This window comes from Bos indicus x Bos taurus, chromosome 9, assembly GCF_003369695.1.
Source record: "Bos indicus x Bos taurus breed Angus x Brahman F1 hybrid chromosome 9, Bos_hybrid_MaternalHap_v2.0, whole genome shotgun sequence".
Lineage (NCBI taxonomy): Eukaryota > Metazoa > Chordata > Mammalia > Artiodactyla > Bovidae > Bos > Bos indicus x Bos taurus.
The window spans coordinates 88,845,027-88,989,205 of NC_040084.1; the positions used below are offsets into that span (position 1 = coordinate 88,845,027).

The 144,179-nt window shown below is 40.5% G+C and overlaps 2 protein-coding genes across 6 annotated transcripts; one reads left to right on the plus strand and one right to left on the minus strand.

Annotated features, from left to right (window-relative positions):
- Positions 1-18,854: 18,854 nt before the first annotated feature.
- Positions 18,855-20,557, minus strand: LOC113898761 (myosin IC heavy chain-like). Its single transcript, XM_027552151.1, has 3 exons — positions 20,552-20,557; positions 20,238-20,519; positions 18,855-19,233 (listed from the first exon to the last, which is right to left on the minus strand). Exons 1-3 carry the CDS (start codon positions 20,555-20,557, stop codon positions 19,123-19,125), a joined length of 399 nt encoding a protein of 132 aa, XP_027407952.1. The 3' UTR covers positions 18,855-19,122.
- On the plus strand, positions 20,476-117,789 carry CCDC170 (coiled-coil domain containing 170). 5 transcript variants are annotated; one of them, XM_027551863.1, is made up of 12 exons: positions 20,637-20,880; positions 51,386-51,514; positions 52,781-53,347; positions 53,977-54,233; positions 58,023-58,164; positions 63,110-63,295; positions 81,243-81,560; positions 91,936-92,136; positions 99,201-99,374; positions 102,085-102,327; positions 112,642-112,878; positions 115,017-117,789. In XM_027551863.1, the coding sequence occupies exons 3-12, from the start codon at positions 53,231-53,233 to the stop codon at positions 115,215-115,217; spliced, it is 2,076 nt and encodes a 691-aa protein (XP_027407664.1). In that variant the 5' UTR covers positions 20,637-20,880; positions 51,386-51,514; positions 52,781-53,230; the 3' UTR covers positions 115,218-117,789. The 5 variants fall into 5 exon arrangements, with proteins under 5 accessions (XP_027407661.1, XP_027407662.1, XP_027407666.1 ...); XM_027551860.1 differs by lacking the exons at positions 20,637-20,880; positions 52,781-53,347 and adding an exon at positions 20,476-20,630; XM_027551861.1 differs by lacking the exons at positions 20,637-20,880; positions 52,781-53,347 and adding an exon at positions 20,476-20,630 and having other exon boundaries at positions 99,222-99,374.
- Positions 117,790-144,179: the final 26,390 nt, after the last annotated feature.

Here is a 144,179-nt window from a genome sequence, read left to right on the forward strand (position 1 = left end):
GGAAGCCCTCGTTTGTCATAATTTTTTCCTGGTAGAGGAATGGAAGACTTTTGGATAGGATGACCTGGGACTCATATTGATCAATAGTGATCTGGGACTCATAAATATTTGATTTACAATCCTTGGTCTCCTATTAAATCCATGACCTAAGTCACATTCTTACAATTTTACTGGAAAAGGAGAAGTTATTTCTGGTCAACTTGAACTACATTCAATCGCAAAGCCAGATTCCCTGGGGAGTCATGCTGAAAGCTATCAACAGTCTGGCACCCCCTAGAGGCCGTCTGAATATTCCATGAACCCTGACCTCTTCCCTTCATCTTTAAATTACAAGGAGCCTTGAGTACTCTCAGCCATCTCATCAGAGACCACCGTTGACCTTGTTCTCCTACCTTCCTGCTTTTCTTTGCTGGGTCACATTTTCCCCACTCTCAGACCTTTTAAAATATAGAAAGGAAAATCTGTTCTTATGGAAGACACTTCTAAAATGTTGATTTCCATTAGTTGTACATTTTTGAGGGGCAGCCACTGACTGTGTCCGCCGTGTTTCCCCTCACACAGAATACTGAGCACGGGGTAGCTGTTCAGTGAGTTGCTGGTAGGTGACAAATTCTAGCCTTTGAAGTAATTTTCTTATCTCCCTGATGTGATGCTATTTAAATTGAAATCTGAAGGATGAAATGGGTCTACTTGAAAGTCTAATCGATGAAATCAATTAGTACTTGTTAAATGAATAAAGAAATCTATGTCATATAATTGGGAGTTTTGCACAAGGACAGGGAGGCCTGGCGTGCTACGATTCATGGGGTCGCAGAGTCGGACACGACTGAGCGACTGATCTGATCTGATGCATCTTTGAATACTGCTTTATACCTTCAATATTATATTGTGCCCAGTTTCCCATTTGTTAATTCTTCAAAATGTGATTTTTAATGACTGTAAACATTTCATGATATAGCTAGATTGTATTTTATTTTGCTATATAGATTGTCCAAAATCTTTGCTATCATTAAGGAAGCTGATAGGAACATCTTCAGACAACCAGTACGAAGATTTGCAAGTCTTCAGTTACTGAGAATTGCTTGAAGCCACCCAATTATTCTAGTCCTTTGAAATAATTGCTTCTATTAGGCTTGTATTTGGCTTTTAGGCCCAAACTCTCAACATTGAGTAATTGCTTTATATGAGAAGCAAAGTCACTTTTTGCCTTTCTTTAAAAAAAAAAATTCACAATATATGCTGATGACTTTCAATCCTGCTTGAGTTCAATACAAAGTTTAGGCACAAGGGGGAGATCCATTAGCACTGGAAAGTGGCTGGATTTTTCTTCTGTACTATTTAGTACAGAGATTTCAGCAAGAAAAACTGGCAGAGTATAATTTTCATTGTTGACTACACACATTCTTGTGGTTTCAACTTTAAAATCATTATCCTGGAACAAGGATTTGGTAAAACACAGTAAGGTCAATGACAACAAAACTGTATCCTCATTCCTTTCTTGGCTAAAATTTTCTGTTAAATGTAATGTTTGTAGCCATATGTTACCGTGGTTAATCATAGAAGTATATCAACATAGGTGAATTTGAAAATAAAATTCTGAAAAAGTGGAGAAAAGAAATAGTGTTTCATTGTTCTTGCCTGGAGAATCCCAGGACAGGGGAGCCTGGTGGGCTGCCATCTATGGGGTCTCACAGAGTCGGACACGACTGAAGCGACTTAGCAGCAGCAGCAGCAGCAACAACATAGAAAAGTCACACTAGAAAAAACTTTGTAAGAGAATAAAAATAATTGCTTTTCATTTCACTTAAACTTTGCTTGAAAAAGCAAAACTGTACTGGTTTTCTTAACTGTAACAGCAAGTTAATTTTCACCATAATTCAGAAAATTTAAAGGAGCTAATATTTCAATTCTATCTTACATTTAAGAAGATAAACATTGGGCTTGGTATATCCCCAATGCAGAAATTCTGCAACTGGGATTCAAGGGTTTCAGGGATAGAATTCAGGTGACCTATAAGTTTGGGTGAAAAAAAATTTTCATCTTTCTTTTTATTAATCTCTAATTGAAAAGTCGTATTTCCTTCAGTATTGATTATTGGCCATAAATTCCAGCAATATTTGCAGTATCTGTGTTCCTGTCACCTGCAAAAATCACAAGTCTTTCCATATTACATTGTGGTTGCTCCCACTATCTTGAATTATTGCCTTATTATTACATCGAAAATTTAGATGTTTTATTTGGAGAAGTTCATGACCCAAAAAAGTTAACAATACATGCTCTCGTTTTTTTTTTGTTTTTTTTTTTTTAACTTTTCCTTCAGTTTTCTTTCTTTTTCATAAAGTTGGTGAAAGACATGACTGGGTTTATTTTCATGATTTTGTTTTTGAAGTGAAGAGGAGATACATCATACTGTGTTTTTTCTTCCCATTTCAGACTTCACTTAATATAATTCTTCTATTGTCCAGCTTGATTTCTTCCAGGGGTCCTTAATGAGAAAGAAAAGATTTCACATTTGCACATGGAATGACTCATCCTTAATCTATCACTACAAGGCTTTTGTGTGTGTGTGTGTGTGTTGGTTTGTTTTTTTTTAATTAAAAAAAATGAAAAAGTATTTGAAATGTTTTCCTATTTAGAACTCGTCTTAAAATGTTTTACAGGTCTTAAAAATCAGAAATCAGAAAGAGCTGTTTAAAATATGAAGCAAGAAGCAGAATTCAACAAAATTTCTTTGACATATATTCCCAATTTTATAATAATTACTGACAATCAGCGAATAGCAAGCATGTTATAGATGAAAGTGAAGTTGCTCAGTCTTGTTTGACCCTTTGTGACCCCATGGACTGTAGCTTACCAGACTCCTCCATCCATGGGATTTTCCAGGCAAGAGTACTGGAGTGGGGTGCCATTGCCTTCTCTAAGCCATCAGGGAAGCCCATAATCAAAAAAAGATACCATTTATGGAGCACTATGTTCCAGGCACAGGATTAAGTGCTTTACTCATAATGTGGCATGATATCTTCATAAAAATCCCAGAGGCAAAGATTTTTATTCCATTATTTATATAGGACCACCAGGTCTCAGTGATTTCAAGTAACTGGGCACAAGGCTGCTCAACTAGTCAATGGCAGAGACAAAATTTAAGCTCCGATCTATTGGGCTCCACAAGTCAAGTATGGCTTTTATTTCAGGTTACTATGCCTTTCCCGTAATTTGTAACCATGTAATTAAATTCTTTTTAAAAATGAGTAAATATATACCATCAGTGACAATTTGAGCCAGGAGATTGTGTGGATGATCAGTCACGTTGTGAGTTATTAATATGTTGAAGTCTCGGGAGGAAAAGGAAAAAATCCAGTGAAAGATAATGTTTTTAAATAATCATCTAAAACGAGGGTGGGTGGGAATGGGGATTGTTTTCCTGTATCATTATATTTTGTATCATTTCGATGCTTATGAATTCATGGAATTTTACAGTAGGCTGAACACCACATTGAGAAAGGAAGCCTTCTCTTGGTGCAAAGAGCTGAACATCAGCAAATCCAGTGATGAAAAGGATGCCTCTCATGTTTCAGGCCACCAACCAGCTGAAAACCAGTGGGTAGTTCTTTTGAAGGGAAATTATTCTTGTGACCAGATGGAAGTGATTTATCGAGAATGAACTGGCTTATTCTTTCAACCAAAGGGATGATATAAAAACTGTTTTGCTGTCTTGGTGAAATCCCAAATCTGTTCGGATAAACTATTCCAACTCTTGCCTCATCTTTGATAGCATTATGGACAAGTTGTTTAAAATTAAGCGAACCATAGTTTTATATCAACCTGTAAGATTATGCCTTGATTCTTTATTTCTATTTCCTTTCTCATCAGTTCCCAAATGGAATGTTATTTGAACTGCTGAAACCCTAATAATGATGATCTGAGAGGAGACACATCAGATACCTTTCCTTATTGAGTTGGGTTCTTGTTCAGAGAAGGTAACTTGGACAAGAAATCTGAATTTCAGTCCCAGTTCTGTTACTAATTAATTATGTAGTTTTTAGCTGGCACTCAATTATTCTGTTACTTAATGTTCTCAAATATAAGCAATAAACTTGCTTTTAGCTCCATGATTTTCTGATCTAATTGTTTTTTCTGCTGTACACCAAAGCAGGATAATCCTATTTACTCTTGCACAAACACTGGCATTTTACCTTTGTGGAAAATTCTACTTCTTTCTTTCTTCGTTGTTTAGTCATATCTGACTCTTTGTGATCCCATGGACTGCAGGATGACAGACTTCCCTGTCCTTCCCTATTTCCCAGAGTTTGCACAAACTCATGTCCATTGAGTTGATGATGCCATCCAACCATCTCATTCTCTGTTGGCCCCTTCTCCTTCTGCCTTCAATCTTTCCCAGCATCAGGGTCTTTTCCAAGGAGTGGGCTCTTGACATCAGGTGGCCAAATTATTGGAAGTTTCAGCTTCAGCATCAGTCCTTCCAATACATATTCAGAGTTGATTTCCTTTAGGATTGACTGGTTTGATCTCCTTGCTGTGCAAAATACTTTCAAGAGTCCTTCTTCCTACTTGTTAATATATATGTCATTTTTTTCTTCATGGAAAACTCTTTTTCTATTATTTTCTGTATAACCCATTGAAAGACTGACTAACTTCCCTTTGATCCCTGTCTGTAAGATGGTTAACTCCCACCTCCATATCAGGCAGGTCAATTACCTACTGAAAATGACAAAGTGCTTTTGCAAGCTTAACCATTTTGGAAATTTAAGACAAATCATGAGAATATAATTAAATATGTTGATGAGCAAGAACTGAAGGATGCAATTTATTTTCAGTTAAAAGAATTGATTGAAAAATTCCCTTATGTAGACTGCTGGCACTATAGACAGAAATTCTTTATGGAATGAAGGAATATTTTTCTACATTGAGAAGTCTGACTTAGCAACAGGATTCCAGAAGTAGAAACTGAAGCTGAGACTGTTGAAAGTACAAAAGTCATTTTCCCTTCCTTTTTCCTGGCACAGTCATCTTATTTGAACCTTTGCTGTATTGGTACCACTCCCTTTTCCAATGATTGTGCTTAAAAGGGGGCTTAAGGAAGGAAGTAGCCCTTGTCTTCCTCTGGAGATTTTCATGTCTGGAAGTGATGCTATAAATGTTTAATTTTACACACAGATAAAAGATTCTGAGAGAATAAGAAATTTGCCAGTGGTAGCAAGTAACAGGACCTGCATTTGAACAAGGTAGATAGGCCCAAATCCATACTTTTCGCCACCACATACACTGCCTCTCATAATAATAATGCTCCACATTTTGCTCATTACAGTACATTTACTCATACATTTTACAAAGCACTTTTTACTTTACCAAAGAATTCACATACTATGCCACATCAACATAAGAGTGTTATGAGATAGGTTATTATTACCTTAACTTGATCGAAGGGTGAAAGAGGTTCAACAAGGTTCAGCACAGCTAGTAAGTGTCTGGATTGGGGCTTGAACCCAAAAGCTCTAAAGTCTCCTGTTCTTTGTATGGTCCCATAAATTCTTTAGGACAATAGTGAGGTTTCTCAGAGATCAGAAGCGTCTCCCCAAAAGTTAGACTTTGTTCTATTGACCATAGTTCTCAACCTGTGCTTCTGAGAGCCCTTGGGGTTCTGGGGAGGTACTCTGGGACTTGGGCTTGGGTGTAAGAAAGGAGCGATGGGGAGGCACTCTTTTTTATATGCTATAAATGCATTGACTTGTGATTTTATTTTGCTTATTTTACAATATTTATTATTTATTTATTTGGCTGTGCTGGATCTTAGTTGGCACACGCAGAATTTTGGATCTTTGTGGCATGTGAGATTTAGGACTCTGACCAGGGATCGAACCCAGGCTCCCTGCATTGGGAGCGTGAAGTCTTAGTCACTTGACCACCAGGGAGGTCCTGGGAGGCACTTTAGTAGGGTTCTAGAACCCCACCCTTTGTCAGCTAGGTGAACCAGGGAAATCCCCAAATTGGTCTGTTCTACACACAGGACTCCTGAAAAAGTTTCCAATTGAACAGATTCATTGGCAAAAAGGAGAAAGAGGCTTGGAAACTACTGCTATAGGCAATATGGAGCCATTGAGAGTTTCTGAAGAGGGAAGTGGGAAAAGGCATGTGTTAGAAAAATCAATCTGGCAGTTTTGTGGTGAGTGTGAGTGAAAGTCATTCAGTTGTGTCCAACTCTTTGGGATCCCATGGACTATACAATCCATGGAATTCTCCAGGCCAGAATACTGGAGTAGGTAGCAGTTCCCTTCTCCAGGGAATCTTCCCAACCCAGGGATCGAACCCAGGTCTCCCACATTGCAGGAGGATTCTTTACCAGCTGAGCCACCAGGGAAACCCAAGAATACTGGAGTGGGTAGCCTGTCCCTTCTCCAGGGGGATCTTCCCGACCCAGGAATCTAACTGAGGTCTCCTGCATTACAGGCAGATTCTTTACCAACTGATCTATCAGGGAAGCCCAGTTTTGTGGTAGGAAATTTTCAATGTGGAGAGTCTGGGTAGGGAGAGACAGAAAGGAGGTGATAGAAATAGGGGAGGTTTCACAAGAGGATGGGAGAGGACAGGAAAGTCAGAGCAAGATGTAGGAACAGCAAAAACTCAGTTTCTCTGGATCTTAGGGTTCAAAGGACTAAATATTTTTTGCATATTTATTTATTTTATTTTAAAAATTATAGCCAACTTTCTTTCCTTTGAAGTACAAATCTAAGAATTTCAGGACATGTATAGATCCATGACCACCACCATAATCAACACACAGAACAATTCCATCTCCCCCAAACTCCCTCGCACTGTTCCTCTATATTCACCTTTACTCCAACTCCTAACTCTTGGAACCACGGATCTTGTTCTTTGTCCTGTAGTTTTGTCCTTTTGAGAATGTCATATAGATGGGATCATACAATACAAACCTTTCGAGGTTGGCTTCTTCACCCAGCATAACGCCTTTGAGATTCATGCATGCTATGAGAGTCAACATGGAGATTGTGATTCCTGGAGAGTCATCCAGGAGATTCTGAGACAGGAAATAAGGCAGCAAAAGGGAGCTATGCATTAATAATGTTGGGATCTGAATGGGTCTTTTTTCTTATAGCAAAACTTTATTTCTTTTCATATTTTTTATCACCAAAAACATTTTGTACTGAGGTACAGCCAATTAACAACGTTGTGGTGGTTTTGGGTGGACAGCAAAGGGACTCAGCCATACATATACATGGACCTCTCGTCCCTCAAACCCTCCTCCCATCCAGGCTGGCACATAATATTGAGCAGAGTTGAACGGTTTTGAGTCGAATAGAGTAATCATAGGTGCTGCAAACTCTCTAAGGGGATTGCTTCCTTTGTTCACTCAGAGAATCACTTGCTGAGCCATAAATACGTGCTATGCACTGTTTTAGGTGTTGGGATGAAGTAACAAACAGAATAAAATCCTTATCCTCCCAGAGTTTACAATCCAAGTGAGGGGAAACAAGCAAGCCCAGGAGTGGTTTGATGTCAGGAGGTGATATATTTTTGACATCAAGGAGAAGAGCCTATTTTATACAGAGTGGTCAGGGACAGCCATTTGAACAGGCAGATCTGATCTTGGACCTTCTTTAACCACGGACAGAGGATAAACTCTTCTTTACTCATGGACAGAGAATACACTCTGTGTGTGGATGGATGTGGGAGAGCAGGGAGAAACTGAAGCAAAGGAGTCACGTAATGTGGGCTGGAACTGGGCTGATGATAGAGAAAAATGGAAGAAAGATGAATGTAAAGAAATATTTTGGAGGAAAATGGAGTTTACTGTCTTAAGAGTTTACATAGGTTGGAAAATAATTTCTAAAAATACAGATAAACTGACCAATAATGAGGACATTATAAATTCTGGAAACTAAGGATACTTGGTCTGACTGTACCTAATACTTTGCAGTTGAATTAATGTAAGCTGTGGCTTTCAAACTGTACTTCTCTAAGAGCCTCTGGGGCTTTGTTAAGGTGTTTCCAGGAGTACCAGGAGCAGTTTGGGCATGGAGCCGTGTTTTCAACTGCCAGCTGAACAAGAGCAGTGCCAAGATGATCTGTTTTATGTATTTGCTTCCTTGTAAAATTTCACTGGAGTGAGGTGTGACACAGGAAAAAGAAGAGGAGCAGGATTACTGCGGGGGAAACCTTACCCTCAAAACTTATTTAGTGAATAAAGAGGCTTAGACAGAAACTATTTTGGCCCCAGGGCATTGGTGGGAGAGGGGCAGGGGAGGGGGGAGCAGGTGGGCACAGCTAGTTGTGTTACAGATCTGACCCAGATAAAAAAATTCTCCCCCTCAAATAATTGTATCATTCCGTGTTTTCCTCTAACTGTATCTACACTTAGAGTTTTTGTTTTATTTGCCATTCAAATGGTTCATTTTTTACTTTTAAAAATGAAAATAAATTCATAATACATCTTCTTTCATAAATTTCTAATCTTCCCATCAAAATTCATCAGGATTACATATCTGTTTTTGTTTTCAAATATGAGACATTTTATAGGTAAGGTTATGCTGGCTATAACAGGTAAATACCCAAAGCTCAACAGCTTAACAAATGGGAAGTCCAATTAGCTGGAATGTGTGGCAGGGAGGTGATGGGGTGATCTGCTCTCTGCAGACATTCAGGGATCCAGGCTGATGGAGGTTCTACCTCGTTCAATTTGTGGTTTTGGAGCTCATTCAGATTTCAGGATTTAGCCAGAAGACAGAGGAAGAGAGAGCATACAGCATCACACAGGAAGTTTTAATGGACCAAACCTGAGAGTGATATACTTTACTTCTGCCCACATCCCAAAGGCCAGAAATTCAAAGTTACACCTAACCAGGTTTGGTGAACAGCTAGCCTGTCCAGGACACATACATGATCACGATATAAAAACTGGAAAACATAAATCTGGGCCTTGTGTTTATGTTTTCATCTTGGGACAAATCAGCCTGAATTTATGTCTGAGTGTTTGTGACTGTGTGTGAACACTGAGATGTGTGAGGACTGACTTAGAGAGTTTTGCTCACACGTATGTTACAAAATGGCTGAAGCCTGATGTGCTAAGGAATTGGGATAATTCTGACTTTTTCTCACTTTACCTTTCAGAGTTCTGGGAAGACTCACCTGCCTAGGGAAGTCTTTCCCAACCTACCATCAAATATGTTTATGCCTCCAGCCGTGAGGACATACCATGTTTGCAGTATTGCTTGGTGACTAACTGTGGTTTGTGTTTTATGGTTTTTCTCTTTTCTGCAACTCATCATTCCTTGTTAACCAGAAAGTCCTCAAGATTAGACTTACATACTTTTTATTCTTTTGAATTCACTGAATAGTCTGATCACCACTCTGTATCAAGAGCAGGTATTAAGTAATTGTGGCTAATTTACCAAATGAAATAAAGGCAGTTTAAACTCATAAATCAGTATTGCAGAACCACCTCAAGAGACATCTGTCTTTGAAAAGGCTGAGGAGTTCATTTCTTTAAAAAATGGTTAGGCAAAGACTCAACTTCCTGTAACTTGCTTCCTTCTCTTTCTCTTTTATTAGAGGGGGTTTTATAGACCAAGGAAGTTTACGACTCACAATGCAAGCTTATAAAGAGGGTATTTTAATTGAGGTCAAATCTGTGAATCAGCAGAAGATTATAATCTCTTTCCAAAAATTAGACTCATTTATTTTTATGATGTTGTTGAGAAAAGTAGATGATAACTTTATATGTATGCATAAGATTGGCTAAATCGAATTGGTAATAAAATCTAGCCTGGTCTGAATCAGAAAAATCATTGAAATGTTTTTGAATACTTTTGAGAAAACCTCAGCAGGAAGTTAGAATCGATACTGAAGGCCCAGAGCGTAAAAGGAACAGCCTTCCCACTCTACTTTTATAAACTTTTTATTAGCAAGAATTATTTGTTGCTTTTTGAAAGAAAGTTGGCATCATTTTAAAAGAAACCCAAAGCATGTCTAAAATGAGGTCAGGAAAATCCCACACTCCCCCACCCAAAGCCATAAGATTTTCCAAAATAATAAAGACATTTTAAAGATCCAGAAGAAGCTGGGGTTTTGCTTAATTTAGAAGCCACATTTGCTTTTGAAGGTCAATTTTTTTTTTCATGGAACATTTGTTTGGTAAATTATCATAATTTTTGATGGAATATTTAACATTGGTGCTTCAAGAACTTCAACACATGGGAGCAAAAACTCCCGAAGTACTGCATTCATATTTTCATAGCTGTCTTGGAGTGTGTAAGCCTTAGTCACTCAGTCATGTCCAACTCTTGGGACCCCATAGACTGTAGCCCGCCAGGCTCCTCTGTCCATGGAATTCTCCAGGCGAGAATACTAGAGTGGGTTGCCATTTCCTTCTCCAGAGGATCTTCCCGACCCAGGAATCGAACTCGGGTCTCCTGCACTGCAGGCAGATTCTTTACCAACTGACCTATGAGGGAAGCCTCAGAGTGACCCTGACTAAACAGAACTGTGACAACAGGGTTCTGTTGTGTTCAGCACCCGACAGGTCCTATGGATGAATGATGGTCCTGAGAGAAGGCCAGGTCTCTGGGAGGTACTTGGTGTCCATAGGTTTGTAGGTGGTGAGGGAGGTTAGACTCTTGAACTCTAAAACCTTGAAAACCTATTTATTTAGATGAGAAATAAAGCCATCAAATGGGCATGACATTTGGGGTTCACTGTCTTCCCCTGAGCTTCTGTGGGATTATTAATAACCTCTCTTGTGGTTACCATGTTCTTTATATCTGTTACTATTTTCAATTAAGTTACAGTCTGTCTTGGCTGGGAAAATAGTGTCCTTATAAGGGGTTTTGCGTAACTCTGCTTTGGTTTAATCACATGAGGCTAATTGATTTTTTAAAAATTGAACTATAATTAGTATGCAGTAACATTATATAAGTTACAGGTGTACAATATAGTGAGTCACAATTTTTAAAGCTTATACTCCATTTATGAAGCCCTGGTGGCTCAGATGGTAAAGACTCCACCTGCAATGCCAGAGACCTTGGTTCAATCCCTGGGTTGGGAAGATTTTCTGGAATGGGAAATGGTAACCCGTTCTAGTATTCTCGCCTGGAGAATTCTATGGACAGAGGGGTCTGGCCAGCTGGGACAGTCGATGGGGTTGCAAAGAGTCGGATACAACGGAGTGACTAACACTTTCACTTCACCTTTCACTCCACTTGAAGTCTGGCTAAATTCCCTGTGTTGAACAATTATAACCTTGCAGCCTATTTTATACCTAATAACTTGTACCTCTTAATCTCCTACCCTTCTTTTGTCCCTTCCCACTTCCCTCTCCCCACTGGGAACCACTAATTTGTTTCCTATATCTGTGAGTCTACCTCTTTTTTTGTTATATTCACTAGTTTGTTGTGTTTTTTAGATTCCACATATAAATGATATTACATAGTATTTGTCTTTTTCTGACTTATTTCACGTAGCGTCATGGCCCCCAAGTTCATCCATGTTGCCACAAATGGCAAAATTTCAGTCTTTTTTTATGATTGAGTAGTATTCCATTGTATAAATAAATATATATAAACATACAAAATTTGTATATCTTTATATGCACACATATATATAAACTTGGAGAAGGCAATGGCACCCCACTCCAGTACTCTTGCTGGAAAATCCCATGGATGGAGGAGCCTGGAAGGCTGCAGTCCACGGGGTCGCTAAGAGTCAAACACGACTGAGCGACTTCACTTTCACTTTTCACTTTCATGCATTGGAGAAGGAAATGGCAACCCACTCCAGTGTTCTTGCCTGGAGAGTCCCAGGGACAGGCGAGCCTGGTGGGCTACTGTCTATGGGGTTGCACAGAGTCAGACACGACTGAAGCAACTTAGCAGCAGCAGCAGCATATATAAACTTTATATATATGACATCTTCTTTATCCATTCATCTGTTGATGGACATTTTGATTGCTTCCTTATCTTGAGGTCAATTGATTTCTAAGTTCTTAGAAATGAGGTGCCTCTGTTGTTTCTACCTACAACCCCTTTCTAAAATTCATATTTTCCAAAAGAAATGAAAATGCTTTAAGAATATATTCTTATATGCTGAGTAGTGGAAAAAAAAATTAAGCCTATGGTCTTCCAAAGTTCTGAGTAATTTAGCGTAAGTGTAAACCCTTTGCTTTTCCAGTCCTTTTTTGCAGTGGCTTGTGGGGGAATGTTCTTCTCTGTATTTTAGAAAAATAATGCTAAGAGCTAACAGTTATTTTGTACTTTGTCCCAGGTTCTATACTAGGTACTTTGTTGTTCATTCGCTAAGTCATGTTGGACTCTTTGCAACCCCGTGGACTGCAGCACACCAGGCTTCCCTGTCCATCACTATCTCCCAGAGTTTGCTCAAATTCATGTCCTTTGAATCGGTCATGTTATCTAACCATGTATTAACTTATGTAATCCTTGCAACAACTCCATGGATTAAGAACTTATTATTACCCCTATAATACAGATGAGGAAATAAGCCCAAGGAGGTAGAGGAATTTGCCCAAGTTCAAAACAAAGCTCGAAGTGGCAGAGCCAGAATTTTATCCTAGGCAGATTTATTCCAGGGTCTGTCCATTCACCCCTGTTTGAAAGCCTCCAAGGCCAGAGATAAATTCAAGGACTTTTGGTACTTTTTTAAAAAAGGACAAGATTTCTCACACAAGTTTATACTTTACTGGTGCTTTCTTCCCCGTATATATGAAAAGAACTAGATCTCATTTATAATCTGATTTCAGTCAAAGATGTATCTACTGATTGCCAATTTCGTTAAAGCAAGAAAAATGCTTGACCCTACAGAGCTTCACTGGGTAATCAGTCTGCTACTTCCAGCTACCAAGAAGGAGGGCTGTTTTTATCTGAGAAAAATCTGCCAGCTGTATGTAGATTAAAAAATTTTTTAGCACTATATCTAACAAATTTTAAAAGCAATATATCTAACTGAAGTGATTACAGCAGCGATACTCTTTCAGCATCATAAATCTCTCTTTTAGAGATTACATTGCTGTGTAACTACCAGAAATATTTTCATAAACACCATTGCTTTTGCTTCAAAGAATTTCATAATCTCTTTGATGCTTTCATGCACAGTAAATTTTTATCCCTGCATTATTTTGTTGGTAACACCCATTTTATTTTTAAAATCATACCAAATAAACGCAGAACAAATGCACTTAAAAGTTATCATTTTTTGAAGCAACATTTGGCCTGCTTTTTAGAAGACGTGATAAATGCTGCAAATATTTGAACTCATTTTTATTCTTTGTTTCACTTTTTCATCCCCAAAGAGTTTAAAATATAGGTAGACTAAAAAATATATGAGAGAAAAAAAGAACAAGGATTCACAGGTTTTTTTTTTTCATCATGTCATCATGTGTGATAAATTTTGAAAACTTTATACCTATAGAGTAGTATGGAAAATCTATTTTTACTTCAGATGAATAATTTTTTAACAAGAATATATTATTAAAAAATTCATATTACATGGTCATGTAACTGAATTGGCAGAAAGTACATTTGACTTATCCTATTTAATTATTGCATTATTAAATATAAATTATTTAATGACAGTTGTCATAATGAAAATGTAGATTTTAATCAAAAACTACAAGATACCATTCAAAAACAAACAGCAGATGATATAAACTGCAGTGTGAGTGTCAAATTTAATCAGTGATCAATTCAGTGGAATTCAGTTTGTTTTTCACAGTAGTTATATTCTATAAAGTCATTTTAAACATTGAATTAGCAAATACTGATCCACTGCTCCCAGGGAAAATATAGGCTTAGGTTTCCATGAGTATTTCGTCACAGCATTTTCATTAACTGATCAATATATGACCTTGTTTTGCATGCATTTCTGCTTAGAGACACTTTAATATATATTGTTGAATCATTACATTGAACTCATGGCCAACAGCCTTGGGTAACTCTGTAGTTCATGTCTAAATGAAGCTTATCTAAAATGCTGTTTTCTCTGTGAGGCACGTCACAGCCTTATCGGCTTAAGAACACTAAAAAGCACTTCAGCACTATGTCTGGAAGCCATTTAAAATAACAAAGTCACACATATACACGTACACAAAGCACAAAAATGCAACAACAACAAAAAAGTGGAACTAAATAGATCACAAAAATAACACTTATTTACAGTCTGAGGGCTGAAACAAGAAGACAGAGCATAGCCTTACCATTAATTCAAATATTTCACCACTCTGTGCATGTCTGTGAATGACTGAGAAAGCTCCATGTGTATTGATTTTCGGGTTGTGAATAAATTTCAGTATATAGGTGAATTTGCAGATATGGAATCTACAAATAGGACTGACTGTATTTGTAAAACTTAAATATACAGCTGATCAGTGTGTCAGAAAACAAGCTTCTTATTTAGAAACCCAAGCTGTTTTAGGTATTATTCACTTATCAAAGTTCTCCTTCATAGATCAAAGTAGCTAGTACATATCTAACCCTTTAAAAGGACATTTTACTTCTATCAGTTGAAATAACTCTCATAATAAATGTACAAAACACCCATCTTCAAAAAATTTTAAAGTGTGATAAAAATACAAAGATCTTTCCAAATAGCATAAATGTCTCTGCTTCGAAGAGTACCCCTTAAAATGTGTTGCCCTTGAGCAGTGTACAGCCTGATCAACCATATACAGCAGCCTTAACTGTAGGTAGGTTGCACAGGAGAAACACAGTGGACAGAGTGGATGAGTTCAACTTTTGAGAAATGCTGGCTGTTAGATAATATCTATTACAAAGAGTAGCGAACTTGGAGACAGAGAGACCTCACTTGAAACACCTGTACTGCCAATTATTTTTTAAGCCGATTTTATTCATTTATTTTAAAATTTTTATTTATTTATTTGGCTGTGCTGGGTCTTGGTTGCTGCCTGTGGGTTTTTCTCTAATTACGGCAAGCAGGAGCTGCTCTCTAGTTGCGGGGCTTTGGCTTCTGATTGCAGTGGCTTCTCTTGTTGCAGAGCACAGGCTCTAGGGCAAGTGGGCTCAGGAGTTGCAGCTCCTGGATTCTAGAGCACAGGCTCAACAGCTGTGGGGCACACGCTTTGCTGCCCACCACATGTAGTAGGTTCAGGAATTGAACCAATGTCTCCTGCATTGGCAGGTGGATTCTTTCCCACTGAGCCCCAGGGAGGCTCTGTACTGACATTTATGTTGTGAGCAAGCTCTGTCTCTGAGCTTTAGTTTCTACACCTGTAACAAGAGGACAATAATACCCAGAGAAGTTGATTTGAGGAGGAAAAATAATAAACCTATGAAAAGTATAAAAAAAAAGTCTGACGTTAAGAACTCTTCCTCGAGTCCTGTAAACAGTGGGATTTCCTTGAAGTTTTACAACAAGGGAATCATCAGATTGCAGTTAAAAAAAAAAAAAAAAAGTAATTCTTGTGTTGGCTTGAAAATGGATTAGAAGCAGACTGGTTGGTATAAAAGCCCAGATTAAAAAAATCACCGCCCCCCCCCCCCCCCAGAATAAAAGCTCCTTAAAACCCAGTCTAAGACAATCGATAACAAGAAAGGAGAAAAGAGAAAGACTGAAGAGTTATATCTAAAACTGCATTGTGCAGTTGAAGATGTGATCCTTTCTGCAACCCCTTTTCTTAGCTGAGATCTCCCTTTCCCCCCAACAGTTGCTTTGTCAGCTGTGAAATCCTGTCTATTTTGCTGGAGACTTGACCTCCTGCCAATGGATAGCTGACTTGAGACTGGATCTGGGGATAGGGCAGGGGGAGGAGGTAACAGGTACAAAGAGCCAGTCCCCTGGCATCAAAGTGGGAAGTTAGTTTCCAGGCTCAGCTACGTGCTTGAGTAGCTTGTTCTCTTCTATCCTGTTTTCTTTGCCTCCTTGTCCTAGGAGCACTCCTAAGTAAACCACTTTCTTAAGAATCCTGACTCCTAACTCTTTCTGAAACACTAACGCCAAAGGTGAAAGACCTTACGAAAAGACCCATAGCTGCAAAGGGAATGTGGAGGAGAGAGCAAAAGAGGGCCTTAGGCTCTTGCTTCATCTCAGACTTCATAAATCCTTCTGACTGGTTGACACTTTTCCTATAAAGAGACGCATGATGAGATGGTTCTTCTGACGATCTGCCAGTAAGTTCATTCTCCCCTTGGGGTAGAAAAATATTAACATTGATCGCCTGATTAATCCCTCCAAATTTTTCCTGAAATATTAAACTCTTTTAAACTTGCAACTTTACAACTGAAAAATTGCTTCAGTAAGGCCTTGGAGGATGGCATTATGTACAGTGAATCTTTTTGATTAGTTGAAAAACTACAGATTAAAATTGAATTATCAATAAAATATGTTGAATTTAACGTCAAATGAAAATCACGTGAGTCTGGAAAATATATATTTATCATTGGTGTTTTCCAGAACCTTCTTTTTACCTGGCTAAAATATTTTTTAAATCACTTTAAGTTTTGAATAAGGATTTTACTTTTTTATTAAAAAGAGCAGTCTGTCATTGGTTTTAATGCTGAAACCAAAGGTCCTTGAATTGGTTGTTTTTTATAAAGTGAGCTCTCAGTAGTTTCTAAGCTTAGCCTATCATAAAGTTATAAAATGGATCACATTTATTTTAGGTAAAAAATATGTTGGAAACAGTTTTAAGTATTAGGAAAAGATAACAAACTTTAAAAATAAATGGTATGAAACTTTATAAAGATCTTTGGAAGTGACAGTGAGAGAGTGTTTTCAGACTAGAACAAATAAGGGACAGGGATTTGCTTCAGGATGAATTAGTAAAATGATAAACATTCCTAAAGAAGGACTAATTATATGTATACATATAGCTGATTCACTTTGCTGTATAGTAGAAATTAACACATTGTAAAGCAATTACACTCCAATAAAAATTAATTTTTAAAAGGACTAATTATTAGAGAGATAAAATAGAAATCAGCAAAACAACTGAAACAAGTCTAAGAAAGGACCGAGAATGGTTGAAAAAACCTTTAAATGTGGTCACTTGAAGGATAAACGTATTAGATTTTGGTGGTCTGTCTTTCACCAAGGCATCTATCTTGTATTGGATATCTAAAGCAGTTTGCAGCATTTGGCAACATTTCATTCAGCCGTTGAGGAAAATATTTAAATCAAACATATCCTTTGAAAAAAATCTTTAGACAAATAAAATGTTATAGGAGTGCTTTCTGGACAGGTTTCTAAACACAATGAAAGTCCCCAAAGTCATCTTATTATAGATTTTTCCTATGAGAAGCTTGTATATTTGCAAGACAAACAAGCAAACAAACATAAAAAGAAACCAGAGAAATAAACTTCCAAAACCCCAAGAGAGTTCCAAAATAAAAGCCCAAGTGCCAGAGATACAGATCTTAATGTCTTCCCAGAGCTACTGATGAGGCATTTCAATCTTGTCTCAGATATCATGTTTATTGAACGTCTGTCTCAGCATGCCAGGTTTCTAAACATATTTCAGGATAGTAACATGATAGAAGAATGAGGTGGAAATTCTGCTTTAAGCTGGACATGCCCAGGGCTTCCCGTTCCCAAACTGCAAAATATTTGTTTGCCTACCCCTATCAGCACCTCAGGCTAAATATGTCCTAAACTGAACTCTCTTTCCTCCTCCTTCTGCTTTATCTCCTCACTGCCTTTCAGGCCTCACTGGGCTTTCAGCCTGGCTGGTAACCTCAGATTCCAGTGGCTTCCACCTCCAAATCTCCCCACCCCTCATCACCACTCCCAGCCCATCAGTCTCAGCTCTCACCTGGCCTGTGACAGCCCCTCCTGTAGGCCTCCCCGACTCCCCTCTAGATCCTCCTACATATCCCACCTACTGTTGCCCTTTGGTTGCAGCCTTAACATTGTCCTTGACCTAAACGACTGAATACAAAATAGATTAGTAACTAAGGACCTACTAAATAGCACAGGGAACTAAACGTAATCAACTTCATGGAAAAGAAACTGAAAAAGTGTATACATATAAAACTGAAGCACTTTGTTGTCCACCAGAAACTAATACATTGTAAATCAACTGTTGCTAAAAACTTGGTCCCTAGTGGAATGGTTTCTATACACTAGCCTGGCATCTAATTAGGAACTTCCCTTTTCTATAAAAAAGCAGTTATATGAAGTAGACTAGTTCAAACTGGGGGCAGCTGCCTGCACTGTTGTCATGATAAAGAAAAACAGAAGTCTGTACTAAGACATTATACACCGTAATATGTTGCCCACACGTGCAATTTTGTGAGAAATCTGGGCAGGAATATTTTTTACATCCCTCCCTTGCTTAAACTATCATCAAACCCAGAGTTCCCCCCACTGCCAGCCTGCGTCTTCTATCACCATAGTAACAGCTTGTCCCAAACTGTAGTCTCTTCCAGGGTCCAGCTCAGACCTACATCCAGTCTTGGGTCCTTCTTTCAATTCTCAAAGGACCATCATCAGGTATTGCCTTGAAGAATCACTTGGTTCATGTCTTGACATCCCATGAAGTTTGAAGGCATCCAGGTGGGGGTCAAGCCAGGCACTTTTCTGCTCCCACTTACAATGAAAGTAAATTTTTTTCCTCATGGAGAAAAATCTGTTTAACACTGATTCAAATTTTTACTTTATTGTCCCCCAGCTTCATCAAGATATAATTGACAAAACTGTAAGATAAAGTGTGCACAGTGATGACCTGATGTAAGTATACGTTGTAAAAGGATTTCTCCCATCCTTCTAATTAACACATTCATCACCAATACTGATTTTTTAAAATAAATTTATTTTGTATTGGGGCATAGCCGATGAACAATGTTGTGGTAGTTTCTGGTGAACAGCCAAGGGACTCAGCCACATATATACATGTATCCATTCTCCCCCTAGCACCCCCTCCCATCCAGGCTGCCACATGACATTGAGCAGAGTTCTATGTGCTGCTATACAGTTGGTTCTTGGTGACCAACACTGATTTTTAAAGACTGTGTAAATTCATATCTTCTGGTGTGATGAAGAAGAGTTACAAGTTTGACCAGAGTGACCAGATAGACTTTATGAAATTGAACTCTGCAACAATTAGATGTAAATAGAGAAGGGACTTTCTCAGCTCCTCTTCCAGTTGCCTTGAGGTTGTGTCAGCTTTTGTGTTTCCTCGGGCAGTGTCATTTCACTGAAAATTTGACACGTGTGTAGTAATTGTACTGCAAGGAACAACTGCAATTGAAAAGAATGTTTATTACAAACTATTCTATTAAGAGGAGATTTCTGACAGCTTTAGTTTCCATTAAAGGATTTTTTTTTTAATGCTGCTTCCAGTGAAAGCATTGTGGTCATTCTGGATTGGACAGGTGACGATTATTACTATAAAATCAAAAGACATCATCTGAGGCCAAGAAGTCCTCAGAGATAATAATGAATGCATGTAGGATGGTGGAATGGAATCCAAGAAGAGTTGCCATATCTTTGATTTCATTTAATTTTAGAAGAGCACACAGGGAGTTCTACCAAGGGCCTTCAAGTGGGGTGAATGTGGGTTTCAGTTTGAGGTTCTGCTATAAACAGTGGGACCTAAGGCAGGTGACTCCCCTTCTCTGTGCTTTAAAGTCTGGGGTCTCATCTTCATTCCGCCACTGACCAGCTGTATACACTCTTGGACAATTTATTTCATTTCCCTGTGATTGTTTCCTCAGCTTAAAAATGGATTATTCTAATATCCACTTCATAATCTTGTTTTTACTAATGAGATCATATTTGGAAAGCACTTAGAACAGCTCTTGAGAGAACATGTGTAAATGTTTTATAACTAGAAGCTGTGGCTGTTACCAACACTAGTCTTACTAATATTTATATTTCCCTGCAGGGTTGTTGAGAAGGTTAAATGAAAGAACTGCTCACCAGGACAGACTACATGATTTGCAGGTCCCAGTACAAAAGGCAAATGTAGGGCCCTCTGTTCAAAAATCACTAAGAATTTCAAGAGTGGAGTTAAAACAAGCGTCGGGCCCTTCTGTGCAACTGCACGGGTTGCACACCCAGCTGGCGGCGGCTGGGCGCTGGAAGCAGCAGAAGCGCTGGCACACAGTGGGCGCTAAATAAATGCTCATGCACCTTCATGACAGCCCACGGTTATCACTGACCCCCCTCGCTGTCACTTGTCCCTGACCCGAGGACAAGACCCGGAACTGCGCCCGCGGTGGAGCCCGGCGGTGAGGACCGACCTCCGGCCCCGCCGTCCCCAGTCGCTCAGGCCCGGCCGAGCCTCCGCCTGGCGGGATGGGGCCGCTCGGCCGCCGCGCCGCACCGCCCAACGGGACAACTTCAGGAGGATCAGGGTCTGCCCGGCGCCCCCCGGGCTCGTCTCGGGGGCCCGGACGCCTCGCAGCCCGGCCGAGGACTCCGGGTCCCGCGGGCGCCGCCAGCGTCCAGGGCCCCGCTGGCCCGCCGCAGTGTTTACCGGTTGCCCGAGGAGACGCGCCCGCGCGCACCGCCGGCTCCCGCGACTGCCGGTTTGAGCGCGCCGCGGGACCCCGGCCGCCATGAGCTCCTCCAGCCCGCGGCGCCCGCCGCCCACTGGCCCCGCCGCCTTCGGCGCCTCGTCGCCCGCGCCCGAGGTACCGTCGCAGCCCGCGGGCGCGCGCCGGGGCGGCGCCGGTGGTCGGTCCCCTCCCGGGAGAGCCCCGGGGAGGCTCGGCCCGGGCTGCGCGCGACGCTCCTCGCCGGCGAACTCTCCTCTCCGTAGTCCGGGTGGATCGTGGTGGGAACGTCCCCGCGTCGGAGAGGGACTTGGTATTGCCAGCGGCCGGCGAATTTGAGGACGTGAGGGGGCAGGTCGTGAGTTTGTGAAATGCGGCTGAACTTGAGGTTGTACCAGTTCGCGTCTCTTGGTCATCGACACGGGTGACATTCTCAAAGCGGTGTGTCTGGCTCCTGTAGACCCTCCCCGAACCCCCGCCCCTGGAGCCAAGAATTCTCGCTTTTATCTTAAACTTCTTAGCTACTGAGAGACGTGGTTCAGAGCAGTTTCTTCAAAAACCTGAGGTGGTAAGGTTAATAATAAATAATACATACAGTCTTGAGGGAAGTCGCTGCTCTTTTCGTTGCTAATCATTTCAGAAACGGTCATTCCGTTGTCGGATCCATTTACTCGTCTACTCCCAGGTAGTACTTGGGCATCGCGGACTTGCAGGCTCAGCCTGGGTTAAGTGTCCCCTTCTGGACCCCGCGCAGGGGCCCACCAGGCAGAGCGTTTGTCAGAGGTTCCCCACGAGGGGGGAACTCTGTTCAGTCGAACTGCTTGCTGACCCCAGAGGTGTACTCAGCTCAGCTGACCACAAAAATCCCTGGGGCACGCTCTTAATTCAAAACTTGGGCTGGATTCTCCAACAAGTTGTAGGGAATTCTAACATTCAGCAGCTTTGATGGCTGCCTTTACATCTGACCGGATAGTGCCTTCCTTCTATTTAGATTTTTTTGATTCTTGATGTATTTGTGGAAAACTAGTGCCATCTTGTACAAATAAAATTAGTTTTTCTTCCACTAGAAAATTTACATATTTTGTTCCTATCTTGTATCCTTTGTGCATTAAGAATATTAGCCCATGCATAAATACGTAGAGTTTTTGTACTGCTTATATTTGTTTGAGGGAACAAATTGAAAGTAAATGACAGACCTCATGGCCCTTCATCCCTAAAAAAATACTCTGGTGTGTGTCTCCTATGGAGAAGGCAATGGCACCCCACTCCAGTACTCTTGCCTGGCAAATCCCATGGACGGAGGAGCCTGGTAGGCTGCAGTCCATGGGGTCGCTAGGAGTCGGGCACAACTGAGTGACTTCACTTTCACTTTTCACTTTCCTGCATTGGAGAAGGAAATGGCAACCCACTGCAGTATTCTTGCCTGGAGAATCCCAGGGACAGAGGAACCTAGTGGGCTGCCGTCTATGGGGTCGCACAGAGTCGGACACAACTGAAGCGACTTAGCAGCAGTAGCAGCAGTGTGTCTCCTAAGAACAAGGGAATTTTCTAACCAAAACACAATGATCAAATTCAGTGTGTTTAACATCCTTATAATATTACCTAACGTCCACTATCTGCTATTTTGCCAGTTGTCCCAATAATGCCATTTACTGCATTTTTTTTTTTTTTTCATTTCAGGATCACACATTGAATTTAGCTGTGCCTTTAGTCTCTGTAAACCTGGAACAGTTCCTCGGTCTTTCTTTGTCTTCGGTGATATTTTTGCAGAATCTTGTTCAGTAAAATAGGTTTATCAGATTGTTCTTCATGATGAGATTTTTGGTAGGAATACTATCTAAGTGATGTGTCTCAGTTCATCAGAGTAGGAGGTACATGATGTCAGTTTGTCCCACTATTGGTGATGTTCCTAATTGGTGGTATCTGCCCATTTTCTACTGTAAAGGTGGAAAAATAATTACGTTTTAGTAATAAATAAATGATCATATTGAATAATCCTACTGATTAATACTGAGATTTTTAGGGTAAATTTTGCCACCTTATCATAAAGGAAAATATCCACCAAGACCAAGACTTTTTAAAAAATTATTTTTGGCTGCTCTGGGGCTTCATTGTTGCTCTCGGGCTTTCTGTAGTTTTGGAGAGCCAGACTACTTTCAAGTCTTGGAGCATGGGCTTCTCATCGAGGTGACCTCTTGTTGCGGTTCCTGGGCTCTAGGAGAGCAAGCTCAGCAATTGTGACTCACAGGCTTAGTTGCCTGTGGCATGTGGGATCTTCCGGAACTAGGGATTGAACTGGTGTCCCCTGAATTGCAAGGCAGATTCTTAACCACAAGACCACTGGGGAAGCCCCCAAGTCCAAGACTTTAATTGACCCAAAAGGCCTAAATTTTATTGAGAAGCAAAATGCTAGCATTTACTGTAATTACTTTTTCAGCTTCCAAAATACTTATCTGAGACAACCTTATAACTCAGATAGGCAGGGCAGGAATTTCCCATTATACACAAGATACAGCTTGTTCAGTTAGCAAATAATGGAACAGGAACTTAAATACCTTTCTTTTGAAAGTTTAGTGCTTTTCCTGCCATACCATTATGCACTGAAAAACAGATTAAAATACTAAGTGGGGATAATAACCAAGTGTCTGAGGAAGTAGAATACTGCAGGGACTGGAAGTATTAGCTATGAGTTCAGGCAGTCCTGATTACACCACTTAACTGTGACACTTTGAGCAAAAAAATGACAGTGTCTCAGAACTTAGTTTCTTCATCTGCAACATGGGATCATAAAGCTTATGACATAGCGTGGTTTGGAGATTCACTGTCAATATATGGAACGCTGCCAATGGAGTGACTGAATACATCACGGTTGGGAATTTGAGCAAGTTTCTTTCCTCTTGGTGAAACAAGAGTTAGTTAGAATAGCTGCCCGATGGAGTTGTTATGAGAAGCAAAGGTAAATAGCAACATGGCCTATCAGCAGCTATAGTTCTTCAAAGCAAAGAGGACTTAAACTGGTCATGTATAATTATGAAAGAAGTAAAGTCAGTTTTTCTTTATTTCCCCACCATTTCAAACATTTAAAAAATTATGGTAAAATACACATAACATAAAATTAACTGTCTTAGCAAAATTTAAGTGTACAGTTCAGTGGCCCTAAGGACAGTTGTTTTATTGTACAACTATCATCACCGTCTGTCTCTGAAACTCTTTTCATCTTTCGAACTGAAATTCTGTGCACACTCAGCAGTAACTCCCCGTGCCCTCCTCTCCCCAGCTCCTGGTAACCACCATTCTTCTTCTGTTTCTGAATTTGACTGCTCTGGGCACCTCGCGTAAGTGGAATCATACCGTATTCATCCTTTTGTGACTGGTTTGTTTCACTTAGCATAATACCCTTGACGTTCATCCATTCATCCACGTTGTATTATTAATAATACGTGCATTAGAACTTCTTCCCGTTTGAAGGCAGAATGATATTCCATTGCATGTATATGTCATGTTTTGCTTATCCATTCATCTGTACAGAGACACTTGGACTATTTTATTGTGAATAATGCTCTGGGTACACAACACATCTTCAGGATCTTGCTTTCAGTTATTTTGGGTGTAAGAATTGTAATTGCTGGATTATGTAGCATTTCAATTTTCAATTTTTTATAACTTTTTTTCTTTTAAATATTTATCTATTTGGCTGCACTGGGTCTCAGTTGTACGTTTCAGGATCTTTAGTTGTGGCATGCAAACTCTTAGTTGTGGCCTTGGAATCTAGTTCCCTGACCAGGGATCGCACCTGGGCCCTCTGCATTGGGAGTGCAAGTCTTAGCCACTAGACCACCAGCAAAATCCCCAATTTTCAGTTTTTTTGAGGAACGGCCTTACTGTTTTCCATAGTAACTGCACCATTTTACATTCTTATCAGCAATGCACAGATGTTCCAATTTCTCTACATCCTTGTCCATGCTTGTATTTTCCCTTCTTTCCTTTTTCACTTCCTATTCTTTCCTTCCTTCCCTCCCATCCTCCTTCCTTCCTTTTGCCCACTCTTCTTTTTTTTTTTTCGTATAGTCAGCTTAATGGGTATGAAGTAGGAACCATTTCCACTTTATTCCACTTCCTTTCTCTTTGATTTGTTCTGTTCTTTTTTTATTTTCTCTTCCTTTTAATCAAACTCAAGTTAAGAAAAGATCTGACTCTAATCATATGTCTTCCTGTTTCTTAAGTCAGAAACCTTGGTATTCTAGGTATAAAGGAAAATAACCTGAAGCCTCCCACAAAGGTAAGAAGTGAGAGAGAAAAAAACAGAAAAACCAAAGTAAAAGAAAAAAGGATGACGAAGAGAAATATGAATATATCAGTAATTACAATAAGTATAAATGGATTAAATGCTCAGTTAACCAATAAAATTGTCAGATTGAATTTTTTAAAAAAAATTCAGGTATATGCTATTTATGAAACACATATTTAAACAAAAGTGTTTAATATGAAAAGATTGAAAGCAAGATATTTGAAAAGATTTTCCAGATACATAATAAGCACAGGAAACCTTATTGGATATGATAATATTATACAGTACTTTTAAAGCAAAAAAGCATTACTAGAGGTAAAGAAACTCACAATGATGATACAAATTATATCACTGCCACATAATAATAAAAATTCTTATTTATCAGAAAAAGTTGCAACAATTCTAAATGTATATGCATCTAATAAAATGGCCTCAAAATATATAAATCCAAAATAGAAGCAAAAACCTCTGAGGAGATATAGGCAAATCTTCACCTACAGTAGAACAGTTTTAATATACCTCTGTATGTATCTGAGAGACCCACCAGACAAAAATTTGGTAATGGAACTATTAAAAAACTAAAAATACAAAAATGGTTAAGTCATGAAGAAGAAGAAGAAAAGGATATTAAATATTTGGGCTATATATGGCTGTAGAAGTTAACCAGATGACTTTTTTTCTTTGCTCAAGGGAATAAATACCTTTAGACTATGAAACAATCAACTGGACAAAGTCCTAGAAAGTGTATTGGTAGAGATTAAACTAGATAAGTAATTAAATGTTTTTCCTTGTTTCAAATAAAAAAGAGCTTTATACAATTAAAAATTACTGATGACAATCTGATCATGAGTTCAGTTCAGTTAAGTCGCTCAGTTGTATCCAACTCTTTTCAACCCCATGGACTGTATAGCACACCCCAGAGCTTGCTCAAACTCATGTCCATTGAGTCAGTGATGCCATCCACCCATCTCATCCTCTGTTGTCCCCTTCTCCTCCTGTCTTCAATCTTTCCCAGCATCAGGGTCTTTTCCATTGAGTCAGTTCTTCGCATCAGGTGGCCAAAGTATTGGAATTTCAGCTTCGGCATCAGTCCTTCCAATGAATATTCAGGGCTGATCTCCTTCAGAATGGACTGGTTGGATCTCCTTGCAGTCCAAGGGACTCTCAAGAGTCTTCTCGAACACCACAGTTCAAAAGCATCAATTCTTCAGCACTCAGCCTTCTTTATAATCCAACTCTCACATCCATACATGACTACTGGAAAAACCATAGCTTTGCTTAGTCTAGCCTAGCCTAGCCTGATCTTTGTCAGCAAAGACATGTCTCTGCTTTTTAATATGCTGTGTAGGTTGGTCATAACTTTTCTTCAAAGCAGCTAGTGCCTTTTAATTTCATGGCTGCAGTCACCATGTTCAGTGATTTTGGACCCCCCCCCCCCAAAATAAAGTCTGTCACTGGTTCCACTGTTTCCCCATCTATTTGCCATGAAGTGATGGGACCAGATGCCACGATCTTAGTTTTCTGAATGTTGAGTTTTAAGCCAGCTTTTTCACGTTAGACAAACCCACCTTGAAGGATTTTCTGTTAAATAATTGGCCAATACTCTTCAAAAGTGTCAAGGTCACGATTGGCAGAGACTAAGGAGACAAGACAACTAGAAGCAATGTGAGAGTCTGGGTTGACCCCTGGACCAGAAAAAGGACATTATTAGAAAACTCGTGAAATTTGAATAAGATCTGATGTTTAGTTAATAGTATTATAGCAATGTTAATTTACTTATTTTAACATGCCTTGGATATGTAGGTAGTTAACATTAGGGGAAGTTGGGTAAATGGTACACAGAATCTTTCTGTTCTAATCTTGCAACCTTTTTCTGGGTCTAAAATAACTTCAGAATAAAAAGTTAAAAAAATGAGTGACAAGCAGTTAATTCTTTGTATATCCAACTTTTTTTTTTTTTTTTGCATAATCTTAGGTATTTTATTTACTTTCCTTCAATCTATTACTTAAAGACCCAAAAAAGCAAAAGAAAAAAATTAAATTTTGGAGAATGGTCCTGTTAAAAGATACTCAGCATTAAATATATCACAGAGGAGGGAGTTCTTCAAGACAGTAAACACATACTATTACAAAACTTTTTTCCTCACATCAGAGCAGTATCTGCTTCTTGCATATACATCTCATTAAAAATGCATCCAATAGTGAATCTATAGAAACTTCTCAGATCCTTGGTCCTGAGTTGTATGAACACAGGGCAAGTTAGACTCCAGGAAACTGGAGAACAGAGCTGAGCAGAAATTCAGAGGTTACACAGAAATGGATTTTGGGTAGGCAATTAACATTCTATGCATTTCTACTTCTTCAGTTCAGTTCAGTTCAGTCGCTCAGTCGTGTCCGATTCTTTGCGACCCCATGAATCGCAGCACACCAGGCCTCCCTGTCCATTACCAACTCCCAGAGTTCACTCAGACTCACGTCCATCAAGTCAGTGATGCCATCCAGCCGTCTCATCCTCTGTCGTCCCCTCCTCCTCCTGCCCCCAATCCCTCCCAGCATCAGAGTCTTTTCCAGAGTCAACTCTTCGCATGAGGTGGCCAAAGTACTGGAGTTTCAGCTTTAGCGTCATTCCTTCCAAAGAAATCCCAGGGCTGATCTCCTTCAGAATGGACTGGTTGGATCCCCTTGCAGTCCAAGCAACTCTCAAGAGTCTTCTCCAACACCACAGTTCAAAAGCATCAATTCTTCGGCGCTCAGCTTTCTTCACAGTCCAACTCTCACATCCATACATGACCACAGGAAAAACCATAGCCTTGACTAGACAGACCTTTGTTGGCAAAGTAATGTCTCTGCTTTTGAATATGCTATCTAGGTTGGGCATAACTTTCCTTCCAAGGAGTAAGCGTCTTTTAATTTCATGGCTGCAGTCACCATCTGCAGTGATTTTGGAGCCCAGAAAAATAAAGTCTGACACTGTTTCCACTGTTTCCCCATCTATTTGCCATGAAGTGATGGGACCAGAGGCCACGGTCTTCGTTTTCTGAATGTTGAGCTTTAAGCCAACTTTTTCACTCTCCTCTTTCTACTTCTTAGCTTACCAAATATTGAGACCTCACTATGTACCATGTACTAGTCCAGGTGTTAGGGATATAACACCAAACAAATCAACCAGGCCCTTGCCCTTATGGTAAGAAAGTCAGGAAAATGGGGAGGATTGGGAGGGAGCAGGAACAGAGAGGGAGAATTAACAAGCATTTGCTGAGGTCCAAAGGCAAGAGGGTATGACTCCAAGGAACCAATGTGATCCTTTCGGGATTTGTTACAAAAACCTCTTCTTGTTTCATTTCACCTTCTATGTCTCCAGTTGATCCTAACTATTTTAGGTAAGATCTACTTGATCTTATCTCCTCCCTGGAACCTCAAAACAGTTGGTTCAGGCATTCCAGGATCTGCACCCCTCTTAAATCCCAGGTAAATCACGAGAGGAATAAAACCCCAGCGGATGGCAAATTGTCCTCCCTTGAAAAGCTGCTGCAGCCTCTGCTTGGCCTCTTTGCTCAGCTTCACCATTGCGGCAGCGCTGGCGACACCTGTGAGAGAACAGCAGCAAACGCGTCAGGAATGTATATCCAACTTTTAACTGCAACACTTAGTTTCTCTTCGTATCTAATTGTTCTTGGACCACCTGGCTGAGGGGAAATGTTCAAATAACAGGTGAATAAAAGAACTTTTTGAACACCAAGCAGAGAGCATGATTGATTTTCCCTTCGTATTTCAAAAAGGTGGTGTGAATCTTTAAAGTTGCCAAATGTGGGGTACAGGATATTTGAAACAATAGTGAGTGCTTCTTGGTTTGTACTTGAATTAAGTTGACTAATTATAAAGACTTACTTTTTCTGTGTTCAAGGACAATTTAAAAATTTAATTGAAAAAGGGAGTAACATTTGCTGTACTTAGAATTATTTATGCTAGGTTCTTTTCCCAAGATTTCTTTTTTCTTTGTTTCGCTTCCAATTTTTTTCCTTTGAAATTGGTGCTTTGGTGGCTTTGATCTAAGGCAGAGAAGTTCAAAGGCATTGCTGAGGTGGACCAGCAGCCCTATACTCTTTCTCTTATTGATACAGCACTGCTATTGATTGTGGCTTCTATCTCTACGTGTTAGATAGTGCTTAAATAAAATATTTTAAATATTGCTAGTAAAAGGAAATATATGAATTCTATTTCTGAGTAACTGAAATAACTTCCTTTTTGTTGACTAAATTTACTCTTATGCTGTCCTTCCAGACTCTTCCGCGTTAGCTTTGTACTGAAATGTATTTTTCAGCATTTCTAGGTCATCATCATCTAATCTCATTGTCAGTGCAAAGGGGAACGATGTCAACTCTCGACTATAGTTGTCACATTTCCCATAAGTCTTTTCTGCTTCAGGGTAAATGAAATGGGTAGAGTGGAGAAGCAAAAGGAAGTCTTAATGTTGAAATTTTGTAACTATTTGGAGTAAGCAAAAGTGAGAACGTGGGAGGAAACCTGAACCAGAAAAACTCTGCTTGGTGAATCATACATTGATTGAGTCACCCTGTGGTGAGTTTCAGGACACCAAAGATAGGCAAATTCTTTGCTTCAGCAGTTAAAAAATCAGGGTCAGTTCTAAAACAGATGCTGTTTTAGATAAGGTTCCACTCTCATAAAAGTTACATTTTAGTGGGGGAGATAGATAACAAAAGTAAACAGATGGGTAAACAAGGTAATTTCAAAGTGTGGTTAACACTAAAGTGGGATAACAGGATCAAGACTGACTGGCGTAGAGGGTTTGCTTTGGATAGGGTGGGCCCAGATGACTCCCCAAGGAGATGACAGGTATGCTGAGTTGTGGGTGATGCTGGGAGGGAGTGTTTTTAGAAACAGCTTCCCTAGGGGAAGTGTGTTTAGAAAGAGTACACTACCATGTGTAAAATAGATAGCTAGCGGGAACCTGCTGTATACACAGGAAGCTCAGCTCAGTTCTCTGTGTGAACTGAAAGGGAGGGAGGTCCAAGGTTCGGGGGGATACGTGTATATGTATGGCTGATTCACTTTGTCATACACAGAAACTAACACGATATTGTAAAGCAAGTATACCTCAATTAAAAAAAGAATATAGTTGGTAGCACGTTCGTCAGTTTGGGTGTGTCTCATGATTTCTTATCCTTAGATTCAAGTTAATCACTTTTGGCGTTTATCGGTGATCCTATATGAGAGATGGTGTGTTCTCAGTGCATCATGTCAGGAGCCTTATGTCAGTTTATCTCATTGTTGATGTTATAAAAGAAAAAGAAAGGCTGAGAACTGGATTCAACAGACTAACGATACCTGATAATACATGTAATGTATTTTTAATTGCTCTAAGGAATGTTATTGAGATAACTGGTGAGTACTATGGTGTCATTATTAAATTTCTTGAATTTCACAGCCGTATGCAAAGGAAAGTCCTTGTCCTTAGAAATACACGCTGAAGTATTTAGGGGTTGAAGGCTGTGATGTCTGCGAATTACTCACAAATGACTCAGCTGTCATGATTGTAATGGACAGAGAGAAAAGACTAGATCAAATGTGATGAAATGTTCTCACAGTTGGTGAATCTAAGTGTGGCATATACTTTATTATTCTTGCAACTTTTCTGTAAGATTGAAATAAAGCTTTAAAGAAATTATGTACCTGTAACAAATTAGGATATTGAGTAGAAAATGCTCTTTCTAACTATCGAGCTCACAGTATAGTTAAGTAAATAATAAATGAGATAATAAAGGCTTGGAAAAGGAAGAAGGCAGGTGTGGCTGGAGTAAAGATATGGTGTCAGGCAAGGATCTAGAAGGAAAGGCAAACAAGCAGTTACGGGAGGTGCTCTACTAGATGGAGGTGGGGAGAGCAAGGGGAGGGGATGCTTTGCTGAAGTTACTGGGGCCAATGATGGTGGTGGTATGGAGATGACATTGTCTTTGGAGTACCAACAGGACCTGTAGGTGATGTTCAGTAGCAGTTGGAATCATGAATCTCTAGCTAGAGATGCAGATTGGGGAGCCATCAATTATTGCAGATGGTTGAAATCTCAGGAGAGCATGAAGTAGACCAGTAAAGGTGTCTTATGTGGTGAAGAAGAAGGATTGATGATGAAGTCCAGAGAGTCACAGGTTAACGAGTGGGTGAAGGAGGATGAGCTGCAGGAGGGACTGGGAGAGGAGGGCCAGATGAGCAGAGAAAGGAAAGCTGCTTGGCAGAGTGGTGGTCATGGCTCCCTCCAGTTCTCCTTTTTCCATATATTGGAACACCCTTCCCCTGGGTTTATTTAGAATTGACAGAATTTGGGGAGTAGCTGCCCAAAACAATGATTATGGTTTTGTCCATATTGATTATTAAATGTTTGTTTCTGATAGTAATTAGCTAAGTATTTTAAGGCCATTTCTGGTCCATGGTTTAAAAACCATGCCATTTGGGCCAAGTATGTGTATATATATTTATATATGGCTTCCCTGGTAACTCAGTGGTAAATAGTCCACCTGCCCATGCAGGAAATGCGGGTTCAATCCCTGGGTCAGGAAGATCCCCTGGAGAAGGAAATGGCAACCCACTCCAGTATCCTTGCCTGGGAAATCCCATGGGCAGAGGAACCTGGTGGGCTACAGTCCATGGGGTCACAAAGAGTCAGACACAACTTAGGGACTTAACAACTCTCTCTATATCTATATCTATCTATATATATATATATATTTTTTTTTTTTTTTTTCTAGTTCTGTTTCTCTGGAGGACCCTAATACACAGGATAACTTCACTAGTCCTACCATGCTTGAGGAGGTTGTTAGAACCAGTGGGTTTGTAGTCCATCAGAAAGGACAGTGCAGCAAGGCCACAGGTGCTCAACACAGACACACAGGCTGGCGATCAGCAGCAGGAAAGTGGGGAGAGTTTGTCATGTCTCCTGCCTGATTTTCCTAGAAGGACAGGATCAACCTATCTATCAGAGGCCCTGGGACCACCTTTAAGGGACCCATGAGCATGTTTTAAATTCTTTTAAAATCAGGAGAGGGAGAAAAAAATAACTTTTAAATTGAGAAAATATTTTAATGTGTAGTATTTTGTTATGTTCATCTTCATGCCAGTAGGTTGTAGAATATAGCTTTAATATCTGTATGGAGGAAAGAGACCACGAAGGTATTAATAAAAGTGCACGGTTGTCGTTTAGTCGCTAAGTCGTGTCCCACTCTGCGACCCCATGGACTGTAGTCTGCCAGGCTCCTCTGTCCGTGGGATTTCCCAGGCAATAATACGGGAATGAGTTACTATTTCTTTCTCCAGGGGATCTTTTCAACCCAAGTATCAAACCCATGATTCCTGCGTGTCCTGCTTTGGCAGGCAGTTTCTTTACCAGTGGGCCACCTGGGAAACCCATAGGACCCACAAAAGTTAATGGGGTCACGTGGGGAGAGGAAACTGTGCAGAAGCATTGTTTAGAGAGCATTGTTAAGCAACAGAACAGGTGATAGTAAGACAGATAATAGAACATATTTTTCCCAATTTTACTGATATGATTGACATACAGCACTGTGGCATACAGCATAATGCCTTAAATATATTGTGATGTAATTACCACAATAAATTTAGTTAAATTAACACTCATCATCTTATACAGATACAAAAGAAAAAAAAAGAATGTTTCTTTCCTTGTGATGAGAACTTTTAGGACTTTTCAAAATATCGTATACCAGTGTTAACTATAGTCATTATGTTGCATATTATAGCCCCAGTATTTATTTGTCTTATAACTGGAAGTTTGTACTTTTTGACTATCTTCATCCAGTTCCTGCACCCCACACAACCCCTGCCCCCTGCCTCTGGTAACTGTAAGTCTGATCTCTCTCTTTAATGAGATTTTTGCTTGTTTTAGATTCCACATATGAGATCATACAATGTTTGTTCTTCTCTGACTTATTTCACTTAGTATAATGCCCTCAAGGTCCGTTTATGTTGTTGCAAAGTTTCTTCTTTTCTGTGGTTGGGTAGTATCCATTTTTAGATATAGATATATTTAGATATAAAAAGTTTGTTTGGTTTTCTGTACTATCTAAGGAAAAGCCTGAAGGAACTTTTTGGCCAACCCAGTGTAGTGAAAATTGCTCAGTCGTGTCGACTCTTTGTGACCCCATGGATTGTAGGCTGCCAGGTTCCTCTGTTCATGGAGTTCTCCAAGCGAGAGCGCTGGAGTGGGTAACTGTTCCCTTCTCCAAGGGATCTTCCCAACCCAGGGATCGAACCCAGGTGTCCCGCATTGCAAGAGGATTCTTTACCATCTGACCTACCAGAGAAGCTCCAAAATATTGGAGTAGGTAGCCTATCCCTTCTCCAGAGGACCTTCCTGACCCAGGAGTCAAACTGGGGTCTCCTGCATTGCAGGCGGATTCTTTACCAGCTGAGCTTCCAGGGAAGCCCCCTAGTTATAACTATATCTAGAGATAGAGATGGGTATAAATATGTCACATTTTCTTCCTTATCCATTCATCCATTGATGGATACTTAGGTGCTTTCATGACTTGGCAATTGTAAATCATGCTTAGAAAATTTTATCTTAAAATTACTTGTTCCTTCACTTAAAGGTTGACATAAAATGATGAATATTGAACTGAAGTCCAGCAAAATTTAAATCTCCCTACGACAGTTTTATTGCACTAGAGAAGTGCTCTTTTGGAAAATTGGTTAAACTGTATTTTAAATTCCTTCTAAGGGAAATATTCCTGAGGAGCCAATTTGAATAGACAACTTGTTAAAAGTTTTAAGCATACCACTCAGCATAGGAACTGAAATATTACATTTTGGAAAAATTTTCACTTTAAGATAATTTATCAAGTGTTTGATAATAGATGGAGTGAAAAAACCCCACTTGAGAAGAAGTCTAGAATCATTAATATGTGAAAAGATATGTAGGATTCAGATGAATAAAATGTCCCATCTCTTTGTCAACAGAGGTTTTCATTTCCCCCATTCCACTCAAAGAAGCTATTTGTGACATGTGACAATGTGACATGTGACAGTGTTCCCAAATCTGCATTCATTATGAGCCTTGAAAGTTACACCCAATACCTCCCATGGAGCTCTATCCAATACAAATGCTGAGAAATTGTTGTCACTTAAAATAGGACCTGAAATTAATTAATTTGCCTGTGGCTTACTTAACTAAGATGTTATCTTGGTAAAGTGAACAGATTAAAAAAAAATTCAAAGGACTTTCAGTTCAGTTCAGTCACTCAGTCATGTCCAACTCTTTGTGACCCCATGGGGTGCAGCACACCAGGCTTCCCTGTCCATCACCGACTCCCGGAGTTTACTCAAACTCATGTCCATTGAGTCAGTGATGCCATCCAACCATCTCATCCTCTGTCGTCCCCTTCTCCTCCTGCCTTCAGTCTTTCCCAGCATCAGGGTCCTTTCCAGTGAGTCAGTTCTTCGAATCAGGTGGCCAACATATTGGAGTTTCAGCTTCAGTATCAATCCTTCCAATGAATATTCAGGACTTATCTCCTTTAGGATGGACTGGTTTGATCTCCTTGCAGTCCAAGGGACTCTCAAGAGTCTTCTCTAGCACCACAGTTCAAAAGCATCAATTCTTCAGTGCTCAGCTTTCTTTATAGTCCAACTCTCACATCCATACATGACTACTGGAAAAACCATAGCTTTGACTATGTGGACCTTTGTTGGCAAAGTAATGCTTTTAATATGCTGTCTAGGTTGGTCATAGCTTTTCTTCCAAGAAGCAAGTGTCTTTTAATTTCATGGCTGCAGTCACCCTCTGCAGTGATTTTGGAGCCCAAAAAAGTAAAGTCTGTCATGGTTTCCATTGTTTCCCCATCTATTTGCTGTGAAGTGGTGGGACTGGATGCCATAATCTTAGTTTTCTGAATGTTGAGTTTTAAGCCAACTTTTTCACTCTCCTCTTTGACTTTCATCAAGAGGCTCTTTAGTTCTTCTTCACTTGGTGCCATAAGAAGTGGTGTCATCTGCATCTCTGAGGTTATTGATATTTCTCCTGGCAATCTTGATTCCAGCTCGGGCTTCATCCAGCCCAGCATTTTGCATGATGTGCTCTGCATAGAAGTTAAATAAGCAGGGTGACAATATACAGCCTTGACGTACTCCTTTCTCGATTTGGAACCAGTCTGTTGTTCCATGTCCAGTTCTAACTGTTGTCTCTTGACAGGCATACACTTGCCTCTCAGGAGGCAAGTCACGTGGTCTGGTATTCCCATCTCTTTAAGAATTTTCCACAGAAGACTTTATATTAAATGAAAATATAAGCTTCTAAATTGACTAGACCCAACCTGTACAGCATATATGAACTTGTAGAAAGCAGAAGGAATCTTTCTTAAATTTATTTTTTATTGAAATATAGTTGATTGACAAGGTGTTAGTTTCTACTGTTCAGCAAAGTGAATTAGTTATACATATATCCACTCTTTTTTTATACTTTTCCCATATAGGTCATTACAGAGTATTGAGTAGAGTTCCCTGTCCTATGCAGTAGGTCCTTATTAGTCATCTATTTTATATATAGTAGTGTGTATATGTCAATCCCAATCTCCCAGTTTATCCCTCCCTCCTAGGAATCTTCCAAAAAGTGGTTGGAAGGAGATTTATGAATTTATCAAAGTTAAATTTTGTGAACTTATCATTAATTTTGGAAATGCAGCTCTTTACTGCAACAACCTGACTTGCCTTGCAGAACAGCAATATTGAATCAAGTTCAGAAGAGAATTCAATTTAGGGAGAAATGATTGCATATCTATATATGACGATAACATAGTGATGAACAGTATGGGCTTTGGAGTCAGATGGGCTTTGGTTTGAATTCTGGCTGTGCCATTTCATTCCTTCCTTCGTTCATTCTGTGATTTTACTGACACCCGTTTCTGATTGTTTTTAGAGATGCGGAGAAGGCAATGGCACCCCACTCCAGTACTCTTGCCTGGAAAATCCCATGGACAGAGGAGCCTGGTGGGCTGCAGTCCATGGGGTCGCGAAGAGTCGGACACGACTGAGCGACTTCACTTTCACTTTTCACTTTCTTGCATTGGAGAAGGAAATGGCAACCCACTCCAGTGTTCTTGCCTGGAGAATCCCAGGGACGGTGGAGCCTGGTGGGCTGCCGTCTCTGGGGTCACACAGAGTCAGACACAGCTGAAGCGACTTAGCAGCAGCAGCAACAGGACCTTCACCCTAACAATGATTGAAAGTTATAATTTTTGTTCCTGCAAGATAAGCATTTTTTTTCAGATGTTTTAAACATTTATTCTCATCTGACAAAATGTGGATGAATAAATAATTCCTGGCTTTTCTTTCCCAGTATATCTTGGTCAACTCTCTCCTCTCCCTCCTAGTTTTTGCTGAAACTCTTATTTCTATTCTAGGTTGATCTCTTGGCATGACTAATTTTAAAAATATGAGACTTGCTATTTTCCATTTTTACAAGAGATGAGTGAAATTCCACCTATATTTGTTCCAACAGGACCATTGTTTAGCAATAATGAAAGTCTCGCAGTCATGTCTGACTCTGCGACCCCATGGACTATACAGTCCATGGAATTCTCCAGGCCAGAATACCGGAGTGGGTAGCCATTCCCTTCTCCAGGGGATCTTCCCAACCTTGGGATCAAACCCAGGTCTCCCGCATTGCAGGCAGATTCTTTACCAGCTGAGCCATCAGGGTAGTCCCTAAACTCACCAGCAGGACATACTTCCACTGATCTCAGCTGGAGGCTGGGTCCAGATGATGAGTCTTAATACAAGAGGTCTCAGGAATGCGTTTCTGATATTAACTAAGTTGATGTTGTCAGATGACATTCAGAGGGTTGACTAAAGAAGCAGCATTCATTCATACTCTGCTCTACTTCAGATTATCCCTGAAAAGTCAAAACTCAAGCGAGATGGCTAATTGGACTTTATTGTTTTGACCCTGCTACTGAAGTGCTTTTACTGAACAAAGGCTTGATGTTATGCCGTTCAGTTGTTCCACGGGTTTGGAAATTTGTGATTTCCTGTAGTGAGCAACTTGTTTGCTTTACCTCGTGGTCCTGGTAGATCGTGTGACTCAGGTTGATCTACTTGGAAGAGCCAAGGTAAACTGGTCCATCCCTAACAAGTGCTCGGTACCAACAGGACAGTAAGTCCCCTACTGCAGACCTTTAAGTTACGAACTGTCAAAGATGTGAACATGCATTTGCGTGTCCAGTCATGTAAGTTAGTTCACTTACATAATCGTCACGTGTGTGCATCCTCTACAAGTGGTTGTACTTTTACTGCACACTACTCTAAAGAGCACAGTACTACAGTGTCTTTGTTTCAAGCCCAGGATGTCTGAAGCAAGTGCACAGGCAGAAGTGATGTACTTGGTACTACTGTACTTTTCAAGGTACTGTACTGTAGGATTAAAGGTGTTTTATTTTTTGTGTTTGTTTTTTTAATGTATTATTTGTGTGAAAAGTATTGTAAACCTATTCACAGTACTATATGGCCAATTGTGTTAGTTAGGTACCTAGGCTAATTTTGTTGGATTTTTGAATAAATTGGATTCAACAAATACGATTTCGAAATGAAACTCGTTCATATGTAAAGGGTTTATTGTACGTCCAGGATACTTGCTTCCTCTTATTTGTTCTCTCTTTTAACCTTTCTTTCCTGCCATTTTCTTAATTCCTTTTTTTGTTTTTCTTGTTTTGGCACTGGTAAAAAATAAACTTGAGACGTTGGGTGGAAGTTAAAGCCTTTCTCTAAGATCTAGACGTCTGGTAAACTGTAAAGATTACAGGAAACACTAGTGGATTTGGGACTAGCCTTTAGTTTATGCTCCTGCCATGGCTTAGGAGAAGCTATTCAGTGATTAGCTCCCTGATTCTGGGAAAGATTGAAGGTAGGAGGAGAAAGGGACGACAGAGGACAAGATGGTTGGATGGCATCTCTGACTCAATGGACATGAATTTGAGCAAACTCTGGGAGACATTGAAGGACAGGGAAGCCTGATGTGCTGCAGTCCATGGGGTTGCAAAGAGTTGGACACGACTTAGTGACTGAACAACAGTAACAAAATTCAGTGATTGCAAAGTACGTTCCAGAACACCCACGGAGTCAAAAGCAAGACGTTTCTCTTGTCAGGGCTCATATTTACGTGATACATCCATGGTTTGATGGATGTCAATGCTACTATTGGGCTTCCCTGGTGGCTCAGAGGTAAAAGAATCCTCCTGCAAAGCAGGAGATGTGGGTTCAATCCTTGGGTTGGGAAGATCCCCTGGAGAAGCAAATTGCAACCCACTCTGGTATTTTTGCCTGGGAAATCCCACAGACAGAGGAGCCTGACAGGTTATAGTCCATGGGGGTCACAAAGAATCAGACAGGACTTAGGGACTAAACAAAAACAACAATGCTACTATAGATGGACAGGCTCTGATATTGCAGAGTGGGAGAATCTGCGTGCTTCCTAAACCAGCCCATCATCCCTGGGGCTTGGGGTGCAATAGAAGTCAGCCAACTCCAGAGGCTGGTGGAACTTGGCATAGCAGATGAGATTGGGGAGTGAATCACACGGGAGGATGGGATATTAATAAGAAGAGCAATATAGCATCCATTCCTTTATTCTGCAGATAATTATCGAGCATTTACATTGTGAGGTTCTGGTTAGGTGCTAGGTATGTCTTAGTGGATATCAAAGACTGTTTAAAAAATAATTTTTAAGTTTGTTTTTGGCTGTGTTGGGTCTTCGTTGCTTCTTGGGCATTTCTGCAGTTACTGTGAGTGGGGTTTACTCTTCTTTGCGGTGTGTGGGTTTCTCACTTCGGTGACTTCTCTTGTTGTGGACACGGGCTTAGGGAGTGTAGGCTCAGTTGCTGCGGCTCCTGGGCTCCGGAGCACAGGCTCAGTAGTTATGGGCAATGGGCTTAGTTGCTCCTTGGTGTGTGGAATCTTCCTGGAGCAGGACTCGAACTTGTGTTTCCTGTATCAGCAAGCAGATTCTTTACCACTGAGCCATCAGGGAAGCCCTATCACAGAGTTTTAAGGGAGAGAGACCTTACATACTTAATTACACATATCATGTATTCCTTACCACTCTGTAAGTGACCTGAAGGAGAAGCATAGGCTGCTATGAGAGAATCAGTTCAGTTTCAGTTCAGTTGCTCAGTCATGTCCGACTCTTTGTGACCCCATGCACTGCAGCACGCCAGGCTTCCCTGTCCATCACCAACTCCCGGAGTTTACTCAAACTCATGTCCATTGAGTCGGTGATGCCATACAACCATCTCATCCTCTGTCGTCCCCTTCTCTTCCTGCCTTCAGTCTTTCCCAGCATCAGGGTCTTTATATAGTGGGAAGATAGTGGTGTGGTCAGGTGGGAATTTTGACTGGTCAAGTCCTTCTGAATACTTGCTGAGGCAATACTGACTTTGAAATGACACCTATAAGAAGAGTGAGAAGACTGCTATGAGGGTGAATACACTGTCCATTAGTTGATTTTCTTGGTGGTCTCCACCCCTCCTTTGATCTCCCCAACCTGCCTTCTGCAGAGCTCTTTATGGTGTGGTGCAGGTCTTGGGGAGGAGAGAGGGTGAGATTAGGGGGTCTAGCTTTAGAAAGGAAGGGCTTCCTAAACAGGGGTCTGTCCACTCTAGTAGACTGTCCTCTAGAGCGGGCTGAGGACATCCATGTCTTCATGATAACTAGTGAGAGTTGCTAAGCACTACAATTTCGGATTTGGAATCTGCCTATAACCTGATTTATTCTGGACACAAAAGAGAGAAAAATTCCTTCTAAAAACTTACTGTAGATCTTGCTTTGTTCCCTTGTGAGAATTCTTATAGGGAGGTTAAAAATTATTTGGTTTCTTCCTAACCTGAAACCCGGAGAGATTACTTGTTGCTAACGTGTCCCACTGTCTTCTCATTTTTTACAAAATTTGTCTCTGGAGGGACTTGGTTGCTTTCAGAAGTGTGTATGCTGGAAATCGTGGCTTCCTTTTAACAGAAGAAATGCTGCTAGGGATGATGAAGTAGCATCATTTAGCTGAATTTTCTCTGGGCAGAGTTAAGGGTCACCCCAGAAGAGAGAGCAGGGATGTAGTTGCAATGTACATGTTATTTAGGTTGTTTTCTGTTTCTAATTTGTCCTTTGTTGGAGATCTTTTTACAGTTAATAAAAACATTAAGAATCATTGAATTCTTGTTTTAATCCTTGAAGATACTATTTTGGCTATAACATTGTATTATTCCATTCATTTTTGTGGTGAACTTCCTATCCAAGAAGTAGTCAAAACTTTCTTGTTGAATAAAAAATGCATTCCAAGCATTGCTGGAAATTCAGTAATTCTTTCTACCTCTGCGGTCTTGTGCAAGCCGAGGTTCAAGTTCAGGGTTTCCCACTGCCTCTGCAGCCGGTGAAGAATTTACATGGTATTCAGCTTCTTAAATCTAAAGATTAGGATGTTAAAATTGAGAACATACTGAATTGGACTCTTTAAACATGTTTCCAGCTGTCTCTTAATTAAAAAATTAATTTGAATATTACAATTGCAGCCACTTTTCCTTTAAAAATGAGAACATTACACATTAAGCTGCAGTATCTTTTGTCAACTACCACTAATCTTAATCCCCTTCCCTCATTCTCCAGAGGTAATTATTAAATACATTTGGTGAGTATCCGCCAGATCATTAAAAATACTTTTTGTGTTCATACTTATACCTATAGAGAATATTTTATTTTGTTTAACACTTTTTTAATTTTCCTTTTTTTTTGCTTTTTATTGGTTTTTATTCTTTAAGCTAATTTAAAATAACATGTATTTTTGAAACATAAATGGTATCATACTATTAGTTTTGTTCTCTGATTTACTGTATTTGAAAAACAGTATGTTTTTGAGATCTATCCATGCTGCTTTAAATAGATTTAGTTCAGTTCTATTAATTGTTTTCTAGATTCCCATTTTATGGATGTACTATTCCATGGATGACTATTCTTATATGATAGTACATGGATGTACTATTCTTATGGATGACCAATTCCTATATTGATGGATACTGTGAACCACGAACATTCACGTAGAATTACAAGTAGAATTGTGTGTTCTGGGGTATATGCTGAAGTGCCTCCTGCAGTGTCAGGAACATTTCATATGCACATTCATTAAATGTCCTTTAAGCCTAACTTTTAAATTAGATAGCACAGAAAAGCTATTACTGCTTTCAGATCTACTACCAGTTGTTTGCTGTTTGAAAAAGGAATTGCCTTTTTAGCCCTTAATTGTCTCGTTTTCAGATGAGGGTATAAGAACAGTCTCTACTCATAGGTTTGTCGTGAAGACTGAATTAGAATAGTTCCTGGGTCAGTGAATATTAGATATGTACATGATACATATCTAGTACATATAATTACATATTTAATATTTGTTAGAGTTACATCGGGATTAGTATTTGAAGCAAGCCCTCAGAAAGTTTGGCATCTTAAGTTTTTCTAACTGCGGTCCTTCCCATCCATGAAAAAATAATTCGGTTTCTTTTAGTGGAGCCATAGTATTAAGAACATTTTGGAATACTGTATTCTTTTCAATAAAGATATTGAGATAGAAGGGGTTTCAAATGACACCCAAGAAAAATGTGATTAGAGAACAGTGTCAAAATAATACATCAGCTTTTTCACAAAGCTTGATTTAATGCAGAAATGTCTTCCTCCAAAATTCGCTCCACAACTACTAAGATGATGACACACCGATTTGTTTCCTGAATTCCATACCCATCACACGGTCCCTGGCAAGCACTTAGGAAAACCCAGAAACCAAATGCAGATGTAAGAAAGAAAAGCAGGAAAGTCCTTCAAAGTCTGGAGAAGAACTGATAAGTAGTCAAAATTGGCATTGGTTGGAGAAATACATTTTGTTGAAGTTGTATAGTCACTCAGTCGAGTCTGACTCTTTTGTGACCCCGTGGACTGTAGACTGCCAGGCTCCTCTGCCTATGGGATTTTCCAGGCAAGAAGAGTGGGCAGTGGGTTGCCATTTCTTTCTGCAGGGGATCTTCTGGACGCAGAGATCGAACCCATGTCTCCTGCATTGGCAAGTGTATTCTTTACTGCTGAGCCACCAGGGAAGCCCATAAATACAGTTGCAGTACTTAAGTTATGCACCATAAATTAGGGAAAAAACTATGTGAGGGGAAGAAGTTAGAGAGTAGGGGAGAGAGTCTTAGCGAGGATTGCTCACTGGGGCAGCCCTGGAGGCTTGAAGAGGGAAGGGGAGAGAGAGGGAAGGTGATAGAAAGAAAAAGAGAGACCAAAGGACGCCTTCCCCTGTGAAAGTGCCTCAGTGACACGGTTGTGCAGTGTGGTATGGAATAATGCTGGAACAAAGAGGAGACTGGGTATGAGATGGAAAGACAGGAATGGATTTAGGTACTTTTGTGTGTCAGAGGTTGGCAGCGATTTTCTTCACTCTCTTTCTTTTTTTTTTTCCTGTCCATAGGAAAATAAGACAGCTAAACACCATAGAAGCAAGACTGGCCCAAGGCATTGTCCTCAGGCTGGGTAATTGGACACATTGTGTACCAAGTTATGAATAAGCTGATCTCTTCTTTTTGCCTTTGAGCTTTGAAACCATCTTTATTCTGAAAAGCCTATGAGCCACCCTGCAAGGCAATTTCAATCATTATCATAATATCAGTAGCCGAAGCAAATCATAGGTAGTTGGCTTTCTAAAATTAATGTGAAATTGCTTCATGGATTGGCTGGGAGACCTAATAACTTAGAGTGTCCTCATATGAGGACAAATGGATGAGTTTTAATCTTGCCACTTTGAAATTAGGGTAAAATTAGTTTTTTGTTAAAGTGAAGATTATTTAATATTTATAGAAAAGCTTTCCAAAATTTTTATTAACTCTAGGGAGGCTTAATTAAAAGAGCAAAACCCTGAGAGGTCTGGCCTCACGTACATTTCAATCTCTATGCTACTGGTGGTGTTTCTTTGCCCCTGTGTCCTCCTTAAAGATGCTGCATGGCAGAATTTGTGATTTTTGTGGATTCTTGTCCTTGTTCCTTTTTTGTTTTTTCATTTAAAGGGGAAATATTTACTCTGATTATGAAATTAATGCACAGTCACTGTAAAAGATTTAGAAAATATAAAAACGTAATAAAGAAGAAAATAAATGTAGTTCTATAACTAAAAGATTACCTTAGTAACATTTCTTCCCAGTAATTTTCTTTTAATTATGCTTAATTATGTAATTAATGCATAAATATACCTTCTTGAGAAGAAACCAAAGCCATTCCCCTCCCCAGCTCCAGTACTCCTGTCAGCCTCAGAGATAAGGATTGTTATACAGCTGATGTGTGTTCCTTCAGACCTTTTTTTCTTCTCTAAATATATTTGCAGAAAATACACAGTACTTTCCCTTCATGTGTGCTTTAAGGGGAAAAAAGTATCAAACTATGGATCTATACTTTGTTACTTTTGTCCAGTGGTGTATCTTGGAGATCTGCTTATGCCCAAACATACAGGGCAGTCTCCTCCTGCTTATTGGCAGTATTCATAGTATAGGAGCGCCTTTTTCAGCAATTGCCTTGTTGATGGGGATTTGTATTGTGTCACCCCTTCTCTCTTTTTTGTTATTACCGATAATGGTGTAATAAGTATCCTAAGACCTACTGTTACTCACATATATGACTGTTTTCCAAGGGGAAATAATTGAGAGGTAGAACTGCTGGGTCATAGTACTTACATTTAAATTTTAATAGAGTGTGATTGAGAAGGTATCCAGAGGGCTTAACCAGCTTTATTTACATCTAAGACGAAGTGATACACAAAGGTTGAAAATTAAAAGCTGGAACAGAGGTATATGTAGTCAGATACAAACAAAAAGAAATTTGGGATCATGATCTCAGTATCAGAAAGGGCTGAATTGTGAGCAGAAATGGTTAAGTGAGAAAGATAATGGCACATTATGGTGTTACGTGGTATAATTTACAACGACTATATGCGATTTCTGAATCTTTGCACCAAGTCAAACAGTACTAGTTTCCATTAAGCAAGAATGCAAGTGCTACAAGGTGACAGAGAATTACAGTAGCAATCAGAGGCTCTAACTGATCTTTCTCGAGCCCTGATCAAGTTAAAGCATAGAAATAGATAAGACTAGAAATGCCTAATTAAAATGATGAGCAAAGTAGAATGAATTAATCCATATTGAACTTGAAGCTCCAAAGAAAGAGACTATACCTTCTTTTTATTTTTTGTAGTACTTGAAAAATTTTTATTAGAGTGTAATTGATTTACAGTGTTGTGTTAATTTCTGCTGTACAGCAAAGTGAATCAGTTATACGTATACAGGTATCAACTGTTTTTAGAGTCTTTGCTCATATAGATCATTACAGAATATTGAGTAGACCTCCCTGTGAGATACAGTAGGTTGTTGTCTATTTCATGTATATAGTAGTATGTATATGTCAATTCCAATCTCCCAATTTATCCCCCAACACCTTATCCCCTGGTAACCATAAGCTTGTTTTCTCCATCTGTAACTATGAGAATATACCTTCTTTTTATTTTTATTTATCCATTTATTTTGGCCCTGTCCCACAACATGTGGGATCTTACTTCCCCAATGAGAGATTGAACTCGTGCGTCCTGCATTGGAAACGTGGAGTGTTAACCATTGGACCACCAGGGAAATCCTATATCTTCTTTTTAACTACCCATTGGATGTTCATAAAACTGAACATTCACAAAAACCTTGATGAATTCCCTGAAGTAGAAATGATAGAGACCAGGAAGATGGTGAAAATGTGTAATGACTGGTCTAATAAGGACAGCCTTCCGGTTTGAATGGACCCAGTTCTGAATGGAGACTGGTTCACTCCACTGGTGTACACCTGTGAATGTCAGCCCAGAATGAAGATGGGTTGTTTGAGCACAGTGTGATAAAACAGGCATCCTAATAAATTCTGAGAACAGAAAGCCACAAACACAATGAAGCCTTTAAAACAACTCAAGTCAAAGGACAAACTCAGTGCACAGCAAAGGAAACTGTGCTGCTGCTGCTAAGTCTCTTCAGTCGTGTCCAACTCTGTGTGACCCCATAAACGGCAGCCGACCAGGCTCCTCTGTCCCTGGGATCCTCCAGGCAAGAACACTGGAGTGGGTTGCCATTTCCTTCTCCAATGCATGAAAGTGAAAAGTGAAAGGGAAGTTGCTCAGTCGTGTCCGACTCATAGTGACCCCATGGACTGCAGCCTACCAGGCTCCTCTGTCCATAGGATTGTCCAGGCAAGAGTACTGGAGTGGGGTGCCACTGCCTTCTCCTAAAGAAACTATAAGCAAGGTGAAAAGACAACCGTTGGAATGGGAGAAAATAATAGCAAATGAAACAACTGACAAAGGATTAATTTCCAAAATATACCAGCAGCTCATACAACTCAACACAAGGGAAACAAACAGCGCAATCAAAAAGTAGGAAAAAGACCTAAACAGACGTTTCTCCAAAGAAGACATACAGATGGCTAATAAACACTTGTAAAGATGCTCAACATCGCTCATTATTAGAGAAATGCAAATCAAAACCACAATGAGATATCACCTCACACTGGTCAGAATGGCCCTCATCAAAAAGTCTACAAACAATAAATGCTGGAGAGGATGTGGGGAAAAGGGGACGCTTTTGCACTGTTGGTGGGAATGTAAATTGATATAGCCACTATGGAAGATGGTATGAAGATTCCTTAAAAAACTAAGAGTAAAATCACCATATGACCCAGAAATCCCACTCCTAGGCATATACCCTGAGGAAACCAGGTTTGAGAAAGACACATGTGTCCCATTGTTCATTGCAGCAGTATTTACAAGGTAGAACATGGAAGCAACCTAGATGCAAATCAACAGATGAATGGATAAAGAAGTTGTGGTACATATACACAATAGAATATTACTCAGCCATAAAAAAGAACACATTTGAATCCGTTCTGATGAGGTGGATAAATCTAGAACCTATAATACAGAGTGCAGTGAGTCAGAAAGAGATAAATATCATACTCTAATGCACATATTGGAGAAGGAAATGGCAACCCACTCCAGTATTCTTGCCTGGAGAATCCCAGGGACAGAGGAGCCTAGTGGGCTGCCATCTATGGGGTCGCACAGAATCCGACACGACAGAAGCGACTCAGCAGCAGCAATGCACATATATGGAATCTAGGAAAACGGTTCTGAAGAATTTATTTACAGGGCAGTAATGAGGTAAAGCGTCTGCCTGCAATGTGGGAGACCCGGTTTCGATCCCTGGGTCGGGAAGATCCCTTGGAGAAGGAAATGACAACCCACTCCAGTACTCTTGCCTAGAAAATTCTATGGATGGAGGAGCCTGGTGGACTACAGTCCATGGGGTCGCAAAGAGTTGGACACGACTGAGCGACTTCACTCACTCACTCACTCAATTGAGAAACAGACATAGAGAACAGACTTATGGTCATAGGGAGAAGGGAGGAGACGGTGAGATGTATGGAGAGTAACATGTAAACTTACATTCAGTTCAATTCAGTTTAGTCACTCAGTCATGTCCGACTCTTTGCGACCCCATGAATCGCAGCACGCCAGGCCTCCCTGTCCATCACCAAGTTCCAGAGTTTACCCAGATTCATGTCCATCGAGTCGGTGATGCCATCCAACCATCTCATCCTATGTCATCCCCTTCTCCTGCCCCCAATCCCTCCCAGCATCAGGGTCTTTTCCAATGAGTCAACTCTTCACATGAGGTGGCCAAAGTATTGGAGTTTCAGCTTCCGTATCAGTCCTTCCAATGAACACCCAGGACTGATCTCCTTTAGGATGGACTGGTTGAATCTCCTTGCAGTCCAAGGGACTCTCAAGAGTCTTCTCCAACACCACAGTTCAAAAGCATCAATTCTTCGGTGCTCAGCTTTCTTCACAGTCCAACTCTCACATCCATACATGACTACTGGAAAAACCATAGCCTTGACTGGACGGACCTTTGTTGGCAAAGTAATGTCTCTGCTTTTGAATATGCTATCTAGGTTGATCATAACTTTCCTTCCAAGGAGTAAGCGTCTTTTAATTTCATGGCTGCAATCACCATCTGCAGTGATTTTGGAGCCCCCCAAAATAAAAATCTGACACTGTTTCCCCATCTATTTGCCATGAAATGATGGGATCAGATGCCATGATCTTTGTTTTCTGAATGTTGAGCTTTAAGCCAACTTTTTCACTCTACACTTTCACTTTCATCAAGAGGCTTTTTAGTTCCTCTTCAGTTTCTGCCAGGGCTTCCCTGATGGCTCAGAGGTTAAAGCACCTGACTGCAATGTGGGAGACCTGGGTTTGATCCCTGGGTTGCCATAAGGGTGGTCATTTGCATATCTGAGGTTATTGATATTTCCCCTGGCAATCTTGATTCCAGCTTGTGCTTCTTCCAGCCCAGCGTTTCTCATGATGTACTCTGCATATAAGTTAAATAAGCAGGGTGACAATACACAGCCTTGACGTATGCCTTTTCCTATTTGGAACCAGTCTGTTGTTCCATGTCCAGTTCTAACTGTTGCTTCCTGACCTGCATACAGGTTTCTCAAGAGGCAGGTCAGGTGGTCTGGTATTCCCATCTCTTTCAGAATTTTCCACAGTTTATTGTGATCCACACAGTCAAAGGCTTTGGCATAGTCAATAAAGCAGAAATAGATGTTTTTCTGGAACTTTCTTGCTTTTTCGATGATCCAGCAGAAGCATAAGATATTAAGAAGAGGTGGCAAGAATACATAGAAGAACTGTACAAAAAAGATCTTCATGACCCAGATAATCACGATGTCACTGACCTAGAGCCAGACATCGTGGAATGTGAAGTCAAATGGGCCTTAGAAAGCATCACTACAAACGAAGCTAGTGGAAGTGATGGAATTCCAGTTGAGCTATTTCAAGTCCTGGAAGATGATGCTGTGAAAGTGCTGCACTCAATATGCCAGCAAATTTGGAAAACTCAGCAGTGGCCACAGGACTGGAAAAGGTCAGTTTTCATTCCAATCCCAAAGAAAGGCAATGCCAAAGAATGCTCAAACTACCGCACAATTACACTCATCTCACACGCTAATAAAGTAATGCTCAAAATTCTCCAAGCCAGGCTTCAGCAATACGTGAACCGTGAACTTCCAGATGTTCAAGCTGGTTTTAGAGAACCAGAGGAACCAGAGATCAAATTGCCAACATCCGCTGGAAACTTACATTGCTGCTGCTGCCGCTGCTAAGTCGCTTCAGTCGTGTCCGACTCTGTGCGACCCCATAGATGGCAACCCACCAGGCTCCCCTGTCCCTGGGATTCTCCAGGCAAGAACACTGGGGTGGGTTGCCATTTCCTTCTCCAATGCATGAAAGTGAAAAGTGAAAGTGAAGTCGCTCAGTTGTGTCCGACTGCGACCGCATAGACGGCAGCCTACCAGGCTCCTCCGTCCCTGAGATTTTCCAGGCAAGAGTACTGGAGTGGGGTGCCACTGCCTTCTCCCGGGAAACTTACATTACCATATGTAAAATAGATAGCCAATGGGAATTTGCTGTATGACTCAGGAAACTCAAACAAGGACTCTGTATCAGCCTAGAGGGTTGGGATAGGGAGGGAAATGGGAGGGAAGTTCAAAAGGGAGGGGACATATATATATATATACCTATGGCTGATTCATGTTGAGGTTTGACAGAAAACAACAAAATTCTGCAAAACAGTTATCCTTCAGTAAAAAAAAAATTAAAAAAAGGAGAAACTCAGGCTAAACACAAAGAACACTACGTAAGGGTCTGTGAGACAGAGAAGGAAGGGCTAAGAGGAAATGAGTAGGCATAAATAAATTCATGTGTTCTTTCAGTTTTTGTATTGTTTTTCCTTATCCTTGTAATCCTCTCATGCTTCTGTGCATTTCTTCTCATTTCAAGCTACCTCAGAGTGTCTTGAGGGAATGATTTCTGTGGTATACTCCATAGGTAAGCTCAGTGTCTGACCCAGAATACACTTTTCATAAACATTTGCTGATAAACAGTCTCGAGTCTGCTGGACTTTGAAAGGTGATTTAGACCCTAGCAACTGTCTTCTAAGGGCTTCCCAGGTGGCTCAGTGATACAGAACCCGCCTGCCAATACAGGATCTGCAAGTTCGATCTCTGGGTTGGGAAGATCCCCTAGAGGAGGAAATGGCAACCCACTCCAGTATTCTTGTCTGGAAAATCCCATGGACAGAGGAGCTTGGCAGGTTACAATCCATGGGGTCACAAAAGAGTCAGACACAACTTAGCAACTAAAGGGCAACCATCTTCTAAACTTAGTAACCAAAAGAGTCTTCCTCCTGTAGGCCCTGTTCCAGTGTTAGAGGCAGTAGTGTCTTAATGTGCAGTTTCTTTTGCCCATGAGTGTGTGAAGATGCTAATGCTTCTGGTGGTACTCCGTGTTTCATTGTAATCTCCTCAAATAAAGGCCCACTTCTGAACTGTCTCAGAGGCTCTTACTATTATGGCCAACGGACACAATATTTTTCATATGAAAGAGATATAAAATTGAAGAATGACTATGTCATGTCCTAAAAAAATCATGTTTGTCAATGAAAGAAATAATCATAGTCATTGAGAAACTTATTTCCCTAAGGAATTTTAGAAAATGTGTGCCAGGCATGCTATAGTTCAAACATCTTGTGAGTGACCTAGGTCCTCACATGGCCTGTTTTGGAAACATGGCTGGAGTGGTTGGCGTGGAGAAATTCCATCTGAATACTGAGTGAGGTTGACAGGATGTGGTTCTCTTCATAGATGCAGTTAAACGCTTTGTGCCTTTACCCCAGGAGTACATACCTACCGTCTTCTTGAATGTGTTGTGATTGGCAAACACTGCCTGTTACTAAGTGCACTGAAGGTTTTGTTTGGCATCTTGTGCGTTGAAACACACTAGTCATGACAACGCTTGTTATGAAATTCAGGGCTTTAAGATGACTTTTGCGTTCATGAGTATTTCCAAACAGTAGTCTTTAGCAGTTCCGTAGCCAGGCAGAGTCATTAACAGGTTTTACTGATGTGGCCCCTGAGGACACTAGATATTCCAGGGAAACCCTCCTTTATATGACCTCTTTCATATTCCTTCAAAAATGAATGGCTTTCCTGTATGTCTTTCACAAAGACCACAAGCCCTGGAAACTTCATAGAAGTGGGTATCTGTCCAAACTTGGGAATAATTCTTGCAGGAGGCAGATGTTATGGCACCAGCAGGACAGAAACAGAACCAGAGGTTACAGATGCAGACCTATAGTCCAAACTCATCAAATCTCTTCTGCAGATGTGTTTATTGGGATCGTGTTAAAAAAAAAAAAACAACATTAGTTACCCAGTTGAAAAATCTGGGACTTTTTTTTACTTCAGAAAGTCTGGTTAGGACTTCCCCAGTGGCTCAGTGGTAAAGAATCTGCCTGCCGATGCAGGAGACACGGATTTGATCCCTGGTCCTAGAAGATCCCACGTGCTGCGAAGCAGCTAGGCCTGTGCGCCACACCTATTGAGCCTGTGCTCTAGAGCCTGGGAAGCGCGACAACTGCAGCCCCTGTGCCTTAGAACCCTTGGTCTGCAACAAGAGAAGCCACTGCAATAAGAAACCTGGGCGCTGCAATCAGAGAGTAGGCCCTGCTCCCTGCAACTAGAGAACAGTGTGCGAAACAACGAGGACCCAGCACAGCCAACAATAAATAAATACAATTTTTAAAAAGTCTGGATGTAGGACTTGTCTTGAAAAATTAGAATAATCTGGCCAGGTTGGGATCCCTATTTTTGCATTGGCAGCCATGAGTGGGGCTGGAAGCTCTTCCCTTCTGGGTGGAGAAGAACTCCAGGCACCACCACTGTCTCTGGCCTCAGGCATTCATTTGAGTCAGCTTCATAACCCCAAGACAGGCGATGAGATTGAGAGTAGATGGCATTGTGGGTGATTATGAAGGAGACAGACTTCTACTCTTAAATCACATGGTTTTTTTGATAAACACTTTATTCAACAGCCCAGAGATGAGTTGATAATCTTTGTAGTCTGGAAACAGAAGAACTATGAAAACTGCCTCAAGGTTAACATCTGGTGGTTCTTTGTCAGTTCTGTCTGTTCTGGTCAGAGGTCAAATAGCACTGGAGTAGGGTGGAAGGAAAACTGTAAAATGGCAAAGGCCAACTCTTCACACAGCTTGTGGGATCTTAGGTCCCCAACTAGGGATCGAACTTGTGCCCCTGCAGGGAAAGCAGAGTCTTGACCACTGGCCCACCAGGGAAATCCTGGCAAAGGCCAACTCTTAAATGCCAACCCCAGCTACCATCTGGGGAGAGCTGTCATTCATTCCTGGGGGACCCTATCATTGGTTCTCGGGCTGCGTCCTCCTTCACGTAGAATTTTGAGAATGAGAATGAAATAATCTGAACCAAACCCTTCTCTGAGCAGCCTTTCCAACATATTTGGATAACAAAGAATGCGTCTGTACTAACCTTGCGTTGCACAGCTGCACGGAAAATATTGTTTAACTCTCTTCTGTATATTTTGTCTTTTGGGGAACCCTATCAGAAAGCTTATGATCATCTCTTGGAAGTCCCGGTCACTCGGGAGCAGTTAAACCACTATCGGAATGTGGCCGAGGCTGCCCGGAGTGAACTTGCAGCAACGCTGGTCAAATTTGAATCTGCTCAGTCTGAGGTGAGAATCTGTCTTCATTACTCACAAATGGGCCTTGTTAGCTTCCCGTGGAGCGAAACAGAGTATAGAGGTGATTAGAAACAGGATGAAGGGAGGCGGGTTTAAACTTCTCGGTAAATTTTATTCTCTTTTTCTCTTATTGTGCCTCAAACCTCTGTTGGCTTCCCTGGTGGCTCTGTGGTAAAGAATCCGCCTGCCAGTGCAGGAGATGTAAGAGACTCGGGTTTGATTCCAAAGTCAGGAAGAGTCACTGGAAAAGGAAATGGCAACCCACTCCAGTATTCTTTCCTGGAGAATCCCATGGACAGAGGAGCCTGGTGGGCTACAGTCTGTGGGGTCGCACAGAGTTGGCAGTGACTGTAGCAACTGCTAGTGCCCTCTGGTTGGGAGAATTCCTGAAAGACTGTGCATTTGCTGGGCTGGGAGGTGAGGTGAGCTGGGCTGGATTCTGGCTCTCAGGGGAGCTGTCCTTCCTGAGAGCATCAAGGGCACCTGGGGACTTGGGGGGCAATGTGGGCATTGGAGGGCTCAGCATCCTGGGAGAAGCTTTCTTTAAGGTGGATTGCTTGCAATCTGCAGTTCTAGGGGTAGAAATCTGCCTCCCTTTTTTGTGGTGGTTCTGCTCGCCTGGGGGAGATTCTAGGAAGGTGACCAAGATCCATCTACCCTTGGGGCTGGATCCAGTCTACTGTGGAGTTTCTGGGAGATTCTTGCTAGACTCACTGCCCTTATAGACTAGTGGCCCCCAGGAATCCTAGGCTTGCCTGTGAGGTAAGTGACAGTCTCACTAGACTGTCAGGCTCCCATTGAAAGATGAGTTGATAATGTGTGTGTATGTGTATGTGAATAAATGTAGGCCTGCATGGTCATAGTTCCAAAAAGTATAGTAGTAGTAGTAGTGTAGTATAGTGAGAGTCTCTCAGTCGTGTCAGACTCTGCAACTCCATGGACTGTAGTCCGCCAGGCTCCTCTGTCCATGGGATTGTCCAGGCAAGGATACTGGAGTGAGTAGCTATTCGCTTCTCTGGGAGATCTTCTCAGTCCAGGGATTGAACCCAATCTGCACTGCAGGCACATTCTTTACCATCTGAGCCACCAGGAAAGCCCTTCAAAAAGTATATGTATTCATGAAATTTTCTAATGGGACGGATCTGATATCTTATAAGGCACATACTGTGTTCAGCATTTTAGTGTGAGAGAAAAGTTAATGTGTTTCCTTTGTATAAATCCTATAATGATTTTCTTTTTCTCCTATATTTTTTCCAGACATCCGAATATTATTTTTCTTTATCTCCTGCAATAAGGGTCCAGAAGGCTGGGGAAGAAATTCTGTAATATATTGAATAGTCTGTATTGACTTATGAAAGGGTCGTGGCCGTGAAATTACAAATGGCCTACCTGTAGCTTCCTCGTTTCAGCAGCAGCAGCAATAGCAGTAATACAGATTTAGAAAATGAGTTTCCATTGCAGAATATTTTATTCCTTTTTGCAAAACACACCACATCTGTCTCTTGAGTGAGATTCATTCATCACAGGACATTGCTCAATAGTTTTTTGACTGGAAATAGAACTGCCATAAGACCCAGCAGTCTCACTGCTGAATGTACACACTGAGGAAACCAGAATTTAAAGAGACATATGTACCCCAGTGTTCATTGCAGCACTGTTTACAGTGGCTAGGACATGGAAGCAACCTAGGTGTTCATCGGCAGACGAATGGATAAGGAAATTGTGGTGCATATACGCAATGGACGATTACTCAACTATAAAAAGAACACATTTGAGTCAGTTCTAATGAGGTGGATGAACCTGGAGTGTGTTATACAGAGTGAAGTAAGTCAGAAAGAGAAACACCAATACAGTATATTAATAGATATATATCGAGTTTGGAAAGATGGTAACGACAATCCTATGTACAAGGCAGCAAAAGAGACATAGATGTAAAGAACAGACTTTTGAACTCTGTGGGAGAAGGTGAGGGTGGGATGATTTGAGAGAATAGCATTGAAACATGTATATTACCATATGTAAAATAGATGACCAGCCCAAGTTTGATGCATAAAGCAAGACACTCAAAGCTGGTGCTCTGGGACAACCCAGAGGGATGGTGTGGGGAGGAAGGTGGGAGCGGGGGTTCAGGATGGGGGGACACATGTGCGCTGGTGACTCATTCATGTCGATGTATGGCAAAAACCATCACAATATTGTAAAGTAATCATCCTCTAATTAAGAAAGAAAAACCATTGCTCAATAGTTTTTTGAAAAAGAATAAGAGGGCCCACTATTTAGGCATAATTTCCCATCTAGTAATACAGAAACAAATATGAAAAAAGAAAGTAAAGTTGGATTAAGTCATGAATAAAAAATTGAAATTTTAAATTATGATTTTGGTTTTTTTTCAAGGTACTTCAAACTTATATCCTTGAAATCTTTTCCCTCTTTTTACTTCTTTCCCATGTCAGCTTCGAGAACTGCGATCCAAGATGCTTTCTAAAGAAGTTTCCTATCAAGAGTTAAAAGCTGAGATGGAGAGCTACAAAGAAAATAATGCCAGAAAATCGTCTCTGCTCATCTCTCTGAGGGACAGAGTTCAGGAACTAGAGGAAGAATCAGCGGCTCTCTCCACTTCTAAAATTAGAACTGAAATCACAGCTCAGTCTGCAATCAAGGAGAACCAAGAGTTAAAGAAGAAAGTGGTAGAACTAGACGAAAAATTACAGTAAGGATATTTCAATATATTTTTCAATGGAGTTAGTGTTAAAACACTAACTCCTGACAGCAGGATATGCCTTTGAAGGTACTGGGGTTTTGCATTATTTGGCCCTGAAACTCCACTTAGGGAAAAAAAATCATATGTGTATATATATATATATATATATATATATATATATATATATATATAAAATTTAGAAGATTTCCTCTAAGTAGAGTTTTAACTGGAGGTTGTGGAATAGTACACAGAGCGAGGGGTTTATTCAGAAGCTAGTTGTAAAAATACCTCAGAAGCCCAGAACACACCAGACCACCCTTAACACTCCTCATTAAGTTTTATTGCCGGTTTATGCAGAGAACTCAGGAAATCTAGGTTTTCTACATGTAGTTCTGCCAAAAGGTGATTATTGAGATAAAATTGGGAGCTAACTGTTCTTAAAATATACTTTATAATTCTGTGTATAATAACTTAAATCCCTTTACTAATAAAACACTTGGTATTTATTTTACTTATTTCATCTTAAAAAGATTAAAAACAAAAACCCAGTGCTTCCAGCTCCTGTCCTCTTTCTCTCCTTCCATTCAGAGCAAAATTCCTTAAACATGTTTGTATGTACTCACTGTGCCAATTTGTCTCCTCTCTCAGATCTACTCCGCTGAAGCCACTCATTAAGGTGACCAGTGACTGCACACTGCAAATTAAATGATCAGTCTTATCTGATCTTCCAGTACGTCAGTCAACAGTTGGCTTTTCCCCCTGAACCACTTTCTTCTTTTAGCTTCCAGGGCACTGCGCACGCCTGCTTTTGATCTTGCCTTTCTAGCTGCTCTGTCATGATCTCTGGCTTTATCTGCCTCATCTCCTTGACTTCCAAGTATTGGTGGGCCCCAGGGCTCAGTCCTTGATTCTCTCCTTGAAAGTGAAACTCGCTCAGTCGTGTCCGACTCTTTGTGACCCCAAGACTTCTCCAGGCCAGAATACTGGAGTGGGTAGCCTTTCCCTTTTCCAAGGGATCTTCCCAACCCAGGGATCGAACCCAGGTCTCCCGCGTTGCGGGTGAATTCTTTACCAGCTGAGCCACAAGGGAAACCCAAGAATACTGGAGTGGGTAGCCTATCCCTTTTCCAGGGGATCTTCCCGATCCAGGGATTGAACCAGGGTCTCCTGCCTTGCAGGCGGATTCTTTACCAACTGAGCCATCAGGGAACTCTCTTCTTGTTTCTATCCAAATCCACTCTTTTAGTGCTCTCATCCAGTCTCATGACTTACAGTATGACCTAAATGCTCATGACTCCCACGTTTCTTCCTAAGACCTGCATATCTTATGACTTACTGGGCATCTTCACGTGGATGTCCAACAGGCATCTCAAATTAACATGTCCAAATTAGTATTTCCACAAATTTGTCCTGTGGTTTTCCTAATCTCACTGAATGATAATTCCATTCCTCTAGTTGTTCAGGGCAAAAATCTTGGATCATCCTTGCTTTCCTTTCCTAGATGCTTCAGTAAATCTCATCATTTATCTCTATCATCAAAATAAATCTAAATTTTTACTACTGTACATTGCCACTAACCTAGTCTGCATCTCCAATTTTACCCCACTCCCCCTAAATGTTTCTTACTCCCTTTTCTGCTTAATCTTTTCCTTCAGCCCTATAATATACTATGCATTTTTCATACATTTATTTTTTGATTATTGTCCATCTTCCCAATTAGGACCTAAGTCCCATGAGGGCAAGGATGTTAATCTGTTTCGTTTACTACTGTATCTTTTGCACCTTTTACAGAGCCTGATGCATAGTAAGTGCACAATAAATATTTATTAAACAAATGATATATTCATCTGTGGGATATATATATATTCCCACAAATGTCAAAAAGAAAATTACTCAAAACCTTATGATTCCAGAAAAACTATAGTTCACAGTTTGTTGAACAGATATTCAGACAGTTGTACTTAAATGGCATCATGTAGTGAAATATTTTTCCTGAATAATATGTTATAGATACTAAAAAATTCTTTCATGATATCATTTTTTAATGGCCAGTAATATTCCATTGCATGTTAAAATCATAATTTACTTAACCAGTTCTTTTTGTTGTTTCCTTTAGACACTTAGGTTAGTTCCACTCAAAAAATTATTGTAAACCAAAATGCAATGAGGATCCATATGTGTTCATATTTTCACATTTATATGATTATGTCATTATGGTGGATGCCTGGAACTTTGTTAGGTCAAAGTGAAATGCAAATAAAAGTGGTAATAGTTTAGAAGTTCCTGGAATAGAGAAGTAATATTGAAATCTTGGAGTAAATGTATTGAATCACATACATAAATTAATCAGAGCCATGGCATTTACTATGACTTTCATGAGTTAGAGACACTGAATACATACTACTTTTCATATGTTAAAAATTAGAACTCAGAATATTGATGTTGGTCTTTTATTGTTATACATTTTTCTAAATAGAAATACGGCATGATTTTGAGTATATGCAATTACATACTTTGTTAATCTTTGAATTGTGTGAAAGAATTTGCAGTAACATTTGAGTGTTGTTATAAACACTTAAAATGGTAAAAAGAGAAAGCAATAATCATGTTTATTATCTAGGGTACTAAAAATGATGCCAAATTATTGAAATGATTCTAATTTGCCTTTAAAATATGTCTGTTTTTTAATGTTCTCTTAGTTTTTAACATTTAAAGCATTAGAAATAGACCATGCTATTTCAGCAAACCTGAGATTCGAAATAAAATATTCACAGCAGGGCATAAATTGACTGATTTTCCTTGATTGGCCCATTTCAGTACTCTTTAACAATTCTAGATGTGCAAAAACTAGTTGTGATCTTTGCTGATGACTGAACACCTCTCTTCTCTAGAGGTGGGCACATCCTCTGCTTCTGATGTATTTTTTAATTATATTTAATCGACTTCCCTGGTGGCTCAGATGGTAAAGTGTTTGCCTACAATGCAGGAGACCTGGGATCGATCCCTGGGTTGGGAAGATCCTCTGGAGAAGGAAATGGCAACCCACTCCAGTATTCTTGCTTGGAAAATCCCATGGACAGAGGAGTGTGGTAGGCTACAGTCCATGGGGTCGAAAAGAGTTGGACACAACTGAGCGACTTCACTTCACCCTTGGCCGTGAATCAAGGAATGCTGTAAGTAACCCTTATGGATCATTGTATAGTGACCAAAGCTTGGTCTCTAAGCCCACTGTAGCATTACTTTCTTTCTTCCCCCATGAAGCCTCAACTGAGTCATGGATCTGTGTTTGATCTAGAGCAACAGACTCCAACCTTTTTGGCACCAGAGACCTATCTCATGAAAGATAGATTTTCCATGGATTGGGAGTGGTGGGGGTGGTTTCAGGATGATTCAAGCACGTTGAATTTATTGTGCACTTCATTTCTTATCTAATGCTGCCACTGATCTGACAGCAGGTACTGGTCTATGACCCAGAGGTTGGGGACCCCTGATCTAGGGGACCACCTGCCCCTTCTGCAGATCCTAAAAGGTCAAGGACAGGAGGCAGATAACCTGTCTTCCTTGCTAAGATGACATGAAGATCTCCCTACATTTTTGCAAAGTATAGGTGCTCCAGAGTTGCTTCCACTTTTCTCCTTCTTTAACTAGGCTTTTAAAACAATTATGTACTCTGTATCTGGGAAACTATGTTGTGTTGAAAATGATGATTGGTTATTTCCCAACAGAGGGCTCAAGTACTGAACTTTGATGAATGTTATCTTCTTTGGTGTTAAAACTTACTTCTTATTTGACCAATAGAAAATGTTTAAAGGAAAACGAGGAGAATAAGAATCAAGTCTCACAGAATTGCAGGAAACATGAGGAATTTCTGGCTCAACTTCGTGACTGCTTAGATCCAGAGAAGAATGAAAAAGCATCAGATGAAGATTTAATTCTTAAGGTGCTTGTATGAAGACTAAAATGACTATGCATTGAATAGTTGTTCTGATGTGTGCCATGAAGAGGAGCTGAGGTTAAGTCTTGGGGTGCAGGAGAACAGGACAGGAGCCAGTACAGCATTAACCAACTGTGTGATCTGGGAAAAACCATACCACCTCTCTGAGCCTCAATTCCAAGATTCTTTCTAGCATTATTTGGGATTAATTTTTCTCCAGAAGTTCTCTCTGGCTCAGATGGTAAATAATCTGCCTGCAGTGCAGGAGACCCAGGTTCAATCTCTGGGTTGGGAAGATCCCCTGGAGGAGACAATGGCAACCCACTCCAGTGTTCTTGCCTGGAGAATGCCATGGATAGAAGAGCCTGGTGGGCTACAGTCCATGGGGTCACAAAGAGTTGAAAATGACTGAGTGACCAATACTTACTTACTTAATCTCCAGAAGGGATTGATTTTTTGCTTAAAATATATTTAGATTGTCAAATAAAAGCAATTATTCATTTAAATGATATATTTTAGGAAGATTTTTGTTTGTTTTAGGTACAGTCAGAAACACATACACACAACTAAAAACCAGAACCAGCTGCGTGTCATTTTGGGGATACTTGTGTGTCAGGCTAAGATTAGCTCTATAGTACTTTTTAATTTTATGCTTAAGCCAAAAAATAAAAATCCTGCTGTGATGGTAGGTTGCCATTGAGATGGAAATTAATGATATCAACTGAATAATTCACTTGGCTTGCAGTGATTCATTAGGGAACCTGAAGGTATTTGAATGGGCACCATATCTCTGTACCTACCCTTGCTTCTGAATGGCTTTCCATGCAGCCATTCTTTTTTAAAACAGTGTTTTATTTGTTTATTCTTTAAAATTGAAGTATACTTGATTTACAATGTTGTATTAGTTTCAGGTATACAGTGAAGTGATTCATATACCTATAATTCAGTTACATATACGGGTGTGTGTGTGTATATATATATTCTTTTTCAAATTCTTTTCCCTTACAAGTTACTATAAAATATTGAGTATGATTTTCTGTGCTATAGAGTAGATCCTAGTTTTATATACAGTGGTGTGTTTATGTTAATCCCAGACATTATAAAATATTGAGTATGATTTTCTGTGCTATACAGTAGATCCTAGTTTTATATACAGTGGTGTGTTTATGTTAATCCCAGACATTATAAAATATTGAGTATGATTTTCTGTGCTATACAGTAGATCCTAGTTTTATATACAGTGGTGTGTTTATGTTAATCCCAGACATTATAAAATATTGAGTATGATTTTCTGTGCTATACAGTAGATCCTAGTTTTATATACAGTGGTGTGTTTATGTTAATCCCAGACATTATAAAATATTGAGTATAGTTTTCTGTGATATACAGTAGATCCTAGTTTTATATACAGTGGTGTGTTTATGTTAATCCCAGACATTATAAAATATTGAGTATAGTTTTTTGTGCTATACAGTAGATCCTAGTTTTATATACAGTAGTGTGTTTATGTTAATCCCAGACATTATAAAATATTGAGTATGATTTTCTGTGCTATACAGTAGATCCTAGTTTTATATACAGTGGTGTGTTTATGTTAATCCCAGACTCTAGGGGTGAAAATCTCTAGGTCCATCAATGTTGCGGCAAATGGCATTATTTCATCCTTTTTTATGGCTGAATAATATTCCTTATATACATGTACCACATCTTCTTTATCCATTCCTCTGCTGATGGACATTTAGGTTGCTTCCATGTCTTGGCTGTTGTGAATAGTGCTGCCCTGAACACTGGGGATATGGCCATTCTCAAAGGCCTCCCCTCAGTGGTTTATTAGTAAATATCCCGTGTGTACCCTGGGAGAGCTGTGAAATGATTTCATTTTACTTCAGGAAGTTCCACCTCACTGATGAGTTTTGGTTGCTCCGTCCCAGGTCCATCTAATTCCCTCAAGGCGCTAGATTCAGCTCTTTCTCCTCCTCTCTGTTGCTCACACGTGACGAGGAAGGCTGGCTGTAAAAGTCTACTTTGCACTGTAGTTTGGAAGCTTATCTTTAAAGCAAGTGGTGGGGAAAAGAGAAGACAATTAAAATGCTTCTTCCTTAAGACACCCTTTCCCACCTCACAGGCAATCTCCAAGTACTAACCTGTGTTGAAACCATATTAACCTCGCCTTTTTATTTTCTTCTGATGCCTTGACATCTGGGGCCTTGCTGACCTTGAGTTCCAGGGTGAGCCAGTTCCTAGTAAATGACTCTCCTGGGTGCACAGCTTTCCTATGCAAACCACCGAACTCAGAGCAGCCCACACCCCAACCACTTCTTCTAGCAGATTTTTACTCTCTGGGCCACTATCCAACCAATCACCCCAGAGCCAGGTGCCGGATAACTAGAGATGGCTCCCACACTCCAGAACCCACTGAAATTCTTCAAACTAGGCAACCCTAAGCCTGCCCACCCTGCCTCACCTCTTTCTTCCTGTGGAAAACATGTTTTCACCCTGGCTCCCTCTGTCTCCTGCCCAGCCCTGGTGCTCCCTGGGTGGCCCTACATGGCATGGTGTGCCCCCTTCTCTCAGGAGCTGAGAACAGCAAACTCTTTCAGTCTCTCCTGATTTGTTGGCCTCACTGTACCTGAATGATAATATAACCTATATTTTTAAACAGATACTGGGACCCTAGAGCTTTAGCATCTCAATCACGTAGCAACTCCTCACCTTATTTCTTTATTTTGGCTGCACTTGGGTCTTCGTTGCAGTGCATGACGGCTTCTCTAGTTGCGGTGCATGAGCTTGGTTGCCCTGAGGCATGCTTCCTGACAAGGGATCTAATCCATGTCCCATGCTTTGGAAGGCCAGTTCTTAACCCCTGGATCATCAGGGAACTCCCGCTCCCCACTTACATAGAAATCATTGGTCAAGAGTAAAAAGCCTGCTGTCTTCAACACTCACCAGGTGTTCCCTGAGGTTACCAAAACCTCTCCAGTTTCAAAACCATTCCCTTATTCTCTTCACCTCATAAATACATGTATACACACCCTCTAAGGAAACCTGCCTCTTGAGAAATCTGTAAGCAGGTCAGGGAGCAACAGTTAGAACTGGACATGGAATAACAGACTGGTTCCAAATAGGAAAAGGAGTACGTCAAGGCTGTATATTGTCACCCTGCTTAGTTAACTTGTATGCAGAGTACATCATGAGAAACGCTGGGCTGGATGAAGCACAAACTGGAATCAGGATTGCCAGGAGAAATATCAATAGCCTCAGAAATGCAAATGACACCATCCTTATGGCAGAAAGTGAAGAAGAACTAAAGAGCCTCTTGATGAAAGTGAAAGAAGAAAGTGAAAAAGTTGGCTTAACATCACTTCATGGTAAATAGGGAAACTGTGGGAAACAGTGGCAGACTTTATTTTCTTTGGGCTCCAAAATCACTTCAGATGGTGACTGCAGCCATGAAATTAAAAGATGCTTACTCCTTGGAAGAAAAGTTATGACCAACCTAGACAGCATGTTAAAAAGCAGAGACATTACTTTGCCAACAACAGTCCATCTAGTCAAGGCTATGGTTTCTCCAGTAGTCATGTATGGATGTTAGAGTTGGACTATAAAGAAGGCTGAGGGCTGAAGAATTGATGCTTTTGAACTGTGGTGTTGGAGAAGACTCTTGAGAGTCCCTTGGACTGCAAGGATTTCCAACCAGTCCATCCTAAAGGAAATCAGTCCTGAATATTCATTGGAAGGACTGATGTTGAAACTGAAACTCCAATACTTTGGCCACCTCATGCAAAGAGCTGACTCATTGGAAAAGACCCTGATGCTGGGAAAGATTGAAGGCAGGAGAAGAAGGGGACGACAGAGGATGAGATAGTTGAATGGCATCACCGACTCAATGGACATGAGTTTGAGTAAACTCCGGGAGTTGGTGATGGACAGGGAGGCCTAGTGTGCTGCAGTCCATGGGGTCACAGAGTCAGATACAACTGAGCAACTGAACTGAACTGAAGGAAAGAAAGATGGTAGAAAAGAAGGGTTTCTAAGAACTTATTTGACATCCATCCATCCACTTCCCAAATACTGAGTGAGTGATTACAATGTGATAGACAGTATTCTGGGTGTTGGGATAGAGTAGTGAATGAGACAAGATGAAGTCTGTGCCCACCTAAGAGCTTCCACTGTTGTGGGTGAAGATGCAGAGGCAATAAACAAATAAGTATACAATATTACCCCCCCGAGTAAAAGGTGCAGTGAAGAAGTACAAATCAGGTTCGGGGGAAAGACCATAAAGCATGTTAGAGGCATGGAATGCTAGTTTAAGTAAGACTGGCTAAGGTGTGCCCTCTGGAATGGGGACTTTTAAGGGATATTGAAACCACTGTATAGCACGGGGAACTCTGCTCAATGTTATGTGCCTGGATGGGAGGGGAGTTTAGGGAGAGATTGGATACATGCGTATGTATGGCTGAATCCCTCTGCTGTCCACTGGAAACTATCACAACATAATCAACTATACTCCAATATAAAATTAAAAGTTTTCTTTCTTTTTTTTTTTTTTAATAAAAGGATGTTGGAAAGGAAAAGTGTTCAAGAGAGAGGGAACAACCCTGATTCAGGAGCAGGGCACCATGTTGGCAAATTGTTGAGGCTAAAGATGCGTCACTTCCCCAGATTGTCCTAACACACATGCTGGCCATGTCTTGTGGAGTTTCAGGTCTTCCTACAGGCATCCTTGTAGCTTCCTTTTGATTAATTTCAATTTGCCTATCCTGTCTGCCCATAACAAGAGAGTTTAGAGGCTGCCTTTGAAAATGTTATGTTTTGAGTGGATGGAGGAACAGTGCCTTTACTGTTTTCATGTGATAATGTGATCACTGGGGTACATAGATCAGAGTTGCTTAGAGAGAGTAGTATGAAATTACTAATTTTTACAGGACAGCTGTAATTGCTTTCTCTTCAGCTTGGAGAGCTGTGCAAGGAAAATGCATTTGTGAAGGGACAAATTGTTGCTCTTGAAGAGACTATAAATGTCCATGAGATGGAGGCAAAAGCTAGCAGAGAGACAATCATGAGGCTGGCTTCAGAAGTAAACAGAGAGCAGAAAAAAGCTGCCTCCTACATTGAAGAGAAAGGCCAGCTGAGCCAGGTACAGTATGTGGAGCACGTGTGTGCATCTGTGATCATGTTTATGAGGCAGAAACTGAAAATCAGGTGTGGATGAGCATACTGGTGTCACCGACCACAATTCCCAAAGGCTCCTCTCGGCAGAAGGGCTGGGGGGCACATGGGACTCTGTGACCTGATCAGGCCTCTGGATACAGCTTTTTTCTAATTAGAAAAAAAGAAATGCAAAACACTTAATAAGTAGAACATGTGTACTAAAGTGTCTTATTTGGTTGAATTATAAGGAGTAAAAATTTTTTTAACTTATTATTATTTTTTAAACAAAGAGGCAATGCATTCACAAGATACAAAATTCTAAGTGGACACAGGAGAATGTGGTGAGAAGTGTCCCCCAATCCCTTCCCCCCAACCACCCAGTTGCTCTCTCTAGAGGCAACTTCTGTTAATAATTTCTTATATACCTTTCTACAAATACTCTATATGCATATATTTATTCTTTTTATTTATTGTTTAACACACATGGCAACAACTGCACACTCAATGTTTCTCTGTTTATTTTGAAAAATTGGTAAGGTACTACACAGTATTATATACAAGGCCGCTAGGAATAATCCATCATTTCTCATATGTGAGACTCTGTCAGCAAGACAAAAATCCCAAAAGTAGACTTGCTGGCTGAAAGGATACAGGGGTTTTAATTTTGAGAGACATTGCCCAAGGGAAGTGACTCTTACCTCTGAACTTTTATTTATATAATTAGTTGCTTGATCTTTCCAAATGAGTGAGAACCTGTTTGAGCATGGGAATTAATACTGTATGTTTTTTTAAACACTATATAATCCTTTTTAAAATTTTCTGTCAAAGAAACTAATTGTGGGATTAATGATAGGGGTTAATTTCCAAAACCAAAAGTAAGCTAGTGCCATCAGTTAGTAAAATACGTAGGAGAAAATTGAAGAGTAAAGGAGATGGAGTTTAAAATGAAAGACTGACTAATGCTGAGAAAAAGAGGCTCCATGAGGGGTGAAGTTTCAGTGTGTCCCACCGGCTGTGAAGGGGGTTCTGGAATTGGCAGGACTCAGTGAAGGAGCTATCTTCGTGGGAAATCCTGAGGTCTTCCATGTCTATGGTGACATCACTGCCAAGGTGAGGTGACATGGGAAGTTGGAATGTGAAAGGGATCCAGTAATGATAATAATTTCTATTTCTCTCCAATTCCCTGCATCAAAGAGCCCTTCTGACCACTAGATTTCTTCTTCTGTCACATTAACCGTGTGAAAGGAGAAAAGATTTTTACCATCATTACCAAGTCACTCCAATCATTTCAACACCTTGTCTTAGTCTGCTTCAGCTCTCATAACAAAATGCCATACACTGGGTGGCTTGAAAAGCAGACATTTATTTCTCATATTTCCGGAGGTGGGGAAGTCCAAGATCAAGGGGGTAAGAGTTCTCTTCCTGGCTTGCAGACACCCACTGTCTTGCCGTATCTTCACATGGCAGACTGAATTAGCAAGATCCCTGGTGTCTTTTATAAGCCACTAATCCCAACACGAGGACCCCACCCCCATGGCTCCATCTGAAGATAATTATCCCTCAATGGCCCCATCTCCAAACACCATCATACTGGATGTTAGGGCTTCAGCATTTGAATTTTGAGGGGATACCATTCAAATAATTATTTTTTTCCAGCTTTTTCTTAAGAAAAATGTCAAACACATATAGAAAGGGTGAAGGAATACAGTGAGCATCCATTTATTATACATCCAAATGCAACAATTGTTACCATTTTTCTGTATTTGCTTTATTACCTGGTACACATGTACACATATTTGCAGAATCACTTGAAAATAGGTTTAGACGTTATATGTATTGTTTCTGACCACTGAAGCTTAAGAATAAGGACATTATCCTACATGACCACAATATCATTATCACATCTAAAAGTCAACAGTGATGCCACAGTATCGATTACTCATGGAGGTTTCCAAGCCTCCTTTTTTGTACTCTTGAAAGGTGAAGTTTAATCTCCCTCCCCTTGAGGGCTGGATGAACTGGCTCACTTCCTGTGACCGGAATATGTCAGAAGTGGTGGTCAAATCTCACTTTGGAGATTGGCTTATAAAAACACTGTGGCTTTTGTCTTAGATACACTCTCTTGAATTCTCTTGAGTCACTGCTTTTGAGGAAGCCAGGTGTTACATGGGGGGCACTCAGGTAGAAGTTGCATGGCCCAGGAGCCCAGGAACTGAGGCCTATCACCTACCATATGAGTGAGACTGGAAGTGAATCCTCGTTCAGCTGAATCTTGAGATGATAGTAGCCCTGGTCAACAGTTTGATTATAGCCTTATGAGAGACCTTGAATCAGAAACATCCAGCTAAGTCGGTCCCAGATTTCTGGCTCATAGAGCTGTGAGATAATAGATGTTTGTTGTGTTAAGCCATTAAGTTTGGGCTAATTTTTTACACAGCAATAGATAATAAACATCTAATATTGACTTTCAAATGTAATCATTTTCTACAAGAATGTCTTTTATAGCTGTTTTTTTCCCCAAATTGCAGTACGTTCTAGGTTCATCCATTGCATTTTTTGGTTATTTTTAGGCTTTTATAGTTTTTTTTTTAATAGCATTAAAAAAGATGTTATTGACTTCTCATACAGAGTACAAAGCGGTGGCCTGATTGTTTCTTCAAGATGTATTTAACTTGCTTAACTATACCCTATACAGGTAAAGTTGGATTTAGAGGCAGTATTGGATTCAGGTTAAACCTTTTTGGCAGGAATATTTCAAAGATAAAGTTGTAAACTTCATATTGAATTGCATTAGAAGCAAATAGTGTTAGATTGTTCCATTGTTGCTGAAACTGTTTGATTGCCCATATCTTCGGTGAAAAGGTACATTTTATTTTCTGAAGCCAAGTAAGGAGAAAAGGAAAGATATAAACATCTGAATGCAGAGTTCCAAAGAATAGCAAGAAGAGATAAGAAAGCCTTCTTCAGCAATCAATGCAAAGAAATAGAGGAAAACAACAGAATGGGAAAGACTAGAGATCTCTTCAAGAAAATCAGAGATACCAAGGGAACATTTCATGCAAAGATGGGCTTGATAAAGGACAGAAATGGTATGGACCTAACAGAAACAGAAGATATTAAGAAAAGATGGCAAGAGTACACAGAAGAACTGTACAAAAAAGATCTTCACGACCCAGATAATCAGGATGGTGTGATCACTGACCTAGAGCCAGACATCCTGGAATGTGAACTCAAGTGGGCCTTAGAAAGCATCACTATGAACAAAGCGAGTGGAGTTGATAGAATTCCAGTTGAGCTATTCCAAATCCTGAAAGATGATGCTATGAAAGTGCTGCACTCAATATGACAGCAAATTTGGAAAACTCAGCAGTGGCCACAGGACTGGAAAAGGTCAGTTTTCATTCCAATCCCAAAGAAAGGCAATGCCAAAGAATGCTCAAACTACCACACAGTTGCACTCATCTCACACACTAGTAAAGTAATGCTCAAAATTCTCCAAGCCAGGCTTCAGCAATATGTGAACCGTGAACTTCCTGATGTTCAAGCTGGTTTTAGAAAAGGCAGAGGAGCCAGAGATCAAATTGCCAACATCTGCTGGATCATGGAAAAAGCAAGAGAGTTCCAGAAAAACATCTATTTCTGCTTTATTGACTATGCCAAAGCCTTTGACTATGTGATCACAATAAACTGGAAAATTCTGAAAGAGATGGGAATACCAGACCACCTGACCTGCCTCTTGAGAAACCTGTATGCAAGTCAGGAAGCAAGAGTTAGAACTGGACATGGAACAACAGACTGGTTCCAGATAGGAAAAGGAGTCCGTCAAGGCTGTATATTGTCACCCTGCTTATTTACTTATATGTAGAGTACATCATGAGAAATGCTGGACTAGAAGAAACACAAGCTGGAATCAAGATTGCAGGGAGAAATATCAATAACCTCAGATATGCAGATGACACCACCCTTATGGCAGAAAGTGAAGAGGAACTCAAAAGCCTCTTGATGAAAGTGAAGAGGAGAGTGAAAAAGTTGGCTTAAAGCTCAACATTCAGAAAACGAAGATCATGGCATCTGGTCCCATCACTTCATGGGAAATAGATGGGGAAACAGTGTCAGACTTTATTTTTCTGGGCTCCAAAATCACTGCAGATGGTGACTGCAGCCATGAAATTAAAAGATGCTTACTCCTTGGAAGGAAAGTTATGACCAACCTAGATAGCATATTGAAAAGCAGAGACATTACTTTGCCAATAAAGGTTCGTCTAGTCAAGGCTGTGGTTTTTCCTGTGGTCATGTATGGATGTGAGAGTTGGACTGTGAAGAAGGCTGAGCACCGAAGAATTGATGCTTTTGAACTGTGGTGTTGGAGAAGACTCTTGAGAGTCCCTTGGACTGCAAGGAGATCCAACCAGTCCATTCTGAAGGAGATCAGCCCGGGGATTTCTTTGGAAGGAATGATGCTAAAGCTGAAACTCCAGTACTTTGGCCACCTCATGCGAAGAGTTGACTCATTGGAAAAGACTCTGATGCTGGGAGGGATTGGGGCAAGAGGAGAAGGGGACGACAGAGGATGAGATGGCTGGATGGCATCACTGACTCGATGGACGTGAGTCTCAGTGAACTCCGGGAGTTGGTGATGGACAGGGAGGCCTGGCGTGCTGCAATTCATGGGGTCTCAAAGAGTCGGACACGACTGAGTGACTGATCTGATCTGATCTGATCTGAAGGTATCTGTAGGGTGAGAGTTGGCAGATTATTTATTTCTGTTCCCCTTGAGTTACCTAGTGATGTTTTCATCTATTGGTTCTTGCCTGGATTAATTTATATCAGGGGTGGCAAAGTGGTAATATTCAAATTTCATCATTCCTTCTACTTATTAGTCAACATTCTTCCTAAAGAAAAGCTTTTTATTTTCTTTCTTATTATTTTCAAATCTATGGACACATGGAATTTTATTTACTTACTATTAATAATCAATTATTCTCCTTTTGGCTTTCCAAATCCTCCATATTTGGCCAGAAGGAGTCCCTGCAAGATTGTCTCTGTGACCTTATAACTTGACTCCTTTAGTCTTTCAATGCTTCTGTGCTTTTAAACAGAAGATATCTTAGGCTCACTTACAATTTTCAGACCACAGAACTAAAATCAGCCTGTTCTCTATGGAATTTTGGCTCCTTTTACTGGGGAAGAGTGCTTAGCAACCAAGATTCAGGCTTTAGGTATGCTCATTGCTATTGGGATGTCATTGCTTTTAGTGGATAAAGCTAGAAATGCTTTTTTAGAAATGAATTAATGCTGATACTTTTGGGAACTTTTTATTTGATATTGGAGTATAGCTGATTAACAATACTGTGATAGTTTCAGATGAACAGTGAAGGGATTCAGCCATACATATACATGTGTCTGTTCTCCTTCAAAGCCCCTCGCATCCAGGCTGCCACATCACATTGAGGATAGTGCTGTGTAATTCTCACATTTTTAATTAAAAGTAATATTTTAGAGTTTTCTTAATATCCTTTTACTTTATATGAGTTATCTTTTGGATCCTAATAATAATATTTACTCATTTGCTTTGTCTTATAAATATATATATATATGTCTTATAAATAAATATAAATAAGATTATTTAAAAATGACACTTTCAGTATTTTACCTATAAGTAAACTTTCTTAGTGAAATTTATGACTCTCAGAGTTTTTACTTTAGTACTGTCAGCAATCATGAGTATAATAGTCACAATTTACCAATCACTTGGAAATTTGGAAAACTCAGCAGTGGCCGGCCACAGGACTGGAAAAGGTCAGTTTTCATTCCAATCCCAAAGAAGGGCAATGCCAAAGAATGTTCAAACTACTGCACAATTGTACTCATTTCACATGCTAGCAAAGTAAGGCTCAAAATTCTCCAAGCTAGGCTTCAACAGTACATGAAGTGAGAACTTCCAGATGTTCAAGCTGGATTTAGAAAAGGCAGAGGAGCCAGAGATCAAATTGCCAGCATCCGTTGGATCATTGAAAAAGCAAGAGAATTCCAGAAAAACATCTACTTCTGCCTCATTGACTACGGTAAAACCCTTGACTGTGTAGATCACAACAAACTGGAAAATTCTGCAAGGGATGGGAATGCCAGACCACCTTACCTGCCTCCTGAGAAATCTGTATTCAGGTCAAGAAGCAACAGTTAGAACTGGACATGGAACAACGGGCTGGTTCAAAATTGGAAAAGGAGTACGTCAAGGCTATATATTGTCACCTTGCTTATTTGACTTCTATGCAGAGTACATCATGAGAAACACTTGGCTGGATGAAGCACAAGCTGGAATCAAGTTTGCTGGGAGAAATATCAGTAACCTCAGATATGCAGATGACACCACCCTTATGGCAGAAAGTGAAGAAGAACTGAAGAGCCTGTTGATGAAGGTGAAAGAGGAGAGTGAAAAAGCTGGCTTAAAACTCAATATTAAAAATACTAAGATCATGGCATCCAGTCCCATCACTTCATGGCAAGTAGATGGGGAAACAATGGAAACACTGAGAAACTTTACTTTTCTGGGCCCCAAAATCACTGCAGATGGTGAAATTAAAAGACATGAAATTAAAAGACTTTTACTCCTTGGAAGAAAAGCTATGACAAATATAGACAGCATATTAAAAAGCAGAGACATTACTTTGCTGACAAAGGTTCATCTAGTCAGAGGTATGGTTTTTCCAGTAGTACATGTATGGATGTGAGTGTTGAACCATAAAGGAGGCTGAGCACTGAAGAACTGATGCTTTTGAACTGTGTTGTTGGAGAAGACTCTTGAGAGTCCCTTGGACTGCCAGGAGATAAAACCAGTCAATCCTAAAGGAAATCAACCCTGAATATTCATTGGAAGGACTGATGCTGAAGTTGAAGCTCCAGCACTTTGACCACCTGATGTGAAGAGCTGACTCATTAGAAAAGACCCAGATACTGGGAACAATTGAAGACAGGAGAAGGGGATGACAGAGGACAGGATGGTTGGATGGTCTTACCAACTCAGTGAACACGATGAATTTGAGCAAACTCTGGGAGATGGTGTTGGACAGGGAAGCCTGGCGTGCTGCAGTCCATGGAGTCGCATAGAGTCGGACACGACTGAGTGACTGAACAACAACAACGCCAGTCACTTGCCATTAGCATAGTCATTTTGCTAGGTGCTCAGAGAGGTTATGTACTGTGCTCAGTATGCACAGCTATTAAGTGGCAAATGATTTGAACCCTGGTCATGATGTTGTCTTACTTTTAACAGTAATCCCCTTTATATATAGATTCACGGCTGCTTCCTACATACAAGTCTGGTGCCAAAAATTATTTGTCAGGGGAACAGTAAAGATGAATAGCTGTGCAAATTTCCTCAGTGAATGAATGACGTTAATTTGATTATAGATAGTAATTACTAACTTTTCAAGCCTAGAAAATTATGAAGAATTGAGTTTGTCTATAAAATGCATTTTTGGAGATGAGCAATAGGAAATGACAATATGTTGTAAGAGCACATTAAGAAGTATAGAATTTATTCCTCTTCTTATGTAAGTGTCTTTACCCTTGTAAATGACCGGTGATGCAATGTTGTTCAGACTTGTGAAACACATTCACTTTGGGATCAAGTTCCTGCCAAAATAATAAAAGTTATAAAAAATATGGGCAATAAAAAGCTTGAGGTCTTTAATAAAGTGCTCATTCATGGGATTATGACTCCAGAGATTTACTACTGAAAAACACTGTCAAGTGGTTTTACTGACACATTAATGGTCTCAGAGAGAACCTTCATAATGCTTTCTAAAGCTCTGTTTTTGGGGTAGGAAACTTACTTTACTAGTAAAGTCCTGAATGACTGCAGAGAAAGAAGTTTCTGAAGGGCTGGGTTGCTGTTTCTACCAAACTCAGCTTTTCTTATTTTATTAATAATTTTTTGTTACTTTATGAAAATTTCCCAAGTAAAAACCCAGGTAGTTTGTTATGTGTATGGAAGATATCTTATTTGAAAATCTTTAACAGTTAAAGATTGCAGTACATTTAAAAAAGTATTGAAGTTTGGCACCTTTTTGTTGTCTTGAAGTAATCTAAAGCTGAGAAAAGGAGTCATTTTATCTATATTAGCCATGTACATTTGCTATAGACTAGATGTTTCAATCAATGAATCAGGAATTAAACTTACATAATGGATTTAAAACTGCTTATTTTCCTTCACACTGTTCACATTTTCTTTAACTCCAGTGGCCAGAATTGAAGCTAGGAAAGCATATTGGTTTTGGAGTCAGCAAGCTTGGTTTGGAAGGATGTTCCTTCTGCTCTCTTGGTGTGTTGTCCCGCAGCAGAGTGTTTGTAAGAAGGAAGAGGGTAAGACAGACACACCGAGCCGAGTGGCTAAGAGGCCAGGCTCTTGGGTTTTTTTCTAGGCTCCAGAATTGTTTGACTGTGTGATCTAAGGCATATGACTTTACCTCTTTGAACTTCAATTTCTTTGTATGTGAAACTGGAAAATAATTTAAAGGTCTATCTCTTACAATTATTGTTAGGATTGAATGATGTAATATACATAAGGTACTCAAGACAAGCCCAGCATATAATTGATGCTCAGTGTTTTAATTTTCTTTTCCTCATTAAATATTAGGAATAATAATAATAATAATAAATAACCGTATGTTTATTTTAATCAATACTTTTATCTAGGGATTAAAATAAACATATGGTTATTTTAAGAGTACAGACATATGGAAAGGGTTCCTGTAAGTGAGAAATTATTAGACAGGTAAATTACTAAAGAAATTAAAGATCTCTTTACAGTCCTAGAATCACAGTGTTGGAAGTGACCTTAAGACCTTTTAGAATCTAGCTTATCTAACTCTCTATGTGAAATAAGAATCATCTTTAAGGTGTCCCTCTATAGTTAGCATCCAGCCTTCCCTTGAGCTCCTTAAGAGTCAGGGAACTCATTTCTATACAAGGGGGTCCACCTTCTCTGTGAAGTTCTAACTGTTTGACACTTCTTCATTGTAGCAAGTCAGGATCAGAATCCCTGTAATTCATGTTGTCATCCTGGCTCTATCTTTTTTCTCTCAGTTTTATTGAGATATAATTGATATATGGCACTGTATACGTTTAAGATGTATAGCATAATGGTATGACTTACATCATGAAACAATTATACAGTAACTTTAGTGAACATTCATCATCCTATTAAAGAAATAGAAGAATTCTATTTCTTTAATAAACAAAATTAAATAGAAAAAGGCTTTTTCCTTGTGATGAGAACTCTCAGGATTTTCTCCTAGCAACTGTTATGTGTTACATACAGCAGTGTCATTTGTGCTTATCATGTTGTCCATTGCATTCCTAATACCTGGTTATGTTTTAAGTGGAAGTTTGTACCTTTTGAATGCCTTCCTCCAATTTCCCCTTCCCCTGTGTCCCACCCCTGGTAACCACAAATCTGATCTCCTTTTCTACGACTTCATTTGTTTGTTTTTGAGATATATTTGTCCTACAACACTATGTTAGTTCCCGTTATGCAACCTAGTGATTTGGTATTCCTATACATTTCAAAATAATCATCAGGATAAGTCTAGTTACTATCACGATGAAAAGATATATTACCTGTGCTTAGTCGCTCAGTCATGCCTGCTTCTTGCAACCCCATAGACTGTAGCCTGCTAGGCTTCTCTGTCCATGGGACTCCCCAGGCAAGAATACTGGAGTGGGTTTCCATTTCCTTCTCTAATATATTACTTAATTATTGACTGTATTCCCCACACTGTATATTTCGTACCTATGATTCATTTATTTTGCAACTGGAAGTCTCTACCTCTTAATCTCCCTTACCTACTTTTTTCCTTCCCTCATCCACTTACCCTTGGCAACCACCTGCTTGTTCTTTGTATCTCTGACTCTGTTTCATTATGGTTGTTCATTTGTTCTGTTTTTCAGATTGCACATATAAGTGAAATCATAAACTATTTGTCTTTCTCTGTCTGACTTATTTCACTCAGAATAATACCCCATAGGTCCAACCATGTTGTTGCAAATGGCAAAATTTCATTTTTTTATACCTGAGTTGTATGTATATGCGTGTATATATGTATATCTCTTTGTTTATATATCTTTTTCTTTTATCTATTCATCTATATGTAGGCTCTCAGGTTGCTTCCATATTATAAAAAATGCTGCAAAGAATATAGGGGTGCACATATCTTTTATAATTAGTATTTTAATTTTCTTTGGATAAATATCCAGGAGTAGAATTGCTAGGCCATATGGTTGTTCAATTTAAAAATTTTAAGGCATCTCTATACTGCTTTCCACAGCAGCTGCACCAGTTTACATTCCACCAACCTTGACCAAGGGTTTCCTTTACTTCACGTCCTCACCATTTGTTGCTCTTTGTTGTTCATTGATAACAACTGTGCTGACAGGTGTGAGATAATATCTCTTTGTGATTTTGATTTTCATTTTTCTGATGATTAATGATGTTGAGCATATTTTCGTGTGTCTGTTGGTCATCTGTCTGTCCCTTGGGAAGAATATCTATTCAAATTCTCTGTCCATTTTTCAATCTGAGTTTTTTTTTTCCCTGATGTTGAGTCATATCAGTTCTTTGGGTATTTTGGATATTAACCTGCCATAAGATTTATTGTTTGCAAATATCTTCCGTTCACTAGGCTGCATTTTCATTTTGTTGATAGTTTGCTGTGCAACAGCTTTTTAGTTTCATGTAATCCCATTTATTTATTTATATTAAAAACATGTTTTTACGTTGTTGGTTTCTGCCATACAACAACACAAACCAGCCGTAGTTACATATACATTCTCTCCCTCCCTAGCCTCCCTTCCCTCCTGCCATCCCATCCCTCTAGGTCATACGGAGCATCAGACTGGGCTCCCTGCTCTGCATAGCAACTTCTCACCAGCTGTCCATCTTACACTTGATAGTATACATGTGTCAATGCTACTTTCTCCATTCCTTCCACTCTTGCCCTCTCCCACTGTGTCCACAGGTCCATTCTCTCCATCCTTGGAGCTCCATTTCTTCTCTGCAAGTAGGTTCATCAATATCATTTTTCTTAGAAGGTCTGAACAGATATTTCTCCAAAAAAGACATACAGATGGCCAAAAAACACATGAAAAGATGCTCAGCATCACTAATTATTAGAGAAATGCAAATCAAAACTACAATGAGGTATCACCTCACACCAGTTAGAGTGGCTGTCATCAAAAAACAAAAAAATCTACAAACAGTAAATAATAAGGAGGATGTGGAGAAAAGGGAACCCTCCTACACTGTTGGTGGGAATGTAAACTGATACAGCCATTATGGAGAACAGTATGGAGATTCCATTTATTTATTTTTGAGTTTGTTTCCTTTGCCTAAGGAGACAGGTTCAAAAAATATTACTAAGACTAATGTCAAAGAGCATACTGCCTATATTTTCTTCTAGAAGTTTTGTGGTTTCAGATCTTCAGAAACGACATGAAGACATGTGGTTTCATGTCTTCAGATTAAAGACATTTAAGTCTTTAATCCATTTTGAATTTATTCTTGTTCGGGGTTTGAGGAAGTACTCCAGTTTGATTCTTTTGCACGTAGATGTGCACTTTACCCAGCAACATTTATTACAAGAGGCTGTGTTTTCCCCACATTATATTCTTTCCTCCCTTTGTTGTAGATTAATTTCCCATATAAACGTGAGTTTATTTCTGGGGTCTCTATTTTATTCTATTGATCCATGTATCTGTTTTGTGCCAGTACCATACGTTTTTGATTACTGTCACTTTGCAGTAATACTTTGAAATCAGGGAGCATGATACCTCCAGCTTTGTTCTTTTTTCTCAGGATTGTTGTGACTGTCTGAGGTCTTCTGTATTCCCCTACAAATTTTAGAATCATTTGTTCTAGCTCTGTGAAAAATACCTTTGGTACTTTGATAGAAATTGCATTGAATTTGTAGATTGCCTTGGGTGGTATGGTTGTTTTAATTATTTCAATCCATGAGCATGGTATATTTTTCTATCTGTTTCTATTACCTTTGGTTTCTTCACCAGTGTGTTATAGTCTTCTGAATACAGGTCTTTTACCTCCTTAGATTTATGTCTAGGTATTTATTCTTTCTGAGCCAATTGTAAACGAGATAGTTTTCTTGATTTCTCTTCCTGATAGTTGTTAGTGTGTAGAAATGTAACAGATTTTTCATATTAATTTTCTATCCTGCAACTTTCCTGAACTCATTAATGAGTCCCAGTAGTTTTTTGGTGACATCTTTAGAATTTTCTATGTATTAGTATTATGTCATCTGCAAACATGATAGTTTTACCTGTTTATTTCCACTTTAGATTTTTTTTATATCTTTTTCTTGTCTGATTGCTGTGGCTAAGATCTCCAGTACTACATTGAGAAAAAGTAACTAGAGTGAGCACCTTTATCTGTTCCTAAACTTAGAAGAAATGCTTTCACATTTTCACCATTGAATAGGATGTTAGCTGACATATATGGCCTTCTTTACATTGAGGTATGTTTCATCTATGCCCACTTTCTGGAGAGTTTTTATCTTAAGTGGGTGTTGAATTCTGTCAAAATCTTTTTTGCATGTATTGAGATAATTATATGATATTTATTTTTCAACTTATTAATGTACTGTATCACATTAAATCATTCTTGCATCCATGGGATAAATCCCAATTGATCATAATGTATGATCTTCTTAATGTATTGTTAAAATTGATTTTGCTAGTATTTTGTTGAGGTTTTTTTACATGTATGTTTATCAGTAATACTGGCTTGTGATTTTCTTTTTAGTGATGTTTTTGTCTGGTTTTGGTATCAGGATAATGCTGGCCTTGAAAACAAGTTTGGATGTGTTCCTTCCTTTGCAATATTTTTTTTTTTGAAAGAATTTGAGAAGGATAGATGTTAACTCTTCTCTAAATGTTTGGTAGAATTCACCTATGAAGCCATCTGATCCTTAATTTTTGTTTATGAGAAGTTTTAAAATTACTGATTCAATTTTATTACTGGTGTTTAGTCTGTTCATATTTTCTATTTCTTCCTTACCCAGTCTGGGAAGATTGTGTGTTTCTAGGAATTTGAGCTGGCCAAGTGATGCAAGGTGTCCCAGAGCTGGTGTTGGCTCCTTCATGTGGGGGGCCGGGTCCTGCTATGGCAGACTCCTGGGTTACAGTGGTCCTGGGTCTGGTGCCTGTCTGCTGGTGAGTGGGGCTGGTTCCTGCAGCCAAGTAAGGTCCCAGGGGTCCCAGGGCTAGTGAGGTGCACTGGGGGTGGGGGGTGGTCCTGGGCACTCTGATGGGTGGGTTAGGGAATCACAGGGTCGTAAGGCAGCTAGCCTACTGGTGGTGCTATATCCCTGTGCAGCTAGCTACTTGGCCTGAGACGTCCCAGTCCTGATGCCAATGGGATGGTGGATGGGTCTGCAACCTGGTGCTAATAAGCTAGAGGGAAGATTCTAAAATGGTGAGGCATTAAAATGTAAATGAACACTAAAATAATATCTGCTCATATTATAAAAAATTTAAAATGTTCATAAGACCCCAAAATAAAATTAAGAATCATCTCTCCTTCCACTTCTAGCCACAGTTGACACTCTCATTTTAACTTCTAATATTACCATTAAGACTTTAAAGCAATACTATACCTGACAACCTGAAATAGTACTTTTTTGGATGTTCTGCTATGAAATAAGATGAATGTAATGCCTCCTACTTTTTTCTCCCCTTATTCATTTCACAGTTTTTATTATATCATTATATTTACCTTGTCAAGTTATATAATACTTACATTCTGTTCTGTAACTATAAGTCTTCAGTGCTTTGTCTTTAGGTTCATTCAACACGTTTACAATAAATTGAAACAGAGTTAAAAATAACATGGTTATGTAAATATTTTTATTATGGATCTAATCCTAGCATGTGAGGCAGAACCCAATCCATTTTGACAATGTCCCCCTTTACATTTCAGCTGGGAACTGTCCATGGTCCTCCAGGCACAGTCTGACCAGTTCAGGGCAGAGTGTTTTGCAGTACCGAAGTGAAGCCCAGGAACACACTGGCCTCATGGACAGTTTAATTCATTGTTAACTTGAGTTTGTCAATAATGAGAATTTCAAATTTAAACTGAATTCTTGTTATTTTCCAAGGTTGATGATGCCACTGGGACAGCTCAGATTTAGGAAAGGCCTTCCTCATTTTGAAGTAAAATGTTACCCTATAGCTTCTTCTCTAACAGATCATGGAACTACAGGACCAAAGGATATTGTGCATATTACATTTTTTAGGTATTTATGCCAAAATTATACCTATTCACACTATCACCAGCAATGCATGAGAGGCATGTTTGGGGGAATTTCTGAGTTTGTTTGTTAGTATTAACTGCAGTAGGTAGAAATAACCAACTAATTTTTAGTTTTATGAAAATTGTCTAGGGTTGGATGAATTAAGCTCAAGCCAGAGGTTCTCTACCCTGATGATAATCAGTCATTTTAGTTCTGAGAGGCAGTTTGATCTCAGACATATCCAAAGCCATAGGATGGTTAGAAATATCATAATAGGAATTAATATATTTTAAAAACACAAACCTTTGAATCATTTCATTATTTCATGCATTTAATTGGGAAGTTAAAATAAATGCCTTGATCATATGATTTATAAATGTTTTTGCTACAAGTAGTCATGAAAGGATCATTATACATTGGTTGCATTACTAGATCTGAAGCTAAAGATTTGTTACATATACACTAACATACGTAAAATAGATAGCCAATGGGAATGTGCTGTATGACTCAGGGGACTCAAACTAGGGGTCTGTGACAACCTAGAGGGGTAGGTTGGGGTAGGAGATGGGCGGGAGACTCTAAAAGGAGGGGACATATGTACACCTATGGCTGATTCATGTTGATGTATGGCAGAAACCAATACAATATTGTAAAGCAATTATCCTTCAACCAAAAGTAAATAAATTAGGAAAAAATTTTTGTTTAAGTGATTCCCATCACTATTTCCATAGCGCTTGTCCTCATTTGCCCATGCAGTTCCCTCTTGGAAGTCTGTCCTGATTTTGCTCCGAGGGGGCTAGTTGTTTCTTGTTCTGTGAGTCAGTGCGGTCTGACAGCATTCCCGGATGCCGGCCGGTGACACCAATGTCACATTACTTCAGTGCATCCTTGAGGTAGCCATGCAACCAGACCCACTCCAGCTGCTGTCTCCTGCTTAAAGCTCTATCAGTAATTGCATTTGCTGTCCGAGGCCATCTGTTTCCAGCCATTCAGCCCTGTGCCCCCTGAATTCTGAAGCACTTAATCAGAGCGCTGGAGGAGTAGGTCCCTGAGGCCTGGTCGCTGGCTCCCACATTCCTGCATTTCATATGAGAAACAGTATATAGTTAACTGGGCTGAAATGTGTCCAGAAAAAAAAAAAATCTGAGCTGCTGCCATGTGCCACTATATTCTATGACCATGAAGGAATTTTCTGATTTTTTTAAAAAATTTTATTTTATTTTTAAACTTTACATAATTGTATTAGTTTTGCCAAATTAGACATAAGCATTAGTGTTCCAGATTTGTTAAAGAGAACTGTTTTGGCCATGGTCTCTAAGGCAGTGAGACAACAGTCTGATATCAGAGTGGAAAAAATTTCTCATAGCTGAAATATTTTAATTGTGTTTATTGGTCTCTTGGTGTAAGCTGCCAATTGATTAGTTTATTCCAAACTGACAGTACGTCTATAGTACTCAAGTGTCGGATATATTTTCTGTGTATTTGTAGGAACTTTTGTAAATTCTTGGTTAAAAGTATCTCTCCATTGGTCATGGAAAGGCTCCTCTTTTGCATTAGACTTTCTTTCGATGTAAAAGTTGATATATAATTTTCTACTGGGTTTTAGGACTCTGAGGGGATTAGGATTAACTTTCATCCACTGTGTCATCAAATTTAGGACCTCAGTTTTCTTTCTTTTTTAAAAAAAAAATTTATTTGGCTGCACCAAGGCTGAGTTGCAGCATGCGGGATCTTTAGTTGTGGTCTGCGGAATCTGGTTCACTCACCAGGGATTGCACCCTGGCCCCCTGCACTGGGAGTTCGGAGTCTTAGCCATTGGGCCACTGGGCAAGGCCCCAGGACTCAGTTTTCTAACCACACATCAGATTGCAATTTCTAAGTTAATACAGGATGATAAATTCCAATTTATTGTCACCAGTGCTGATGCTAGATTAGAATGTTAGTCTAACTGAACAGATATTGTATTACTATCTAAAAATAAATCTGTGAAGTATTAAAGTATTGTAAATTCTTAAAGTATTGTATTTGTGATAAAGTGTCCTTGACTCTTCATACTATTTAATTCACGGTGGTAATGGGGCTTCTCTGCAAAAAGAACTGGGTTGGAAAGGGAGTGGAGAAATGGAACAGTCACCAGGAGCCAGAACAGCAAAGCATTTCATGAACTAATTTCCATAATCTTTTTTGATGTGAATTAATTTAATTTGGAACTTGATGTCAACAAACTTTTTTTTTTTTAATGAATTTTAAAGATATCCTTTTGATGTCTCTTTGGACCATTCTAGATATAGGAAATAGAAGTAGGTACACTGGTAACTTTCTTGGTGCCCTTTATTTTTACAAACCTAAGCATACATATTCTTTAAAGTTATTCTTCTCAGTATGGTTCTCTCTCTCCATTTTTAATCCTCCCACCCCAAAATTGACTACTCCTTCCTATTTCCTTTCTTCAGGGCCTACCAGTATCAGTATTGTCTTTATCAGACAGGGAGATACACTGCTGCTGCTAAGTCGCTTCAGTCGTGTCTGACTCTGTGCGACCCCATAGACAGCAGCCCACCAGGCTCCCCCGTCCCTGGGATTCTCCAGGCAAGAACACTGGAGTGGGTTGCCATTTCCTTCTCCAATGCATGAAAGTGAAAAGTGAAAGTGAAGTCGCTTAGTCATGTCTGACTCCTAATGACCCCATGGACTGTAGCCCACCAGGCTCCTCCATCCATGGGATTTTCCTGGCAAGAGTACTGGAGTGGGTTGCCATTGCCTTCTCCGAGGGAGATACACAGTCAATGAATATTGGAAAAAAGATCTTACTCTCTTTTATACAATGATGTTTTATGATAATTCTACTCTGTTATTTATCTTCATTCAAATAATTTTTAGTGGCTAATTAGGACTCTGAGAGTTGACTGTTTCCTCAACATCAATTTCCATCTATACCAAGCTTGAGAACACATAGCCCTGTAAACATATTCTACCTATGGATCGAATCTACTAGTGTGTTAGCCAGTGATGTATTTTCATTAAATCTCTCCAGAGGTCCCTATAGAAAAGTCCTATATGTCAGTTTCCTTTTTTTCATCCCTAGGCCTTATTTTTTTCCACTTACTTTTAAACAAATGTATTTATTGTTAATTGAAGGATAATTGCTGTACAATATCATGTTGGTTTCTGCCATATATCAACATGAATCACCACAGGTATACATATGCCCCTTCCCTCTTGAGCCTTCCTCCCACCTTCTACCCTATCCCGCCTTTCTGGGTTGTCACAGAGCCCCGGTTTGAGCTCCCTGAGTCATACAGCACCTTCCCACTGGCTCTCTATTTCACAATAGTGTGTATGTTTCCATGCTACTCTCAGTTTGTCCCACATTTTCCTTCCCCAAACTGTCCACACTTTGGTTCTCTAGCCCTGATTTTATATCCCTTCTCTTTTTCAGACACTTAAATTCACCTAACATAGCTTTAATGTCTTTATGAAGAGAGGATAGGGCACCTAGAATGAAGAATGGAATGAGCATTTAACCCTAACTCCTTGAAGTCATCAGTAAGCACGATAAATGAGAAGCAAATGCAGCCTCCCCTCGTTGGCTACTAATGCTATTGTCTTCACTTTCCATAATTATTTTAGGACTTGCTCGGTGCCATGGAGGCCAAAGAAGCTCTTGAAAGGGAAGTTAAGGTCTTCCAAGAAAGGCTGCTTGCTGGTCAGCGGGTCTGGGATGCCTCAAAGCAGGAGCTGAGCCTCTTGAAGAGGAGCTCTTTGGAGCTGGAGAAGAGTCTGAAGGCCAGTCTGGAGGCAACTGCAGCCTCCCAGACCGAGCTCTCCTCATTTAGGGAGAAGATAGCAGCCCTCCTGAGGGGCAGCTCGGGCACACTTAGGCCCTCGGAGGATGCCATTCTGGAGAGGATTCGAGAAATGGGCAGCCAGGAAGAGAGCGGGAAACAGGTGAGTGGGGGTTGGGGGCTTACAAGCTTCTTAAGGACAGTCAGCTCCTTCAGTTAGCATATTCAGTGAGTGAGTTGTCTGAATTAGTCAAAGTGTTTCTTCCCAAAGCATCAGTCACTCAGTCGTGTCCAACTCTTTACAACACTGTGGACCCTAGCCCGCCAGGCTCCTTGGTCTGTGGAATTCTCCAGGCAAGAATACTGGAGTGGATTGCCATTCCCTTCTCCGGAGGACCTTCCTAGCCCAGGGATCAAACCTGGGTCTCCTGCATTGCAGGCAGATTCTTTATCATCTGAGCCACCAGGGAAGCCCAAGTTAGTTAAAAGTAGCATTTAAATGTGGTTGTACTACTTTCAGGGATTCCCAGGTGGCTCAGTGGTAAAGAATCCTACTTTCAATTATATATTATATTTTTGAAGTCACATCTCGCTGTGAATGATGCGGGTTCTGCACGCAGAGCTACCCATGCTGAATCTTGTCTCTACTGCATGCTCACTTGCTCCAGATGTGAGGTTCTTGCGAGGACAGCCCTCTGAGATTTTTTTTTCCCCTGGCCTACCGTAGAGGGACAGTCCAGGGTCCACACCCCTATCTGAAACCCTTGAGGCCTGCTGTGGGCTTTTTTCTTTTCTTATTTTAATTGGAGTGTAATTGCTTTACAGTGTTGTGTTAGTTTCTGCTATATGACTGCGTGCATCAGCCATATGTATAGATATATCCCCTCCCTCTTGGACCTCCCTCCCACCTCACCCCCATCCCAGCCCTCTGTCATCAGAGAACACTGAGCTGAGTTCCCTGTGCTATACAGCAGCTTTCCACTAGCTATCTATTTTACACATGATAGTGTGTATACTGGGAAAGATTGAGGGTAGGAGGAGAAGGGGACATCAGAGGATGAGATGGCTGGATGGCATTACCGACTCAGCGGCTATGAGTTTGAGCAGGCTCCGGGAGATAGTGAAGGACAGGGAAGCCTGGCGTGCTGCAGTCCATGGGGTCACAGAGTCAGACATGACTTAGGGACTGAACAACAACAAAGTATATGTCAGTGTACTCTCTTAGTTCATCCCACCCTCCCCTTCTCACCCTGCGTCCATCTGTCTGTTTTCTACATTTGTGTCACTGTTCCTGTGCTGCAGACAGATTCATCTGTACCATTTTTCTGCTGCAGTTTTTGAATTCAGAATTTTTCAGCATTTAGAAAGGTCACATAGTCCCCAGGAAGGTAGTGGAGAAAGGACCTTGACACGCTGCTCCTCAGTGGGTTCTGGTTAGCATTCTGTAATCAACCACGTTCATCTTCTTCGGCGAAAGCTACAAGCAGCTCGGCTTCGTGGGATCCACCAGGACTGTGAAGAGCCGCGGCCACTTCAGGTCAGGGTTTGTTGCCAGATCCCGTCAGGTCAAGCTTTGCCAGCCAATGAGTTTTGGAAAAAAAAAACAAAAACCGTCAGCTTTCAGATCCTTTGGGATTTTGGAATTGCAGATAAGAGTTGCTAGGCCTGTAACTGGATCTGCCTCTTAAGGTTATTGTTTGTTGTAAACCTTAAATTAAAAAAAAATTTATTATGAAGTCTTTAACACACTGTCTGGCCAATAGCAATGATAAGTATTAACTATTGGTGCCCTGGTCCTGCCTCCTGTCTCACCTCCTCTCTCCTTCTCTTCTTTTCCTGATATACCTGAAACAGTCTCTTAGGGGACCTGTTTAACAAGTGGATTTAAAAGTGGTTTACATCACACATATGACTGAAGCTTGCTTAATTTTGTTATCTTATTTCTATTATTAACAGTTCTCCTTTCCCATAAAGCTTTGCTTAGCCATGTCAAGTTCAGCCCAGATTCTATTTAAATTGTCATTAAATCCAGATTTTAAAGTCCTACTTAATGAGGGTTTTAACTAAATAACATCCAAATTCTATGATATTCATTAATATAATCCTTTAATTCCATTAGGAACTGTTTCTTCTCCTGAGTTCATTCTTTGCTCAAAAGGAGAAAATGAACTTTTTTATCTTTTAACGTTCCTCAAAAACTCAGAGTGAACACTAACACACAGCTCAGGGTTACCTTTGTAAATTTCCTTTAACGCTAAGACAATTTAAATTCCCTTTGAAAACTCTGCAAAATTCACTTGTGCTCCAGCAGCAGCTCCAGTGACTCCTTTGTCCAAGTGTAGCATTCTCTTTGTGGATAGAAAATGTTCATCCCATAACATGTGTGGGGCTTCCCTGGTAACTCAGACAGTAAAGAATCCGCCTGCAATGCAGGAGACCCGGGTGCAGTCCCTGGGTCGGGAAGATCCCCTTGAGAAGAAAATGGCAACCCACTCCAGTATTCTTGCCTGGAGAATCCCATGGACAGAGGAGCCTGGTGGGCTAGAGCCCATGAGGTCACAAAGAGTCGGTCACGATTGAGTGGCTAATTCGAAGGTAACATACGTGGGTCTCTGATGGTCACTCAGTCTATCTTGTGATTCAGTACACATATAGGTCCTGGGTTGGAGGAGAAACCCAGGACTGAGTTTACAGGACTCAGAAAAGGACTGAGAAAAGCTTCATTAAGTGAGTTACCTTGAATAGTAATAGACGTACTTCAATAGCCAATGGATCTTTGCCATTACATTTTATTGCTTCCCTCTTCTATTTTTCCAAATGTTTTCCTCAAACTATTTTAATTCCAGCATGTGAAACATGGCATAAAGTTGTCAGCATGATGTATATGTTTATTTTCTAAAGCAAAATGATGTAAATTGGTTAAGCTGGCTATGCCCTCCCCCTCTCCTCGTAAAAATGAGAATGAGTCAGAGCCTTTTTAGTGCCTTTGTCTGCCATTCCTAGCCTGTAATTTTTTTTCAATAGCTGCCCTCACTCTTTAAAAGCCCGAAATCAAGCCTGTAGCTAGCATCTTGTGTGACTCATTGTCAAGTAAAATCAGGAGAAAACGGATTTTATATATTGTCTTAGAACTGTTTGTGAAGAATGGGAGCTTTACAGATTGATGAATCTGCTGCAGAGGGTGCATCCCCTGCCAGCTGTCGGGGGTAAACACACAGTCCCCAGCTGAGTAACACCCATGTGCCCTGGGCCTGGCAAATCCTCCCCTTCACCGTGACTCCGACTCACTGAACGTTGCTTTTCTTGTTTACCTCTTTGCTATTCATTTTCACTCTCCTGGATTTGCAATTCTAGGTAGAACTCAGGACACCACCCACACGTTTTTCAGTAAGTGCTTTCTACTTGTTCCATGCTCTTCTGATTATAGCAAAACCTAATTTTCTTTTTAAGTACTTTACTATACTTTAGAGCAGGATTTCTCAGCTGTTGACATGTGGGGCTGGAATATCCTTTGTTGTAAAAGCGGTTCTGTGCCTTGTTGGATGTTTAGCAACCTCTCCAGCTTCTACCCACTAGATACTGATAGTACCGCCTCTTCTCCCTGATTGGTGACAACCAGTGGTGTCTCTGTGCGTGCGTGCTCAGTCGCTTCAGTTGTATCCGACTCTGCAATCCTATGGACTGTAGCTCACCAGGTTCCTCTGTCCATGGGATTCTCCAGACGAGAATATTGGAGTGGGTTGCCATGCCCTCCTCCAGGGGATCTTCCCAGCTCAGGGGTCAAACCTGAGTCTCTCATGTCTCCTTCATTATCAGGTGGCTTCTTTACCACTAGAGCCACCTGGGAAGCCCTAGTGATTTCTGTAGTGTTAATGACTCAACTGTGTCTGACTCTTTTCGACCCTATGGACTGTAGCCCACTAGGCTCTCCGTCCATGGGATTCTCCAGGCAAGAACACTGGAGTGGGTTGCCATTCCCTTCTCCAGGGGATCTTCCTGACCCAGGGATCAAACCTAGATCTCCTGCTTTGCAGGCAGATTCTTTATCGTCTGAGCCACCGGGGAAGCCCCGTGGTGTCTCTAGACATTGCCAAATGACCCTGAGAAGTGAAACTGCCCCTAATTGAAAACCTCTCTCTTAGAGGAATGTTCTACTGTGGAGTTCCCAGGAATTCTAAATGAGTATTTCAGTTATGTAGCCTTGAAATTTCGGCTTACTTGTAACAGGTGTTTTTGAAATAATGATTTCTTGCACAATGACAGGAAACTATGATATTTTCAGATTTCAGAGTATTGAGGCGAGCATTTGTTTATTTGTTTTGAACTTCTAGATATTTCCTAGCTGGATAATTATCTGGCTGAGAATTGACCATGAGTGAGTCCCACGTTGCCTCCTTAATTGCAAACAAATTAGTACAGGCTCACAAACATTTTTCTAGGCATTTCTTCTGTTCTGCTTTAGAGCACACAAGGCTATATTTCCTCCAGTGGAGTTTTTTTAGTCCAGTGTGAGAGCTCTGGGGACTCAATGTGATACCATAAACAACCTGAGATATTTCTACAACTCCCCTACTCCCCCTTTCTGATCTCTTAACTCTGCTCTGTTCTTAATCCTCCAATATTCTAAACCAAACATTTACCCAGAAGCTTCAGATACGCTTGCACTGACATTTCATCATCCAGTATTATGTTACATAGTCACTCCTGGCTCCAAGGGCATCTGGGCAAGTCCAAGGATAGAGGTTTCAGCTCTCCCAGCCTCTGAAGTGTATTAATTTCCTAGAATGGCCGTGACGAAGTACCACTACCTAAGGTGGCTTAGACAACAAAAATTTGTTGTCTTGCAATGGAGGCTTGAAGTCCAAAGTCAAAGTGTTTGTAGGATTGGTGTCTTCTGAGTGCCTAGAGGGAAAATCTGTTTCAAACCTATCACCTAGCTTCTGATAGCCTCAGACATTCTTTGGTTTATGGATCACATTCTGGGTCTTCATATAATTTTCCCTCCACTTGTGTGTGTCTCTTTGTCCAAAATTCCCCTTTTAATAAGGACACCAGTCATATTGGATTAGGACCCATCCTCATTACCTCATTTTAACTTATCTCTGTAAAGATTCTAATAAGGTCATATTCTGAAGCACCAGGGGACTTCATCACAACTCTTTTGAGGGGACCCAATTCAAACCATAACAGAAGTTGACATACACATTGGTGGTGGTGTAGGGTCAGCCCAGTCAATAGTGTTGGCCATACATATGACAAGAAGGAAGGATAATTTGATTGGTTCCTGGTAGCTCATTTTATATATTTCTTAAGTGAAAATCTAGCTTGAATAATCAGAGAAGAGTTGTTTCTGTCCAGAAGGCACTGGTCCTTAAGTGACCCAAGTGGCTTTTTCTTCAGCTTAGAGCTCTTGTGCTTCCATTGGATTTAATCTTAGAGCAGAAGTGCCTCTCGGGTGAAATCAACAACTCCTTGTCCTTGGAAAGTAAATTAGTTCCTTAGGGCATTATTATTTCACTTCCAGAATCCAAGCTGCTTGGTTTTGGAGTATTATAGTTTATTTCAGTGCCTTTTTTTTGTTTTTAAAAATTGCGATGTTGTTTTTCAGTTGCTCAGTTGTGTCTGACTCTTTGCGACCCCATGGACTGCAGCACTCCAGGCTTTCCTGTCCTTCATCATCTCCCAGAGCTTGCTCAAACTCATGTCCATTGATATATATTCTTTAGTACAAGCCACCCTCCTTCCCTGCCCATTCCAGGCATCTCTAGTGGTTTGTTTTTTACAGAAATAGAAATTAAGGGTTTAATCAGAACAACATCAGTAGGCAACACTTTTTAAAACATTTATATGCTGTGCTGGGTCTTAGTTGCTGCATGAGGCATCTTCAGTTGCAGCATGTGGGATCTAGCTCCCTGACCAGGGATGGAACCTGGGTCCCCTGCATTGGGAGCTCAGAGTCTTAGCTTCTGGATGACCAGGGAAGTCCCACATCTCTAGTGTTGAAATTCCTAGCACATTTTGTCCCACAGAGTATCAGGGATATGTTAACAGATTATACTAAGAAAAAGGAGAGGGAAAAAAAAAAGGAAAAAAGTCTTACTGATTCTTTAGATTTGTCGGTGTGAAAAGCACAACACAATTTTGCAGTTTTGATGGGAAACATTCACCTGGTCACTGGCGTTTGATGTTCCCAAGAACTGAGTCAGATTGGAATATTAACTAATTTGAATTAAAATATGTAAATTTAACTTTAAAAAGACCTGGTGGTGTCATATGCATGGAGATCTAGGTAAGCATACGAAGCAAAGTTCTATGGTGCATAGAATATTGGGAAGTTCACAGTTATTTGCTGCCCTCTGGACACCAGAATCTTTGCAGGATGGCTGGGGAGATTCTGCCCAGGTCAGCCACACTGGTGTTTGTAAAAGTCATACTCTGCTGAATTATAGTTTCCGTGGATCACTCTCAGGATCACACAGGATAAAGATGAAAGAGGGACCCTCTCACCTCCAATTCAACACATTTGTTCCTTATTTTTTCTTTCCCAGAAAGATTTCTAGTTGAAAAACAGCTTCTATGATCTGAAAACAGTTTGAGAAATATGTGCATGCGTGCTCAGTCACTTCAGTCATGTCTGACACTTTGTGACCCTATGAACTGTAGCCCACCAGGCTCCTCTGTCTGTGGGATTTTCCAGGCAAGAATGCTGGAGTGGGTTGCCATGCTCTCCTTCAGGGGATCTTCCCAACTCAGGGATCGAACCTGCGTCTCCTGTACTGCAGGTGGATTCTTTATCCACTGAGCCACCTGGGAAGCCCTTAAGAAACATGATAGAGGACAATTCCTGAAAAACTCCTCAGACTCCTTATGACAAAAGACTAGGATTGGATGAACCCACATACTGGAGGAGTAATACTGATGATAAAAGTGGGTGCAATGTGTTGAACTTCAATTGGGTATGAGATTCTGTGCTAATCAAATGATCATTAATTTAGCTCATCTGCTCATAAGAACAAAGTATGAGTTTCAGTGCGGTTAATTTCTTGCTTCAGTTAACACACTGGTCAGGGGAAGGGTGAGGGCTTGAAATCAGGACTGTGTGACTCTGAAGTCCCTGTGCCACAGTCTGGTCTACATCAGGTGTCTGCCTCTTCCTTCAGGATCATTATCACTCCCTGAGTCAGTTACTGCACTCACTCGTTGTCTTTACTGATTTCTGTGGAAGACTTGGCTCTCCTCTGGTAAGGTGTGCAGCATGCTGACTGTGGCTGAGCGATCACAAGTTTCCCATCTTTCCAACTGAGATTTTCTGCATTTGTTTTCTTTTTGGCTTCATTCTCTTTGCCATGTCAACTATGGGATAGAAGCATCAAAGAACCTTCAGGTAGAAAGACTTACTTTCTACTTAGAGTCCAATATGAAACCACATTTTCAGTGGCACAGAAACATGTGCCATCTCTCGTACAACATACTATCATTAGAGTTTTGTAGGTTACTTTGTGTATTGTACTTGATGCATTTTTTGCATTAAGATCAGATCTGCTATTAGTAAGTACTAAGGGCATATTCATTGGAAGGACTGATGCTGAAGCTACAATATTTTGGCCACCTGATATGAAGAGCCAACTCATTGGAAAATATCCTGATGCTGGGAAAGATTGAAGGCAAAAGGTGAAGGGGGCAGCAGAGAATGAGATGGTTATATGGCATCACCTGTTCAATGGCATGAGTTGAAGCAAACTCTGGGAGATAGCAGAGGACAGAAGAGTCTGGTGTGCTCTAGCCCATGGTGTCGCAAAGAGTCGGACATGACTTAGTGCCTCAACAACAACAAAGGGTAGAAAATATGAAAGAGGGGTTCTGAGAGCCTCATAGTATATAATGAAAGTAGAAATTTCCTTCAGAAATGTCATTCTTTGGATATGGCACTAAGCAGCTTGCCATCAAATATCTGATTTCAAGCACATTCAGGAGTATAGAATTAATTGAATTATAGACATGGGAACTTGAAAGTCTTAGAAGCACAAAATTAGAGATCAAGTAGTTGAACCTTCCTGACTGTAGCACTTCAGTCCCCCCCATAACATTATTAACAAATGGTTGGCCAAATCCTAGCCACCTCCAGGGACTGGCACTTCACTACTGGAGATAAGAAGACGCTTAAAGCATGAGGCAAAACAAACCTCAAAACTGCACATGTGATGTCTCAACTATAGTTTAGCAATACATGCAAATACATTATTTTAAAAGAGTAATCGTTGTTGCCTCTGGTAAGATCATGGGAATTAGGTTTTGCTTAGTTACATGTTTGTTTTTGTCCGTACTGCATTTTTTACAATGAGTATGTATTACTTTGAAATTATGGGGAAGGAGGAAAATTATTTACATAGAAATAGGAATATTTGATATATATCTGTTGGTCCTCAACTTGAACTCTGAAGGCACAACTCAGAACAAATCTCATTGTTCTTCTGTATAGTAGCCTTTTAAAATATTTGAACATAATATTATAATTGGCCTCCAATTAAAATTAATTAATTAATTAAAAATATTTGAACACAGCTTGATTGTCTTCTTGTCTTTAGGTTTTGTTGTTTGCAGATGGGTGGGTGGGAATTTAAAAAAAAAGAAACCATCAAAACCAAATAAACTTATGACCTTAAACTTACTTTTTTAAAAATTTAACTCAACATTTTCTGAAAATGGGATTTGGCGGAATCAGTTTGAATATTCTCTAGGTGTACCCGAGGTGTTTGGTAAGTTTAAGTTCTTGGTTTAAGGGAAGGTCAGGACAAGAAGAGAAACTCCTGGAAAGGATGGAAGCACTGGGTAAGGTAGGGGATTGGGGGGAGTTTGGGGTCCTTTAACAGAGGAACAGTGACTTTATGCTCAAAGAGGAGGTGGTAGCTAGATTCCCCTGCCTTCTTCTGCTCTGCTGTTGACCCTATTCTGACTCACTGAATTGAAGGCATTTTGACCTTTCGAATGCTAACAGATGACTTTGCTCCTTAACTGTGCAGCACAGACACAGTACCTCTGCAGTTTAGTGCATGAGTAACCAATACTCAATACAAAGTCCTAAATAAAGCTTGGAAAAATACATTTCTGCACTTAAATTCCCAATTACAGCCCAAGGTTATCTATCAAGTTTAACTTCCTGTGTAATCTGAATGTGCTATATGTGGCAGTAGAGTTTCTCTAGAAAAAGGTTATAGTTTTTTAAAGTACTTTATGTCTGAAGTCTTTTTTCCGGTTAAGCTTTTTTCTTTTTTATTGGAGTATAATTGCATTACATTGTTGTTTTAGTTTTGCTGTACAATGACGTGAAGCAGCTATATGTATACATATATCCTCTTTCTCTTGAACCACTCCCATCCCACCCATTTGTTAGTAGGTCATCAAAAAGCACAGAGTTGAGCTCCCTGTGCTGGACAGCAGCTTCCCACTAGCTGCTGTGTATTTTAGACATGGTAATGTATGTCAATCCTAATCTCCTGACTTGTCCCACCCTCTCCTTCCCCTGATGTGACCACAAGTCCATTCTCTACGTTTCTGGCTCTATTCCTGCCCTGCAAATAGGTTCACCTGTACTGTTTTTCTAGATTCCACATATATGTGTTAATATACAATATTAGCTTTTCTCTCTTTCCAACTGAGCTTTGAAACTCCTAAGTTAATAATGGGACTTCCACGGCAGTCCAGTGGTTAAGATTTTGAGGTTCCAATGAAAAGGGTGTGGATTTGCTCCCTGGTCAGGGAACTAAGATCCCATATGCCATGTTGCCAAGGTAGTTTTCAGTTCAGTTCAGTCGCTCAGTCGTGTCCGACTCTTTGTGACCCCATGAATCGCAGCACACTGGGCTTCCCTGTCCATCACCAACTCCCAGAGTTCACTCAAACTCATGTCCATCGAGTCAGTGATGCCATCCAGCCATCTCATCCTCTGTCATCCCCTTCTCCTCTTGCCCCCAATCCCTCCCAGCATCAGGGTCTTTTCCAATGAGTCAACTCTTCGTATGAGATGGCCAAAGTACTGGAGTTTCAGCTTTAGCATCAGTCCTTCCAATGAACACCCAGGACTGATCTCCTTTAGAATGGACTGGTTGGATTTCCTTGCAGTCCAAGGGACTCTCGAAAGTCTTCTCCAACACAACAGTTCAAAAGCATCAATTCTTCAGTGCTCAGCTTTCTTCACAGTCCAACTCTCACATCCATACATGACCACAGGAAAAACCATAGCCTTGACTAGAGAGGGGTAAGTAAAGGTTTTCCCTCAAGATTTCCCAAAGAACTTGTTTAAGGAATGATGTAAAAATTAAAAATACCAATCAAAAATATTTTGCTAGATAATGAATGTAGATTTATTTCAAGCAGAGGCAAATAACAGCTATCAATTACCTGTTTTTTAAATTTAATTGTTACAAAGAATCTGAACGTTGGAGTTATAAATAGTTGTATCTTTGGGGTTGAGCACTAGATTTTAACACTTTGTTGCATCTGAAACAAGGCTTATCCTTGTTCTGTGTCTTTGTTTCCAGATGGTCTCCCAGCTTGAAGCCCAAATCTCTAAGCTTGTTGAACAGTTGGGAAACGAGTCCCAGTTTCACCAGAAAGCCCTGCAGAGAGCCCAGAAAGCAGAAAACCAGTTGGAGGCTCTTCAGGGCCGGCTGACACACCTGGAGGAAGAGCTGGTCTCTGGAGGTGTTCTGCAAGATGACTTGCATTTCGAGAAGCAAAAAGTAATAACACGAGGGCCGGCTCATGGGTGGAAACCTCTGTTGCAATATAAGATTTTATGTAAATATTTTGAATTTTACAGTACTTTGGTATCTTGGTGAACTTCTGAGTCATGAGTAAATTTCAGGGAGCAATGGATATTATTTTGGGGTTTCTTCCTATTTTTGGAGCTTCCTTGATCCAAATTAATTCACTTAAATTCAACAGGTATTTATTGAATGTCTATTATATATGAGACTCTGATGGGTTGGGGGTAAGGTATGAATAACACACAGTTCTTTTTTTCTTGACTTTTCCGTGGGGCATTGAGATCTTCCCCAACCTGTGCCTCTTGCATTGGGAGCACAGAGTCTTAACCACGGGATTGCCAGAAAAGTCCTAACACACGGTTCTTGATCATAAAAGCTCATGATTCAATAGAGGAGACAGATGTTCAAATAATGTGCTGTACTGTACTATAAGGCTGTAAGTATTATAATAGGTATATTGACCAATAGAGTGCTTTAGGAGCCCAGTGAAGGGAATGATAAATTCTGGATAAAGTGGAGATTTTACAGGAAAGGAGACAATCAAGTTCATCTTTGAAGGATAAATTGGATTTTAGTGGAGAGAAAGAAGAGAAAGAGGGGAAATAGTGAACAAAAGTCTGGAAGGTTTCAAGTATTTTCACAGGGCTGCTGCTGCTACTGCTGCTGGTGCTAAGTTGCTTCAGTCGTGTCTGACTCTGTACGACCCCATAGACGGCAGCCCACCAGGCTCCCCTGTCCCTGGGATTCTCCAGGCAAGAACACTGGAATGGTTTGCCATTTCCTTCTCCAATGCATGAAAGTGAAAAGTGAAAGTGAAGTCGCTCAGTTGTATCCGACCCTCAGCTACCCCATGGACTGCAGCCTTCCAGCCTCCTCCATCCATGGGATTTTCCAGGCAAGAGTACTGGAGGGTGCCAGAGTGGCTATTCCCATATGGCTGGAACCTGGCATTCTTGGTGGGGCTGTGGTGGGAGAGCAGATTGGAATGCCTTGGGTTGTGAAGACTGAGCTTTCTTTATTCTGAAGACTCTGAAGTGCAATAAGCAATTTTTGAACATCACAGTGTTTTAGAAAGATCGTGTCACCGGGCAGCTGAGATTGCCGACTCAGGAGAGACTCAGAAATGATAGTGTCTGATAACCCAGAGGGAGATAAGGAAAGTAGAGTGAGAAGAGAAGGGGTCTATGCTTAGGATTTGACCCTATGAAGACCATTGGTGATGTCTGAGCAAAAGTTTCAGCAGAATGGTGGAGAACAGAAGTCAGTTTGCATTAGGACGAGGGGAGACTACTATGGGAAAATCTAGAGACTTAGATGACAATGAAGTCTGGTGACCAAAGAGAAAACAGGCATGAAGCTATGAAAAGCAGGATCAAAGAAAGGTTTTGTTGAACAGAATCGCAAGATACATGTTTGTACCTTATCATGGACATCTATAGGGATACATAGGTTCATGCATAGCCTCAGGGCTCAGTGGCTCAGTGGTAAAGAATATGCTTGCAGTGCAGGAGTTGAAAGAGATGCATGTTCGATCCCTGGGTCAGGAAGATCCCCTGGAGGAGGGCATGGCAACCCACTCCAGTATTCTTACCTGGAGCATCCCATGGACAGAGGAGCCTGGTGGGGTACAGTCCATCGGGTCACAAAGAGTCGGACATGACTGAAACAACTTAGCATGCACTGATAGGCATAGAATTTGGCACGAAAAATACTCTTCAGTTGAAAAATCTGTACTCTGGACACTCATGCATTCATTCTCTGCACTTAAAAAAAAACTGAGGAAGCATCCTGCCTATACTGAGGGTTGGATATGTAAAGATACTTAAGAGATGCCTATGGGGAATCCCAGTGTCATAGATGAGATGGGCAAATCAGGACACAGTACAGTTAGTGCTGTGAGAAAAGTACGCAATTCAACAGGAATTCAGATAAAGGAGTAATTACTTCTTTCCTATCTCATTGTGTGAGGAATGAGCCACATTCACCTGGAGATAACACTGGAGAGCGGCCAGGAAAAAATGAGTAGGAGCTTGTTAGGTAGAAGAGGTGGGGAAGGGATTTGGGGTGGGGGACGGCAGGACTGATGAAGGACTGGAGGGTGACAGGGAGCCTGGACAGTGATGCCCAGTACGCCATGGCAGGCTGGTCTTGCGAGGCTTTATCCTGTGGGTGATGGAAAGCCGTAGAGGGGTTTTGACTAAAAGAAAGGTTTCTCCGAAGGCAGGGTGACTCTGAGAGTCTAGAGGCTAAAAGGAGGAGCCCTTTGGGTTCTAGAATAAAACTGTTCTTAGAATAGTTTTGATGAGAAGATAATAAGGGTTTGGATCAAGCAGTGAAAGGAATTTCTCAAACAGATGTCTCAAAAAGGTGTGTTGGTTGACATTTTGAGCTTGATAGGAAATCCAGCACCTGAGTCTGACGTGTTCAATTGGAAGAAATCTGATTGCCGGACATCGACTCCCATGGGTTCCACCAATACCTTGCACTAAATATTCAAAAGAAAAATGACTCCCTTCTCAAATTTGTCTCTGTCCTTCTCAGTGATGATGTAATCTGCCTCCAGTTGCTCAAGCCAGAATCCTGAGGGTCATCCTGAAGGCCTCCCTCTTTTCAGTCGATTCCTAAGCACTGTAAATCCTAAAGCATTATATCCACAATGGATCTCAGATATCCCCTCCCCATCTCTAATTTAGAAGCAGTGCTGTAGTTTGGAGCATTACGATCATTTGCATAGACTGTGGAAACAACCTTCTCACTGATCGCTCCACCATTCCCAGCATGGTCTTAATAAAATGCGTGTCTAATCTTATCTTCCTCCATCTGGTCAAGGGCTCTGTATGGGCCTCCCTCAGGATTAGGTCTTGATTCCTTCTTTATATGGCTGTGACCGGGCCAGTTCATCAGTCCAGGCTCTTCTCTCACCTGCAATCTCTCAGGGCAGTGGTTGCAAAGTCAGAAGTCTCAAGGGACCATTGGGGTACTGGTTGGGTGCAATGAGTGGTCAGAGTCCAAACACATCCACATTCATATTTGTCCTGTGGTCTAAGGTAAGAAGGCCCCCTCGGCAACCCAAATTGCACATTGCTGGTCTCTCTGAAAAGCGTTATCCTCATCTTCTTCTCCTGGAGATAAACTGCCCTACTGTCCCATTAGCTGTCCCTTCGGATCCAGTTCCATTGTCATTTCTTCTAGAAACCTTTCCTTAGAGGCTTAGTTCTTTGTGCAACGTGTATGTGGCTCTGTCACGGCACTCACCACCCTTTTTGTATCCATGTTTTAACTCGACTTTTCCAATCCACTCTGAATTTCTTGAGGCCCAGGAAAATCTTTTTTTCTGGAGTTTTTCCAGGACTTAGAGCAAGAATCAATAAATATTATTTAAGTAATAGAAGAAGCACATCAAAGGCAAGACTTTTAGGTAGATCATTGTGTCTTCCATCCTTCATTATGATGTCATTAATTTGAATAGAGGTTATATCAAAATATAGGCTTTCCTGGTGGCTCATAGGTAAAGAATCTGCCTGCAATACAGGAGGCCTGGGGTTGGGAAGATCCCCTAGAGAAGGGAATAGCTCAGACAGTAAAGCATCTGCCTACAATGTGGAAGACCTGGGTTCAATCCCTGGGTTTGGAAGATCCTCTGGAGAAGGAAATGGCAACCCACTCCAGTACTCTTCCCTGGAAAATCCCATGGACAGAGGAGCGTAGTAGGCTACAGTCCATGGGGTCGCAAAGAGTCGGACACGACTGAGCAACGTCACTCACTCCAGTATTCTTGCCTGGGAAATCCCATGGACAGAGGAGCCTGGCGGGCTACAGTCCATGGGATCGCAAAGAGTTGAACACAACTGAGCAACTAACACTTTCACACTTTCATATCAAAATAGCTCTCAGTTATGAAAGCAAGTTGTGTGAACTGATTCTGCCCATGGTGAATCTTCCATAGATAACTGCCTATAAACTAGTAGTAGTATCCTTACTGCCCAATAAGGATAGTAGGCATGTTGTTGTTCAGTTGCTAAGTCGTGTCCCACTCTTGGTGACCCCATGGATTGCAGCATGCCAGGCTTCCCTGTCCTTTACTATCTCCCAAAGTTTGTTCAAGCTCTTGTTGTTTGAGCTGGTGATGCCGTCCAACCTTCTTATCCTCTGTCACCCCCTTCTCCTCCTGCCCTCAATCTTTCCCAGCATCAGAGTCTTTTCCAGTGAGTTGGCTCTTCATGTCAGGTGACCAAAGTATTGGAAGTTCAGCTTCAGCAGCAGTCCTTCCAGTGAATATTCAGGGTTGATTTCCTTTAGGATTGACTGATCTCCTTGCTATTCAAGGAACTCTCAAGAGTCTTCTCCAGCACAATTCAAAAGCATCAATTTTTTGGCACTTAGCCTTCTTTATGGACCAACTCTCACATCTATACATGACTACTGGAAAAACCATAGCTTTGAGTATATGGACTTTTGTCAGCAAAGTGATATCTCTGCTTTTTAAAACACTGTCTAGGTTTGTCATAGCTTTACTTCCAAGGAGCAAATATCTTCTAATTTCATGGCTGCAGTCACCATCTGGAGTGATTTTGGAGCCCAAGAAAATAAAATCTGTCACTATCTCCACTTTTCCCCATCTATTTGCCATGAAGTGATGGGACTGGATGCCATAATCTTAAGTTTTTTGAATGTCAAGTTTTAAGCCAGGTTTCCTTCTCTCTTCTTTAACCCTCATCAAGAGGCTCTTTAGTTCCTCTTTGCTTTCTTCCATTAGGGTGGTATGATCTGCATATATGAGGTTGCTGATATTTCTCCCAGAAATCTTGATTCCAGCTTGTGCTTCATCCAACCCAGCATTTTGAATGATGTACTCTGCATAGAAGTTCAATAAACTAGGTGACAATATACAGCCTTGACATACTCCTTTCCCAGTTTGGAACCAGTCCATTGTTCCATGTCCTGTTTTAACTGTTGCTTCTTGTCCTGAATGCAGGTTTCTCAGGAGACAGGTAAAAATCTGGTTTCCCATCTACTTAAGAATTTTCCACAGTTTGTTGTGATTCACACAAAGGCTTTAGCATAGTAAATGAAGCAGAAGTAGATTTTTTTTTTTTAATTCTCTTGCTTTTTCTAGGCATGTAAGATTGAAAAGCAAAGGTGTACAGAAATTAAATTTAAATACAGGTAATTGAAACTTACACAGCATAGAATATATTCATGCTAAGTTGTGATTCATTGTGATTCAAATGAACAAAATGTACAGGAATCCTTTCAGCAACTTTAACTTTCTGAGGCTTGGCCAAGATTCTTGAAAAGGCGCTTCCTCTTTTGGGTCTTGGCTCCCTCTTATCTTAATCCCCTTTGGCCTGAGGTAGATCTTTGTCTGCTGAGTGGATGGGCCAATAGAAATAGAAAATGAAGCTTTTATACCTTCCCAGAAAAGTTACCAACTCTATTTTATTTAAAATACAAGCAATAGCAGTTATTTCACTTTCATTTGCATAGATTAGAAATGAAATAGTCCATGCTGGGAGTGGGGTGGGGGGCTGACAGAGCATTTAGAAGTTACAAACTGATGATGCAGAGACAGAAACAGCCTGTGGTTTTGTCACATGATACAACCACGATGCCTGTGATGACTGTGACTTATATAGGAAAGATGAAGTTTTATGTATGCTTTTCAACAAAATTAGAAGATATACACTTACAAATACTTTCATCCTGATGACTGAAATATAGGTAGTTCAGGGCTTTAAGCTGGCATGCTTCAGTCATCAGAAAATGATACTTGTTTCAACATATAATTGCCTAAAAATGCCTGTTGGATGAAGAGCTATTGCAATGAGAAGAAGTTTCAAAGATAGAACCCAAATCATGGAATTCTGTTACAGAAAGCCCATTGGTTGATTTATTCATCTGTCAAGAACTCAGTAAGCATTTAATGTCTGATGTGACCAGATAAGCCCCAGAGATCAAGTGGAGGAGGATCCTAGGCTAGTTTTGTGACTTTCACCGACTAAACTATGAATTTTGACTTTTCTGATACAGCTCTATTTTAGAATGTTGGGACTTCCCTGGTGGTCCAGTGGTTAAGACTTTGCCTTCAATGCAGGGGGTATGGGTTCGATTCCTGGATGCTAAGATCCCACATGCCTCCCAGCCAAAAAACCAAAACACAAAACAGAAGCAATACTATAACAAATTCAATAAAGACTTAAAAAAAAAAAGTTGTTCCTTTATCCTTGATACTTAAAACCTTTTAAAGACATTTTCTAAAGAATTTTAACTTAAAAACATTGTCCACGTTTGTTTGTATGGAGAGCTCTGGTTTTAGCGTGGTTTGTAGAACCACAACCCAGGAAGAGTAAAGTGGTTGGCTAAGTGGTCAGTTTCTACCTTGGAGGCCAGGGCTCACTTGGGTGGACAAAATTGCCATGGAAGGTATGTAGATGATTGGTCTACAGAGGCTGGATTAACCAGTAGATCCCAGGAGCTGGGAGGGTCATGGTAGCAGCAGCATCTAGTCAAAGCAGAGAGATGTAGATGTAGTCGGGGACATGCCTCATTTGTCAGATGGCAGGGCTTCCCAGGCGGCTCAGTGCAAATTTTCTGTCTGCCAATGCAAGAGACCTGGTTCGATCCCTGAGTTGGGAAGATCCTCTGAGTTGGGGAAGGAAATGGCAACCCACTCCAGTATTACTGCCTAGGAAATCCCATGGACAGAGGAGTCTGGGGGGCTACAGTCCGTGGGGTCATAAAAGAGTCGGACACGACTTAGTGACTAAACAACAACACAGGGTTAAGAAGACTGTGTGATGTTAGACTAAACATCAAGGCCACTGACCAGAGGAGTCAAGAAAATTTGGACAAGGAACAGAACATGGAGCTCGCAGGGCAGTTCAAGAATTCATCACCAAGCACTGGAGTCAGGGGCTGGGCTCTGTACTGGGTTTAATAAGAACTACCTGTAAGCTTGGGAGAAAGAGAAAGATTCTGTGAGATGGCTTATTAACTGTACTTTTGTGTCCAATTTTTATTTTTGTTCTTGAGTTTAGTATCTTAAATTTCTGGATCAGCTTTCAGAGAAAATGAAGTTGGACCAGATGGCTGCTGAACTTGGCTTTGATATGCGTCTGGATGTAGTTTTAGCTCGCACAGAGCAGCTGGTCCGCCTTGAGAGCAATGCAGTCATTGAAAACAAGACGATCGCCCACAATTTACAGAGAAAGGTAGGGAATGTTGTGGGTGTTGTGAGAAGGAAATTCTGAGAAACTTAAATCTTGAAAAATAATGTACTTCTACCATATTTGCCAATGTGGATAGGAAACATACAAATATGTGTTCAGAAGCTGAGTCTTGATTTCAAGCCTGAAGGGAAAGTAAATGTATCATCCAAGGTTATGTTTAACTATGAGTAATAGAGGCCCAAAGTTGCAGACTCAAGCAATTAGAAGTAGTTTTGTTGTTGTTTTGCTTTTTTTATTTTGGTATTTTTTTTTCTAACATACATTTCTGGAGGTAGCAGGTTAGGGTGAATGTGACATCTTTGCTCTGTAAAGTTTCCAAGGACCTAGGCTCTTTTCAGTTAGCAGTTTCTCATCCCTGCTGCTGCTACTGCTAAGTCGCTTCAGTCATGTCTGACTCTGTGCGACCCCATAGACGGCAGCCCAGGAGGCTCCCCCGTCCCTCGGATTCTCCAGGCAAGAACACTGGAGTGGGTTGCCATTTCCTTCTCCAATGCATGAAAGTGAAAAGTGAAAGTGAAGTCGCTCAGTCGTGTCCGACTCTTAGCGACCCCATGGACTGCAGCCTACCAGGCTCCTCTGTCCATGGGATTTTCCAGGCAAGAGTGCTGGAGTGGGGTGCCATTGCTTCTCTGTTCCCATCCCTAGGGTGGTCCTTATGACTGTGGTTCACAGAAGTACCTAGGACCAGGCAGAAGTTTAAAAAAAGAAAGGGATGAAGAAGAGAAATGCAAAAAAGCATGCATGAAAAAAATCACTATTTCTATGACTGTGGGAGAAGAGGAGAGTAAAAGCTTATGCCTTTACATAAGCTCTCTTGCAGTAGAAAGTAGAGGGGAGAAGCGCTTACTTTCCACTAACTCAAAGGAAGACTTAGAAACAGTTTAGACTACATAAATGAATGAATGGATGAAATGGATAAAAACATAATTATTAGTTATATAATTATTGGCATTGGGGAAAGAAAGAGGAAAACACAGATGTATCCTTAGAATAGTTCTTAGGAGAAAATTCTGTGGTAGAATTATCATGTATAGGCTGCTTAATGATTCACATCTGGGTTCTCAATTTGGCTCCACCAAGCTGTATGACATTGGGCAAAATTATATACCTTTCTGTCTTCATTTCCTTGTATTTAAGATGGGAATGATACCTATCTTGTGATGTTAATTTTTTAAAAACAGCATTTTTGAACTCTTGGTTCATAGAAGATGCTCTATTCATACATGACTTCCATTTATGGTGTCTTAAGGAATATTTTCTAAAAGAAAGCAGACAACCCCTATTCCCATCAGAGACATGAAACTGAGCTGAGGTTCTTTCTGAAGTTCTCAGATAATTGATTTTCCCTCAATATCCAATATTATTCTTTCTTAAGTGTTGTATAATTATTAAAATGACCAGTGTACAGAATTTACCAGGGTAAATTTGCAAAAGAGTGGAACTTGACATGAAGAAGCTCAGGGAAGGGAGGTTAGTTACAGAAATACTAAAAGAGCCTTGTTAAAAAAGGATATGAGCACGGACATTGCTTGTCACTGTTTGGCAAGATATTTAAGCCCGTGTTTCACAAAGTTCTTCACACTTTACTAATGCAGATTATATAATTGGAGAAAATGGGATTTTTTTTAGCTCTAAGATTCTATATTTCTACATGATTCCAAGTTTCAGTGTCTGTAATGGATGAATGAGGTTCCTATACTTAATATTCCACTCACTAATTGTGACATGTGAAGACCAAGAGGATTTTTTTTCTCCTTTTAGAGTCTGTAATCTTTTTCTAAAAAACATTTCAATTTCTTTCATTAAGTTTGACTGTCAATGCTAAGTGCCAAGTGAAGACCTTGTTCAGCTTGGTTTGAGGATGGTTTAGGTCTGGTGCGTAATAAAGACACTAATGAAATAACACCTTCTTGAAGGTGAATTAACACCTATTTCTAAAATCTTCAATATATAAATAAAGCTTTCCTCAAAATTTCCTTCATGTAGCTTATTTTAAAAACATATCAAATCCCATGTTTGGTGCCACTGAACCTGTTTCTAAATGGTTGAAATTAGTCAGTCTGGGTATTTGGTGCTAATTTGCACTGTATCTTCTTTCAGAAAAGACCAGTGTGAGCATAGTTGCCATGGGGTGTTGGAGAGGATTTTGTCTGTCTTATTATGTTCCGCTCTTGATAAGCTCATTTTAGTAGTTTTAAAAGTAATTTTACATTTTTATTACAATGCACGTCATGTTGGAGGGAATGAGACATTGAAAGCCTACTCCTTGGTTCATTTTCTGTGGCTCTTTTGTCTCATACTTTGCAGCTACCAAATTAATTCTTGGAAAAATAGGGATAAAAAAATGCAATCAGGAAAAGAAATCCTGTAGCCTTTTTTTGATGGTTTACAAATTAGTCTTATTGAAGTATAGATAAAGATCAATATTATCTGAGGAATTCATTTATATTTACTGACTATTCAATGATTATTTTAAAAAATCCCTTGGGGAGGGAGGTGGAAGGGAGGCTCAAGAGGGAGGGAACATATGTATACCTATGACTGATTCATGTTGATGTTTGGCAGAAACCAACACAATATTGTAAAGCAATTATCCTGCAATTAAAATTAAATACATTTAAAAAACCTAAAAAATAAATGAATGGAATTTCACAGCTAAAAAAAAGAAAATCCTTTTTTTGTATCAAACCAGCTAAAGACTCAGAAGGAAAGACTGGAGAGCAAAGAGCTACACATGAACTTCCTCCGGCAGAAAATAGCCCACCTGGAGCAGGAGAAGCAGGTGCGCTCGGCTGTGATGGTGGAGCGGGATGAGGCCAATGTCACCATCAGGAAGCTGCAGAAGAAGGTGGAGAGGCTGCAGAAAGAGCTGAGTGTGTGTCAAGAGCTGAACACCGAGCTCAAAGCCAAACTGGCTGACACCAGTGAACTTAAGGCAAGTGCTCAGCTGTGTTTCCTTGTCACTGATTGTGTTTCCATAAAAATGTATGCAAAAGAGTGACAGCCTTATAAGGGCCACACTAGGGGAAAAAAAAAAAAGCTGAAAACTTTCTCTGATTTTCTAGAGCTGTGAGAAAATGCAACAAATTTCACAAATCAGCAGGGTAGATCAACTTCATGTCTCTTCAATATCTGAAATGAAGCCATCCATAGTTGCTGAATGAAAAATCAAGTCAAAAAGGGGTGATGTGATGTACAGAAAATAAAAACATTTCTTCAAAGTGTGGGTGACTATGATATTAGGAATCATATAGACTTTTTTTTTTTTTTTGCGTTGGCATTTGCTTAGAGAAGATGAGAAAATGGATACACACAAGTGTCCGCTGAGAAGGATCAGATGGCAGTAGGATGTGTGTTATGCTTTGGGATATTGTCACACCAAGCAGGGAAGAGGGCAGACAGGCTGGGGCCATGTGCTTCCTGGATTCGAGGTCTTTGACTTCTAATGAGTATAGAGAAGAATGAAATAAAAACTTAGGATTTAATAAAAATATTCAAATGTCACGTGTGTATGCCCCTGACAATAATATGTTAACTTCATATACACTGGCATCCCTGGCAGGTACACCTGTCGTGCATACTGGCAACAGTGATGTCCTTCCTTTCTGCAGATGAGGGCTTTGAAATGGAATGTTTCTGAGTCTGGAGACAGATCATTTGGGAAAAGGAATCTGGAATAAAGCCAGCAGTTGAATCTGTGTAGCAGAACCATATCTTAGGGCATAGTTCCCACTTGATTTTCTCTTCTGAGTCATTAGCTCTTCCCCCCTCCCTCTTCTAAGCCCTTCTGGCATCAGAACAAGGTAGCTAAACAGAGGTTGGCTTCCCTAGAGAAGGGAAGGGCAGACATAGCCCAGGGGAAGGGACACATTTGCATGTAAAGGAAGGAGAAGCTAGGGAAAGCATCTGATGGGGTCCCTGGGTGAGGAGAAAGTGTTGGAGGTAAGTATCCTGGACACCCTGCTCACACCTTGAAATTGACCTTTAGGGTGTGTGTCTGGTGGGTATGGGGAAAATCCCTGATGTCAGCATGCAGTTGGTTCCACCCTGACTGGCGGGGGCTGCAAGAGTGCTGGGGCAGGGGGCCTAGACTGCACCCTTCCAGAGCCTGAGGTTCCATTTGCGCCCATGGGGAATATGCTATGCTGTGCTAAGTTGCTTCAGTCGTGTCCGACTCTGTGCGACCCCACAGATGGCAGCCCACCAGGTTCCCCCGTCCCTGGGATTCTCCAGGCAAGAACACTGGAGTGGGTTGCCGTTTCCTACTCCAATGCATGAAAGTGAAAAGAGAAAGTGAAGTCGCTCAGTCGTGTCCGACTCTTAGCGACCCCATGGACTGCAGCCTACCAGGCTCCTCCATCCATGGGATTTTCCAGGCAAGAGTACTGGAGTGGGGTGCCATTGCCTTCTCCTCATGGGGAATATGGAAGGTGGCTAAAGATGTGAGAGGGACAGCATGCTGTGGGAGCAGGCGGGGGTGACCCTCTCAAATGACAGACACAGTGACCCACCATCAGAGACTCTGGGGCAGATGTTCTAAGTCGTGATCCTGGCTAAGGGTAGTGAGAGTGGCCATAGGACTCCTGGCCCAAGACAACCCTGTGAACCAGAAGTGTTGGGTTAAGAGGAGTCACCCTAGTGGTAGCAGAGAGCAGAAGCAGGAAGAGAGAGCAGAAGCAGGAAGAGAGAGCGGAAGTAGGAAGACAGAGCAGAAGCAGGAAGAGAGAGCGGAAGCAGGAAGCAGCAAGTGCGAACTGAGGGCTGTGTCTGTAGTTTGTTCCCCTTTGGTCTCAGCGACTTAGATCTTAGGTCTTCATCATTTTTTCACTGCGTTATTTTTAATTATTTACAAACGTCTTTCCACTTAACCTTTTCACAAGAAAGCCTGATTCTTATAATGAAGTTTTGCTTTCTGGATGATGTGATTATACAAGTTGTGTTTCTGGTCACTGTGGCTGGCTTGAGAATTTCCAATTCCAGTATCAACAGTGTAAGCAACGTTTTCAAATGTGGAGCACACACCACTGGTGTGTGCACAGTGCTTCTAGGTAGTACAGGATGGGGTATTATATAATGTTCCATCCTTAAGTGAAAAATGAGTTCCCTTTAACTTTGCTTTCAATTCTTTGACCATCAAGGAGAAAATCTTAATTAGAGGTAATTATGTCCTATAACCTGTTCTGGTCTACGTTTTAAACAATAAGCGTTATACTCAGTGCTGAGTACCAGCTCCAGTGGATCTGCTGTGCTGTGCTTAATTGTTCAGTTGTGTCTGACTGTTCGTGACCCCATGAACTGTAGCCACCAGCCTCCTCTGGGCATGGGGATTCTCCAGGCAAGAATACTGGAGTGGGTTACCATGCCCTCCTCCAGGAGATCTTCTCACCCCAGGGATCAGACCCAGGTCTCTGCATTGCAGAGGGTTCTTTACAGTCTGAGCCACTGGAGAAGCCCACCAGTGGATCTGGGACCCACCCAAATTCAGGATGATTTCACCTTGAGCTTCTTAATTACACTTGCAAAGGCCCTTATTACAAATAAGATGACAGTCTGAGGTTCTGGTATATGTATTTTTTGCATGGGTGGGGGGACACTCTTATTCAATTAAGAATTAATTACACCATTTATAGATGGTCAATCCAAAATAATCATTTGGACTACATTTCTATGTGTTTTATTTTAAAAATTGAGATTGAAATTACATGCTATAAAATCCACTCTTTGAAAGTACAAAGTTCAGTGGTTTTTGGTGTAATATATTGACAAGGTTGTACAACTATCCCCATTCCCTAATTCTAGAATTTGTCCATTATCCACCCCTGCAAAAAAAAAAAAAACAACAAAAACCCAAGAGACAATACTCCATATTCATCCTTTCCTCAATCTCTGTAAATCAATAATCTACTTTCTATCTCTATGATGATTTAGTTGCTAAGTCGTGTCCGACTCTTGAGACCGCACATACCGTAGCCTGCCAGGCTCCTCTGTCCATGGGCTTTTCCAGGCAAGAGTACTGAAGTGTGTTGCCATTTCCTTCTCCAGGGGATCTTCCTGACCCAGAGATTGAACCCAGGTCCCCTGCACTGCAGGCAGATTCTTTAATGACTGAGCTGCTGTCTCTGTGGATTTGCCCATTCTGGACATTGCATATAAATAGAACCATGCAGTAGGGAGCCTTTTGCCTCTGGCTTCTTTCACTTTCTGTGTTTTCGAGGTTCACCCATATTGTGATCAGTACTTCATTCCTGTATTAATCAGAGTTCTCCAGAGAAACAGAACTAATTGGATGTGTGTACACACACACAGATTTATTTTAAGGAAGTGACCTACATAATTATGGAAGCTGGCAAGTTCAGAATCTGCAGGATGAGCCAGCAGGCTGGAAATCCAGGAAGAGCCAGTCCAAAGCCTGTCTGCTGAAAGAGTTCTTCTCTTGCTTCAGGGGAAGTCTGTCTTTTTTCTATTCAGGCCTTCAACTGATTGGTTGAAGTCCACCCACATTACGGAAGGGAAATGTTAATCTTATGCTGAAACAACCTCACAGAAAATTCATGATAATGCTTGACCAAATATCTGGACCTTGTGGCCCAGTCAAACTGACACATAAACTTAACCATCGCATTTCTTTTTAATGGCTGGATAATATTCCATTGTATGGGCATACTGTGTTTTGTTTATTCAGTATCTGATGGGCATTTGGATTATTTCCATTTTTTTTTGTTTATGATGAATAAGTCTGTTTTGAAAATTTGCATGCCAGTTTTTTTTTTTATGTGTTTCTATGTGTATTGCAAAACATTGTCAAAGACTTTGACTCCTAGCTTACTCAAACCTTTCTTTTAAAGACCCATGTATTAAATTTCCTCCTGAATTCTAGACCAGGGAAAAGCAGACCTTTCCAGATAAATTACTAAATTTTAGTTTAGCAGGCAAACATAAGTATTGCATAAATTTGCTTTTGAAAGAAAAAGTATTGTCTGTATTTCCCCTTCCTGTGTTGAGCCAGAGTAATTTTATTTTAATATTGCTTGCATATGTACAAACTTAATACTATATAGAAATCTCTTAATCTCATTACATTTTTACCACTATAAAATCCAAATCAATTTAGAAATCAAAACAAAGTGTAAAACTAGAATTTAAAAATTGGCAATATTGGGGACTTCCCTTGTGGTCCAGTGGCTAAGACTCTGCTCTCCCCATTCAGGGGCCTGTCAGATCCTGGTTGATCCTTATTCGATCCCTGGTCGGATAACTAGATCCCACATGGCACAGCTAAAGATCCCGAGTACCACAGCTAAGACCTGGTGCAGCCAAAGAAATAAATACATATTTAAAGATGGGCAATCGGAGAAGGCAATGGCACCCCACTCCAGTGCTCTTGCCTGGAGAATCCCAAGGACGGCGGAGCCTGGTGGGCTACCGTCTATGGGGTCGCACAGAGTCGGACACGACTGAAGTGACTTAGCAGCAAAGATGGGCAATATTAATTCACTATGCTAGATTTTATTTCACTGAAATCACCATTACCAAGAACGCATAGTACCAATTGCTTGTGTGTGGTATGGGCTCTTTTGGTTCTGACATGTGGACAGTTTATGTTGTCTAAGAGTGAAATTCCATGGACGGAGGAGCCTGGTAGGCTGCAGTCCATGAGGTCGCTAAGAGTAGGACATGACTGAGCGACTTCGCTTTCACTTTTCACTTTCCTGCATTGGAGAAGGAAATGCAACCTACTCCAGTGTTCTTGCCTGAAGAATCCCAGAGACAGAGAAGCCTGGTAGGAGGCTGTCTATGGGGTCGCACAGAGTCGAACACGACTGAAGCGACGTAGCAGCAGCAGCAAGAGTGAATTATTAATTCACAGAGTTAATTATTCTACTATGTGCCTTTATGTTGCTGCTGCAGATGCTTTGTTTGTACATATATCATGACACAGCATGGCCTCCACTTGGCATGAACACATTATTTATGTATTAACTCTACCTTTGCTCTTTCTTCATTAACCTAAGATAATTAAAGGTGTGTTACTAATTGGCAGAAGCGTAGCCTATGCACAAATGCAAACGCAGGGACTGAAACAGGTGGCAGGACTCCAGCTCTTTGCATAACTCATGAAATGCCAGTTGCTTCATAGCTGGTGTGAGTTACGATTAGTTTCAGCTGAAAAGGCTGAAATGCAAAACAGTGGCTTGGTCAGGAGAGATGTTTGCTGCTTTCTCACTGAAAGAAAGCATGGGCGTAGTCATTCCATGTTTAGGAGGATAGCTTCACGGTCATCATTAATCCTGGCTTGTTCTCTCTGCTTTACTGTCCTGGCAATAACTCCTCCTCAAGACCACCTCTTAGGGCAAGCCAGCTACCTGGGTTCTGCCTCATTCCAGGCATGAGGCAGGAAGCAAGGTGGAAGGACACCCAGTACGCCGCTTTCCAGGAACAGTACAACACTTCTTAGTCTTCACTGGCTGGAGCTTAGTCCCTGGAGCTCACTTAGATGGATCTTTATTCTGGGAAGTAATAAAAAAAGGAAGGCCAGATATTCAATAGAGCACTTTCAGACTGTACTACAGGACACAATCTTAGTAGGGAGCTGTGGCCAAAAATCGGTAGTCAGATGACCAGAAACTAGTGGAAAACAACCATTATCTTTCTTGTAGTCTCTCAAGGACACACTCAAAAGGAATAAGAATCTTCAGCCACCAGCAAAGCTCTCATCTGCTTACTGACTCTGCTTCCCATGCTCCTCCCACACTTCAGAATGCTCTCCAATCCAGCCCGTGTGACTTTAGTTTATATTTTTTCCCCTAACCTACCAATCATGAACTGAGCTCTGATTATGTTGACTCATTGACCTTGAATTGCCCTGGACTCACCCAGCTTTGAATGTGTGCATCAAGCAAACCTGTGAGAAAGGACCTCTTGGGTGAGGTAGGGGAGTGGAGGTGAACTCAGCCTGCAAAGTAGAACAGCTTCCTATGGTTTCTGCTATAGTTCCCTCCTAGCAAAATCTCTGGGGTTCTTTGCGGAGGAATGCAGCTTTCCTGGGCAACCCTTCTCCTCTTCTGTCCCACCCTCTTTAGAGAGTGCCTGTACAGTTCAGGGCTTCTGCAGAGCCCTGTTTTTTTGTTTGTTTAAACTTTTTATTTTGTGTTGGAGTATAGCCGATTAACAATGTTGTGAGAGTTTCAGGTGAACAGCAAAGGGACTAAGTCATACATATGCATATATCCACTCTCTTGCAAACTTTCCTTCCATCCAGGCTAACACATAACACTGAGCAGAGTTCCATGTGCTATACAGTAGGTTCTTGTTGGTTATCCATTTTATATATAACAGTGTGTACATGACCTTCCCAAAGTCCCTAATTATCCCTTCCCTCCTGGCAATCCTAAGTTTGTTCTCTGCCTGTGAGTCTCTTTTCTGTCTTGTAAGTTCATTTGTATCGTTTCTTTTTTGATTCCACATGTAAGGGATGTCATACAATATTTCTTCTCTGTTTGACTTACTTCACTCAGTATGATAATCTCCAGGCCTATCCATGTTGTGGCAAATAGCATTCCTTCTTTCTTTTTTATAACTGAGTAATATTCCATTGTATACCTGTACCGCATCTTTATCTATTCTTCTGTTGATGGACATTTCTTGGCTATTGTAAACTGTGCTGCGATGAACGTTGGGGTGCATGTATCCTTTTGGATCATGTTTTTCTCCAGATATATACCCAGGAGTGGGATTGCAGGGTCATATGGTAGATCTATTTTTAGTTTTTTAAGGATCTTTTATATTGTTCTCCATAGTGGCTGTAACCTTAGGGTCCTATTTTCTGTACAAGCTCCAGAAAACCCTCCAGGTGAAGATTGTAGATCCACTTGCAGATTCAACAGATCAGATTTTAAATTTAATCACCTTATCTTTCAGAGCCCTTGGCCCTTATAACACAAGAGAGAATCGTTCGCCAGATTTGAAATGCTTTTCCTCCAGGAGGCAGATGCCAGATACGTTATTCACCAGAAGGGAAACTCTCAGAATGTGATCCATCCTGGCTGGGGTCTGCATGGTGCATCAGTCCTGTTTATGACCATCTCAGACCCACTGGGAAAACTGAGGGACACAGACTCTCACTGAACTCTGGGCTGGCTCTGAGAAGCTCCCTTAGTTGGATTAAGAAACCCATTTGCCCTGCTCCCCTCCCAGCAATCCTGTTTGACTTAGGAGGCTGAGAACGCCTTCCCAAAGTTGGCTCCCAGTTCTGTCCTGGTGGTTTGGCTTGGACTCTGTAACTTGCTCCCCGACAACAGGAATTCAGGCAGCCCTCAGGACTGTGATAAAGTCTCATATTTTTGAGAAATTCTTGGCTATAAATTCTTCTCATTAGGACTTGATTTATGTGCTTCTAACTCTCCAAGCTGTGTTCCATCTCTTTTGGTAGACGGCCCACTGTAAATGTTTTTTCCAAGCTGAGCAGAAAGGCTGAATATATCTCCTCTTCTGTTAATACAACATTTTTAATTCCATGCAGCAATCCCAGAAACTTCTCTCTTTACCCCATATTTTCTCTGCAGCCCTGAGATTGTTGGCCCATGAAGGGTATCTCTGTGAAAGGGAGATCACTTTGTTTTAAGGTTGATACTGATTTTGCCCCTCTAACGTCCCCTATTTGTAAAATATTTGAAAAAATACAGAATGTATTTTTAGAATTCTTGTTTATATAATTTATAAATAAATGTACATATCTATTCAAAACTTTTTACTTATTGGATACTCACATGCCTCAATCATGCATGGGAAAGCTCCCTTCTCAAGTTTTTTTTTTGAAAAATTTCAAATAGAACAGTTTCAAGAATAGCATAACAGACATTCTACTGTTCATGTAGATTGTTAACATTTTACTGATTGTTATATTTTGCATAATGAGAGAGAGACAAAGACAGAGAGAGGAATCATTTGAGAGTACATCACGACACTTCATGCCTAAATACTTCCCAGGTATCTCTTAAGAACAAGAGAATTCTTCTGTGTGACCATAGTAAAATAGCTGCACCCAGGAATCAACACTGAGATACTATTGTAATATACTGGTACTGATTTACCATCTATATTCAAATACGGTTTCGATAACTTGGAGTTCCTGAATGATCTCCAAGGTCAGCCCCCATTTCCTTGTTGCGAATGCTTGCTCTACTGCTGCTATTTCATTGACTAGAAAGCTGACTCAGAACCCCTTCCCCTCGCTGTTGCTTTTATTTCCTCCATGTTTCCCAAGCTATAGCAGTTGTTCTCACACCTTCTCAATCGCAAGTCCCACAGCAGCTGTCAGTTTCCCAGGGATTTCCTCTCTCCTTCATGGAACCAGTAAAAAAATTGGTGAACTTGTGCGAGCATGTCTGCCATCAACTTCCTCTCTGCCTGGAAAGGAATTTAGTTTCTTAAGAAGTTGTGTGTGTGTGTGTGTGTGTGTGTGTGTGTGATGGTAGGTAAAAACAAGTTTCCAGTTTAGGCATTTGACTCAAGCTTTCTCAGTTTAATGACGTCACCCAGACAATATAAATCTGATGATTTTCCATCTGGACATCAGTATCCCAAGCAGGCACTTTTCTTCCATAGCGTGTCATAATCCAATCTGAGAATAGCTTCTACCATTCCTCTGACTTTCCAGAAGTGTTGGAGGACTCTTCAGGGTTTAGGTCAGGTCAGCTTGTGCTCCTTACGCCATAATTCTGGAACTCAGTCTCTGTGAAGATGCGCTCTAACCCCAAGACTCGGTCAAGATTTTAATCTCTGACGGTAGCGTCCAAATGTAGTCTAGGGAAATCACAACAATCTCAAAATCCCTCAGCAATAAACAATCAGCTGTCTGACAAATTAAACGATAGTGGTTGCTTTATTATTGTTATTCAAAAAAAAAAAGGAAGAAAAAAAGAAAACCAAAGAAGGATTTCATTCAAGAGTGGCAATATTTTAAAGCATCTTTTAGCCATTTCTCTCTTTTTAGTTTCCTCCCTACATGGCATCCTACATCTCCTCACAAGTCCCTCTTCCATCCTCCCAAGTTTCTTCCAAGACTATTTTTTGCAGCCTACTTAATGGAGACTCTTTCCATTCCTCTCTCAGTAGATCAATTTAGTCTCTCAGACTTTCTTCTTCCCTGACACTCTCTTCATTATTCAGCTTCACCCTGGGAACCACAGGATGGGAGTAGATGCAACAAGAAATTATCCTTCCTTCTCAGGAAAGAAGGGATGTAATGAAAGGGGGAGGGAGGAGACAGCACACACTCATTATTTGGTACCTTTAATTTTTATTACTTTCAGATGTTACCTTTAAATGATTTTTCAATAAAATTGAAACACAAATTCTTGCTTTTTCTTGGAGACTATGACCGTAGGCCTTGTTTGAACTGTTAGGAGGCTCAGAACTAAATTCAGAGCTCTGCTAGTCTTTCTGCTTTGTCCATCCCATATGCACTTCTTAATTTATTTCAAAGGAATTCCTTTTGATCCTTTTTAGAGGCTTCTTTGTAAATATGCTTTCTGATCTCAGTTTTATCAAGATGCAATTTACATTCCATAAATCTCACTCTTTTAAAAGTGTACAATTCAGTGGTTTTTAGTATATTCACAGAATTGTGTAAACATCACTGCTATCTAATTTCAGAATATTTTCATCACCCCAAAAAAGAAATCCTGTATCTGTCAGCAGTTACTCTTCATTCTCTACTCCCACCAGCCCCTGGCCTTTTCTGGATCCTTCCTATAAATGGAATCATACAATAAGTGGTCTTTTGTGACTGACTTTTTTCTCTTAGCATAATGTTTTCAAGGCTTATCCGTATTGTAATATGTATCAGTACATTGTTCCTTTTTGCTGCTGTATAATACTCTGTTGTATGGATATACCACATCTTTATCTACTCATCCATTAATGGATATTCAGGCTATTTTCACACTTTGGTGATTATGAATAGTGCTACTAGAAACATTCATGCACAGATTTTGTGTGGACATAAGTCTTTAGTTCTCTTGGATTTATGTACCTTGGAGTGAAACCGCTGGGTCATAGGTCAACTCTGTGTTTACAGTTTGAAAATGGCCCAACTGTTATTCACAGCAGTTACATCATTTTTCATTCCATTATTTGTTTATTAAAAAAAGTTGTTAAGTGAATTTCATTGACTTCTGGTTTGTCTTATTTATACAGCTTTCCTAAATAAATGCAGATGAAATTATTAGCATTCTCTTTGACTTCTTAGATTAAAACTTTGGAACAGACCAGAGCCATTGAAGACCTAAATAAATCCAGAGACAAACTGGAAAAAATGAAGGAGAAAGCTGAGAAAAAGCTGCTGTCTGTCAAATCAGAACTGGAGACTACAGAGCATGAGGCTAAGGAGAATAAAGAGAGGGCCAGGAACATGCTAGAAGTTGTAACCAGTGAAATGAAGACACTAAAAAAATCTCTGGAAGAAGCAGAAAAGAGAGAAAGGCAGGTGGGTAGAAATCTGGTGGTGAAACCTTATTTTGGAAAGATAAGACAATTCAAAAGTGTGATAATTATTCATGTATATCTTTATAACTATTTAATCAGGCTTTCTACATAATCCCAACATGTCTATATCTGCCCCCTCCCATCTTTTTGGCATCAAAACAACCATTATGAATTTACTCCACTAAGAAAAGCAATTCACCTTTTAATGGCTTGCAAAGCCATGGAAAGCCTGTGAAAAGCCAGGTCCTGGCTATGGAGAGTTTTTTTTTTTTTATTATGTTTGCTGATTGCCTCTGAAGTTCGAGTTATCCCAGATCTAACGTTATCCAGGGCTTCAGCCTCAGGAGGGAAATTTTATCTCCAGCAGAGATCAGTTGCAGGAAACGGTCCCACATCACAAACAGTGGCACCCAGACCCAATGGCCGGCCGAGCCCAGATGTAAACCATAAAACAGAACTTGTGCGCCCGCTGGGTGCAAGGCGGGGTGCTATCTGGTGAGTCCATCAGGAGGTCAGGCAGAAAGAAACATGTCGTGGGCAGCCTGACCCCTGCTTTTGGCTTTCATCTCACTCGCTCTCTGCAGCCCAGAAGGGCACAGTGAGGACTCTGATCCCAGGATATTTTTTCTCTTTAGCAGCCTCTGCTTTGGCTCATGTGTCAGGCAGAACTGAGGAAGGCCAAAGTCCAAGAGTGAGTGGTCTCAGTGGGAACTTCTCAGCATTTAATAGCTTTGGCCATATTCGGAAGGGGGGACAAGTTTGAGGAAAGCTTTTTCACTGGGGAGATTAGGCTGGAGAGAGCCTTTGCTTTCCCATGTTGGACTCGGCATAGGAAAGGGCTTGGGAAGTTAATGAGCACACGGAGGTGATGTTTGGACGGCACTTCTCCTGGAGGAACATCTGTCTTCGGATGGGTTCACACCTTTTCTGAAATGGAAGGGGTCGCCTGGCCATCTCTAGTTGATCTACTACTGCTTTTGGCTAGAATCACGGCAACCAGTCTGTGAGAATTGAAGGGGTATAAGTCACATGTTGTCCATCTTCTCTGGCCCCAAACTCCCATTTTTCCTTTTGTGATGGACAAATAATTGTCCCAGAGAGTCCATTGTGCTGTGAAATGGCAATCCGTGTGATGTGATTTGATCAACACTTAGAAGTCCTCCATATTCATCAGCTCATACTTCTTCTGCCATTGGTTCTTCCTTTAGTTGAAGAGGTTCATTGCCCAGTTAACGCCCCAGGGCATAAGCATTTATCATGTGACAGACTCAACCACACCAACAATTGTAAAGCATTTCTTAGTGTGCAGAACACATACACAGTCAACTATCGTTTCATTTGATCTTAACTTCAGAACAGGCATGGGAGGGAGGGAGGTAGGTTGCTCATTAACCCTGGAAGTGAGAAAATGAAATCTTATCAAGGCCAGAGTCTCCTTTATAGTTGCTGAACTGGGTTTCTTGATTTGGTAGCCAATACCACATTAATTGGTAGTTCAGACGGTAAGGAATCTGCCTGCAATGCAGGTGACCCAGGTTTGATCCCTGGGTTGGGGAGATCCCTGGAGAAGGAAATGGCTATCCACTCCAGCATTCTTGCCTGGAGAATCCCATGGATAGAAGAGCCTGATGGGCTACAGTCCACGGGGTGTCAAAGAGTCAGACAGAAGTGAGTGACTTTACTACTACTACCACATTAATTGTCTCATCATAAAAGTGGTTATCTAGAGGGTAGGATGGAGTGGGAGGTGGGAGGTGGATGGAAGGCTCAGGAGGGAGGGGACATACTTATATCTATGGCTGATTCATGTTGATGTATGGTGGAGGCCAGCACAATATTGTAAAGCAATCATCCTCCAATTAAAAGTAAATAAAAAGCAAAGTGGTTATTAAATTGCTGAAAGTTGGTGTCTGAAAGGACTTTAGAGGTAATTTTGTAGGCTAGCCTCCTCCATACTCCCCTTCCTTCTTCTTCTTCATCTTTTTATAAATGAGAGAATTACCTGAAGAGTAACGAGACTAAGTAATTAGGCTAGCTCATGCAGACCTGGGTTTTCCACAGGTGTTTGGATTGCCTTTGATCTGGCAGTGTTGCTGCAATCTGTTCTCTCGATTCATGTGGTTCTGTTTGCTATTGCAGCTGATGGACTTCAGGGAGGTGGTTTCTCAGATGCTGGGCTTGAACATGATGAGTCTTGCTCTTCCTGACTATGAAATCATCAAGTGTCTGGAAAGACTGATCCATGCACACCAGCATCGCTTTGTCCCCTGTGCCTGCCTCAAAGATGAGACTGCAAAGCAGGACAGGCCCCCACAAGGCCACGTACAACTTCTCCACTGAACACCGTGTCTCTTGAGGGAGGTGGAGATGATGAGAGATAGGATGCAATCCTCAATTTCATAAATTCCCCAATCCTTTGAAATTTGATCAGGGTGTGAATATTGCATTCTCTGATGATACTACAAGAATCCTTCATGGACAAAAAAGGATCTTAAGAGTGCCATCCTTAGGTGTTTGGCACTATAAACAACTATTAGTTTATTTGCTAGCACTTTGGGACTCAAGAAAAATTTTACTAGATTATCTAGAACTGGAAATGATGGTAGGGAATGAACATTTATGTGGTATCTATTATGAGTCAGGGATTCTACTACCCACTTTAATTCTCGTAATAATAATGTGGAGAAACTGTAATGTTTTTATTTTATAACCTCTCTGAGGCTCAGAGAAGTGATCTTGGTTACCTACCTATGATTGCAGTTAATTACTGACAGAACCAGAATGAATACTACACTGGCTATGTATCAAAGGCCACACCTTCTCTGTTATTTCAGTCTTTCTGTTTCTCTTGAATTTCTGTGATTCTGGTGAAAATTACCTGTACCACAAAGGAAGGAAAACATCCTTACAATCAAGGATTGAAGCCCAAAAGTGACTGAGATTTATAAGTGTGACCCATATGATTTCTTTAAAAAGCCGTACACCTAATTATTTGACTGAAACACACGTAAGTCTGAGGTCCTGTTAAAAAAAAATGTACCTCTTTTAAATGTTGCAACCATATCACATATGGTGGTAATCTTTAATGTTTGAACAGAGCTGAGCTCTGTACTTGAAAAATAAAAACTTTAACGTAAAATACCTATAAGATAAAATCTACACTGTTTATTCACCAATATATCAAGTGTAAGGGGCTTTGCTGGTGGTTCAGATGGTAAAGAATCTGCCTACTATGCAGGAGACCCAGTTTCGATCCCTGGGTGGGGAAGATCCCCTGGAGGAGGGCATGGCAACCCACTCCAGTATTCTTGCCTAGAGAATCCCATGGACAGAGGAGCCTGGCGGGCTGCAGTCCGTGGGGTCAGAAAGAGTCGGACACAACTGAATGACTTTCACTTTATATCAAATGTACTGACAACAGGGATAACTTTTTCAAGATGGAGATTATATAGTGCATTTCTATTATTTTATGTCTTCCTTTTAAATTTCTGTTTTACAAATATCTTCCAGGAGACCATATTCTTATCTTCCCAAGAAAAACATGTTCTCTCTGGGCAATATTCTTATTTCTTTCCTCCAAAAAAGTTTTTTTTTTTTTTACAATCCCTTAACAAAGCATGAGTATCTAATTAAAGGAGAAGGAAGAAAATAGACTCTACCCAAACATTAAGAGAAAATGAAGACTCTAGAAGAAAGGAAATGAGTTTCACACCGTTTGGATGACAGCTGACATAGAGGGAGTGTGACCAAGGGGCTCTGCTGGGGGGCGGGTCATCTCTGCCTGGCTTTTCCCACCACATGCATTCTGCTGTTGCACAACCCTGACTGAGGACATGGACCAGCTCTGCACAGTGGGGGAGGCAGCTGTGTATTCCTCCAGGGGAAGGTCTGAGGTCTCTGGAGAGCCTTCACGTCTCCAAAGGTGCAGTGGCTGCTGCTCTGGACCACATACACCTCCGTGGAGAAGGCGACTTCACTCTTTGGGTTCCTGGGGGATGGAAGTGCTGGGTGGTTCTGCTCCAACCAGGCCACAGAACACAGTCTACTGACGGGTATGAGGGGCAGGTCCAGGGCAGGGGGAGATCAGTGTTTGTACATTCACTCTGTTATTATTTTCCAAATACACTCTTTGATGAACTTCATTTATTTTCTCTGTACATTTCCTTTCTATACTCTTCAAAGGTACTTTTAACAACATCACTTTAAAAACATAAACTGTCATAATATTATTTTTCCATTTTGATTTATTAATTCTATTCATTAATTCTATTTCTATACTCATATAAGGGATTAAAAAGGGTCTGGAGTGGTTAGTACTGTACTTTCTCTTTATCATACAGAATTACATTCCATTTATCCAAATAGACATTTATATAATATTTCCAATATATAACTCAAGCACAGATACAATCATCTTTAATACACATAGAAATATTTAAAATCTTTGAATATAATCTTTAGGAATTTCTGGTGGAAAGACTATGTCTACATGGGATAAGGAAAATAAACTCTGTCTGTGTACCTATGTCCACATGCCCAGTGAGTGTGTGTCATTTGGACACATGGACAACCCTTTAGTAAAGCTATTACCCTCCCTGTTGAAGTGCCAGCTGGGTGTCGTCCTTCCCTCTGTGGCTTCATTCCAGAGTTGGCAGGCCAGCTTCATAAAATTTTGTGTTAGATTTTGTTCTTCTGTAATGTCCATGTATATTTTATGTTGTCCAATAAAATGCATTAGTGTGATGTGATTTTCTAAATAGAGTGTTAAAATATTTAACATTAACTATTCTACTGAATCACTTGAGTGATAATTGCTACTGAGGTTGTTATTCTGATCATTGTCTGAGGCATTTGAATGTATGCATAGAATATCTCAATTAGGAAAAATAAATTTAAACCTGATCCATCTAAATTTCCAGTTTTACTTTGTCTTTCAGATGAACAGTGAGTGATTCAAGGACAAAGAGTGGTAGGTGGAAAAGTTGTTAAAGAATGTCTACGTTATTGATACTGTAGTCATATTTAGGACTTAGACATGGAGCCTAATTTTCACTGGGGAAGCACCTCATGGTTACATAACCTTTGACTGAGAAGGCTCCACCCGCAGCGATCTTATCTCCATTATCACACACCCCATTAACTTCTCTTCAGCAAATGGGGTCTGGATGTTTCCCTTTCCCCTCTGCAACCTCCACCCTATTCTTCTTTCGCTTTTGTATAAAAAGCATCATTCTTTTGAGGCTCCTGCTAACATGTAACTTTCTATCCTTATAGCAGCTACCTACTAACATCTTTTCTATTCTTCCTACCTAAGACTGTCAAAATGGTTCAGAGGTGTCTTTTCCACTCCCATCAAGTACTGTCTTTGTCTTAGGTGACTTTCAAGCCTGTAAAGCAAACCGACGCAACATTCTATCTTTAGTTTCTCAGCCATCTCAGCTGTCATATCTTTACCTCCTTTGTTTCATCCACTTACTTCCTAGACTGAAGATTACAGCAGTGGTAAAGATTCCTCCTGTGATGCAGGAACTGCAGGAGACACTGGTTTGATCCCTGGCTTGGGAAGACCTTCTCTGGAGAAAGAAATGGCAACCAACTGCAGTATTCTTGCCTGGGAAATCCCATGGACAGAGGAGCCTGGGGGGCTACAGTCCATAGGGTCACAAGGAGTTGGACACGACTGAAGCAACTGAGCACAGTGTTATTTTTAATGTAGACTACCTTGGACAGGGGCTTCCCCAGCAGCCCAGTGGTAAAGAATATACAAGGCAGGAGCCACAGGAGACGTGGTTCTATCCCTGGGTTGGGAAGATCCCCTGGAGGAGGGCACGGCAACCCACTTCAGTATTCTTGCCGGGAGAATCCCATGCACAGAGGAGCCTGGAGGGTTATAGTCCATAGGGTTGCAAAGAGTCAAACTCTACTTAAGTGACTTAGCGTGGCATGGCACCTTAAGCAGAGAGATTTTGGGGAGCCCTGTGGAAAGATCCAGGGTTAGACTAGCTTCAGCATGGCTAGATCCAGGGATTGAACATTGTTTTCTGATTCTTTTTGCTTTTATCCATCTTGTGTCTATGCTTGATTTGTTTGTCTTTGTACCTTGGACTCACTTGCTCCTTCTGGAGATGGTTTCTCTAGGCTGCCAAGGAAGATGCTCATAAGCAGTTACAAGATCCTCATAAGTTAGAAACAGCTGAGAAAGAGAGATTTGCCTCTAACATTCATGGAAGAAATCTCAGGGAATGGTCTGATAATCTCTTCTTAGTCATATACCCACCCCTGAGTCAATCACTGTAGCCAGAAGGGTGAGCTCACTGACTTGCACCCGTGCCAGCCCCTGCAGTGAGGGTGGGGTGAAGCTCCAGGATAATCTGTTCAACAAGAACCACGTGTAAAAATAGAAAGCTCCCCAGAGAAAGAGAAGCTGGAAGGACAGACAGCACAATCTATTGCACGTGGCCAAATTGAGGATCTTCTAATCACCTAGAACTTCTCTGCCTCTGAAATCTTAAATTCTCCAGAACCTCTTATATCCCAGAACTCCATCTTTTACTCCCAAATAGCTGTTCTTTGCGATCCCTTGGTCCTCATATTTTTCTCTCTACTAGACTTGGTAGTCTTCATCTGGAGCCAGCCAAGATATTTCCTCAATCATTCTCTTTCTAATACCTTAAACTTCTTGTTCCCTTGCCCTTCTTCCCTTAACTTGGAATTAATCCCAACTAGCAATGTTTTTTGCTGCTTTTCCTGCCTCACTGAATGAGACTGGAAATCACATGAAGGCACTGCTAAGTGTTATGCCGGATCCATGGCCTTTGATCTCACTTGAGCCCTTTGCACCAATTGGTAATCCTTCACCATATTCCTGGTTAGATCTCACTGCCATTTTCCAAAATGACTGTTGCAAATGTTCTCCATTCCCTCAAGGCTCTTACCTTGTGTCCTCCTTCTTCACTGTCAGCCAATAATCTCGTTTCCTACTTCACCCAGAAAATAGAAGTCATTACAGGAAATACCTTTAATATCTGATCCGAACATAGCCCAGTACATGTGCCCACCCATCTGTGCCTCCTTCTCTCCTCCTGCCTTGGGTTATTCCCTCTACCTGGCCTCTTATATCTTCAGCAACTTAGCCCTATTAGTTGTTTTCCTCTCTCAACTGTTTCCAACCTCACCATTAGTACCTTCTTTCCATCAGCATTTGAATATATTCAAATCTCTTTTGTCTTAAAAAATGTCACTGCTTCTACTCCACAACTTAGAACCTTGGTTTTCTCTCTCTTCACAGTTGAACCAGTTGAAAGTGTGGTTTGTGCTGTTGTCTTTCTCTGGTCTTATGTCCCATTCATGCCATCGTCCTTGGCGACCTGGCCTCTGTCTCCCCGCACCCAGCTCTTCCATTTTTTGCTTAACAAATCTGTTTCTTTTAAAGTGTTGTCTCACTTGATCTTTCTGAAACATTTGATGTAATTGACCATTTCCTTCTTGAAACATTCTCTTCCATTAACTCCCATACTGTGACATTCAACTCCCTTTCTTTCTGCCTCTCTGGGCACTTGAGTTAGATTATTTTAAGGTTATCAGACACGAAATGAGAGATTCGTGTAAGGGTAAGTGTGGATATAACTGTGAATGGGAATCTTGACCTCACAGTCATAACTCAGTGGAGTCGTCATGCATCCCATCAGCTGGAACAAGTTGTTAATCCAGGCACTGGAGTGCCAGTTTCTGGGTACCGTGCGGCCACCATGGCTGGATCCTTGTTGCATGAGTGCTGGTGTCCTTTGATGCCACAATGACTCAACCTCTCCTTCTGCTGCTTCCGCCCATACTGCCATCTGCTCTCTGTTCCCCTCAGCCTTTAGCATCCATTTCTGCATCTTCAGGGCTTCCCCTTGTCTCTGTTTTCTAGTACTTCCTGGCTTTTCTGCGTATCTTCCCACCTCGGCTCCCACCATCAACTCCCCTCATTCCGTCTCTCTCTGATTCGCTTCCTAGGCAGAGCTTGGTTGGTGTAGTCAGTCACTTTTCAGTATGAGCAGCACGTTTACGCAGGGACAAGCCTGTAAATCGGTTCCCCCTCAGATCAGGCCCCCATTTCTGGTCTGTGTACTGTGGTCACGAAAGTGGGGTCTCCTTGTCTGTCTCTTGGATGTAAGTGTTCCCTCAGTCCTGGTCTCCCTGTGCTTCAACTTCCTCATCTGTAAAATGGATGTAAAATACCTCTCTGTTATGGGTCGACTTGTGCTCCCCCTGCCAAGGATATTAAAGTCGTAACTCTCAGGACCTGTGAATGACATCTCATTTGGAAATGGAGTCTTTGCAGATGAACAAGTTAAGATGAGGTGATCAGGGTGGACCTTAATCCAATATGACTGGTGTCTATAAAAAGGGGAAATTTGGACACAGAAAGACACGCACACAGGGAGAACACCCGGTGAGGATGAAGGCAGAGATTGGGGTGATGTAACCACCAACTGAAGAATGCCAGACGTGGCCAGCACAACACCAGAAGCTGGGAGAGAAACATGCCACAGGTGGTTCTCACAACCCTCAGAAGAAACCACCCTGCCAACACCTTGGTTCCACACTTCTGGCCTCCAGAACTGTGAGTCAGTGAATCCTGTTGTTTAAGCCACCCAGTTTGTGGGATTTTGTTAATGAAGCCCGAGGAAACTAATACACTCTAAGATTGCTGTAAGGAATAAATAATAGAAAGTCTTTACAAAATATTCTGAAACATGGGGAATACTCAATGCATGTGAATATCACTAAGCAGTTCCTCCAAATTCTCATGGCTTTAATGATCATTTATGTGATGATGATGCCGGCTTTTGTCTCTCTAGATAAGGACTTTGTCCTGATTTTCACACTGACCTAGGCAGCTGAGTGGTGTGAAGGGGATACATACAGGATTTGAGCAAAATAGACTTGGATTCAAATACAGGCTCTCCTGAGTGACTTGAGCTACTTGATTAAACTCTGAGCACTATAGTGCTTCAGGATTATAATAGGATTAGCAAGAGTAGTTTCCTCATAGAGTCCTTATACCAGTACAATGAATTGACATATGTAAGGTACATGGCTTGGAACATGGGTGTTACAAGAGCTCAATGAATGTGATTAAATCCTGTCTGTTCCACCGCTTACCTTCTCCCTCATCTACCTGTTATACACCATTAACACCACAGTTGTTTACACATCATTATCTCTTACTCAGTCTCTGCTTTAATGTTCCTGGGATGAGACATGGTCCCCTCCCTTCTCCATTGTAGTCTGAGGGATCTCTTAAAAAGTACAAATAGCATCCTATGACTTCTTGCTTTATGCCCATCAGTTGTTCTCACTGCGCTTTGGATGGAGGCCAGCCTTCCTAACTCAGCACACAGGGCTCTATTCCTCCCCTTCTCCTCTATGAATGTCATACTTTCTATAAAACCATGTTTGCAGTCCCCACAGTGCTCTTTCCCCTCTAGGGCTTTGCAACTGCTGACCTTTGGAATTGTCTTGTCTTCCCTCACTTGACAGATTCCTGCTTATTCTTAGGGTCTCTGATACCCCCACCAGAGAATTAGCTCATCTGCCTATGGGTTTCCATGGTATCTTGTGGATAACTCTACCAGCACTTAATTACAATAATCCTTATGGTTACATCTCGTTTCATGGACAAAAGAACACGAAGACTCAGAGAAGTGAAGGTTGTAGCCACCTCAGCTGGAATTGAAAGCTACACTAGTCTTATTTCTAAATCCACAGTGTTCACTTTCAGCCATGCTGCCTCCTGAAGGGAAAAGAAGGGCTGGCATGCTGCAGTCCATGGGGTCGCAAAGAATTGGACATGACGACTGAACAACAACAGTCAGTCTCAATAGGGTATGGAACAGACATTTTTCCAAGTAGCTTAAGCAAGAAGGGGTTTATTACAAGGTGTTGAGTCGCTTGTAGAATCATGTGGAGGCTGAAGGAATAGACTTGAGGTTGAATCTCCACAGCAATTCCCAAAGGCCCATCACAGAACTAAACCACCAAGAGAGCTGCCGCTACTGCTACGACCAGAAAGTCAGTGGAGGCAGAATCCCGTTGCCGTCTCCAAACTCTGGAAGCCGCCATTTTCGGGTTTGCAGAGTGCCTCCCCCACTGCTGTTAACTCCAGAACCTCATTCCCCTGCAGCCATCTGGGGTGCCTTGTGTCCTTCCTCTTGCTACCGATGGACCTTGTGACCGTGTGCTGAGACCTCTGCTAATGATGCCCCAGAAGATGCAAAGTGTCAATGACATGCTTGCTAAGAGAGATAGATGTGGCAGTAGAGCTCTGACCACTGCCATCTTCCACATCTCACCCTTGGGCATCTGATCAACCAAACCCAAATTATACCTGAAATCTTTTATTTCTGAACACAGAGTACTTAACTTCCCAATGTTGGAGGTATAGGAAGACATGTCAGGACAATGTTTTTCACATTTCGGACATACTCTGCTGTAAAATTTATTTGATCCACACGTATACAAAATCACATTCATGTCTAACTGAAATAAAAGATTCACAAGACAATGCGATGCCCCCAGTGGCTTTTATTCTAATCTCTGCTGTGCAAGTCTATGCTGATCTAGGCTACTCCACTCCATTAAGAAATGCTGGTCTTGACCCACCAAGTTGATTTCGTGACGGACTAATGGATGGCAACTGGTAGTTTGAAAAATACTACACCTTAAGAAGGGACAAATGGATGTTGAGTGCCAATCCACAGTATCTACTCTACTCTACTGTTCCCTCCCTTGCCTCTGAATTAACAGAAAGGATTTAAGGCTGCTCACAGAATGGATTTAGTAATCTGATACAGAGTACAGTGGGTTGAGAATCAGGAGAGTAGGTTCTAGCCTTTGGGGCAGCAATTTCTCCTTTTGTAAATTTGTACTTTGCAATAGCTCTGTGTGCTTAATAACCTGATTGACACTTGTCTGGGAAAACAGAGAAAAAGAGTGATTGGTACCTTGTAATTTTTCAGTAGAAGTTGGATTAAGCTCACAAGGCAATTTTGATGGCAAACACACTTGTGGATCAGTTGTTGTACTCCTAAAAAATATTGTTTGGCTTTAATTAAGTTCCTGGTTATACATGTAGGTGTAAAATCTAATGATTTATTCTAAGAGTATGATGATGTGTATTGAATGTGAAGTGTAAGATTAGTTGACCTGTCGCATGTTTGAAGGTGATTGTTAATTTCATTGTTAAGGTATGTAAAGAATTTAATCCCTTAATGTAGAGCTTTTAAGTAAAAGCTCCTATTTGCCAGTGACTGAGGCTTTCAAGAAGGATTTTTTCCCTAATTCAGTGTAGGTTGGAAGGTAATCGATTTTAAGAAAAAAAAAAGCCTATTGAGAAGACAGAATAAATAAACATTTAACAAATGCCTATTCTGTGCCAAACAGTGTGCCAAACATTTCATTTGCAATAACTCTTATAATCCTTGCAATAATCTTTAAAGGAGGAATTATGATTCTCATTTTTGCATATGAAGAGAAAAAAGGTTAAAGTGATTAAGAGGGGCTCATTCAAGGTCCTTAAACTGGCAAGGGAAAGAATGTGGAGTTTGCACTCAGTTCTGGCTGAGGTATAGCTCTTGCTTTTCTTACTGTACCAGAATGTCTCCATTGCTTTCATTGTTTGTTCAAGGTGAGTATAAGTGAAAAATGCTCAAAACAGATTTTATCAGGCAGACTGAGCTTTCATGTTTTAGAAAAAGAGACATTCTAATGGGTACTTAATCTGCCCATTTTATCCAAAGCTTTCTAAGATATACTTTGCTCTTTCCAGGGCATTGATGTCCAAAAGTAACTGGGAATTGTGAAGATTATTTGCAGGCATTATTTTAGCATCCTATGGTTTCCTTGTGTTTGTGATAGTGTTTAAAGAAACTAACTGGGAGAATTTATCGTGTGTGCTTAGTCACTCTTTGTTACTCTATGGCCTGTAGTCCGCCAGCCTATTCTGTCCATGGGATTCTCCAGGCAAGGATACTGGCCTGGGTTGCCATGCCCTCCTCCAGTGATTTTCCCAGCCCAGGGATTGATCCCACGTCTCCCACAATGCAGGTGGATTCTTTACTGTCTGAGCCACCACGGAAGAGTTTGTAAGTAACCTAAAAGATTTCCCTAGGAATCTCCATTTTGTAAACTTAACACAATGGCGTATCATGCATATGGGACTTTAGTTGTGTCTGGTTGTAGCAGAGTGAGGAATGCCAAGCTTGTAAAACACGGGAAAAGCATCCACAAAGTCTTTAGGCCTCTTTAAACATCTTAACTCAGTGTTTGTTTTTGGATTTTTCCTGTTTTAGCTAAAATACATAAAATTAAGTAAAATATTTGGTTAAAAAGAGCACATTTCAATGTGATTCTTCATCAGTGCAATTTAATTTTTATTACCCTCAGTACAGAGGTTGAGCATATAAACCAACAGGATATATAATACATGGCTTTGGGACATGTGATTCACATGCTTTCAAGAATCATATTGCTATCCCCCCCCCCCCCCACCCCAGCTAAGTATCTTATTTAAAAGTTTTCTTTGATTATTTCTAATAAGTAAGCCAATGCTGTTACTTCTGAGGAGGTCCTCCACAGAGGTGATAAAGCCTCTTGGGTGCTCTCATCAGAATATATGATAAGTTGTAAAGAAGTTCTGAAGAACACTTAATCTTTTAAAAAAACTTTTTTTATTAAAAATTATTTTTGTTATTAAATTTTTTATTTTATATTGGAGTATAGCTGATTAATATAGGGATTAGATCTGATAGAGTGCCTGAAAAACTATGTATGGAAGTTTGTGACATAGTATAGGAAATAAGTATCAAGACCATCCCCAAGAAAAAGAAATGCAAAAAAAGAAAAATGGCTGTTTGAAGAGTCCTTACAAATAGCTGTGACAAGAAGAGAAGTGAAAAGCAAGGGAGAAAAGGAAAGATATACCCATCTAAATCCAGAGTTCCAAAAAATAACAAGGAGAGATAAGAAAGCCTTCTTCAGTGATCAGTGCAAAGAAATAGAGGAAAACAATAGAATGGGAAAGACTGGAGATCTCTTCAAGAAAATTAGAGATACCAAGGGAACATTTCATGCAAAGATAGACTCAATAAAGGACAGAAATTGTATGGACCTAACAGATGCAGAAGATATTAAGAAGAGGTGGAAGAATACACAGAACTGTACAAAAAAGATCTTCATGAACCAGATAAACATGACAGTATGATCACTCTCCTAGAGCCAGACATCCTGGAATGTGAAGTCAAGTGGGCCTTAGGAAGCATCACTACGAACAAAGCTAGTGGAGGTGATGGAATTCCAGTTGAACTATTTCAAATCCTAAAAGATGATGTTGTGAAAGTACTGCACTCAATATGCCAGCAAATTGGAAGACTCAGCAGTGGCCACAGGACTGGAAAAGGCCAGTTTTCATTCCAATCCCAAAGGAAGGCAATGCCAAAGAATGCTCAAACTACTGCACAATTGCACTCATCTCACACGCTAGCAACATAATGCTCAAAATTCTCCAAGTGAGGCTTCAACAGTACATGAACCAAGAACTTCCAGATGTTCAAGCTTGATTTAGAAAAGGCAGAGGAACCAGAAATCAAACTGCCAACATCCACTGGATCATAGAAAAAGCAAGAGAGGTCCAGAAAAATATCTACTTCTGCTGCACTGACTACATTAAAGCCTTTGACTATGTGGATTGCAACAAACTGTGGAAATTCTTCAAGAGATGGGAATACCAGACCATCTTACCTCCCTCCTTGAGAAATCTGTATGCAGGTCAAAAAGTTAGAACTGGACATGGAACAACATACTGGTTCCAAATTGGTAAAGGATTATGTCAAGGCTGTATATTATCACCCTGCTTATTTAACTTATATGCAGAGTACATCATGTGAAATCCTAGGCTGGATGAAGCACAAGCTGGAATGAAGATTGCTGGGAGAAATATTAATAACCTCAGGTATGCAAATGACACACTCCTTATGGCAGAAAGCAAAGAAGAACTAAAGAGCCTTTTGATGAAAGTGAAAGAGAAGAGTGAAAAAGCTGGCTTAAAATTCAACATTCAAAAAACAAGATCATGGTATCTGGTCCCTTCACTTCATGGCAAATAAATTAGGAAACAATGGAAACAGTGACAGATTTTATTTTTTTTTTGGCTTCCAAAATCACTGTAGATGGTGACTGTAGCCATGAAATTAAAAGGTGCTTGCTTCTTGGAAGAAAAAATATGGCAAACCTAGACAGCATATTAAAATGCAGAGACATTACTTTGCTGACAAAGGTCTGTCTAGTCAAAGCTATGGTTTGTCCAGTAGTCATGTATGGATGTGAGAGTTGGACCATAAAGAAAGTTGAGCACTGAAGAACTGATGCTTTGGAACTGTGGTGTTGGAGAAGACTCTCAAGAGTCCCTTGGACTGCAAGAAGATAAAAACAGTCCATCCTAAAGGAAATCAGTCCCGAATATTCATTGGAAGGACTGAAGTTGAAGCTGAAACTCCAATACCTGATGCGAAGAATGGACTCATTGGAAAAAACCCTGATGCTATGAGTGATTGAAGGCAAGAGGAGAAGGGGATGACAGAGGATGAGATGGTTGGATGGCATCACTGGCTCAATGGTCATGAGTTTGAGCAAGCTCCGTGAATTGGTGATGGACAGGGAAGCCTGGCGTGCTGTAGCCCATGGGGTGGCAAACAGTAGGACATGATTGAAAAACTGAACTGAGAGCCCATGGGGTGGCAAACAGTAGGACATGACTGAATAACTGAACTGAGAGCTGACTAACAGTGAGTGTTGTGATAGTTTCGGGTGGACAGCAAAGGGACTCAGCCATTCTCATACATGTGCCCATTCTCCCCCAGACGCCCCTCCCGTCCAGGCTACCACATACATTGGGCAGAGTTCCCTGTGAAAAGCGCTTAATCTCAACACCAGTGGTAACCATTTATTTATGTATCAGAGAGTGCTGTGTAAGCTTTATCTAATTTGATCTTCCCCTAAACTCTCCGAGGCAGACACTGTTACTAGCCTCACTTTAGAGCCGAAGAAACGGTCTAAAGCACCTCAAGGGACTAGGGTCAAGTGACCCTGCTGGGCGCTGGGTGTTCTAAGCAGTGCTATCCCTCTTGCACTTCTCCATGGAGGAACCCCTTGCCAGTCCTGAAGGTGGGGACCTGGCCGGTTGTGCCCTGACCTAAAAGAGAGTGAGAGTGGGAGCGTCTTGAAGGTGGATTAGCCAGAGAATCCTCTAGGTGGACTAGCCTAGAGGAGCGGACAAGGAAGAAGGGATACGCTCAGCAGCAATCTTTGTGTGGACAGGAGCTGACGTGGACTCACCGGTTAGGGAGTTGGGACCATTGACTTCAACTGAATGTTAAACGTTAGTTTTAAAAGACAGGCTACTCTGACAGTTATGCCCCATTGTTGCTGTTCAGTTGCTAAGTTGTGTGCAACTCTTTGCAACCCCGTGGACTGCAGCATGCCAGGCCTCCCTGTCCATCACTGACTCCTGGAGTTTGCTCAGATTCATATCCATTGAGTCAGTGATGCCATCCAACCATCTCGTCCTCTGTCATTGCCTTCTCCTTTTTTCCTTTCACTGTATTTGAATTGTAAGAGCTAAGGGCTACTCTGAGTACATTTTGGGAGAACAGTGAAATAAATCCCCAAAGACTCCTTTCTCACACATTAAGATAGAAAATCCTATGGAATTAGATCCATGTTTACTTCCTAAATTATAACAAAAACTCAGTTTTATTAAGTATAATCTGCCTAGCCTTGCATAAAATTAAATACTTAGATGTTAAAAAAAAACATGCTACATACTACATGGTAGTCATGGGGACCTCTGGACCATTGGTTCAGAAGTCTGGTAACTTGGGAAGTAATAGCATGGACTTTGGAGTTGTACTCACTGGACTTTCAACTGAATCCTACCTTTGACTGTTTGCCTCCATACTCAGGCATCAGTTCTCTCCTCTGTAAAATGAGGAATCACAATGGCACCAAATGTTCTGCAGTTGCTATGAAAATCTAGTTAAATAACAATGCAAACTGTTTAGTCCAATGCCTGGTATAGCATAATTGTCTGTATATTTATTAGTTATATTAATTAAATTATTGTTAATATTAAACCCTTACTATGCCCAGTTATCATGTTTTCATATTTAATACTTTTGTTCCTAGATTAAATCACTATCATCAAAGACTGTTTTTTTCCCTCCCTCTGGGTGATGTTACATGGATGGCCACCCATGAATCATGCCTCCTGATACCGATGCCACAATATTCACACTCCACGATGAGTGTGGTATTGGTTATGTGACTTGCTTTGGACAGTTGGGACGTCAGCAGGGGTAATATAACCAGAGGTTTGATACACACTGGCATATTGGGACCCACCGTCTTGAAACCTAGTTGCCATGCCAGAAAGACAAGACCCTGCTAGTCTTCTTGGAGATATATCCTCAGAACCTGTGGGGAGAGAGGCCCAGCCATCCCAGTGTTCTGAGTGAGCCCAACCCTGAGTCCATTTTCAGCTGAGTGCAACTACCCAGGGGACCCCAGTGGTGAACACAACCCACAGAATCCGGGGATTAATAAATCAGTATTGTTTTAGGTTACTGAATGTTTTAAAAATAGCTTAATTAATTGATTTTATTTTTGGCTGTGCCAGGTCTTCGTTGCTGCGTGGGCCTTTATCTAGTTGAGGGAAGTGGGGGCTACCCTCTAGTTGCGATGCCTGGGCTTCTCGTGATGGTGGCTGCTCTTGTGGCAAAGCTTGGGCTCTTAAGCACGTGGGTTCAGTAGTTGCAGCCCCTGGGCTCTAGAGCACACCCCCAATAGTTGTGGCACGGGCTCAGTTGTGCCAAGGCACGTGGGATCTTCCTGGATCAGGGATTGAACCCGTGTCTCCTGCATTGGCAGGTGGATTCTTTACCGCTGAGCCACCAGGGAAGCCCGGCCACTGATCTTTTGGGGGTTGATCTGTGATGGAGAAATAGATGATTGGCTTATCCTCTGTCACGACTGCATAAAACTGTGAGGCCTTACCTTTCATGAAACCTATGGTGATAAGAATGCAGCGTGAATACTATAACCCCAGTGACAAGTGAACAGCTGTGGGGAAAGAACTCAGAGCAGCACCTCCTATGTCCTGTTGCCGAGAAGTCCATCAGGAGTTGCCCAGGGAGTTGCCAGGACATGGGCCTGATGGGAAAGCTATCACTGTGGCCTTGGGCCTGTGGAAATATGAAAAAACTCCACAGGCACTCCAACTGCTTCACCACAATAACTGCTAGTCACATTTCCATTTGCCAACAAAACCAGTGTTTACAACAGAAAAATAAGACAATTTATATTTTCAGAAATGCATGTTTTATTTGGAAAATGTCAGTGCCAGTTGCACCCTAATGGTGTTTTTCCAAAACATGTGGTTAGTAAGGAGAGTGGAGTGAGGACTTGGGTTATTTTAGAGAGCTCTAAGAAGCTGACTAAATAATATTGAATGTTACTGTATTTGAAGGGATGGGAGCCTGTTTGTACCGTGGCTGCCGAATAGACGTGACATGCGACTTATTCTTTCTACGTGGGCCAACCGAAATGTACACACAGACGCTGCTGTGTTTCAGTGACTCAGCTTCCCTTCCTGGACCTCTTTTTATTCTTTTCATTTAGATGAAATGAATTGAGTGGTTTGGACATTGAAGAGGATGATACATCTTCAGGGGAAAATACATTTAATCCACGACTAGGATGGAATAGATAAAACAGAATTAATTTTGAATGGACATGAAAAGAAAATTATTTTTAAGAGCTGCTTTAGGTTCATAGCAAAACTAAGGGAAAGGTACAGAGATTTCCCACAGAACCTCTGCTTTCTACATGCCTCGCCTCACCACTGTCAACATTTTCTATCAGAGAGGTCCATTTGTTATAACTGATGAGCCTGCATCACCCAAAGCCCCGTGAGCTTTACAACTCCTGGTGTTGTACATTCTGTGGGTTTTGACAAATGCATAATGACACGTATCCATCAGTATAGTATGATACACAGTAGTTTCAGTGACCTAAAAATCCTCCGTGCTCTGCCTATGCAAACCTCCCACCTCTGAAAATCACTGATCTTGTTACTGTCTCCATAGTTTTGCTCTCTCCAGAGTGTCATATAGTTGGAATCACACAGTATACAGTCTTTTCAGATTGGATTCTTTCACTTAGTTGTCTGCATTTAAGTTTCCTACATGTCTTTTGGTGGCTTGACAACTCATTTCTTTTTTAGTTCTGAACAATATCCTATTATCTGGATGCACCAAAATTTATTGATTGGTTCGCCTACTTGTAGGACATTTTGGTTGCTTCCAAGTTTTGGCAAGTTAGGCTACAAACATCTGTGTATAGGTTTTTGTGTGGACATACATTTTCAGCTCACGTGGGTAAATACCAAGGAGCATGATTGTTAGACCACATGGTAAGAGAATGTTGCTTAATTTTGTAGGAAACTGCCTGTCTTCCAAAGAAGCTTTATTGTTTTGCATTCCCACCAGCAATACATGAGATCTCCTGTTGCTCCAAACCCTTGTCAGCATTTGTTGGCGGTGGTGTTCCAGATTTTGGCCATTCTACTGGGGTATAGTGATATCTCATTGTGGTTTTAAATACAGTCTCTTAATGACAAATAATGTGGTGCATCTTTTCACATGTTTGTTGGCCATCTGTATATCTTCTTTGGTAAGTGTCTCTTCAGATCTTTTGCTCTTTTTTAAATTGGGCTGTTTGTTTTCTTACTGTTGATTTTTAAGAGTTCTTTGTATGTTTTGGGTAATAGTGTTTAATCAGGTATGTTTTTTACAAATTTTTTTCATAACAATTTTTAAGGTAAATAATCTTTGGGAGATTTAAGTTAATCTTAGCATTGTATTATCAAATTACAAAATTTAAGAACAAATAAAAATACATTAGCTATCATGATCAAATTTTGGGCGAAAGATTAGTAGATTGTTAGTTCTTTAATGAGTCTGATAATTTTATGTGCAGGAGGTATTATAGTAAAAATCTTTGTGCAACAATGTAGTTATGAAAATTATGAAAGAATAGGAGATCTAATTAAGGCTGAGAAATAGGAAATGTTTGTAGAGAAGAGGGAACTGCCAGTGTCTTTCCACTCTGTCACTTCTGTCTACCGTACTGTAATTATTTATGTGTCTGTCTTTTCTGCTTGACTATGAGCTGCTGGGATAGTATCTTCCTGATATGTGAATCTTTATTGCAGCTGAAATGAGACATAGCAGAGCTTAAGTAAATGTTTCTTTGATGAATGAATATTTGAATGAATGTAAACAGACTTAATATTCTAAGGTTTCCATGTAATTGGATTTGTCAGAAACAATCTTAAATGTCATTTGATGACCATCTTGTGGCACTAAGACATTGGAAATCTTATTACACAGTGGTTGAGAGCTTGGGATATGAAATCAGAAAGATCGGAGCTGAATGCTGATTCACCACTTTAAAGCTGTGTGATCTTGGACAATGTATTGCTATTATCCTGAGTAAAATGGGACAAAATGTAATGCCTGTCTCATGGGGTGGTTGTGAAGATTAAATAAGAACATGTCTGGAAAGTGCCTGGCATAGGAATGGGACTCAGGAGATGTTAGTCATGCTTATGTTAAATAAACTACGTGATGCACAAATAAGATTGTGTTTGAACAGCAAAGGGAGGAATGCCAAGTCCTGCTGGTAGAGACAGGGAACCCTTGGAATCCAGAAGCACCGCTAGATTAAGGAGGTGGTGCTAGGAGGCAAGAGTGAGCCTTGCTTTAGCACAGGCTTCTCTGGGCTACAGTGTCTCTCTGTTGATATCCTTTCTCTATATTGTGGTTGGTCTAGGCCAAAGACACTTACATTTATGGAACCCTACAGTCACATTCAGACTGTAGACAGGTCACGAGTGGGTAAAGATAAGATTCAGGACTGACTTCACGTCTAGATGGCCAGCCTGTAGCAATCTGCTAGTCCTTACAGACCCTCCACAAGGTTCCTACCCCAAGTCCCCAGTCCTAGGATTCAGATTGATTAATAACAACCGGTGGTCTCTTGGTTTGCTATCAACAACCATAAAACCCCAAGCACTAAGAAAACATAGTTGCTTACATGATTACTAAATCCTGCTCCATGGTTTACTCCAAGGGCTAACATGGAAGAGGGCTCTAAGGGTGACAAGAACTTAATGAGGAGAGTTACTGTTGTTCTTGAAGGGAAAGCGAAAACATGAGCTCTGGCTGCTCTTAGGAATTGATGTCCAGCTCATGTAGTATTAAAAGGTTTCACTGGAGAGATATTAGGAGCAGATGGATAACTGTGGGTGGGTGGATAAATAAACTATCCCATCTTTGGTAAACAGTTCCTACAAAAGTGAGGCTAAGTGGAAAAAGAACAGGCTCTTGGCCTGGGTGAGGGTCTTTGGTTCCAGGCTTGGTCTTCACAAAATGTTTTATCTAGTTCTGAGTCTTGAGGACAGAAGTAGTCCCCAGGTTCAAAGGAAGATGGTTCTTAGAGCTCTTTGTAATCTGTCAGTTCCTTTGTAAAACCTTCTCAGAAAACACAGCAGATTTTTCTCCTTGATGCTTAGTCACATTGACTGCAAACAGCAAACAGTAGTGTGATGTATATTTTGATACATCTAGGCAATTATTGAACATATGTATGTTTATTTCTTCTTGTCTATCTATCAATCATTGATCAAGCTATCCACCTATCATGAATGAGTTCTGTCTTATCTGTTAGAAAGTTTACTGGAAGCAGTGTTTCATGGACTCTTCTCTGATAATCATGCGATGCTTTTCTGTGGAATTAGTAGAAACAAAACCCCCAGATAATGTCATTTCTTTGTAACCTTAACCTTTGGAGGAGTTTCTAGATCCTACCTATGTAACACATGCCAATATATGCAATGTTTAGGGAGCCTCAGGTATTCCTCTGTGGGCCATAAGGAGGGGAAAAAAAGAACTGTTGCTATGATTTGGATTTTTAAAAATATACATTTTCCATGAAAAAATATATGAATAGATTATTTTCATGGGTATTAATAAAAAACCAGGTAAAGCTAAAATTTCTTTCACCACTCCTAATTGCATTCTTCCATCCAAATAAGAAGAAGGCAGAGGAACCAGAGATCAAATTGCCAACATCTGCTGAATTATCGAAAAAGCAAGAGAGTTCCAGAAAATACCTATTTCTGGTTTATTGACTATGCCAAAGCCTTTGACTGTGTGGATCACCACAAACTGTGGAAAATTCTTCAAGAGATGGGAATACCAGACCACCTGACCTGCCTCTTGAGAAACCTGTATGCAGGTCAGGAAGCAACAGTTAGAACTGGACATGGAACAACAGACTGGTTCCAAATAGGAAAAGGAGTATGTCAAAGCTGTATATTGTCACCCTGTTTATTTATTTAACTTATATGCAGAGTACATCATGAGAAATGCTGGGCTGGATGAAGCACAAGCTGGAATCAAGATTGCTGGGAGAAATATCAATGACCTCAGATGACACCACCCTTATGGCAGAAAGTGAAGAGGAACTAAAGAGCCTCTTGATGAAAGTGAAAGAGGAGAGTGAAAAAGTTCACTTACAGCTCAACATTCAGAAAACTAAGATTATGGCATCTGGTCCTGTCACTTCATGGCAAATAGATGGGGAAACAATGGAAACAGTGGCTGACTTTATTTTGGGGGGCTCCAAAATCACCACAGATGGTGACTGCAGCCATGAAATTAAAAGACGCTTACTCCTTGGAAGGAAAGTTATGACCAACCTAGACAGCATATTAAAAAGCAGAGACGACTTTGTCAACAAAGGTCAGTTTAGTCAAGGTTATGGTTTTTCCAGTGGTCATGTATGGATGTGAGAGTTGGACTATAAAGAAAGCTGAGTGCTGAAGAATTGATGCTTTTGAACTGTGGTGTTGGAGAAGACTCTTGAGAGTCCCTTGGACTGCAAGGAGATCCAACCAGTCCATTCTAAAGGAGATAAGTCCTGGGTGTTCATTGGAAGGACTGATGTTGAAGCTGAAACTCCGATACTTTGACCACCTGATACAAAGAGCTGACTCATCTGAAAAGACCCTGATGCTGGGAAAAATTGAGGTCCGGAGGAGAAGGGGATGACAGAGGATGAGATGGTTGGATGGCATCACTGACTCATGGACATGAGTTTGGGTAAACTCCAAGAGTTGGTGATGGACAGGGAGGCCTGGGGTGCTGCAGTTCACGGGGTTGCAAAGAGTTGGATACGACTGAGCAACTGAACTGAACTGAATTCAAATACAATCAGTTGATAATCAGTTTATAAATAGATGTATGTGTGCGTGTGTCTGTGTGTGTCTCTATGTGTGCATATGGAGATATAATGGGAGAGAGAAAAGCTATTGGGAGTTTTAAACATAAATGGTATTACATGGTATGCAGTATTCTAGATCTTGCTTTTATCACTTATTAGGATGTCTAAAGATCTTTCAATACGTATAGATTTATCTTCCCTCTCATGATATCTTGTGTGGTATTTCATAACATGGATATTTCATAATTTATTTAATCATGCTGTTGGATATTGTCAATTCTTCACAATTATAAACAGCATTGCAGTGAAACACATTATACTTGTGTTACTGTATATGGTTCAAGTATTTCTTCCGAATGATCATGTGAGCATATAGCCTATATGCGAATGACAGGCATGTGTTCCAGTACAACTTTATTTGCAAAAGCAGGTGACAGGGCGACCTATGCTGTGGTTTCCTGACTCCTGGTCTATGAGGTGACTTTTATGTAGATCTGTTTCTTGAGAGGATTCTAAAATTTTCCTGTAAAGATATTCAGACCCAGTGCTTTTCTTAGGAGAAAGACTTTGACCAACTTTCTAATTTATTCTATGGTTACTGGTGTAGTTAAGTTCATTTACTCTTGTACCAATATTGATAATTCATATTGTTTTTAGAAGATCAGACATATTATGTAGATTTCACTTTTCTTACTACCCATTTTTACCTAGTTTGCCCTTACTTTTCAGAATTTCTGTATCACATTTTTAATTCTATATTTTAAAAATTGATGTTTTATTTTGCATAAGCTACATGAAATTTTTAAAAAGCCCTTAGTAGAAATAAATAGAAATCAAATAACTGTATAGAACTCAAGGTGATATCAATTATTTGTCTAAATCATGATTGTTCTGTAGATAAGGAAGAGCAATAGCCAGTTATGATGACATCTTATCAATCTAGCCAGATTTGTTCATTCTTTTCTTTTTAAAAGCCATCCATAAATAAAATCATTTACTGAGTCAAGGTATCCTGTTGCCAGCCAGATTCATGTATTAAAGAAAAATTAGAGTGGCTAAGAGCATAGATTCTGGAGTTAGAATGTATGTGTCCAAGTCCTCCACCAATGATGAGAATTGTGAACAAGAGAAAAGAAACTGTTCTGCCCCAGCTTCTTATTTGTATAGCGTTAGTTGCTCAGTTGTGTCTGACTCTGTGCGACCTCATAGACTATAGCCTGCCAGGCTCCTCTGTCCATGGGATTCTTCAGGCAAAAATATTGGAGTGAGTTGCCTTTTCCGTCTTAGGGAATCTTCCCATCCCAGGGATTGAACCCCGGTCTCCTGCATTGCAGGCAGATTCTTTACCACCTGAGCCACCAGGGAAGCCTAATTTTTGTATAATGGACTTCATAATATTTGTACAATGGAGTTCAAAGTCCATGTTTGTATAATGGAGTTCATAATCGTACCTGCCGTGCAATGCTGTGACAAATAAAAGAGTTAATGCATGTAGAGAATTTAGAAGCGTATCTGGTACCGGTAAGTGCTACTTATTGTCAGTGTATTATTAGTCCTAGGTGATTATGTGCTCACTTGTTCCACAACTGTACTTGTACAAGTTTTACTCTGAATGGTTTCATTCCCTGGAGTCTGTTTTGGTAATTTTTTTAAAAAAATTGGCTCTACTACAAAGCCACAGTCATCAAGACAGTATGGTACTGGCACAAAGACAGAAATATAGATCAATGGAACAAAATAGAAAGCCCAGAGATAAATCCACGCACATATGGACACCTTATCTTTGACAAAGGAGGCAAGAATATACAATGGATTAAAGACAATCTCTTTAACAAGTGGTGCTGGGAAATCTGGTCAACCACTTGTAGAAGAATGAAACTAGAACACTTTCTAACACCATACACAAAAATAAACTCAAAATGGATTAAAGATCTCAACGTAAGACCAGAAACTATAAAACTCCTAGAGGAGAACATAGGCAAAACACTCTCTGACATACATCACAGAAGGATCCTTTATGACCCACCTCCCAGAATATTGGAAATAAAAGCAAAAATAAACAAATGGGACCTAATTAACCTTAAAAGCTTCTGCACATCAAAGGAAACTATCAGCAAGGTGAAAAGACAGCCTTCAGAATGGGAGAAAATAATAGCAAATGAAGCAACTGACAAACAACTAATCTCAAAAATATACAAGCAACTCCTACAGCTCAACTCCAGAAAAATAAATGACCCAATCAAAAAATGGGCCAAAGAACTAAATAGACATTTCTCCAAAGAAGACATACAGATGGCTAACAAACACATGAAAAGATGCTCAACATCACTCATTATCAGAGAAATGCAAATCAAAACCACTATGAGGTACCATTTCACACCAGTCAGAATGGCTGCGATCCAAAAGTCTACAAATAATAAATGCTGGAGAGGGTGTGGAGAAAAGGGAACCCTCTTACACTGTTGGTGGGAATGCAAACTAGTACAGCCACTATGGAGGACAGTGTGGAGATTCCTTAAAAAACTGGAAATAGAACTGCCTTATGATCCAGCAATTCCACTGCTGGGCATACACACTGAGGAAACCAGAAGGGAAAGAGACACGTGTACCCCAATGTTCATCGCAGCACTGTTTATAATAGCCAGGACATGGAAGCAGCCTAGATGTCCATCAGCAGATGAATGGATAAGAAAGCTGTGGTACATATACACAATGGAGTATTACTCAGCCATTAAAAAGAATACATTTGAATCAGTTCTAATGAGGTGGATGAAACTGGAGCCTATTATACAGACTGAAGTAAGCCAGAAGGAAAAACACCAATACAGTATACTAACGCATATATATGGAATTTAGAAAGATGGTAACAATAACCCGGTGTACGAGACAGCAAAAGAGACACTGATGTATAGAACAGTCTTATGGACTCTGTGGGAGAGGGAGAGGGTGGGAAGATTTGGGAGAATGACATTCAAACATGTAAAATATCATGTAAGAAACGAGATGCCAGTCCAGGTTCGATGCACGATACTGGATGCTTGGGGCTAGTGCACTGGGACGACCCAGAGGGATGGTGTGGGGAGGGAGGAGGGAGGAGGGTCTAGGATGGGGAACACATGTATACCTGTGGTGGATTCATTTTGATATTTGGCAAAACTAATACAATTATATAAAGTTTAAAAATAAAAATTAAAAAAAAAAAGAAAAAAAATTGGAGTATAGTTGCTTTACAATGTTGTGTTGCTTTCTGCTGTACAGCAAAGTGAATCAGCTATACATATTTTTTTTATAACTACACCATTTTACTATGAGGAAATAGTTGGACTATTTTTTCCCCAAATACCAAAATATGAATTATTATAGCTTATATATAGACAATTTTTATATTTGTATTTTCATTTATTTTTAAAATAACTCTTATTGGCATATAGTTGCTTTGCAATATTGTGTTAGTGTGCACCGTACAGCAAAGTGAATCAGTTATACATATACATATATTCCCTCTCTTTCGGATTTTCTCCCCATTTATGTCACCAGAACATCGAATAGAGCTCCCTGTACTATAGAGTAGGTTCCCATTAATTGTATAGATTACTAAATGATACAAGAAAGGTGATAGAAACGGCATAATGTAGAGACAAAATTCATATTCCAAATTCCAAATCTTGAAAGCTTTCTACCATCCTATTTGCTGTGTCTTCATTGGCTTGGAAATCCTGTTCATCTCCCTGACCTTCAGATTCATGACCTAAAAATGGATAAAGGGGACAGTGGTTAAGGTAATCATTTCTAAAGTTTCCTCACCAAACATTTTAGGAGTCTACCTTGATTTGTATTAATACCTTCACTTACGGATTAAACATTTTGATAAGTTCACTATGGGCTCTTAATTCTATTATTGAAATTGTGATGAGAGCCAGCTGTTATTCTATGGTAGAATGTGTTTCCATTCATTGTTATAGCTTATTGCAGTGATACATTTGATAGAATTATTTGCTTTCTCTACCCTATATAGGATATTGTCAAAATCATAAAATACAAAATATGGTGAGAGGTTTTTTTTTTTTTTTTTTTTTTTTAACAAGATCGTGTTTTCTCTAACAGAGAGAAAGAATAAGTCAGATTTTGTCCTGTCATGATACGTCTCATAGTCAAATGTCTGTGTTGATTTGAAAGCTGTTGCAGCTCATAATGAGACATCATAAAATACTTACGTTATTTTGTCCTGGCCTGACACTGTCCCATGGTCAAGTGCCAGTTGAGAACCACTGCAGTCCATTAGGCGACATAGTCTGAACCATTTTGCAGATGGCTGTCCTGATTTTGTGACTTGATTTAGGGGACAATTCTCATATCTGTTACTTTTCTGCACATCTAGTATTTTTCTTTTGCACACCTAGCCTAAATGATTGTTCAGGATAGAACACCAGTGACAGTCTTGATTTTTGGCATGGGAGGGAGACGATTCTGAACCAGGCAATTGTTGGTGGCATCTATGCTGCTGCTGCTGCCAAGTCGCTTCAGTCGTGTCCGACTCTGTGCGACCCCATAGATGGCAGCCCACCAGGCTCCCCTGTCCCTGGGATTCTCCATGCAAGAATACTAGAGTGGGTTGCCATTTCCTTCTCCAGTGCATTAAAGTGAAAAGTGAAAGTGAAGTCGCTCAGTCATGTCTGACTCTTAGCGACCCCATGGACTGCAGCCCACCAGGCTCCTCCGTCCATGGGATTTTCCAGGCAAGAGTACTGGAGTGGGGTGCCATTGCTTTCTCCAGGTGGCATCTATAAATGTTATAAGAAAAAGTGGATCAGGAAGAGGAAGTCACAGGGCCTGGGTCAGAATTGTAGTTGTTGGGCCTGGCACCTTCCCCTACCTCAGCACAATGCCTCAGTCTCCACTCATCAGAGCAGGGAAAAGAATACGCGCTTTGTCAATTTCGTCAATCTGCTGTGAGGATACAAGGAGATGAAGTATATAAAGTTACACAAAAACATAACGTCGTCTCCATTCTGTTGTCTTTACAGTAGAGGAAGGAACACAATGTTACCTCTTCATTCCTCCTTTTCTTTTTCTCTTCTTCACCCTCTTTTTCTTTTTATTCTTCCTTGCGTTGTTTGATGCACAGCCGAAGGCTTAATGACTCTCTCGCTTCGTGCCTGACATAATTCCAGGTGCAGTACAGAAACTGTTACTTAATTCTCCAAATGATCCACAAGGCAGTGATATAATCTTTCATTTTTGAAGGAGAAAATGGAAGTTCAAAGAGGTCAGCTAAGTCGCACAAGCTCTGAACCACCAGCACACAATGGAGACAAGCTTCCAGTCAGCTCAGCTTGATTCCAAAGTGTATAGTCTTACATACAATCAATTTCTTGATGTCCTTTGTCTAAATAATGTTCCAGAGAATTGCGAGCACAAGTCTTTTAGTTTTGACAGAGAATTTCCCTGAGGTGAAACCAACTATCTTAAGACTGTCTGGCCGAAAAATTGATCTGGTAGACAAAATGCGCTGTGAAAGTATCAGTCTGGAGACCAGAGACAGAGATACGGAAAACCTATAAAATTTTGGCAGAGTTGGGAAGGATTTTAATTAGAGCTATTATTCAAAGAAACAAGAATCTGTGAACACTAGCCCCTAATTTGGAGTGAGTTCACAGAGGACACATTCACTTGAGTTTGTTTAAAATGGACATGGAGGAGACAGCATTTATTGAGTTATAGTTCTTTGTTTATTGGCTTCAGTAAACTCAAACACAAAAGGATTGTATTGGTTCGGTGCCAGGTAGATCATAGAGTAAAATCACTGGACCAGGACAAGAGTTATTTGGGCACTTGGGAATGAAGAGTCTCCAACCATCTTCCTTTCTTGAGTCACTCTGGTCAGAAGAAAAGTCCCTCGAGAGAGGGTCTGATGAGACCAGCTTGGGTGGTGTCCCTAGGCCTTGGCTATGAGAGGAATTTTCTTGCTGGAGTCATCTGTGATGGATCTTGTGGATGAATTTGGCTTGGAAATTCAAGTCTCCTAGATTAGAACTCCATCAAGACTGTCTGTGCACGGTGGGGGAATATTTACACTTTTATTCTCCAAAGGGAAATGAAGTGATCTCAGAAAGGAGAAATGGCTGCTAAGCAGGATTACCACCCTTCCCGCCCCCAAAATTCTGTTGCAATGTGTACTTTAAAATAAGTTTAGACTCATAAGAAGTTACAAACACAATACAGAATCCCATGTAAACTTCACCTGCTGCTGCTGCTGCTAAGTCGCTTCAGTTGTGTCCGACTCTGTGCGACTCCAGAGACCGCAACCCACTAGGCTTCTCTGTCCCTGGGATTCTCCAGGCAAGCATACTCGAGCGGGTTGCCATTTCCCTCTCCAATGCATGAAAGTGAAAAGTGAAAGTGAAGTCACTCCGTCGTGCCCGACTCTTAGGTGGGCTGCCCGACTGCAGCCCACCAGGCTCCTCCATCCATGGGATTTTCCAGGCAAGAGTACTGGAGTGGGGTGCCATTGCCTAGCTTCCCTCGATGATAACATCTCATATAACCATTATTAAAATAAGGAAATTGACACTGGTAAAATACTATCAAATGAGCTGCAGACTTATTCTGGTTTTGTCAATATTTACATGCATTCTGCTATTCCTATTTGTATATGAACATGTGTTTGTATACATATGTGTGTATATATTTTATGTGTGTATACATACATATATGTTTATATATATATATACATGTATATATATACACATGGAGAGAGATAACAGACAGAGAGACAAAGAGAGAGACAGAATTCAAATCATATTGCAGGCTAGTTTTGTAAACTGGTTTTAAAAATTTTATCAACTATTAAAGCTGCTTTCCCACACCATTTGATGTTTTTTCTACAATACAATTTAATGGCTACATTGTGTTCTATGTCATAGATACATTGAATCTATTTATTTAAAAATTTACTATGGGCTAAAAAAGCTTTCAGTGTTATAAAGATCCTGTGATGGACATGTCTTTCTTTTTTTTTAATATTTATTCAGTTGCACTGGGTCTTCGTTGTGGCGTGTGCGATGGTCAGTCTTAGTTGTACCATGCAGGATTTTTAACTGTGTCATGTGACTCTTACTTGTGGATGTGGAATCCAGTTCCCTGACCAGGGATTGAGCTCGGACCCTGTGCACTGGGAGTGCAGAGTCTTAGCCACTGGACCACCACGGAAGTCCCTGTGATGGACGTTTCTGTACATAAAATTTCCTGAGATTTGAGTTCTTATACAATGCTGAACTAGTAGAGATTACTGGTTCTGCATCTGGACAAATTATAGAAGGAAAATATTAAGATTTAGAAAAAGAACCGAGAAGATTGCTTTGAACTGGTGTGTGTGTGTGTGTGTGTGTGTGTGTGTTAGGGGTGGTGACTGCAGCCAGGTGTGTCTGTGGGATGATTAAATAGGAGATGAGATTTCGGAGTTCTGCTTTAGCCTGGAGCATTCAGTGTCTGCCCCCACGGCTGTGGCTCAGACTGCTGCCGTGTGTATCAGAAGCAAAGTCCGGGCAGTGAGGAAGCTTCCTGGGAGAGCAGGAGGTTGAGGGAAAGAGGAGGTGGTGGGCTGTAATTTAAGGACTGCCTCATCTTAGTGCTGCCTGCCCATAGGTAGCTGAGGATGAAACACTGACACGAGGAGGTGTTCAGTGGGGCAGGAAATGACTGTAATTTCTGGTACCAGACTCTTCACTGTCACATGCACACAAGAGATGTATGAAATAAAGATGATCAAGCATCTCAGTAAAGTTTAACTTAAAGATATAATCAATAGCAAAGAATACAAAATGGGAAACTTTCCTCATGATTTCCCAGGCTTAAAATGCTAGATCAACATAAAGGGAACTGATGAAGACGTAGGGAAAGATAAGGGATATCAGATTATGCTCAATTCTTAACTTGTTGGAAGAAGAAAAAAATAAGAAAGGGTTAAAAAAAGAAACAGAAAACAGAATCAAATTGAAAGAGTAAAATAAGATGATAGAAAGGTATATAAATATATCACTAATTATGATAACTACAAACGGATTGAATTTACCAGCTCAAAGGAACTTTCAGATTATAAATATGCCAGGCCTATGTTTTTCATATGACTATAGCTGGAGCATAAATACACCCAAAACCAGAAAATAAGAGGATGGAGGAAATGAACAAATATTAACCAAAGGAAAGCGGGTAGAGCTACATTAACATCAGACAAAACTCATTTTTTGACAAAAATCTTTATTAATAATAGAGAAAAGAAATAACTTTCAACTCACCAGGAAGATGTAGTAAATTCTAAACACATATACACCCAATTAACCACCTCAAAATATATGAAGCAAAACATGTGAGAACTATAGATTTAAGCATAAGGTTTGCAAAGAAAGAAAGAAAGAAGTCTATCATTTTCAAATTATATCTTATTTACGTAGCAAAAAAGAACCTTCGGAAAATTACTATAACAGTAGGAGAGACCATAATATGGCTGAATATACAAAAGTTACTATCATTTCAATGTACTAGCAAATTTGACAGGAAATAAAGACTCTGACATTAGAGAATATCAAGAATCTGAGAACAGTATAAAATGTTAAAAGTTCTTTGAGAAAGAAAAAGTCATAAAACTTCATTGAGATATTAAAAAGACTAAGAAGGTTCCTATCATATTCATCCATGAGCAGATACTATTTTGAGAATGTCAATTCTCAAATTGATCTATAATTTCAATGAAAGTCCAATACAAGTCCCAACAAGGTTTTTCATGATATGTGATAAATTAATGGATAAATTTTTGTGAAAAAGTAAAGAGCTAAGAATAACTAGAACATCTTAAAGAAGAAAAATAAAAAGAGAGTCTTGCCCTATTAGATATTAGGATTTATTCTGAACCTATCATTA

Excerpts from the sequence above, each read along its gene's own strand:
- CCDC170 (XM_027551860.1), top strand. The coding sequence starts at position 20,556 with ATGAGCTCCTCCAGCCCGCGGCGCCCGCCGCCCACTGGCCCCGCCGCC. Across the intron at positions 20,631-51,385 it reads CCTCGTCGCCCGCGCCCGAG|AAAGCTTATGATCATCTCTT; the intron begins GTACCGTCGCAG and ends GAACCCTATCAG. Across the intron at positions 81,561-91,935 it reads AGGAAGAGAGCGGGAAACAG|ATGGTCTCCCAGCTTGAAGC; the intron begins GTGAGTGGGGGT and ends CTTTGTTTCCAG.
- LOC113898761 (XM_027552151.1), bottom strand. Across the intron at positions 19,234-20,237 it reads TGGGGACGGCGGGGCCGGAG|TTGTTCCTTGCAGTACAATT; the intron begins GTCGGTCCTCAC and ends TTTCAATTGCAG.